This window comes from Molothrus aeneus, chromosome 6, assembly GCF_037042795.1.
Source record: "Molothrus aeneus isolate 106 chromosome 6, BPBGC_Maene_1.0, whole genome shotgun sequence".
In the NCBI taxonomy this organism is placed as follows: Eukaryota; Metazoa; Chordata; class Aves; order Passeriformes; family Icteridae; genus Molothrus; species Molothrus aeneus.
In genome coordinates this window covers 18,675,106-18,796,136 of record NC_089651.1, presented here as the reverse complement: position 1 = coordinate 18,796,136, position 121,031 = coordinate 18,675,106, and the positions used below count along the sequence as shown (strand labels likewise).

The following is a 121,031-nucleotide window of genomic DNA, read 5'->3' as shown; positions in this document are numbered from 1 at the left end:
TATTGAGGGTGCTGCTGCAGAAAGCAGCACCTTTTTCAGTGAGCCAAGCTAGAAATGGGCTCAAACAAGAATAAGGTGCTAATGGGAGCGTGTCTCTACATAAAACATCTTGGGGTTTGGACAAAGGGACAGTATAATAGCAGTGTAAACGATTTACAGCATTTGCTTACCTTTCTGCGTGTGTCCTTGTCAGATGAGGGGGACTCCACATCTTCTCCTTCACAGTTCTGTTCAAGAATTTCAGAACAGGATATAGGCTGCTTGGGGTTTCTCTAAATACAGAAAGATAGGTTAAGACACTTGCTTCTAAGGAAAAGGTAGCTACCGGATTTACAATAGCTGCAAACAGGCTAGTGTGGCCTGGCCTTTGTGCTTTGTCCAGGAAACTCTTGCCAGCTGCTCAGGTGCTTGGTTTCATAATGCTTATTGCACAAAAAGCTGGCCAAAATGTCAGCTTTCTTTGTGTTTCTGTGTCTTTCCTACCAGTTGACCAAGCTTTGGCTCCTGTCCTCTCTGCAGGCATTACTGCTTCTCCCAAAGACTGAGTTGCAGCGTGCATTTATCCTCCTAAGGGCTGTGCTTGTGCTTGCCCCCCTTCAGTATATCAGAATATTACTGCTCAGTAAAACATCCCTGTTTTACACAAGCCCTGTGAATAGAAGCCCTCCCCAAGCTGTGAGCCTGGTGGGTTGTTTCTGTTAATAGGATATTGTTGGCTGCCAGCATAGACACATGATCGTCTCATTCTGCCTGAATAAGTCAGTGGAGCTGCAGCAGTTATGGATACATGTGATCTTAATGTGTCACAGACACATGGTAAAAACTCAGCAGCATGAAATGTATTTGCTGATATCTACTGCACAGTGTTACACAGTTAGGTCTCTGAGTGTACAGCCTGGTTTTTGCTTTCTTGTTCATGCAAGCACATTTATTTAGTAAAGTGTACAAAAAAAAGGATTATCCTCAAAACAATCATCATGAAATAGGACATTCTTTCTTTATTCATCATTTCAGCTGATGGTCAGTCCAGAAAGCTCTCTAGACTGTATTTGTTCCACATGTATTTTGGCTGTCTTCTTTTTGTTTTCTTTCCTTTCACTGTGTCTGGTTTTTTTTGTGGAGTGGTTTTGTTTATGTCATGCCACTTGGATGTTCCAGCAGAGAGTACCACCACTACCTACAACAAATGGAGATTTCACATTTTAAAGTGTGTAGAGGCAGTTCTACTTGTGCTGTCAATGACAGTGTGTAGGAAAGACGCAGGAAATTGTGAGTAGAGACTTAACAGGCAAAAATGGGTCTAAACGATGGATGGATGAGTGTACCATGTTAAATAGCATCCCCAGGAAAAGCAGGTGAGTTGTTAAAAGGACAATAAGATTATTAAAAAATATATATACGCATATATATAATATAACAAGCACCAATTTGTATCTGGAGAGGGATTAATAGCTTGGTGTAGAACAGCTACAACAGTAAAATAGTTAGGTACCTAGTACAGTTCCTGTAAATATTAAGCATGTTCTCATAGATAACTAAGTGTTAAACTGTGCTGCTGTGGACACATCCTATCTTGTGAGCAAATGTGCCCTGGCAAATAGGGATGCATCTCAACTCAGAAGAAGCAGGATAATATTTGCACTGGCACATATCTGATTTTCAAGGGTCCTATAACCACCATCACAATTCCAGAAAAGTTTGGGACTTCATAGGCCCTGTTTTTATCTTAGAGATTTCCTATCAATATATTTCTAAATCTTGATTTTGTGTAATTATTTTTTGAAACTACAACTGTCCGGGTGGAACTGCCATTACCCATATAAGTTGCTAATGCCAGGGCACTAGTATCTCAAGGTAGAAACACTTAATGTCTACAAAGAGAATCTCAAAACACTACTGAACAGCTGGGGAAGTGGGGAGTTATGAGGCTTGCCCAACATCACACAGTAAGCTGAACCAGAGGCAAAAGAGTGAAAGCCCAGTCCTTTATCCCTGGGAGTTATGTGCAAATCTGATGATCTCCACACCATTCCTGTGCCTGTGATTACAGGCAAATCACAAACAAAAACCTAGCCTGCTTCAGGTGACTCTAGTATTTTATTGCTGACAGGGGAACTCTAACTTTTAGGCAATGGACCTGAAGCTTGATGGTGTTTTACTAAATCACTAGGCTAGGGTTTCAAGTGTCAGTATCTTAACTTGGTGATGGCTGCTGCCCATGGCACTTTGAGAGACAGCACTTCTGATTAATTCCTCTACTCCCTCGAGGAAGCCACTTCCTCAGCATAAAGTGATAGGCAAATAAAAAAATTACAAATAATCAGCCTGCTCAGTCACTGTCACCCCATCAAAGGATGCTGAATGTGTGTTCCTCAGCGTGCACCTTTAAACCCTCAGCCATAGCTGTGCTCCCTCCAGGAGCTGGTGGGCTCTGGTGGGCTCCCTGCAGGTGCCAGGGAAAGCATTTCTTAGGGCTTGCTGTCATTCAGCAGCTCTGCCACACCTTGGAGAACAAACTTGTCTTCCCAGGAGTGGCATAGCCTGCCAAGCCAGCTTGTCCTGTGGCTCTGCAATTGCTGGATGTGACAGCAGAGGAGGGCAGGCAGGACTGAAGACTTTCAGCAGCATTTCACCATTAGCTTCTGCTGCTCTTACCATAATGTCAGACCATGAGCACGTGAGGTGTGTTTCTGCTTCAGCTCTGCCAAGACAACCATAGTCCTGTCCCTACCAACATGTTGTCTTCCCTTTGTCCCCCCAGGGCAGCTGAGGGACCCTATGAGGACTTTTTTGTTTCCAGTTTACCCAGCTGGCAGACTTGAGTTTCCCACAGGCACAGGGAAGCACCAGTGCCTGCAAGGCAGTGGGAACACCTGCACACAGGTCTGGAGCTGAACCTCCCCAGTGGCGATATCTGGCTGTTCAGTCAGCTCAGGCATAAAATGAAGTCATAACTTAACCTCTTTTAATCTGGTTGAGGTTCACTCTTCTGACCACTGATAAGTTACATGTAGGAAACAGACACAGAAAAAGAGGGACAATTGGGTGCCTTGCACAAGAGTCCCCATCTCTGTTAACACTGAAAGAATATTTGTAGAGTAAGGTCAGCCAAACCAGAAACTCCTCTGGTTTAAACATAGCCCTTCAAAATCCATTGTTCATCCTCTAGTTCAGGAGAGAATAAAGCCTATTAAAGAATTTTAATGATTTAATGTTTAGCTCAACATCTTATTAAAATTGCGAAAACTAAGTAGCTTTAAGAAGAGAGAAGGAGCATTTCTGAACAATAACTTCATGGTTATGCTCCTGAGGGTGAACATGAATGTTTGGCTGCACCAGACTCACAAGTTGATCCATTTAGTTGAAACAAAATGTTCAAGTTCAGTTTTCTAATCTCATTTCAAGCATTGATCCTATTAGTGTTTCTAAAGCAAAGCTGCTGGGCTGTAGGGCTGGACCTACACACTATGCCTGTGGCCCTGCTGGAAAGAACATAGGCATGGAGGGAGGTTTTGGCACCAACCCATTTTGTTTTCACTTGAGAGCTTTGGCCATCCCCCTTCCATCTCCATGAGACACCATATGTCAGTGTTGGTCATCCTTTTCTCCCAGCTGCCCAGCACTAACAATCAATGGCATATCACCTGGGAGCAAAAAGCAGACAGAACCTGTTAACTTTGCTGACCTGCCAGCAAAGTGCACAGTGTGAGCCCAGCATGCAGGAATGGGAGCCTGCTGGGTGGCTGCACAGGAAAGCTGTCCTGAATAACCAACCATTCCTCTTGGCATGGAGCCTCTCTTTTACTAGGAGGATGCTGAAGGCTGGCAAGGTGTGCCAGCAGTATGGGCAAAGCACCGATTTCTTCCCATCCATTTTCTAAAAGAGCAGAGGAAACAGTGATTGGTGAGGGCCTGGTCAAAAGGCAATTTGACATAATATGTTGGAAACTCCATAAACCTTATTACATGGGAAAATGGGTGAAGAAATTGAAGCCTAATCATCCTAAACATTAGGTCCTGGTGCTACCACTGTCCCCAAATATATGCAGGATGCTTTCCCTTGAGCCTTTTGGTTATTTTGTCAGATAAAAGGGTTGGAGGTTATCTCCTATCGAAATGTAACACTTAGGAATCATGGGGAACAGGGGAAGACCTGGGTACCTCAGTTACTAACATCAGAACCAAATTATGGCCTAGTAATAAAACAGAGTGTGTACTGTAAGCAGAAGAAATAATGTATAGTTTCCAACAAGCATCTGAGGCTGAAACCCAAGTCTAGGCATAAAGGTGAGCAGAATTTAATTTAATATTCATTAAACAACATACACATGCAGCACCCAGTGCAGGTGCAGAGAAATTGTCTTGGATGACTTGGTGTACAGCACTGCTCATCCTTCTCTGCTCCCAACTGACCTGACAGGAGCCTGGCAGCACCTTCCCACCCCAGGAGAGTTTGTAATCTGGTGATTATGGGTACATTTGGGAGGTGCAGGTTGAAATTGCCATGGCAAAGGGAGCTATATCACAGTCTCATTAACACTGTTGTATAAAAGGAGCACCCATCTCCATTTCTTTTCCCTCTGGCTGTGCTTCAAAAGAAAACATACCTAAGGACTCTTGAACTGTAAAGAGTCCAGTATCCTGGAAGTAGGGCTAGGATTTGGGATGCTGACCATCCTGTCCAAACTGAACTCCTGGGCACTCAGGCCAAATGATACAGAGCTTCTGCACCATGATTCAGATGTCACCTGTCTGACCCTCTCAGGGTGCTCCCAGAGATTTTTTGATACCTTAAAGCTTACAGTGCAGCTGAGCAGGAGGATTGCGGGACTGCAATTTTAGACTGCAGTGTCTTAATCCCTTTTCAAGCACTTAAATGCTTTTGATAGAGATACTAATATGACAGAGGAGAAAAGAGAGAAGGAAAAAAAAGCTGCTAGACAAGTACTTGAAATACAGATCCCAGGAGAAAGAGTGTTCCTTTTTCTCTTGCTTCATTAGATGTGCACTAGGTACTGGTTTTATTATGTAGTTACCTATTAAAAAAATGTCACACTGTTCAGCAACAGCACTAATTACCAGCATAACCACATGACCACTCTGGTCTAATGATAGTCCTAAGCCCATGTTATCTTTTAATAGCTAAGCTGATTAAACTAGCACAGAGGAAAAACAAGTCAGAGAAATTACCTTCATGGTACTTCTCCTAGGGAAATTAAGGTGCTTTTCAAACGTGCAAAGTGCATATATTGTGTCATTTCCCAACCAGCCATGATACAGCTGCCTAGTAACTGCTGAGTTTCTGTGAAATAGTAGCAGGGGGACCAAAGGAGATGACAGAAACAGGCTGGATTGATTACCCAGGCAAACTTGTGAACACAGTCATCTAATCAGGTGCATGTCATAAGCAGCAGTTGCAGGCTATTTTTGCTTTAAGCTTTTCCTTTCTCTTTTCTTTCTTCCCCTTCAACTTCACCATGAAAAAGGGTGTATCATTCCCCCAAACTGGTCAAGATGAAAACTTGTACATAGTTTAAGTACTGCAACCTTGAAATACAGAGCCAAACTAGTTTTAACCCATTGTTCCATTGGGTAGGAAGCAACAAAGGAAGATGTTTCCCTGTCTCAGTGCTGGGAAGGACCACTATGATCAGCTGACCCATCCTTTGAGAACTACAATGACTAAATGAGCAAAAAAAAAAAAAAACCAAGGTGGAAAAATAACCTTCACAGTACTTCAAGGAAAATTAAGATGCTTTCTTTATCTCAGCCCCATTCTCTTTATATCTGTCCTGACCTGCTGCCCTCTTGGTGTGGAATATGTATGCAAAGATGAAGAGTGCCTGTCAAAGGGATTAGGCTCCTAAAAAGTTGGAGTAAGTGCAATTACCTCTGCAGGTAGTTCCCATCTCTAAGATAGGAAATGCCTTTCAGAGACCTCATAACCCACTTGACATTCCTTTTTAAACCTTTTTAAATTAGGAACATGGCACAGGCACACTACAGATGCCATATCCAGGCTAAACAGAGCTTGAACTAACCTTAGGAAGGGTCAAGACAGATGCCAGAATGCAAAGGTAGTTCTTCAGCCGCTGTTTGAGAAGAAATATCTTCAAACTCAATTGATCTCACCAAGGACTTGGCTAGCAAATGTGTAACACTCCCTGAGTCCCCCTCCAAGTCTGGATTTTAGATAGCTGATTTAATCCATTGTGTTTGAGGATTCCATCTGACAGCTTCTTTCCAAAAAGTTATTTCACTGTTGGTGTGAAAGAAATAGGACATCAGTGAATAAGAGTTTTTAAACTATGATTAGACCATCCCACACCAGAGAGCTCTGAAGAGAGCCTGGTAACTGTGATACCCCAAACAGATAAGCCCCCACCCATATGTTTTCTGCAGCATTTAAAGTATTTCAGAAGTTTCCCATTAAGGCATTTAAAAATCTATAAAAGTTCAGAAATATTCTGTTTTCTGAACAAATTATACAAAATAATAAGAGTCCATTGGTTTTTTACTACCTGAAAGATCTTTTGTGTTTCAGTGAGTCCAATAGCTTTTATCCTTGGTGTCAGGAGTGATCATTATGTGCTAGGGCTGATTTTATGTCCATCAGATTTTTTTTTTTATAAATTAGAGAATATAAATACTTAATGACTCTACCCTGACCTGACTGGAGAAACCCACCTAATTTCTTGTATCTCATCTCCTTCTCATCCCATCTGTCCTGACCTTCTTGCCCTCACAGCATGGGATTAGGTTCCTGAAAAGTGTAGGTGATTGCAATTAACTGTTCCTGCAATTTCAACATCTGAGGAAGGGAGGGCCTTGCAGAGACCACCTGACCTGCTTCAGTCATGCCGTGGAAACTTTTCATGCTAAGAGAGACACAGGCACACTGAGGACCACAAGCTCAGAAGTGTTTGCAAGTGTCTGTCTTACAAGGACTCACAAAGGCATCAATCGGAGCTAGTACTTAGCCTTGAGAGCCTAGGCCTAAATAATGTGCATAAGGCTGCTAAGAAAAACCTGGAACATCTGGCCAAGCCTTGCACATGGATAGTAAGATAAATCCTGCTTTTATTTGGTTTTTCATTCAATTTTTTTCATTAGTCCCTCCTCTTGTGTGATTGTACATACGTTTATGTGTGTAAAAATATATTTTTAAAATTAGTCTCAATTAATAGCTCTGTATGGTGTGTTAGAAGAGCTGTGTGTGTGTACTTGGAGGATTTCTGTCAGGCTTCTAAGGCTCATTCCTTGCTGTATTACTCGGCTTTGTTTGTGCATTGATGTAGTGTCGATTTTCAATCACCCCCCCGAGGCAGAAATAGGTGACCTACTTTTCAGCCCTGGACATCTGCTAATGTAGCCATCCCTCCCTCTGTCCTTTAACCCCTTCTTCCCTCCCTCTCTCTCTGCAGAGCATATGGTCCCTTTCAGGACCTGTGGCTGTCCTGCAGACTCCTTTAGGACCGTGGGGACCGCTCTGCAGCAACAGGCAGACAATCGAGGAGGCAGTGCTGGGGCAGAACTGCATACACAACATCAAAGAAGGCTGCGGTTCTGCCTCTGTGCTACAGAAAGTCAACTCAACAGCATCCCAAAAGCATCCAGGCCCAGGAACCAGCTGAAAAGTCTCAGGACACCGCACCTCCTTCTCACAGCCATCCAACCACTTCAGGGCTGACCAAAAGTTAAAGCATGTTATGGTGTCTCCACTAGGAATTTTCCCTTTCACAGAGGCAGTGGTTCCTCCCAGGGCCCTCCTCTGTTATCACTGCTCTTATGAAGCAGATATTGGGTGTTGCCCTGTAATCTGCTTCAACAGCAGTTTTGCTCTCCTGGCTAGACCCTTCCTTCCTTGCCCTGTGTTAGGAAGTTTCAGCTGGAGGCAGCAGGGGTGTTTGCTTGCACTGTGGCTTTTTTAGGCAGGGCCAATTGTGTGCTTTGGCTTTGGATGGAAGGCAGTAATCTGCAAGGTTGTCCAGGCTCTGGCCTTGCTGGCCCACAGCATTTGCAGAATTGCAGATCAGCAGTAACAAAGGAGGTGGAAAAGGCTGTGCTACTTAATGCCTCCCTTGCCTCAGTCTTTAATAACAAGATCAGTTGTTCTCCAGGTACCCGGCTCCCTAAGCTGGAAGGCAGAGATGGGGAGCAGAATGAAGCCCTCATAATTCAGGAGAACAGGTCAGTGACCTGCTACTCATCTAGACATGCACAAGGCTATGGGCCCTGATAGGATCCACCCAAGGGCACTGAGGGAGCTGCTGGAAGAGTTTGCCAAGCCACTTCCAACCATTTGTCAGCTGCTCCTGGTGAACCAGGGGGCTCCCAGCTGACTGCAGTCAACAACTGGAATGCCCACCTAGAGAAAGGTCAGAAGGAGGATCTGGGGAACTACATGAGCCAGCAGTGCCCAGGTGGCCAAGAAGGCCAATGGCATCCTTGGCCATCAGAAACAGTGTGGTTAGCAGGACTAGGGAAAGGATCTGTACTCAACACTGGTGAGGTCACACTTTGAATCCTGAGTTCAGTTTCGGGCCCCTCACTGCAAGAAAGACATTGAGGCACTGGAGTAAGTCCAGAGAAGGGTGACAAAGCTGGAGAAGGGTCTGGAACACAAGTCTTCTGAGGAGCAGCTGAGGGGGATGGGGATGATCAGCCTGGAGAAAGGAGGCTCAGGAGGATCTTATCAGTCTAGAGAGGTTGTCACAAGGTGGGAGTTGATGTCTTGTCAAGTAACAAGTGACAGAACAAGAGGAAACTGCTTCAAGTTGCAACAGGGAAGGTTTAGACTGAATGTTGGGAAAAATATCTTCACTGAAAGAGTTGTCAGGCATTGGAACAAGCTGCCCAGGCAAGGACTGGAATCACCATCCCTGGAAGAGGTCAAGAAGGCATGTGGATGCAGCAATTTGGGATAAGGTTTAGTGGTGAACACAGTAGTTCTATGCTAATGGTTAAAGTCTATTGCTTGTAGATAATTTTCAACCTTAATGATTCTATGATTCTAAGAGTGCAGGGTTGCCAGGTGGTTTTTGTATGGTGGCCAAGATCAGACTCTAACCTGTGGCACCCAGGACTTTTGACTGGTTTTGCAATGCAAATACATTTCCAGTTTGGCAGTTTATGCATTGGCTTTATTGACTATACATGTCTCCCTTCTGACAAACAGCAGGTGGCATGTTTTGATCAAGAATATAATTGCTCTGTCAGACTCTGGCAGGGCAGGGGAAGATGCACGGTGATTGGGGAAAAAATAATGCAGTGGAGATGCCCTTTCACTAATTTTTTCATCTTAACTTCAAGCTGTCACAAAACAGATCCATTCTCCTGGGGCAGTCCCACTTCTTCTTGCTAGTGGTGGTCCTAGAGGAGGGGAAGTGAGTGCTTCCCCTTGCAGCAGACCAGATGAAGGTGCTCGGGCACCTCAGCCTGTGGCAGGGACTGATAATATAATATGCCCATGCTGACACACTGCTGCAGCATTTTAGACATTTGGTGAAGTTCAGTGGTGCAAGCCTGCACAATGTACAGAAGGAATTCACAGCAGGGGCCAGGAGTAGACACTGAGTTCTAACTACTCACGTGTTCTCATTTAGGTCATCAGCTGCTGCAATTCCATATGCCTCATGTACAGGGTGTGAGTCCACAGACATTTCAAACTTCTGATCTCCCATGCAAGGAGGAGGAAGTCTTCAGGTATTTCATCAACTACAGAGAGAAAGGCCACCCAAAGTCAATCTCTGCCCTCTGGACAGGAAAAGCAAAGCAGTTCTAGACGTTTGATCTCATTCTTGTTGAATTAAACTCTGGACTTCTGCCACTGATCAATAGCACAGTTTGGAGCAGACTTTTCTTGGACACCTTATTTGCAAGCACCTAGCCCTGAGTCTGGCTCTTTCCAGCTCTGCCAGCCCCTGCAGCAGCCTTGGGACCCTAGGGAATCATTCTTGTGTCCCTGAGGTTTGATCTGCCCCATGAACAAAGGCTTCACAAAGGACAGGAGGCTCAGCACAGCCATTTAAGGCTGTGGCATGGAGCAAAGTTCAAAGAAGGGACAGTACAGAAGTGATGAACAGGGGAATAAATGTACATTTTCTACATGAGAATCTGGCTTGGCATATATACAGGGCTTGATTTCAATTCAACAGAGTCAAGGATAGTTAATTCCTCAGGTTTCCCAAGCACTCATATCTAAGCATATGTAGAAATTATAAATATCTCTCTAGACAGAGATATAATACACATAGCAATTTTATATCCAAAGAGGGACAGTACAGAAGTGAGGGACAGGGAAGAAAATGTGTGTATATATGTGTATAGACAAATAACTATTTTCAACAACACCAAAAGGATCAGTTGTCAGAACTTTTTAACACCAAGCAGAGATGCATCATTGCTGGGTGTCTTTCCTTTCAGAAGTAAACAGCAAAAGACTGGCTCTTCCAGCCCAAAGGACCAGGATGTCTGTGCACAGGTTGGGCACTGGCATATTTTTTATTAGAGACAAGTTATTTCTTGTTCTCTCCCAAACTTGCCCTCAACCAGGACAAAGACAAACAAAACAATCTACATGAGAGAAATTTTTTCCACCTACTGTCAAACAACACTCAGTCAGCAAACAGAAGTAGCTCCAAGTGTCTGCACTTACCCCATGGCAGACAAGATGAAAAAATGACAGATATGCTGATGATTCCCTTTACTGCTCTGCTTTTTCCTGGTTTTGCTAAATCTTCGCTATGCCCTTGAAAAATGCAGCTGTTTCTGCAAACAAGTGCTATAAGGACGTTATTTTCTTTTTTTTTCTCCCCCAAAAGGGAAGCTCTGGAGCCGCGTTAACTTTGGGAAATTAAGTTTGGTGAGCAACTGTTCAGAGCAGATGACTGTGCCACCTTGTGGCTTTGCTCAGTACTAAGCTCTGAAGTATTAATGTATATTTTAACACGGATGTCTCCCCATAAATGTCAGATGTGGCCAGGAGGATAAGGGCAGTGATTGTCCCCCTGTATTGGGCACTGGGGAGGCTGCATATAATTTGACAGGTTTCAAAAACCAGAAGTGGTTGATATAAAAATGTGAGGGTGGAACATCCCACTCCAATTAAAATAAATAAATAAATTTGAAAACACTAATCCACCTTCAACATATACTGTAATTTAAAGTGCTTTAAACAACCTCAAATAACACAGAACATATGAAGGAAGTGAAAATTCCTTAAAAAATGACTGTCATTTACTTTTCTCTAGCCAGAAAAAAAAAAAAAAAACAAAACTCTTAGCAAAATTCAACCTTAAATGCACTCATGGCAATAAAATCCAATCCTCTGTTGTAAGACTGAGAAGATTTTGTCCCTACACCTGCTACTGTCTTTACAAAGCCTAACCTTTGAGAAGTTCTTCTCGAACAAGACTGAAGATGGGATTCTAAATGTTTCCTTGTTGGCTGCATCTCTAGAAATCCAGCAGGATCTGGAAATAAACTAGACTCTTCAAGTGCTCAGTTCACAAAACCTACCCTCAGTTCTAGATGGAAACAAGATACCAACTTATAAAATGAGACAAAACAAAGTGCCTCTCATGGGGCCCAGTTTAGGACAGGATGCACATATTCCTCAATCTCATTCATCACCAATTCCTGATTTTTCAGCTCTGGTCCTCCAAGCAAGTTTACAAGTAAAGACACGTGTGTTCTCATTCAGCTTTCAATTGAAGTGTGCTGCTTCATCCTGTACATATACAGCAGTCAGCTTTCTATGTTTTAGAGTCTTAAACTTGGAATTTCCCTGAACCCTGTTTAACTCTTCCTGAGTTTGTTCACACACAGCATTCATCCCCCAGGTAACATCGTTCCCCAGGAACCCGGTTTAACAAACAGGTCCTCTCACCACTTGCTTACCTTGCCTCTAACTTTAGACTTCAGTGTTTCATGGACAGAGCAGCCAAAACTGCAGAGGAAAGGGGTAAGAATGAGGACTAAAATCCATTAAATACTCACATACATGCCTACCTACTTATTAACCTTCCTGTAAGGGCTAAGCTTAACATTCACGTTGAGAAATGTAAAACACCTGGGCTCTAGTTTATTGGCTCCTGTAGCATATCAGGCACTAACAAGAAGGAATGGGAACTGAATGGGAAGGGAACCTTTTTCCCTTTTTTCTGTTTTTCCCTTATTTCTGAGAAGAAAGGGTTTCTTTTCCAGTTAGGGAAAAGTGTGGCAGGCAGAGGGAAGCCTTCCACCATCATAGGCGAGCATTGTGCATGTAAATCACCCCCTCTTTGTTCGCTTTTTTACACTTTTATTACACTATTGTTGCTGTCTTGGTGGGGGCACTGACTTGGAGAGTACCATTCGTAAATCAGGACAGCACTCAGCTCATGAGCTCCCCCCAACCTGAGCATTTCTGTCTAGTCTGGATCCAGGGAATCCAGCTACTGAACACTTGCCACTCTGTTGTTCCCAGCACCTGGCTTTTGGTACAACCACCTACAACAGGAAAGAGAAGCTAAGGATATCGACCCTTCCAAATGCTGCAGGCTATAGAATGTATAGCATTGGAATTGACAAACCTTAGAAGCCTGATGCCCAAATTCTGTTCTCATTTTTAGTGACTGCCTGTGTACAATGACAACAGTAAAATGAGCGTAAGCACTAAATCTGTATCCTTACAACCTAGAAGGAATTCAGATAGCTATGAGAGAAATTGCCTAAGAATTAAGTCCTAATTAAACCTGTAACAATAGCCTGGTAATCCAAATTAAAATACAATGGAAAGCATTGTCCCTGTTCTCACGAATCTTTCTTATACCCCCCTAGGCCATGCAAAGTTCAGTAACAAACATTGCTCCCCAAGTAATAGATTGTCAAAATTGTTGCTAGCCCTTAAATCAGATTTATTGCCAAAGTAGCTTTGCCTTTGGGAAACTGTAACAGAAGGCATTAACCCCAATTAGGGCAAGCCCCGATCCTGTCTTTGCAGACTGTCTAGAATATATGTAAACTGTTGACATTTTTCTATTCCAAAAGCCACTCCAGCTTCAAGCCTATTTACTATTCATGTTAATTACAGACAAGAGACTAGTCTCTAATTGCACGAGGAAATTCAAGACCTTATCCTGCCCTTGCTATGCCTCTTCCAGCTGTTGTGTTCTGTGAAGAATCCATCAAAACATAAACTGGGCAGACTCAAGTAAATTCCTTGTCCTAATCTTCACTGAAGCTGTGATCTTAACCAGCTGATCTGCCAATACCTCTTGCAGTTACAATCCTCCCTTCATTTCTTCAATATTCTCAATATTCTCATTCTTCAAAATTTCTCTTCAGAGTCCAGCAATTAACCTGGCTCATCAAGCCTCCATTTCTCAGATGCTACCTTTGTCTCCAGTCTTAATTATAGACAAGTGCCTTTTTGTGATGCCTAAAACCACGACAGCATTGGCTCCTGTGCACACCAACCCTCTTTCTATCTGTGCCTTCTGAGCAGATTCCAGCCACCACCTGCCCTCCTCAGAGGAAGGTTGTGTGCTGTCAGCAGGGATGTGGGCAGCCTGCTGCAGTGCTGCTCCTGCAGAAACCACGCAGCATGCACTGCCTTCCTGCTCTCTGCAGCACCACCCACGGCCTCAAAGGCTGCCCCACCATTCCCCAGCCTTTCACTCAAAGGGCACTCTGCATTAAACCCCTTAGAGCACAGGTGGGTGAAAAGCATCTAAAGCTTTTTAGGACATATCACATGAACTCCTCCCCATAAGTCTATGTGGGTTTTTGGCACAGTGTGTGGGCACAGCTGGCTCACTGTGTTGGGTCTGCCTGGCATGGAGCTCATTCTCCCAGGCCAGCTCTCATGGTGCTGTGCTTTGCATTGTTGGTAACACCCTGGTGTTTTGGCTGCTCCTGAGCAGTGCTCCCACAGCACCAGTGCTGTCTCCAGCAGTAACTCCTCACCACTAGGTTGGGTGGTGGCCAGGATCTTGGGAGGGGACATCCCCCACACTGACCAAAGGGATATATTCCATTTGACACAATGTCAGCTCAGCAATAAAAGCTTGGAGAAAGGAAGGGCATTAGTTACTTATGATGTTTGTCTTTTGGAGCAACCACCATGTGTATGGAAGCTTTGAGGCTGGCATAAAGCATGGAAGGAGACCCATGGAGCTGAATAGGTCAGGACCAGGCTGTTTTTGAGCGCAGCTGTGAGCCACCCATGCTGTGGCAGAATGTATTTCAACCACTTTAGCCACTTCCTGGCACATCCAGACACAGTTATTCAGTTCAGTCCTCAATGATGCTGCACAAAATCAGCCAAACACTTTGCTCTGCCCCACCACAGACAGTAACAGCTGGGGTAATTTTGTAAAAGTTTAGGTGGATTTGGAATTAGGCATCTTCCCTGTGGCCATAGGTACAGCCCTGGGAATGTATTCAGATTCTGTTCAGACAAATGATGTATCAGAGCTTTATTTCTCAATTACAACATTAAGAAATCTGTAAGCTGTGGGAGTGTAAGGTGGGAATATAAGCTCACCATCCAGACAGGTGAGCAAGCTTTTCTGGAGCAAAAAGAAAATACTGTGTCCTCTGGTTTCAAGAAACATCTGGGATTAAGGCATGGGAGGAGTCTGTATGCTGTGCAGAAATCTGTATTATTGTGTGTATCAGACACCTCCCTGCAACCAGCCAGTGTCAGACAGTCCACTCCAAGAGGACCTTGTGCATCTTACAGGAGAGAAAGCCTAGCTCCAGCCAGGAGTTGCAGAAAGAAGAGTGGGGCTGTTGTGCTTCATGCCATGTGAAACCCTAAAAACCTTTCTGTACTTCTGGGTAATTTGGTCCAACTTTTCTGACACAATAGGATGATGGAAGGCCTGTTCCAGGCTGAGCAGAGCACTAGAAGTTCAGAATTGCCATTTTCCTTCAAGCTACAAATCCATCCCAATCAGTGATGGTATAAATCACTAGGTGTAGGCTGTCATCATATGGCTGCTCCAGGCTCCATTTCTATTAAGCATTATTAGCAATGATAATGTGACTAAGAGGAAAAATCTTTTGACATTTTCTGGTTCAGTATAATGCAAAACCTGGAAGAAATTTGTAGGAAACAAGCAGGTCTCTGAAAGTGTATGCTCTATTTTTTTCTCTAGCCTGGAAAAATCAGAAGGAACAGAACTGGACTTCACCATGACTGCTGATGACTGCTCAGGAACACTTCAGTCTGAGTCCCATCTAAGCATGCAGGGGAAGGGGTATCTCCACTAAAAATCATTTTGACTTCTAGTTTAAATCTCACAAATCTGAGGCCACCAATATTGACTGCACAAATCAAGACATAGTTTTCAAGTATGTTCCCCATAAAAAAAAAAAAGAAGTCACTGTTTTAAATTTTACTTTGACATCCTATAGCATCCATTTAACAGATATATTAAAATTAAAAAAGAAACACAGATCAGATCTGGCCTAGTCAGAACAATTGAGATTGTTCCTATATAGTGTAACAATTTTTGTAACATCATGTTGCTGACAAACTTGTGGTAAGTTCTGTAGCTAACAACTCTAATTCTAAAGGTGATTGCTTTCCAGCTCTCACTGTTGTTGCACATTTTAAAATTAGGAGACAGCACTGTCCTTATCTTAAATAGTCTCTAAAACAGTTGTGATATTGACTGGTTGTCTCTACTGTAGGTGCTGAAACAGCTTTGCTCATAAAATGGCTGCTAAGCATTTCTTTTTAAAGCATTTATTATAAAACAAAATCCACATAATCGATAATACAAAAGCAGAGTCTGTTATCTGTACAAATATTTATACAAAATACCAGTTACTTCAAACAAGCCTTTGGTTTTGTTAACATAAAGAAACATTGCAATTTCATGACCAGAAAATTGTTAATGTACAATGGTCTGAAGTGATGACAGCCTCAAAGATCTTTTCACAACAGTATTACCAAGTCATTTGTGTGTTAGAAGGCCATGCTTGGAAAAAGAATTGATAAAGACTTTCCATAACACAAGAAAGATTTTATGGCACCAACGAAAATTGTGACATGCTGAAAACAGCATTAATTTAATCCCCAAACATGTAAATATCAGTTACTGGCATTTAAAAAAAATGCTATGTATTTTTGACAGGTATTGGGATGTCTATTGAAATAGATATGAATATATTCATCAAAGTTAACTTTAACTTGAAAGAATGCATTTGAGAGAAACTCCAATATATTACAAATTCAAAACATGCATGCTCTAAAAAAACTTCCAAAATGGTAAGCTTTCAGTTAGTCCCACAACTTGTGACTGTATGTATTTTAACTGAAGAGAACCCTAACAGTAATACAAAGGTTTGTTAAAACCAGCAGAGTACAATCTACATTTTTCCCCCCAGTTTATATGTTAATCTGTTTAAAATACACAAGGCACTGAAGTATTGGGTTTGGTTGTCTTTTGAGGTAAGAAATGCTACAAAATGATACACATATAAAGCTGTAATTATTAGGCTGTTTGCAGAATACACAATTTAATATAAATATAAAAAGATTATGTGTGGGTTATATAAAAATTCTTGGTACTCTTTGTATATTCCTGTACATTTACAATAGCAGCAATTGCCATACAAGTAGGTGAGTAGGAAAGCAGTCTGGGTTAGAGTTGTGTTTATGATACCCCAAATTTCTACAGCTGTCCTCCTGCTTTCAACACTTGTTTTTACCTCCACAGGCCGATGAATTCCATGTACAACTATTTACAGGCTGCAGGATCTCTGTACAAATCAAACGGGAATGTGACTCCCTTTGTCAAGCAGCCAGCCCAGGAATGCTGTCACCAGAGCGGCCCCATTCTTATTTACAGAAAGGTGCATCAGTGGGAGCACTCGCTTTTCAGAGGTGTCAATGGCGCTGAATTAGTCTGTCACCGGAGCTGTCAAACTTGCTTTTCTCCTCTGACAAGTCCTTCTAAGCACATTCTCTGCATGCATTTTGTCGATATAAACCGACCCGTTTAGGAACTGTCATTGTGATCTTCTCTCCACCAGGATTCTGTGTTGGCTGGTGAGGACCTAGCCCTGGCTCCAGAGGTGGGCTGCACAAGGACTGTGGTTCATGCTGGGAACAGCCAGGATGTTGCAGCTTGTCACAGGTGGTTGGGAGCACTGTCAGCATGTCAGGACACGGCATTTTGAAGGATTTTGTTGTGGAATGCAGAAGATATATCAGACTGGTTTCCATCACTCCTATCAGCAGGCTTAACATTGACTTAAAATAAATTTTTCCTTTGTTTTATTTCCTTACAGGGAGTATGATTTTATGTGAAAAAGCCCACAGCATAGCTGGCCAACCTCAAAATAAACAAATGAAAGAAAATCACCCTTTAGAAAATCTAGAGTAAGGTTCTCACGAAGGAGAGGCAGAAGACCTAACAGAATTGAAAATATCTATGCTGATGAAATATTTCTTTTAATGTGTAGTAAATACCTTAAGCTGCTTAGCTAAACTTACAACTTCTGTAGAAATGGATTTTTATATACAGTGATGAACAGAAAGTGTTGCAGTACCTAAGGGAACAGCAGCAGAAACAGCAGACCCCTCTCTGAGTGTAGGATTCAGCCTTCCATGAATCTCTTACAGACAAGGCAAACTGACAAGGAGGATTCTACTTATAATTCATAATTGAGTCCCAACACACAACAACCACCAAATGACTGAGCTGGAAACAGTTACCTTTGACTGTGGCTTGTCTAAGGCTCTATCCAAGCATGGACCTTTATAAAATCTCCTTCAGCACTGTAACAGCAAATATGCTGCTTCCAGTTCAGGGCTCTGTGCCAGGCATGGTACTAATTATTTGGAACATGCTTGCCTTCTGTTTTCATTTCCCAACATTAATGGATATAATTTCTAGTACAATTGTAAGCTCAGTTAGACTGACTCAACATAAACCCCAACAAAATTACAGAAGAGATCTGCTTCCAAAAATGCTTGAGGCCAACGGGACACGCAACTTTTGTGATGTTTAACTGAGCACACTTGTGAAGTAGCACAACATGCTGGAGAGGCTCTGAGGAAGGGCAGCACAAGAGCCCTCCCCAGCAAAGTGATCTGACCCTGCAGGCCACCAAGGAGTGACATCAGCCCACAGTTACCAGCTCTTACTTGAGTGCTCCTGCTTCCAAATCCTTTTCCACTGCTGTGCACACAGCATCAGAATGGCAAAAGCCCCAGAATCCAAAGGCACCAGTTGTCATAAAAACGGAGAGAACATCATGAGCCCTGGACCTTGCACATGACGTTCTAGATACCAGGTGGAAAACAGATCTAGGGTAAACAAGCCTGGAGATTTCCAGAAAGCCCATCCTAGGTCTGTAAAACAGGTATTGAGGGAACAGGGAATTTTGTTGTTACTTTGAAAAGAATCAGAACTTTTAGGAAAGTGCCTGTACCTTTGCAAACCACAGAAATGAAGGCTTATTACTGAAAATCAATTCAATTTTTCCAAAAGAATTTTGTTTCCCACTCATTTCTGCCTTCCTCTTTAGAATATGCTTTAGAATATATGCTTTAGAATATGCTAATGGCATAGGCATTTAGACACAGAGCATTTTGTACTATAATACTATCCTGAAGAAATTATTTGTCATACATATGGATTTAGCCTAATCTTAGCCTAAGTGCACTCTAGTGATCTGTCCAGACAGAAGAAATCCGAGTAAGAAATCTAAGTAAGGCAGCTGGGATAGTACTCATGAAGTTTCCTCAGACTCATCCAGAACAAATTCACTATCTCCAGTTATTAAAATTTAAAGGTGCAGTGGCTATAGACCAGTATAGCTCAAGTCAAGCTATAATTTCAAAAACTGTTCCTTGAAATGAAGGAATCCTTGACTGTCAAAGATTATTACTTGTCAGTTTACCTTACAGCCTCACACTGCTGCTACACCTGCCCTGCAGATGGGACAAATTCTACAGGAGGGAAGACCCAAGTGGCTGCTGTCATGGCAGCACTGCAGGACAGGTAAGGTGCTCTCTGCTGGGCCATCTGTCCTTTACATCTAACACAGAACCAGCCATATCATCTGCCCATTACGGGCTGCTCTCCAGACACCATTCCTTATTACATCCTGAGTTGTTTCAAGTGCTAATATGCAGTCACAATGGGCTTGGAAAGTAGTGGTTGAAAACACTGATTCAAGTACTCACAAGCTCACACAGGTAGCTGAATCACATGCACCCCTCTGCAGGTTCCTAGGGTAGAACTCTTAAAATACTTCAGTCAGCTTTCTCACAGAAAACCTCTGAGTTATTAAAACCATGCTTAAGCCTCATCAAAAGGCAACTTTCCCCTCCATATTTCCTATTCAACCCTGAACTGCCAGAATTTCTCATATGCACTCTCTAATTCCCTGCATCCTCCTCCCATCCTTATCTAGAAGAAAATAGTACCTATTTTCTATGTTTTAGCCTGAAAGTTCACAGGATGGAAACTACTAAGAACACAGTGGGGATATTCTGGAAAAAAGTAATTCCTATTGCTCAGATTTTCTTCCTGGTCTTTTCTAACACCTGGAGTGCAGTATTCCTTTTAAAGTATATAGTCCACAGGAATCAAAAATAGTATTTAGTATTTAAATGCTAAGATGCTAAATTTGTATACAAATTTTTTTTTGGAAAAGGCTTTTAGTGTCAGTAATATGCAGCAGTGTATTGATTTTCATCACCAAAATTCAAGTGCCTCAGAGAAGGCAACTCCTCAGCAAATATCAACAGCAAGTGGCTATGAATGTTCAACTAAAATAAAAATGTACACTTAATTCACCCAATCCAGCAAATGCTTCCTTCCTTTTTAAGACCTAAGCTCGAAAAGAATGTGACTTTTTAGATAGTTCAGCTCTCAGTAAAAATGCTAATTTTCTTGGACTCAATTCCAATGTTTCTAATAGGATACAGATCTTCAGATGAAGTGGTTAGGATTCTTATAGTTATGGCTCTTAAAAAAGATCAGTGGCTTAATGAAATAAATTGAGTAATTCTGCATCCGTTCCTCTGTAATCACAGGAATAGAGGAAAATTAATGTGGTATATCTCTAAGCTAGAACTATGACATGAAACAACTAATGAATTAATTATAAATAGTGAATAGTTATCAAGCATAAAATTATGTATGATATGAAATTGGACTACCAACTGCTGTAATGCAGAACAAATACTCTTTTATACAACTCATGTGGCACATAAAATATCCTGGGGATGTATATTCCTAATTTAGTGAGTTGAAACATGATCACATGAGAATTGCTTTCTTTCACCAAACCATCAGTTCAGAGATTGGCTAAGTCAGACCAAGAGTAACAAACTATGACCTTGCCCATCACCGCATAGTACAGAATTGCTAATGCTGATAGGGGATGAGGAAAGAACTTATTCTTCAACTCCCTTTCTGTACTCTTCTCTATGAAAAATCATCCTCTTTGTGCTTAATCTCTCAAGCAAAAATTTAGACACGAAGGTAGTAAAAGCTACTTTAGGAGTTTTAGTAACACACCAGTGACAGCACAAATCCTATTCTTAAACTATGCAGACAGGAAGAACAGATCTGGACTAATAAATCTGAAAGTATGAAGTGGATCAGAACACTGTGGTCCCAGCCCTTCCACCACCACAACAAAGACCTCTCTCCTGGAGCTGCAGGGTTCCTCTGATGTACTCTCAAATAACTTGCTAAAAAGACCCAAAGCCAAGTACAATTTTAGTTCAAACAAGAAAAAACTGTCCATTGTTGCCATCAATATTAAAGCTGTTGAAGGCCCAACACATCTGTTACTGAGCAGCTGCAGAAACAGGTGCAAGTTTGCATATTCAGGACTTCCCTCAGATGTCCCAAGCAGGCACTCACATTATCATCACCAGTGCTGAATTTATAAAGTGCCATACAATACCCAATCCCTTTTGCTACAGAGAAAGAGCAAGTAAAACAAAAATTTGTCTTCTGAATTTGAAAGAGACTAATTCTAGCTCCCCCATTCTCTAATTTTTTTGTAGGAATGGAAACAAGCACTTTGTTGATCTTGATATCCTGAGCAGTTTGTACAAGTTAATCATTTTTATATCAACATGAATAGAAAAGAAGTATTTGTTTTTTCTCCTTCTTCTGTTTTTTTTTTCTACCTATTTCTAAATCTGAATAATGTGGCAAATTTTTATGATATGGCTAAACTGATTTTTGATTTGAGCTATGCAGATACCATTTTTGTACAAACACCAGTTGAAACCCAAACAACTTTCCTCATTTGAATACAAGTGACCATTTTGTTCCACTTTGGAAAATGAATATTAAGAGATGAAGCAATTCTCTGATCAAGTCAACACAGGTGAATACCTCAGAAACCTGGCACAGTGATTACAGGACTTTTGAGAAAAAGAAAACTTGCACTGTGTTTTAAGAAGCAGCTGACCATTACAACTTCTTCCCAGACAGTCACCAAAGCTTCATAGGGAAGGATGAAGGAGCTTGGTTGCATCCCTATTAAAATGGCGAGTCTGAGCAAATCTGCAGTTTGTTGGGCCTTTCTCTTAGCTTAAATACCACTTTGAACTTGACCCTTGCTGTCACTCACAGGTCAGTACAACTGCTTCTTCTACCATTCACCCAGTCTGGCAGGGAACTTGTTGGGCCTAAACCAAGTTTTTTAGGACTGTTGTTATTTAGCCTGAATCAGTTACAGAATTGGCCATGTGCAGAGTGCCACTGCCATGAGGTAGGACGTGATGCTTGTGGGTTTAGTTAACCTGGAAGGTTCGGCCAAGAGAAGTGTTCTTTCAGTTCAATGCTAAGCAGATGGAGAGGGAGGTTTGAAATTCAGGTCTTGGCACTCAAGTTCTTCTGGGAAGCATTAAGCTCCCTTGCAAACAGGAGCATCTTAGGGTTGTGATTCTCCACGTTTTCTTCCAGTGGTGGGGCAGGGATGATACGAACAATTGTATTTAAATGGGTTTTTTTCTCTAGGAATAAGCCTGCATCTTTCTTTAAATGACCTCCCTCCCACAAGCCACTTAGTTTTCTTGTCTCACATTAACAAAAGAACTACATACACTTTTTGCATGTAAAAAGGTGGCTTAAAAATGCAGAAAGTTTCAACATTCCCTCCCCAAATCCTTTGGAGACTGAGTCATTTACATGACTTCAAAAAGGCAAATATGGCACAAAAGAATGGAAATTAAGTTAAAAAAATCAATTTTATAAATATTCTTCCTCTGTACAATTTTTCACAGCCCCACCCCTCCCACCCATTTTTATTCACATTTAGTTTTGTTTAATTCCCACCCAGATTTATTTTTAAATCATAAAATATATATTTTAAATCTGTTCATATTTTAAAATATTTACAGGAAAAGTTCCTTCTGTTGAGGTCATGAAGAGTCTGTACAAGGAGAGGGTGGAGGGGGGTAGAGGTGAAAATAGCTTCGTTCCGTGGCAGGAGATGGAGGGCAACTTTCTTCTGCCGACATGTACTGACTGCGAGGTGTGGGAGGAGGGGGGTAAGGATCTGAGTCTGAATTTAAATCTATGTAGTATTTGTTGGCCTTCCATCGACTCGTGGTATAGTCACTGTCACAGACATCTGTGCTGCACGGGGTTGTGGGCGGAGCTATCCCTCGTATCAGGTACGGTCTGCAGGAAACCAAAAACGAAAAAAGCACATGCATTAGGAGCAATCTGGGGAGAAAAGAAGGAAAAAGTAAAGAGATTGAACAGCTCTGTGTGTTCAGTCAAGATGCCTGCTCATTAATACTATGTGAGCCATAATTCAGACTCTTAGAGAAATCCAACAAGAAGTACCTGAACTTCTTGGTTTTCAATTGTTCTTCAATTTTGAATGACACAACTACCCTCAGCCAGCAGCACATTCTTCCAGCCCCTAACCTACCAGAGGAGACCACTATGACCACTTAACCCAGTCACTAACAAATAGATTTACTCATGAAAGAGTTTTAAGATAAGAGAATGAGCAGAAAACACTAACAGGGATGCTCAGGGACTGTTACATAGCAATATAATGTAAATAATTTGAATGGTCATTTATTAAGAGAGGAAAAGATTTTTAAATGAAGTCTGAGAAAGATTCAGAACTAAAGGCAGATAAACAGAAGATTTAGCAAACCTTTTTATCTGAACTGTACCTGTAAGATCTTGTGTTTGAAGGAATGTTTGAGGAATAAAACATCTCTGCATTGTATAAGGAGCGATCAGTAGCTGGGGAAGGTGGAGGGTTCAAAATCTAGAAACAACAGGGAAAAGAAGTGTGAAATTTTGGGTTAATTATACAGTTTTATTTAGATTGAAAATAGTATTGATGCCTTCACCCTGTCATTCATCCTTATTCCAGTTTGCTCTCCTAGCTGCTTGGATGTGTTAATGCATTTTTAAAGATCACAGATGTTCATTACAAGACTTTGGACTTAGGTATTGTGCAGGCCTTCAAAGTTCTCAGTACAGGGAATTTTCTTCCTTGCCACATCTGTTATTATGCTGGAAGGCTGGAATAAAGCTAGAAATGAGACCCAGTTTGCCTGAATCTGAGTGCACTTCCTTGGACATAAGGACTGATAGCATCCTCAGCAGATGCTATTGGAAATAAAATATGTTCCACTCCCAGACCCTAAAATGTCCCCAGTCAATAGTAGGGTCAGGAAGCCAAGTTCCTCTACTATAACTAATAAAACTCCATCTCTCCCTGAACACTTCATTTACACTCTTGTTCTCTAAACACATCATTTTGGCAGAGTTCACAATGCAAAAAGCCTATGACCTAAAAAATATTTATAGTCTGTCTATGTGTGCATATAGACAGCATACACACACATATGGCTCAGCTATGAGTGCTCACACTCTCATAGGTTACTGGTAGCCTTCACACAAGAAGAAGTTTAGCAGGCTTCAAAATTATTTAGGATTCTTCCACCATCAGGAAGTTGAACCTCTGACACAGCCATTAGGGCATTGGCCTAAACCTAAGAAGAGCACTTTATCTTTTCCAGTGTGGAAAATTACATCATTGCTGTTGATTGAGCCTTGCTACTGATGTGCACATCTTGTACACTGCCTGCCCTGGGCATTCGGCCAACTCATGGCCTGCCCCATTGACCATCCTTCCTCTGCCTCTGCTCCTCTCCCACAAAAACACTCTAAAATCACTGAGTGGAGATCATTGTTTGAGTCTTCACTGTGCAGCATCCAGCAAAGTGATTTCTGACCTTTGAGCTGAGCTCACTGTTACTTATACTGACAAACCCTGCCCCCAGATTCATGTGAAGGGAGACAACCTTTGCCAGCTGGGGTGTGATGAGTAACTACCCTAAGGTCATCTTTCAGAAATCTTCCTCCTTGGAGGAACACTGCATGCTACTTGTGGATTCACTCCTATTGACACCCTGAGCTGCATCAGTAGCACTTCATGTTGAGACTAAATACAGTGAACAGTGTCAGCCAGGACGCCTGTAGCCAGGTACTCAGGTATGTAAACTGGAATAACTTCATTGACACTGATTCTTTCCCAGTCTCTATTCACTGGAGCACCTCTCAGTACCACTAAGATGTGTTAAACCAAAAAAGCCAAGAAAATTAAGATGCTCAGATCTATCCTTTTGATTATTATATCATAAAGCTGGGTAATTAGCTACCACGCAGAACTCACCAAAACATTTGGATTAAGCAGTACCTCAATGTAACAAAGCCCTTGCAAAAGCTTCCTTCTAAGAACCCAGCATGCCTTTCATGAAGGAAATGGTGGTATCATGCCTGCAGGCCCTGGCTGACACAGCAAAGTGTGGAAAAAGATTCCCACCAACAGTCAGATTAACTTCGGCCAGAAGTCAAACGGGAGAGTTGATCTTTTGGCCAACACAGATCCCATAGAATCACACAGGCAGATCAGCTCTTGGGCTTCTTTTCTCTTTCAAGCTTTACTTAAGTAAGTGTTTTTTCAGTTCATCCTTTTTAGCATGGTACTGACACATCAATCAGGTCTAGCATGAAATTGTTCAGCACATTACAGAGACACTGGTGATGCATGAGACAAGCTAAATTAAGAGGGCTGCTGAGTTCCTGACTTCCCTCTGCTTCTTGATGGCTTCACAATGCAAGAAGTATGTACCCAATTTTACCTTACCAACAGATAAGCTCACAAGCCTCTCTTTTTCATTTTGCCCTTCTTAAAGGGAGAGAAAGTACCTTTGGAAGTGGCCAAAACGCCATCAATAAAATGCCCACACAGAGCATAACAGCTTACGTCTACACATAAATGCAGGTATACCCACACAGTGTGTGGGCTCTTGATTTAATACTACACAAAAATCCCCTCCACAGCTGGCATATCAACTCTGGCAGCTTCTTGTGTGTACCTAAAATCCAATGGATGTATTTCTCAGAAGCACAATGGAAAAAAACTCATGACAAAATATGCTGGCAAACAGGAACCTTTGTATGTCTCTCTTACATATTCAGAGAGGACTCTTTCCATTCAGAATATACATGTCGGAATTTGTGAAACTGTGATATGAGGACAAAAATTCTGTCACTTCTAACACTCAAAAGTCAGAAATGGAGCTAAATTATACCTGAAAAAATGAAAAGTAACCTCTGCCTCACCCTGCTGTTACCAGTGTTTTCCCCCAGTGCATGCACTTGGTTTTCTGAATCAACAATCGACACTTGAGCTAAACAGCAAGTCAAGTTTATTTCATACCTCTTTGTATTCCAGTCCTCTTTCATTTTTGCTTGCGTTATTATTCCATGTGTGCCTGCAGTATTAGGCAGTGCAAAATGTCATTGGGCCATGGCCACCAGAGTTAACAAAGGAGGTGGCATCTCCAAGGGAAAAACAGAAGTATCCAGGGACAAATCAGCTGAGTATCACTCTGATAACAAAACATTTTGGATATCACAGAGCACTGTATAATCCTGATGGACTACAAAAAAGCTCTTTTGTGAAGTTCAGTGAGTGTCAAAATGGATATCATAAACAGTAACACCCAAGAGTTGTTAACAGTTATTAACATCTACTTAGTAAGCACAAAATTTCACCTTTCCTTTCTTCAGAAGATACCCAACTCACTGGTGTATTTCCCAGACATACCTGTGGATAGAAAGTGGCTTTAGTGCTGGATGAGCTGCTTGAAGATGCTCCAGTAACATGGTTTCTGTCGTACAATGGGGCACCACTGCTTCCTCCCATGAGACTCATGGAGCTAATCATGGACTTTCCACAAGAGATGCCTGCATTGAAACAGAGAGGAAGACAAGGTTAGATAAACCACAGTGTTATCTGTCAATGCCAAACAGAAACCAAATCCCTAGCTTTGCAAACCCATGCAATGATAATGGTTGTCACACCTTGGGAAGAGTGCTTTATGTAAAAACTTCAGGATTACAAGGAACAGACACTTTTTGTAAAGAAAACATTTCACCCTCAAACCTACTGCCTCACTGCAGCACTGAACTCACAACCTACTATCACACTGGTGATAAAGGAATCTTCAGAACAGCTCATCCAAACTGCTCACCCAAATTAAAGAAGAAATTTTCCAATTAAACAAACTTAGGTAGTTGCAAAACAAACCCCATTATACAAGGCCCCCAAAAAAACCAAGCTTGAGACCTCCAAAGTTTCCATTTCCATTGCAAAAAATTCAATTGCAAGTAAATGAAAAACTGCAAAACTCAAATATTTTTGTTAAAAATAATCACAGCGAAATTTGAAAATCAGCAGAGACAAAAGGAAGGAAACCTGAGTTAGAGGAAAATGGAAGATGTCATTCTCCAATCTGTTTTACTTCAATATATCTTAACTCAGACAATTAATTTTCAGCTTCTTCCTGTCAGACTATTCAGTGCTAATGTAAGAGTTAAGTCTGGGAAGTTTTCAGAAATTTTTTTTTCAAATGCAGGAAATATTTATTACAAGCAGAGTAAGTATTTGTAATCATCATTCATGATTATATATCCTTCTTGGAAATGCCATGGTATTAGAAACCTGTCTTTTCTTTAGAATTAGCATAAATAGTAAGATTTTCAGCTGTTGTAATTTGTCACAATAATATGGATTAGAAAAAGCTAACAAATATGGATGAGAATCAGAATGACAGCTTGGTTTAGCACCTACAGAAGTACAGATGAAAACCACTACTTGCTTTAATTAGAAAAGCTTTAGTGTGAAGTCCAATTTAAAACATCCCTGCAAAGATTTCACCTGAAATTATTTCATCCTCTAATTTTATCTCCTACCACAAAACCCTCTTGATAACCATGGTAACATAATTTAAGCAGGAATAGCTGACCACAGCCATTAAACTGCAAGAAAAGCTAATAGATTTTACATATTTGATTCAAATGACAGATTCATCCCAAAACCACTGAGCAGACCAACGTCTAATTTCTGCTCTTTGAAAACTCCACACCCAGCAGCCTTTATCACGTGTAAAACTCGAAACCCAGACAATGGAATGGTGCTGATTGGATGCAAGCACCCTTACCAGTGAAAGTGCCATGTTGAGAACTTCCTGGAGCGATGAAATTGAGAGGGACATGGGGGGTACCGCTGACATACTCGTGCGGGAAGGGGCTGTTGGGCCCGGCGTAGCGCTGGCACACCACCCGCTGGCACACAAAGTACATTCCCCCCATGACAAACAGGGACAGGATTATCCCAATGACAGGGCCAATGGCACTGCTGTGTGGCTGCGACTCGTCTGAGGCTGGCTTCGATTTTTCTGGAAAGAGACGAGAAGGAAATGAAACGTGGTCATTAAACATGGAGCAGTGTACATGCAGCTGTCCTGGAGCTCATGCAGCAAATCAGGCAGCACGCAGCCATGCACACAGTGCCTTTAAAAGCATCTGCATCACACTCAGGCATCCGTGACTCCAGATACTCTGATTCAGTACACAAGACTTCATGCTTCCTCTTCCCCTCCATAAAGCAGTAGGAGCAAAGTACTCTTCTTTTTGTTGAGCAATTTATCTTGTAACAGGATTACTTATCATGATAGAACAAAGGTATAGAAAAGTTTCCTTTTCTTCCCTGCCCTCCAAAGTCAATGGGTCAAAGATGGATGATACTCATAAATATTAAGTCCTTAATCAGAGAGGATTGCCCTCTCAAAAGCCATTTGGGCTAGCAATAACATGAAAAAATCAAGAAAATTTACCAGTAGGGAAGGTACCATATATACTAAGCAGTGGATGTCTTCCTAGCCAATACAGCTCTTAAAACAGAATACTTTTCCTTCCTAAAATATTACTTGCTTTCAAAGAAACCCTACCATATAAATTGGAAGGAAAACACAATCCAAAGTATCTCAAATACTTTCTACTCATTATTTTTTCCCCTTATGTAGCTGAATGTTAAATAATAAAAGGTGCTGCAGTATTTGAGATGATCTACACCTCACATCTCTCCCTGATTATGGGTAACACATTCAAAATTCTTGCCAGATAAACCTGACACCTCCCTGTTTTTCACATATGCAATGGTCTTCAGGAAAAGCAATTTTTTCCATGTGACTCACACATTTATAAGTTTATTCTTTAACAGACACTAATAGATATATTCAAAAAGTCAAGAAATCAAAATAAACTTGTCCAAACTTTACATGCTCTGTTCTAACTATAGACCCCTTCCCCCTTGTTGAAGTTGTAAGTGAAAGGGTTCATATAAGATTCAGGCCTTCACTCCATAAAATTTTTCTCCAGTGGTTCTGGTTTCCATCTCAGTGGAAGGGAATGAAAAACAACTGAAAACTGGAGAAGGAAGATAAAGAAATACAAAGATCTAGGAATACACTCTTAACTGCTCAGCATCCAGAACTTATTTCTGTCTTAAAGTCTTTATCTTTTTTCACACTTACTAGTGCATGACAACTTTTATGTCAGCTAAGATCCCAATTTTCAAATAGATTAGTTCAGCCATGATACCAAAAAAAAAGCAAAGCCAAAATTAAAACATGTTCCCAAATTAGCTATTTTAAAACACACAATTGTCATTTTGGTTAAACCTAGCTTCTTTTGAATGCAAGATCCTTATCTAAAAGGTAGCAATCATTTTTATTCCCTACTTGAGTTCTTTCCCTCAGTCAAGTGGGAAACCACAGAATGCTCTGTTCCACAAAGAGGTCCAGAGGAGACAATCCTATGTCTACATAAAGACACATTTAAACCAGTTAAGACCTAATTGCAGGACTGGACCCAAAGTGCAAACAGGAAACAGCTGCATTAACTTGGCAGCAAGAAAGTTTGCCAAGCACATAAAGAAACTGAAGGACAAAAAAAAAAAAGAAGAAGTGGCCTTATATTATCCAGGAAGCTGGAGGAACTGGATGAAAGACATAAACAGAAGATGTGGGAGAACCATGTTCAGTCTGAAATTTCCAACAATTTCTGTCTCCATTCTTTTAGCCTTTTTTTCTATTCACAACTAGGGCTCCTTTCACCATTCTTACTCATGAATAAACTTTTCCTTGCAGTATCCACCATGAAGATGGAAGGAAGAAACAAGGCTACCTTGGACCAAAACTGGTGAACCCTCCTCTCATCCCAGCAGTGGCACAGCTTCTGACAACTGGTGCTTCAAAACATGACAAATCTAAGATATTAAAAACTTCACAATCCACTAAGGCTGGCCCTATAGGCAGTGTAAGTGCAGCATTTCTCTACACAAACCCAGTGCAAGCTATTTGTTCAGAATGAGCTACAGACAGAGCAGCACATCTATTTGCTTTTATTCTAAAATGCTTTGTTTCAACTATTTTACTAAACCACTTGTGTGATTCTAAACGCTCCTTCCATCTGCCCCATTGCCTGAATATTTCATGCTCTAGTCACCCCAACAACAAAACAACAGAAATTGCAAGAAGAGCAAAAGTAAGTCAATTTTACTGTTCACTTTGAACTGCAAAGTAACAGACTCTCTAAGGACTAACACAACAGCTGCCATCAGCATGTCTGTAACTTGCATACACCTACTGCCATGAGAATTCAGTTCTATTTTTCCCAGAAAAATCAACATCTCTCCATATATTTTTTTTCACACCTGCACTGTAAGAGACCAGTTTGTGGTCTCTTGAGGACGCTTGCTCATTGCATGTTAGCTCCTCCACATAATTAGCCTCCAGCTTGGCCCTGTTATTGCAGTGGATAGGGCTGCACACTTTTAAAATCCACTCTGGGTTTAGCAGCAGCTCTGCAAGTTCCAAGGTACTGAGCACAGTCAAATCAGGTTTCCCTAAGGATAGTTCTGAAGGCCCTTCTGCACTGTTCTTCCCTGAAAGAATATTGCTCTGCAAAGCCCAGGGCTCTGCCCAGGGGTGCAGAACATGCCCAAACACAGCAGCTGCAAGTCAAGAAAAGCCATCTCACCACACATGAGCTCGTCAGAGCCATCGATGCAGTCGGGAAAGGAGTCGCACTGCTGCTTCAGGAGGATGCACTGCCCGCTCGCACAGCGGAACTGGTTGGGCAGACAAATTGCTGCATGGAAAGAAAGGGAAAATCAGGTACTGACAGCACAGGAGCATTTGAGCCTCTTGAGAAAACTGAAACAAGTGAGTTTCATATTATGATCATGTAGGTGCCAGAACACTGCTGCAGGTAAACTGCAAGCCTGCGCATCTCTGGTTCTCCCTGCTTGCTGTTACACCTCTTACTCAGTGGAGCTAAAATAAAATTCTGGCCCCAGTAACTCCCAATCCTTTGTCAAATCAGTCCTGCTGGGGCAAAACTAAGATCAAATCAGCAAGAATCTCTTACATTACCTAATAAAGTGTGGTTGATCACCTGACATGTTAGCAAAATATAGTAATGTGTAGTTATGTACTCCATACCTATATTATGTTTACATAATAGACATATTATGTATAATATATCCTTGCTAAGTACCTGCTATATTTCTTATCTGTATTCAGGAACTTCTGACTTAACAAAAAGGACTTGTATCTATACATTTCAAGAACAGCTAGAATCCCAAAGGGATGCTTGTGTTGGAACCATGAGTTCAGGAAAACTGATCTTACTATCACAATCTGCTTCATCAGATTTATCTTGACAGTCGATTTCTCCATTACACCGCAAGTGTGCATCAATGCACTGTCCCTTCTCACACTGGAACTGGGATGCAGAGCATATGGGGCAGCTGTCTTCATCACTCTGGTCATCACACTCAGGAAACCCATCACACCTCCAAGCCATTGGGATACAGTCAATCTCTCCAGTTGCACAGGTAAACTGGTCTGGGGAGCAAGTTGGAGGTTCTGGAGAAAGAGAAAACAGATCAGATTTGTATACTCAACCTTATCCCTTTCACCAGAGTAAAAGCATGACAGAGTTTGTCAAGAAAAGAACTTATTCTTTCCCTAGAGTTCTTCTGTGACTACATTAAGATTCCAGCTTAGAGGAAAACATGATTCTGCATAAGGAATGAAATTTTACCAACCTCATAACAAAAATTGGATGCATGCTGATAGAAGAAGTTTGCTTTAGCAGTCAAGCACTGAACTAAGGACAGGAGCTACAAATACTTACTCTACAAATACTTGCTTTGTCTCTAACAGTTGCCTTTTGGAAGACACTGTCATATACATAAATACAAAAGAATACTCAATTTCTGATTGCAAACCAGATTCCAAACAATTCTAATCCCTGCAATTATATTAGGCTGGACCAATTCTTCATTAAAAAACCTGACACATCGAGTTAATTGGCAATGAATACATCTAAAATATACAACATGTGACTTCTACAGTACCTGTTTCATTATTTTTCCAGGGTTTTTTCAAAAAAATTTCTGAGTCAGTTATGAATTGAAAAATATGAATATGAAACATTAGGCTAAGCTCTGTTGCTTGAAAGTCTCCAGGCTGCAGGTCAGTGAAGGTTCAGAGAGCAGTGTAAGAAGCACTGCAGACCTGCCCTGATCTTATATTCTCTCACTACAGACACAGACCACTTTAACTTGTGCTGGGACTTCCTTCAAGTTTGACTTTTCATGGACCCCAAGACTCTGATATGACTCCTTTTCACATCCATACTGTTGTTCAAGTTGCAGTGAGGCACTGATAGCATTAGACAGCAGCTACAACCCCATATAGAGATGCAACAATTATGCTCTTATAAGGCATCCACAGCTGCTTTCTTCAGAATGTCAGGAGACAAACACAATCCAGGTCAAAGATCTATTGCAAAAAATGCTCCAAATTCTTACATAGAACAAGTTAGCACAGAATTTTCCATTATTGTTATCAATGAAAATCCACTCAGTTGTTGTCAGTAGCAATTAGTTACAGTCAAAAAGTGGGGCCATCTCAAAACAGCCCTGCAGCAATCACATACATTTCCACAAATTTGAAAAGTTGCTGGATCAAACCCCTGTGACATAATGACATCATTTAGCAGAGGCAGCCACCCCTCCCCACAGCTGCTGTTGCCCAGTAATGCTCTGAGTAGATATTCACCACTTGGATTAAGAGAGAACCACATCATACCCTATCTATAACAACAATATGACCAAGCTAGAGGTGTGCTCTGGCACTGATGGTAACACTCCTCTGGTAGCCCAGTGGGCTTTTCTTAAGATTCAGGCTCAGGAACTTCACAATGAGCCCAGCATAAGGAAAGTTTCTTAGCTGTATGAGTATTTTTTTCTCCTGAGGGTGGTGCTAAAAATTCTAGAATTACATGCAAACAGTTTTTAAAGTGCTGCTGTCCTTTCTTCATTAGGGAGAAAAAATTCAAGAATGAGACAAAAGCGTAATCAAGAGCTTGAAAAACAAAATGCAAACAAAAAACCAAAATGTGCTTGGGTTTTGAAAAAATTATTATTTTTTTTAAAGTTCCTCATTTATGATTATTTGGAGGAGGAATATGAGAATTACAAATGTAGCCAGTGACCTGACAGCTGTAGATAAGATAAAGATGCCAGACACAGACATTAAGGTGAATTATATTTTGATGCAAGTGTGCTGTTTATATAAGTCAACAGACAGATCACTACTTCTGCATTTAAAGGCACATTTAATGTTGCACTGTGGTTGCACTTGGCAAGAGCAAGCTTGCATTAAAAAACTTGACAAAAGCATTCGTAAGGATGTCCAGAACATGGACAAATGCTCTCCAGCCAACTAAGCTATTTTGAAACACTGGGTAGTGGCTGTTACTAGGCCAGACAAGATGGGTTAAAAACTGTTGCAGGCTTAGTGAAAGATTAAAATAAAAAAAAAAGACACTGAAATGGAGGCCCCTGAATTTTTAGATTTATAGTTGAAGCCCCAAAGGAGTGGAATGTGAGACTCACTCACTGCCCATGTTGTGCAACAACACTACAGCAAGAAGTATAATTAGATTGATCCACCCTGCCCTCCCCATGTAACCACCACTACTCTAAAGCCACATAACTTGTTGTGGTCATGGGAAAGAAAACAGTTTATCATGGAAATGACTGTCCCATGGGAGTTCAGAGTTCAGCCAGAAAATGAAATCCACAGCAAAATAAATACATGAGAAGTCAAAAGGACCAACAGAACCAAACAAGTTAAGATATAATGCCTCCCAAAAAGAAACAATGTTTTCTTTTGAATCTCTTCTGCAAGTGTAATGCTTTAAAAAAGCATCCTAGTTTAAAAAAAAAAAAACTAAGATGGCAAAAAGGAAGACTAAAGGAAAAGTCTACCATGTGGAAAGAGGAGAAATACCTTAATTAAAAAGAATCTCAATAGAGCCTACATTTGATAAGTAGCCAGTACAGTGTTTCACATTACAAGGCCAAATTATTTTCAAAGACTGGAGTCTCGTACTCTGGGAATCATAGGCATGATTTCTGCTGCTAGGTCATCACAGGTTGATGCACTGTAACATCATCTTATAAACACTTGTTAAAAGCACAAACCTGTCACATCATACAATTATAAAAATCTCAGTAGAAGATGCAAGTCTTTTAAGGTCAAATAAAAATATTCTGCTCAGAATGAGAAGTCACATGTGCCCAAAACCTCAAGCAGAAAACATCTGGTAGAACTACCAAAGACTAATTTAACACATGATGCAGCACAAGATATACAGAAAAACTGTAAATCCACATTGGAATGCAACATCAGCCACCACATTTTTGATACAAATTGATTAGCAGTGCTGTTAAACATAACTCACCTCCACATGTTAAGAGATTCTGCAGAAGCACAAGGTGCTCAGGGCATGAACATCTTGGAGTTCCATCCCCTTTGGCAATGCAGATGTGTGAACACCCACCATTGTCACGGGAGCATGGATGCACAGCTGGCGAAATACACAAAATAATATTATATAGCATAAAAGAAATTATAACTATTCCTCAATAGGGCAAAATCAAAAACTACTCACAAACCACTTCTGTCTGAGTAACCAAGATTTCACTACAAATTATTAGGAAGATACATGCAGGATTTTTCAGTTCAATGCTTGAAAGCTGATTTATTACTTCATAAGGACAAAATTTCTCCCAGTCATAGTAACAGAGCAACCTGATCAAGTTGAAGATGTCCCAGCCCCTTGCAGGGAGTCAGAACTGGATGACCTTCAAAAGGTCTCTTCCAATCCAAACCATTCTATGATTCTATCATATGGAGACTTTTCAAGAACTTCTAAAAAGAATTTGGGAGCTGAGGTGAAGAGAACTGAAAAGGCAGATTTGGGAAGGCTGCATTTACATCTTACCTAGATCCCCCCCTGCATTTCTAGGGTAGGCATCAAGAAACTATGTATGTCTTTGTTTAAAGACCGGAGGGTACGTGTTTGTGTTCCTCATCAATTACCCTGAGAGGTCCTAAAAGAACAATTTTCTAATGAACATTAGGTGGATAAGAAACAGGCACCGAGATGGGAGATCACTATGTGATGACCCCAGCCCAAAGGAGTCAGAAGAGAGACAGTCTCTTGCCTGCTTATTCAGGCTGATAGCTGAGCATCTGCTGCAGCAATCTGTGAGGCTACAGCTTCTGTTATTTGTGATGCTGCTGAACAGTGCATTCTTTCCTACTGCTCAGCACCAAGAATTTAGATGGGGAAGAAATTGTATAGATATCATAATTTCTCTACCAAAGTTGTTTTTCAACTGTCCAGGCTTCTCAGCTTTCTACCTGCTTTCTACCTTTAAGAAATGAATTTGTTTATACAGTGTTTCAGGCATGAGTTGCTCACAGAGGTGCATGCATTATATACCTGCATGTGCCTATGTATGTTTACTCCCCTGTTGTAACAGAAATCACCTATGTAGAAAATTTTTCAGCTGCAAAAGAGGATTCCTTTTCCCTACTTTAAATAAACACATGGGGGAAAAGCAAACCTCTTTTTTAACACTGTTGAGAATTAAAGAAAAAAAAATCTTTTTGCTTCAGTCAGTATTACCTTTGAAATATAGGAATGTATGTGAAATGTGTGAAGTGGTGCAGAAGAAGAGCTGGGTATTGTGAAAGAAAGAAAGAACCTCTAGGTCATGATTACCCCATAGCTTATACTACAGTTTAAATGCTTATGTTACCTGATTTGTAACAACTTACCCACATACACAAGTTCAAAAATACTTCTAGCCATCCCAGACACTAATGTATGTGACACATAGAGTGTTTGTTGTGAGTTTAATAATTTCTCCTGAGAATTAAAGCATTATACAGCAATGTATCCTCCCTATATAAGACCACTCATCACAGGCAACAGAGACCTCTGTCTCCCACATTTTGTGATTTTGTATTCTCTTTTACAATCCTGTTAAGCAGGAGGAGCTGTAGGTTGTAATTTTGAGGAGTGACTGCTTGAAAAGGTTTCTGCACTCTTCACCAAACCATCGTAATTTGGACCACTACTCCAGAAAAAGAACATCCTGCATGCATGACCCCTTTCAGATGTGAGCACCTAAAATGCTCCACCTCTGTTGGGAGACAAATTCCACATCCACAGTACAACTCACTGTAGGAGCTTCCTCCCCATTTTGCCTCCCTCACCACAAGATTTTACATCATCCACTGTGCTGAGCAAAATCAGACATACTTTTACATAGGAGTCTGAAGCACCTAGAGACAAGGCAAGTACAACCCTTTTGGTTCTTGTCAGAGTTTTTTCCAATACCTATAATTTGAGTGTACTTAGAAAATTAACAACCAGAATTTTAAATAGCTTTTAGACTGAATTCAGTGTCATGTGAGCTTGCACAGGCAGGTAACTCAGTGCCATGATACCACATTTTCTAGCTGGACAGCAATAGTCCCCTCCACAAGAAGGAGAAATTTGTTTCTCCTCCTCTCCTGCAACCCTGACTGGTCAAGTTGAAAGCATCCACGGCTTATTTGAAGCCCATGGGCAACATTATTACAACATCCAGCCAGATGAGGACTTTGAGATACAATGACCAAGACATCAGATACTGAAACTCACAGAATTCTTCCATATCCAGCTCTTCCACAGCATGAATGCCTGTCAGGTGAGCAATCCTGCCTTGAATTCTAGTCCTTTTGTAGCCATTCACTTTCTCCACTCTCTCAATCATCTGCTGCTGACGATCAATCCAATACAGGTGATTCCCCAGCACAGTGAGTCCCATGGGCTGAAGAATGTTGGAGTCCTCCAGGGTCACGCGGTTGGCACCTGAGACCAACAAAAACAAACAATAGTTTTACACCAGTCAACTTCTAAGTTATTCCTTAAAAAAACATCACAAAGCAATGTCCCAGCTAAAACCAAACCAAACCTCGGAGACAGTGAGCTACAAAAGGTCATTGACTTCATCTGCTTCTGCTTGTTCAGTGTCATCTCAGATAGAAGCTACCTGTTCCACATCTGGAGGGCAAGCACAAACCCAGCTCATCTCTGCACAGCCTGGCTGGTCAGCCAGCCATGCTCAGCCCCACACTGACATCTCTGTAGTGTGCAGCTCTGAGCACTCCCAAAAGCTGATACAGACTCAGCCCTTGGGCCAAAGGTTTTACAGTGCACTCACACATGGAGCTGTACACTTTTTCTGGAATATATAAGCGAGAGCGAAATACAACCACTTCAGTTTCACTGCTGTTACTCAAATAGAACATTTTCATCATGCAAAGCAAGAGGCAAGTACCAAACCTTGTCCCAAAACTTGTCCCAGCCTAACCACAGATATATGATCAAAAAAGAAAAACTCTTTAAAAAAACCAACTTTTTAATTTAGTAACCCACCAGAAAACCCAAACTTTAAATGACTCAATATGCTCCTAAACAGGAACACTGTCAAATGCTCAGGCTCTATGCTTTATAAAAATGTGTGAAAATCTGCTTTAAGCCAGTGAGTAAAAAAGAGGTCAAGTAAAAATGCATTTATTATCAGTTTTCACTTTAATTACTTGCGTCTTCTTACGCAGTCTTCTACTGCATACTGCTCTACACTTGGAGTCATTTAGTTATTGCTTTTATTATTCTTTTCTAGGGTGAAGAGATCCCAAATTATTCTATTAATTCACTGAAAGTATTCTGACCTTGTGTATGCCTGTGTAACTGGATATACTTGATTTAAAAAATTAAAATTTAAAACAAAATCATAACTTGGTGCTGCTTCTGCTCTCATAATTAATTTTGGAACTATGACCTTATGTCTGCTTGTATATAAAAAATGTAAGTTTTTAGTATCTACAAAAAAGAGATTATAGAATCCACATAATAAAAGTGCAATGAGAACTGAATTCAACTGATTTGCTGCATAAATTATGCAGAGCTCAGCCAAGCATGAGCAGGTTCTATTAGTTTTGCTGCTATAACAGCTCCAGAGGAGAGCATGAAGATGACCAGAGGGCTGAAGCACCTCTCCTATGTGAACAGGCTGAGAGAGCTGAGGTTGTTCAGCCTGGAGAAGAGAAAGTTCTGGCGAGATCTCAAAGGAACCTTTCATGACACTGAAAGGGAGCTTCTAAAAAAGAGGGAGACCGACTTTTTGTATGGGCAGATAGTGATAGGACAAGGGGGAATAATCTAACTTTTGGTTTAACTCCAACTGAAAAATTCAAGAACCTTGTAAAGAAAACTGTTAGATGCGTTTATAGTTCTTTCATCTCTCTCTGAAAGTTAAGCACTGGACATCTGAGGCTATTCCCTGATTTAGCAGGATGCTGTTTTAATCAGGGTACAGCGCAAACTTCAGGAATCTCCATAACCATGTCACCTCTACAAGTCTATAATGGAATAAAGGTATCTAGACCAGTTTAACTGGCATGAATGATGCTATACACAATTTTGGTCCTATTTATTCAGCAGCCTTAGTTTATGCTAAAAACCTTTTCCTAACACATGCCCATTTTGCTCAGAAAACTATTTTCTCAAAAATATTTTTTCAAAAGTATTTTGCTCATTCTCTTCTCAAATGTGGTTTGTTTCATAGGTCAAAGTCTTCTCTTCCTCTTATCTTCTTTTCTCCTACAAATTTTTGTAGGTTCTCTGATGCCTATCCTGGACTGAGCATTTTGTGGCTGCTCAGGCAGTTTGACAATACTCCCCCCTGTTCAGCCTGGTAACTGATGAAAGACATGGGCTGCTCTACCTTCCCATCTGCAGCTTCATTGTTTTCCTCTCCACTTTGGAAGAGTCTGACCTTGAGTCAGTTTTAGGTGCTCAAAAGCAAACAATCCTTGTAAAAAGGTGAACAACCTTCTGCTGTTTTAGTTCATTGCTTCACTGCAACACAAGGGAAGGATGTGACCACACGGCAAGAAGAGTCACCAAAATTGGAGACTCAATTCTCCATGGCATGTACCAATCACTACAACAGCCCAGCTGCTATTCCTTCACACTTGTTCCCTTCTCTCTGCAATTCCTTTATGGGCTTCACTTCTTGATACATGGATGATGATGAGAGAACAAGTCATGAGTCAGAAAGTCGGGCCACTACATCCTCTGTTCTATACTGCTCACCAGAGCAAATTTCTCCACTTCTTCAGCACTATCAAGGGCTTCTAAAAATGTCAATGATGAACTGTGCTCTCTAAGATCCATGAGGTGTTATTACTTTGTATATGGAGTAATGCTTTATATTACTAATATGGGGAAACTGTGATGAATTGGCATCTCTCCACTGTGTTGCAACATTGTTGTTTCAGATGAGCTGTCTTATCACCCAGATTAGAAAAAAAAAAACATTGCCCTTTCCTCTGTTTTTTCAAGCTACCTTGATTTATTAAGCTGTAAGCTCCAGAGAAAGAAAAATTGAAAAGTATGCCAACCTTTCAAACCACTAAGAAAAAAAAAAGGGGCACAGAGGAGGTTATTTAGGGGTTCCATGACTAACAATGCTTTCAGAACACATCAAAAGTCAAATGGCCATCTTGGAGGGTGTCAGTCATTACAATCACGTCTATTCTAATTACATCAAAGATGGGAGCCCACCAGCAATTGTTGTCTGTGACTGCCTACACAGAACTGGCAGCGGTGGAGATGTAAGTCACCAGGCTCAGCATCAAAGAGGGAATGATGTCCTGTACATGCTACCACTGTGCTGCAAATGTTTCACTTCAGAGCACATACCTGACAGGTCACAGCTCTCAATGCGCTTCAGATCTGCATCCACCCAGAAAAGCTTTCCAAGTTTGTTGTCAACCACCAGGGCAACAGGTCGGATCAAGCCAGTTGTGAAAAGCACTTCTCTCTCTGTGCCATCCAGGGCTGCACGCTCAATCTTGGGGGCTCTTTCCTGCATGTTGGTGAAGTACATGTACCTGAGAACAGAGACAGCACCACTCAGTGTGAGCTCCAGGGACAGGCAATTCCCCTCTGCACACAGGGTTTTGTAACCCACCTTGTAAGTGGGAATGGTTTCACAGGCATGGCTGTGGTGGCTGCTCCCAGGTGCAAAGATCCAGAACCAAACATTTGATAACTGACACACTCAGCCTGAAATTAGTAGGATTTAACTCCATGCCATAAAGTGCCTCAGCACTGCTGCACCAGCAGCACTGCTCCTGCATGGAGTTCAGGGTTGTAAGAGACCCACACAGACCTTCTGCAACTCTCCCTGGGTAAAGCTGTCCCCACTTACAAATCAAAGTCCAGAAGTTCTTTCTGACAAAAAATCCCATTAACCCCCACCTCCTCTCCTTCTAGGTTACCCTTCCTTCTAGGTTGCCTTTCCTTCTCAGCAAGTAAAATTTCCTACCAAACTTGAGAAAAGATTACAGATGTTCCTGACATCTTAGTTCCATGAATTCTTTATATCTGTCTAAGCCAGTTCAGTTGCAAACAAAAGCAGTCTCTGTCGTCCTCATGGATAGAGAAAAAAGGGTTTGTGCACCCCCACGATGAACTGAGACCTCTTTAAAGGAAGAGTCCATTATTTTTTCAGTGGTGAGTAACATGGGCAAACTCTCCAACAGCATGGGCTGAATTGCTGCACAGCCTTTCCTTATGGAACAAGGAGGGGAGGCAGCAATCAGAACATGCACCCAAGGGAGAGGTGGAGGAAGGAATTTCTGTAATCATGGCAGAAGCCGTTGCAGATCACTCAGTCAGCTCTCCCAGACAGTCACAGTGTTTAACACACTGTCTTCCTCATTTTTCCTCCTTTAATTCAGAAACGGATTTAGTGTTAAATCACTTGAAAACCTGACCAGAAAAGTTGAGAGTTTTAGAGATCAACAAACCCAAACTCCCATTTTAATGGGGAAAGCAGATAAGCTTTTATAAATACAAACTATATCCAAGTGACTTAGTCCCAATAAGATTAGAATCTTTCCTCTAATCCCCCTCTCCCCACAACAACTTTTGAACAGTGCAGAGTACACTGGTATAAAACACCAGTCCTATAAACACCCCAGACAGTCTCTGGATACTACTGTATCCACACATTTTTGAAATATTGTCATTCAACATCTGTCAAGCACGGATGTTGAATGACAATATTTAAATGGTAATTTAATGGTAAACCATTTAGCAGTAAACTGGGATTTAAGCATCTCACTTATTCAAGAGAACAGTGAAGCACCATCTACCTTTGACACCTAAGAAGGAAGCTACTAACTACCAGAAGCAGAGAGAGTGTCTCTTGAATCTAACCAAAGCTGCTTTGCAGTAAAACAACCTATTTTCCTCCTGTGGGAAATCACTCTAGTGCATCCCACCTGCTTCAATTCATTTCAGAGGTTTTTAAGATACACATTACATCAGAACTAAGTTAAGAATGTATAGAACATATGGGGTTCAAGCTTTATGTGTTTAAGCTTTATACTGCTACATTAGCAGGAATAGTTGTATAAAATTCGAGGCTCCTTTCTTTACCCCTGGAAGCATTTGTTTTATGATGACTAAACATTTATGACCCAGATTCTGAGGTGATACAGACTCTCTTGTTTTTGCTATCAGGTGGCAGGGCTGTGCATCCACAGAGAGAACAGTACAAGGTGGTTTTACTTTGCTGTCACCCCCTGGGTTAGTGCCTCACCCATGGCTGTGAGAACAGAGGCAAAGGAGAGAACAGGAGGAGAAAGCCGGATATCTTTAGAGCCCAGAACCGGATAAGCAGTCACCTACACCCCGAGCAAAATTCAAAACTTTCTTTGCAGAAACAGACAGATGCAGCACAAGATTCCCAGGCACAGAGGGGCAGGAGGGAGCTCACCCCCGCTCCGCGTTCACCACGATGGCCCTGGGCCTGTCGTGCTCGCCCCGCAGCACCATCCCAATGGATTCGCCGCTCAGCCGGTGCACGTTGACGGAATTCGTGGCCTCGCAGGTCCAGTACAAGGTGTGGCTGTAGATATCAATGCTGAGGTCGTGGGGCTGCTTCTCCGGGTTCTGGCTTTGGTTTGGGGTACTCATTACAGTGAAAGGCTGCAAGACAACACATGGACAATGATTTCCAGCCATCACTCTGATGATTGACTGAAGAACACCGATTGCACAGAAAGCATGGTTTACCTGCCTGATGGTTTAGAAACCCCTAAAACCACAACCCTAAAAACCTCATATATAATTCTCATACATAAAGAGAATATCCATGAGTAAGTGCTGACAAGAGCAGTTGACAGTGATGATCCCTTGGTATGGCAGATAGAAGAGGAGGGTCAAGCATAAGGTAAAGCACACAAAAAGACTGAAACAAACTATATACAAGATGTACACTTGCCTGTGTACCATCATCTTTGGCTCTTTTTATAATATTCTGGCGTCCATCCACCCAGTAGATCAATTTATCTAAGGGATCGTAATCAATAGCCTTGACATTCCTCAGACCATGCATAGGTAGGATGATATCTGGGCTCTGCTGATCATCAGGTATCATCCTGCTGATGGCAGACTTCTGGCTAAATAGCAGGAAACTGGCAGGGGCTGAAACAAGCCAAAACAGAATGCATGAGAAAGCACAATTCCCAAAAATATATCTCCACAGAAGAAACAGAATATTTAGAATGAAGTCACAAAGAGACACTAATATTCACAATGAAAATTAAATAACCCATAACTGGAGATTTTTGCTGTAAAGTTGAAATGTTTCTTTCTATAGTTATAGAAGGAGATCAGGTTAAATCTGCAAGACCTGCCTTTCAAAACTTCACCCTTTCATTCAGTTAAAAATGCCTTATATGCTACTATGCACCCATTTTCTATTCATGTGCCATTTCTACTGGAAATTTAAGTTCCTATTGGACAACCAGTCAACTGGCAGGCTCATAATATCACATGCAGGGAGAAAACAAACTTATATGTATTTTAAGTGCACTGCAAGTTGGGCAGACTGCTTAGGAGTTAGACTGCTTTACTGAGTGTTATTTTAGCCGACTTTATCAAGCATGTAAGAGAAAAAGACATTTTGTCTTGATAATTTCTTTTCCACCACCTACACACTTAGGTAAGGAGTGGGAAAGCTTCACTCACACAGCTGAATCACCTAGAAAGCACTTCTGGTAAAACAAGAAAGACCAGACTTGACAGCACTGTCATTTCTAAGACTTGAAATACAAATCTCCATAACTAGCACATGTCACAAAAATGGATATAAAATTCCATACTCTGTCCTCCTATTCAAAGGTCGCTTTTAAAACCAGAACCTTTGAAACACACTTGGGACCCCTTTCCTTTAGCACCTGGGAGCCATAAGCACTGAAGAACACAATAGCAATCAAAAAGGCTTACAACTGCAGTTCCTGCTGTTGGGATCCAAGGTGTAATGAGCAGCACAGCCACACCTAAATCCATTTGGGATGGCAAGGCACAAGTGACCACAATGGCCATTATTCTGCACACAATCATTCAAGCCGTCCTGACGAGAAGAATGGAAGACCAATATATCCATCACAAAATCCAGATGGCCCTGAATAAGGGTCCTGTTCTTCCCACTGGTCTTGTCTGCTCTTTCTATGCTGTGAAGATTCCAGTCTGTCCAGTAGATGTAGTCACTGTACTGGGTTAATCCAAATGGATGAGGTAGATCATCTGCTATGATTTCTCGTTCTTGTCCTGCAAAAACAAGAATAACCCACTAAAGGACAATTCCCATGGCATAAAATGAAGAGTGTGACTGGCATGCAGAAAAAGATTTTTCTTCTTTTTAAAATAAAACCTGATTTTCCAAATCAGCATCATGGGATTCTTTATTAAGTAGTATCTGCTCAAGAGGTAACACTTTGAGAACTCAGAGGCCATCTCTGCTTTGGTACAACACAGACAGTGTCACACCAACAGAGAGAAATGACATCTCACTACCATTATAAATCATGATATGGTTATTAATTTATGAAGGTTTTTTAAATTTTCTCTAACACTTAACTCTCCATTTCCTTTTATAAGAAAATATACACAGAGATTTACTATTAGTTATATTGCTCAAATTTCCTATTATTCAATTACTTTACTATGACCAGTGCATATTTCTGTACTGTCTGGTGTAATTTAACATTAGATTACCCAGCATATTTGATGACTCAATCATGCTTGTGTCTAAGTCAGTCCAGTAGAGCCTTTGGTCCACATAATCAATAGTGAGGTCATTGGCACGCCCCACTTTGTCCACCAAAGTGATGCTGTTTGTCCCATCCATGTAGGCTCGGACGATCCTGGGCTTGCCTCCCCACTCAGTCCAGTACATGTATCTGCAATGAGAAGTGCAACAAAAACAGGACATCAGCCAGGTATAGCTGCATGCTTTGAGTTTCTAAATTTCTTTGCAGCACTTGAAAAAAAAAAACCAAAAAAACCCACATGGTTATGTGCAGCATCACAATACTCCTTTTTTTAACATGAAGGCAGAATAGCATTTTTGACAATTATTACTTTTTCATTGTAATGAAACCTTTCACCATAGGATGGTGGAAGGTTTACTGCCTTTTCAAAGACTCTGAAGAAACAGAGCTGCGCCAAATAACTTGTTACATACAAGAACACCCACACAAAGCTTTGAAAAACAACAGAGTCCCTTACCCTTTGGTGGGATCAAGAGCCAGAGACCTTGGGTTGTCCAGGTCCTTCCACACAAGCACCTGCCTGTACTGCCCATCCAGGCGGGCGACTTCGATGCGATTGGTTCCAGTATCTGCCCAGTAGAGGTTCTTGCCCATCCAGTCCACAGCCATTCCCTCAGGATAATCTAGCCCAAACTCAATCACATGTTCAACAGAGCTCCCATTCATGAAAGCTCGGCTTATGGTCTGAAAAACAATGGTGTAAAAATGTTACAGTGCTTATGGATACCCCAGTGAAATAAAAAGGAATAATGATCATGAAGTTTGGTGTACAAAAAGAAATTAGTACAAAAAACCCCAGACATTGTTACTTTTTAAACAACTAATTTCTGTTGTCAAAAAAGACATAGAAATTCTCAGGAGAAAAACACCTGAATTTTCAGAAAGCTAGTGGTTTCTGATGGCCAGACCAAGACATCTGAAAAGGACATGATTTCCAGAAAGAAGTATGTCGCTGCAGATTCTTCCTTGACACCTCTCCCTCTCTTCTATTTGCACACAAGAAGCTGCTTTTAAAAAATTATTTAATTCCCTGTAATGTTTTAAGTCTCAGAAACACATCTCAGTGGCATCTAAATTAAATTGTTTCTCATAATCAGTCACCTGGAGCACGTCTACATCAGAGCACATCTACTGATCCCATCTACATTTTAGTACTGCACACTCATCAGAATAAGTCATAGGGCAAGGACTGCACACATATAAATAAGTCACTGCTAACAGCACAGAAACAATCCCCAGGGAAATAGTAACTTCCAGGACCAAATACCCACACCCTTGCTTATCAACACTGAGCAATGAGTCTACATGCCTGCCAATATTTCAGCTATTGATTTCTTAATAATTTGGTACATGGATGTGTAAGGGTCAGAGACATTTTACACTTTTAAAGGTAAATGTCAAACTCTGAAATTCCGTAGGGTAGTCTTTGAAAATGTGTCCTCCTATAACCAGAGGCATACAGGGACCAGGGAAGTGGTGGGGACCGAGCTCACAGAGATCACTGTGAGCTCTGAAGTTACAATACCTACTCCTGAGCAGCTAGATACAGGGGACAAGGGGAATGACAACCCAGAGGTGCTGGAAGATACCTGGTATGTATATGCAAATAGAGTACGCTGGAAAATTTGGGAGGCAACAAACAAGTAAAATGTTTTCCAGTTCTGCACAGACTGAGATCTACTGTCTGATGCAGCTGAAGTGATGTGCTTTCCAGTGCAAGTGGTTAGGGGTCCATAACTCCTGCTCTCCACGTGCTTGTGTGAGATTTATTTAGTAACTGTGTCTACACTGCACTAATTTATTACACTGGCACTCTTCCTGAAGGAACGCTATCCACAGCACAGGCAGCACTGCTAACTCTGAAGCACAGCCCTCATTAGTCCTCACAGAACAGCTAAGGAAACTGCCCAAGCCCTGCAGGCTCCAAAAGTGAGCTTTGGGCACATTGGCAAGGAAACTCTGGTTGCTCTTGGAAAACCTATTAAGAGTCTAAATAGAATAATTAAGTTCCAGTGAAGTGAATCTGTTATTTTCTACCAAATACTTAGTTCACTTCAAAAGTAATACTGATGAAGAGCAGAACCCTGAGTTTAGCACGCACCTGGATGTGAACCAAACATCACAGGAAATGTGTTCTGGGGAACACATTGAGATAGAACTGGGGGCAGGTGGGCCCTTAGCACAGTGTGGAGGAGACTGGACAAGTTCCCTGGCTTTTTCTGTGCCAAGCTGAAGCCACAGACTAACAGCAAAGAATCCAAAGTTCACTTTCAAATCTTAATACTGAATACAATTGTCTTCCAAGTCGAAACTGGAAGAGGATAGAAAATGCAGGGGGCTGCTGAGCTCAATGTTTAAATTACTCTACTCTGACATAAAGTCAGCTTTTCTACAGCAGATATATATATGGATGCAACACATCCAGCATCCAAGATTCAGGCATTTGGTACAAGCAGACACCACTCTGGATTTTTATTTGAAGCAGGAAGATGCCTGTCACCCTACTGTGCATTCAGCAACGCAACTGTCTTCATCTCCAAGGGTCTCCCTTGGATGCAATTCAATGACAACACTGGCAACTGCAGGACAGATCATGTAACAGAGACCTTTGTTAGATCAAAGTAACTGCTCTGTGGCTTTATATTCAAGGAATTCACACGTCAGTAATACCTTCAAACTAACATCAGTCCAATAGATTCTGTTGTCAGAGACATCAAAATCCAGAGCAGATGCTTCCTTGACTCCAGTAAGAGGAATAGCAACATCATTATTATTGGTTTCAAGGGAAATCCTATGAATTGCTGCTCTGCTTGTGAAAACTAAGAAGGCTTCAGGAATGATGCAAGTCTTCATGTCACTCAACAGCTCAAGGCCGATGGGACAGGCACACCTGGCCTCCTGGGGTGTAAAGAAACACAGATGGCTGCAGCCTCCATTGTTCTCTGCGCATGAATTAGTTCCTTTGAAAAAATAAATAAACAAAACAACAAACCAGAACAGGTATTAGTGCATTGAATTAGTTCCTTAAAAAAAAAAAAAAACCAACCAAAAAAAACCCCAACAACTAAAACAAAACACATTTTAGTGCATTGTGAAGGTAAAAGGGAAAGGGGAGCACAGGAGGTTGAGGAAAAACATGGTATAATTTTCCAAAATAGGTTAACACTATGAGTTGTCAGCAGGGAATTCTTAAAAAAAAACAAACAAAAAAAAAAGGCACTCCAAGTGGATCCTTCCTGTCTACCCAGGATTACAAAGCTGGACCTATCCCTCCTATTGTACAAATACCAAACAGATCTTTCTTGCCTCCCAAAGTTTAAATTCGTTCACTGAAGACAGATAATGAATTAGCTACTTTTCACCAAGTACTCCATCTTTGTAGCTCTTTGAAACCACCAGCTTTTACAAATGTTCAGTGATACAAAAGGGCAGAAAAGAGCCAGATAACCGCAGTTCTTTCCCACCTATTTAATTAAAAGCTGAGAAGAGCCATTAGCAGAAGCAGTTCCAACAAGATCACCACCATCTCACATTTATTTTTTCATGTGATGGGGATGGAATGTGTAGGGGAAAGTAAGGACCAACACATACATGAGTGCCTCTCTCCATCTGCTGGAACCAAGGATTTAGGTATTTTAAGTATGTCACCACGCACACAAAAGAAATTCTCAAAGATCAGTCTCAGCCAGGGCTCTTTTCATTTTCCCTATTTTAGGGCATATGTTTTTCAGACTGATGCCATTTCTCCATTGTGACTCTTCTCAGTAATTTTAACAGCTGACTAATGAATCTGTTTATTGCTATGCCCAAATTCCAGTGTTCCTGGTAGCTGGAAAATCTGTGGTGCAGTGAAGCCAGGAGGACCTGTGACACTTGCTGCACAGTTTCAGAAGAGGACCTCAAACACTGGAAGGACATGGAGATCCAGCTGCTGATACTTTGCTAAGGGCAAGTTTTAGTTGTTAAGATTTAGGTACAACTGAGATGTTAAGAGTTAATACTTAAGTGCCACATGCTTTGGGGCAGTGTTATAATGGTGACTGGCTGTGCCTATACCACCCAACAGTGAAAAGCATTCTGCTAACATCATGGGACTTTACTCTGGAAGGAAAGACCAGCAGGAAATAGAGCATTTCTCTGAGAATGATTCCTGTAGCACAGAGCAATAAAATCCTCATAAAAATTGAAAGAGTGTAGTGAAAGCTCTGGAAGATTTATGTCACTAAAAACTGGAAGCAATTTCTTTTTCAACATTGTATTTCCCCAACTTTAGAAACAATAGGTGTCATTTTCCTTTCAAACCCATCAGATCACAGTTATTCTCATTACAAGTGATCAACAGCTGCTTAATGAAAGCAAGGCCATATTAAGACTCCTACAGACCCATGCTATGTTGCCCGTGCTTACCAAAGGCCTTGGTGACACTCGTTGCCTTAAGGCCCATTAAATCTGGCAGCTGATCAATAATGATGTCTCTGCTGGCCTTTATCTTGTGAACTCTTTCAATGCTTCTTCTCTGCCAGTCAGTCCAGTAGATGTAGTCTCCCAGCAGTGTGAACCCAAATATGTGTGGAAGCTTGTCTTCTAAGAGGGTTTTCCTCATTGTTCCGTCAACGTTTATGACCTGTGGGATGCCCATAAAAAAAAAAGGAAAAAATAATATTCTCTAATGTGGGTACAATTAAAACAGCAATATCAATTGTGTTTTGAACAGCTACTGCTATGCAAGTAGCTCTTGATATTCCCAGCATGTCCTTTCCATGATCTGTGATTGAGATTTTAAATAATCTCCTCTTTGCTGTTATTTGGAAATTGTTTATTAAGACTCATATTAAAGCTGTACCTTGTAGGTGATTATGCTCCCTTCTCCGTGCAGTGCTTCTATTTTCTTGTGATTTAAGGATCTAACTTTTAAATTTCTGTTTGAGCAATAATTATTTTTTGTTACAAATACGTGTAACTCTATTGTAGTGTAATATGAAATCATTAAATGCCTAAATTCTGGCAGTCAAAATCAACCATCACTTTTAGCACAATTTTACTAGAATTGTAAGGCTCTGTTCATATACAATAAACAGCAGAAGCATCTAAAATTAATTTTTTTAACATGACCAATGACAATTATCACATCTTTCTAAACTAGCATGTGGATTTCAGTACGTTCATGCATGCATTTCAGTAAGTTTATTTTAAATTCAAATACATTTAAGAACAAAATCTCCACTTTAAAACCTTACAATACTCTACACATTTGTGAAAACAGTATGCATTTTGATTTGATTGGCCATAAATGAAAGTAATTTCCCCAAGCTGAGCCTGTTTTGCCTATCACAAATAACTGCCTTTAACTGCTGAGTGATCTCTCCCTGTCCTTATCTTGATCCACAAGCCTTTCCTTGCATTTTCTCTCCCCTGTCCTGCTGGGGAGTGGAGTGCCAGAGCTGCTTTGGTGGGCACCTGGCATCCAGCCAAGGCCAACCCACGCGAGGGACATGCACTGGATTTTCCAGCTGCCACCAGCCAAACAGCAGAGGTGAACAGCCAGCCACTGATACAACTGTACCCACCTGTGCCCTGCACAAAAATCATCCCTTTAACAGCGGTGAATTTGAACAGAGGCTACAATGTACACCCCTGGACTCCTTCCAGACAAAAAGCCTCCTGCTGGAGACAGTTAAAAATAACACTGGCATTCCTGCAAATGAAGTTTCAAGGGAGCTTTGTATCTGCCCATCAACTTACTTGATGGAGTAGCAGAGACTGAAGATTAGTCTCTTTTTATTCTGTTAAGCTAAATAGAGTACATTAAAAAGAAAAAAAAAAAAAAACCAAAAAAAAACCCCAAAACTGTATCCGTGGTTAAAAGGCAAATGGTTCTGCAATTATGTCATTACATCATGTCCAGGCAAACCCCAAAAGCTCACTTATTTAGAACACTATCAGTCCCACAGGCAATACTGCAGGTTCAAAAGTTCGTCACAGATACTCAGGTGCTGGAGCCAAACTGATGCCACACTTAGGACAGCATTTCCCTTACAACAGTGCAGCAGCAGGATGAGGATGAAGCTTCCACATTTCCATCTACCTTTACAGAAATGGACAGTAGAAGTATAATTCAAACACTAGAGCTGCTGACTGAAATGTACAAGGGAAGACTGAGTCCAAGGATGCAGACACATGTATTGAAACCCATGCACATCTGTGGATGTTGCAGACAACACCAAGCTGCAGAACTTCAGGAATCTCATGAGGTTCAAGTGCAGGCCAAGTGCAAGATGCTGCACCTGGGTCAGGGCAAACCCTGGTTTGACACAGGCTGGGATATGATGGGATTGAAAGCAGCCCTGCTGAAGATGTGGGTGTAAAACATCTCCATAGGCCAGCCACGTGTGCTCCTGGCCTGGAAAGTCACTCATATCCTGGGCTGGATCCAAAGCAGGGTGGCCAGAAGTGGAGAGAGGTGATTGTCCTCCTCTACTCCACTCTGGGGACGCCCCACCTGGAGTGCTGTAGCCAGCTCTGGAGTCCCAGTACGAGAGAGACTGAGAGCCAGATCAGAGGAGGGCCACAAAAATCACCAGGAGGCTGCAAGACTTCTGCTGTGAAGAAAGGCTGAGGGAGTTCGTGTTGCTCAGCCTGGGGAACAGAAGAGAGACCTTACTGGTGAGAGACCTTACTGGTGAGACCTTACTGCAACACTCCCAAATTATACACTGTTCAACATATTTGGGAAAGGAGGTCCAAAATGTGGAATCAGACAGCAATAAAATGTTTAATAGCTTGTATTTTGGTTAAGAAAATGATGGACTAAATGTTTGCTGTCTCCCTCTCCCAAACATTCCTCCCCAATACTACAGACAGAACACCAACAAAGGCAAGCAGGCTTCCCTTGGATGCAGAAAGGGCAGCTCTGACTTGGAGGATTTTTCTGTTTTCTGCAGAGCAATTGAGCCCTCTAAGTGGTAGTTAGTTAATGGCAAAAAGCAGGAAATGCTCTCTCCCTGAGATGGTATCATAGCAGGAGCCAGGGCAAAGCTTGAAGAGGGAGGTGTCACATGCAGGTCAATACAGGTACATGTACACAGCCTTTACTTCAAATTTTGCTGCCATCCACCTTCCCAGAGATCCAGCTCCACTCTAGCATATCAAATGAAATCACGAGAATTCAAAGTAAAAATCTACAAACAGGCCTCATCATATGGCAAAAAGCACAACTCCTGTTATTAAATCAGCAATTCCCATTTCTTCAAAGGGACTAGAATAATCCTGTAAGATCTTTACCCTCTCCTTTCCAAATTCAAATATCTTCTCAACTCAACAGACCACTAGAAGCCTGTGGAAATAGCACATCATGTAAATATTTACCATGTTGTTCTTCTGCTGGTGATATTGGGACTGCAAGAACCTTTACAATGTACATGTACAACATGGAGGAAAGACAAGAAAAGATAATAAAATACCATATTAACTGATCTTTTAATATCTGACAACTAAGATCTGCTGACTGCAGACAAAAGGGAAGATTTTAAGGTGCAATCCTTATAATTTAGCACAAATTGACTAGAATAGGCTTTACTCTACTCAGGGTTTTCTTTCCCTCTCTGTAAGTGATAAATGGATCTCAAAGGATAAATGAAACACTAAATGTGTTGTGCTTTACACATGAAACACTGAAAGCTCCCCTTGAACAGCGTCACACACTGAAAGCCCCTGATTAGTCTCAAGACTTCAATGACAAATGTCCTAATGAGGCCTTGCCAAGCTCAGCTAAAATCTGTTGTGGGCAAAGTGAAATCAACATCAAACGCCTTAATGAACTGAATTACACAAAAAACACAAGAAGGTGGTAAGGTGTGATTTTTTTTTTAGATGCTGCTGCAATGTATGCAAAATGATTTTACAAATATTTCTAAATATAACACTCAAAAGCTCTTGGCTCTTTGAAGAAGATTAAAGTAAAACAATGCAATTAAATTCTACACATCAGCATGATTCATGTAGTCAAGCTGTATTTCAGGTGCCTCTATGAAAAAAACAGCTATTCAGCATAGACACAGGACATCTTTTGACAGAAAAACAAAGAGACCTCTAAGACCATACCCCTCTATTTCAGTCACTAAGATAAAACAAAACTTATTTGATTGCTAAAGACAAAGATGCAGTCAAATGGAAATCAATTCTTGGGCTGAGCTAAATCACTGTGTGAGCAGACACAGCAGCTTGGCAACAGTAAAGTGGCATGACTGGCATATTCAGGAAACTCATGTGGTGGGCTTGTAGCTCTGTGAGTCTTGCAGATCTTGTGGAAAGCTGCACTTTTGCTGTGAGGGTGCCTGAGAACTGGAACAGGTTACTCAAGGAGACTGTGGAATCTCCACCACTGGAGCAAATCCCAAGTGATCTGGTCATGGCCCCAAGCAGCCACCTCCAGGTGACCCTGCCTGAGCAGGGCTTGGGCCAGCTGAGCTCCAGGTCCCTTCCAACCTCAACCCTTCTCTGAATGGCTTCTAAGGACTTTCACCAGCAGACTCTGGAGTGGCACCTCCAGTGAATATACCCAGCTTTCCCTAGCTCAAGAAAGAACTTGTGAGACAGATCAGGCAGGTAGCATAGAAAGGAAAACAGGAAATTCAGCAGGGAAAGAAAAAGACAAAGAAAAATGGAAGGACACAGAAAACTCCTATGGGTAAAGAAACCTGCCCCAAAAAGAGAAGAGTGAAGCAGCTGTGAGCAGTCTATACCACAGTCTATATTCAGCTGAGTGTAAGCCATTCATTAATATTTCCAACAGCTGAAACACAGCCACCTTTCATCAATGCTTTGGGATAAAAAAGTGACTTGTTAATAACCCACAAACCAACCCAACCACCTACAAAGATGACAAATGCAGCAGAATATAAATCTACAGAATAAAAAGTGGTACTTTATAGTGACCTCCCCTTTTCTCTGGGAATAATATAAACAAAACATATTGTTATCCTTGTGCTCATATTACCACTATGTGAAGCAGTTATTTATTTGCAGTGGTGATCTGTTCATATTTTTCCATAAGAAATCACCATCACACCTAGTGTTCCCTTAGGACTTCACAACATTTTTTAGCTCCACAGAGAGTGTTGCATTTTCAGACAGACTTTCCAAAATACGAGCACATGAAATAGGCTCTAGCAGACCCTGATAGATGGATGATCTTCTTGTTGGAAAGGCTGTGTTAATAAGACTGTGATTTTGAACCTGCTTATATTTTATAAGCCTCTTCTAAGAGTAGCTAATGTTCTCCATGAATTACATCAGCCTGACATTTCCAGAACTTTTTTCTGCTTACAGGATAGCAGAGGATTAAGGGTGCAGCTGGTCAATTCTGTAACTTACCTCTCATAGGCAGGAACACAATTGCATACTTAAAAACTACTTAAAAGGGGAAAAAGTTAAACACAAAAATAATTTATGGCAACTGGTGGCTAGCCCCTAAAGCACGCAAAAACTACTGAATTAGTATTCCAGTTTTATTTTTAGGTAGAAGCTGCTTATTTAACACACCTGAGGGAAATTTTACCTTCAGTAAATAGTTTTTCATTCTCAAATTCTGACCACTGTGAGCTTAAAGGGGCATGCAACAACTGAAATTTAACTAACACCCATTATGAAAACAATATGCCTTTCCACCTTCTAGATAACCAGTCTGGGAAAGGTGGAGAAGAATTTAAACTTTTCACAGGAGTATTTTTAAAACTCATGTATCTTAATTTTTCTCTCCTGATTTCCCATTTCTTCAAGGGACTGGAATAATCCAGTATCATTATCTTTCCATATTCAAACATTTTCTCAACTCAATAGACCACTAGAAGTCTGTGGAAATAGCACATCATGTAAATATCTACCATGTTGTTTTTCTGATGGTGATATTGGGACTGCAAGGACATCTATAATGTACATGTACAACATGGAGGAAAGGCATGAAAAGAAACACAATGAGCTTGATATGAAAAAAGAGTTGTGGTAAACTTTTGAGTCCAAAAAACCAATCAGCAATTTCAGCAGCCAACTTGAATTTCTTAAAAAGTCAAAAGGATGCCAAAAATAGCAGAAACAATAGATCTTGACATAGAAAGTGGCACCAATACTGGTCAATCTTTCCAAAGAAAAACCTGTCTCCTGTCCAATGATACCATGCTTAACATTAACTTGCAATGAAATACAAAGATAAATGTAGTATGTACTACTGCTATTTTAATTCTTTTTGTTTCCTTACCCCAAAATAGGTGGATTTTAGTGGTTTTTTCAAAAATAATCTTTTATGTCACAGCCAATGAGAGGTTCCTGCACAATTGATTGAGAAACACTGGTCGAGTCATGCCCCCCTCCAGAGGCCTTACAATGCAGGGTCTCTTGCAGTCAGCCTCTGTCCACAGCAAACTGAGATTCAGCTGCTGGTGTTTTGTCCAGCAAAGTGGGACCTCTTGCTCAGAACTCAACTTCTTAGCACTGCCCTGGAGAATCATAACATATTCTTTTTCTCAGCCTCACCACAGTGCAATTATCTGAAGTCACTTGTAGCTCTTCACACCGTGCTAGGCACCTACAGTGCTTCAAAGAGCACAGCAATGATCCCTTATGCCCTAAGTGACCACAAGGAAGGCAAAGGTTAAACAATAGACCCTAGATTAGCTGGTATGTCCATTTATGGCACTACACCTGGAAGAATGGATGCTTTTATCCTCATTTAACAACCTATCAGCAGAAAACCAGGATTCAGTTTTAAAGAGGTGGGGATGGGAAATCTGCATTTAAAAAAGAATTAATTAATGTCAGTACTTCCCTCCCTGAAGGGCAGCACAACTGAAAACCTGCTACTACAGGAGACTGAACTTACAAGAGAGGGACCATGAAACACCAGTAACTGAAAACAGTAACATTTTCACTGTTTTGGATTGTTTTTTCAAGGATGTTTATTTCTAAAGGAGTTCTTTCTGTAGCAGACAAGCAGCTGCTCCCGTGGCAGCTCAGGCTGGAGCAAGAATGATGCAGTATAAAATATATTTTATAAATAAAGCATTTCATGTGAGCCACAAACACACTCCTCCAACAGTGTATTTTAATAAAGGGCAAAGGCAGAAATGCTGGTGACTCAATTCGTATCTCCCAAGCACCCAAACTATATGGATCAATTGTTGCCCTGCCACGTCAAGAGAAAGCCCCCGAGCTTAAAAATAATTGAAATACGAGAGAGCTATTCAGGTAAATAGCATATGCACCCCCAGCTTCTCTTCTTCTGTAGATACCTGGTTTGGTTCACTGTTGGAGTTAGAAACTAGGACCAGATGGACTTTGGCGTCAACACACGTGCCCTTTTAAAGTTCTAACTCAGTAATTTAATAGGAAGTCCTGAAAGGAGCTAGACGCAAAGCTTACTTAGAAAGAAAGGCTAGAAATGATCATCTGAGGAAAGTATTTCCTATCTTCTGATACTAATCAGGAAGAGAAGAATCTCCAGATTGGAATCCTCAAGGCCCCTGAGGTCAAATATGATTTTAGCAGTACTCAGGCTCTTAAAGGAAAGAGAGGGATCACAGGAGATCACCAGCTACACCCACTGCTCCTTGCCAGGGTCTTACAAACATCTCCTCAAACAATACAACTCTCAAGTGTTAAGAGGAGAGAAAGCTTGAAATTATTCATGCCAACCCAAAACTCACATTAACAGCAGACAGAGTTTGCTTCTAGACTGGACATGACATTTCTGGTTCATAATACTTTCAAGAGATAGAGAAATAAGAGGTGAAAAGGCCAAGCCAATGCTGTCCAATACTCCAGTCTTTGAAGGAACTCCACCAAATATGAAATCCATATGCAGCTCTGAGCACAACAGCATCCAGCCTGCATGGAACTTCCATCTGTTAAAGCAACTCAAAACCATAGAATGTTGAGGGTTGGAACAAAAAGACATCACCCTACTATGCACTTGTTCATGTCATTATCTTTATCTATGGCATAACACTGCTGATTTTTTTTTAAAGCTGTATAAAATCACGTATTCAAAATTAAACAAAACTATTTGCAGTCGTGTTATCAGTCTACTTGCCAATACTTGTACAGAAAGTTTTCAATTAATCAGAAACACATACTCAAGCTTTATTTAAAACTGCTGGACCTTCTGACAACAAAAAAGCTTTAAGGAATCACTGGTAAGCTGCCTATAAGAACACACACAAAAAAAATAAAATTCTGCATGAAATTCCTGAAATTCTGAACAAAGGTTTAAACAAAACAAAACAAACAAACAAAAAAAACCAGTTCATCTCAGTAACACAGAAGGAAGGCAATGCAAACTTTTTTCTCATTTCTTAAGGAACTAGAGACAAGTCTATTCTCAGCTTAGAAGTCGTCAATGGCAGAAATGAAAGATGTTGCAAGGCTATTCACAGACGTCTCCTCAGGAGCCAGATACCCAATATTAGAAATCATATTCTACTGGAAAATTAGTTTAAAGCTGTTTCTGTGAAAACAGTTACATAATCAAAGAATATTTCCTGAAAATACTTTTGTGTAAAAAGAAAAAGGAATCTTGGGTTTTTTTCAGCCAAGAAAAACTGAAGCATGGTAATTCGAACAGTATTATTTCTTCTCAAGTTAGTACCTCTAGAAATGCATATGAAGACTTCCAGCTCTCTTTACTTGCTTCTCGAGGGTTATGTGAATACAAGAAACTGTTTCTCCTGGATCTCATTGCTACCAGTGCAACACTATTTGATATGCCTAGGAAAAAGCTCTTAAATTTGATTCTCCTCTTGCTTTGGATTAAAAGCTACAAAAGTCAGTGTCGTTCCACAGGTATCTAAAAAAAGTATTAAATCTTCTTTTCCCCAGGTGAATGCTTGGCTCCACTTGAGAAAACTGAAGCCAGCAGGAAAGTTTTAAAATGTTCGTTTGCCTCTCTTAACACAGCTGAGATTATAAATTTATTACACAATAGCCCAGCAACTTCATGATCATTTTCAGCCACTGGAAGAGACAGTTCAAGAACCTCTCCTACACATCAAACTTTGCAGCTTGCTCTCATTTCCTCCTCTGCCAGCACATGTCTTTCTGTGGCTTGTACAGCCAGACAGACTAAGAATTTGAACTAAAACCTGAAACTTGTCCTGTCCTCTCTCAGCTATAGTCCTGTGTGAATAAAGTCCAGGTGAAGCAAAGCAACCTAAGACTAAGCCACTCTGAAACACAAGAACAGCACATTCTTCTCCTGCATTCCAGTTTCAGACTTCCAAAACAATTGAAAGGTGTAAACTGCTTAAAATGACAGAAATATGATAAAGAACTACATCTATTGGTCATTCATTCATTTATTTTTGTGGGTGTAATGCACACTACATTTTATGAATGCAGGTAGCTTGATTACCCTTGGACACAGCATTCATGCAGAACCTGACCCACAGAACACTACTTGTTCATTTAGCCTTTTCTGTGGCAAGGTCAATGACAATCTCCACAGCCTGTACCAAATATCCTGCAGTGGAGGAGGAACAATGCCAAGGCACCTGCACATGCTGGGTGCCACCCAGCTGGAAAGCAGCTTGGCAGAGAAGGGTCTGGGGGTCCTAGTGGAGACCAAGCTGAACATGTGCCCTTGCTGCAAGAAGGTGATGTTAATCTGGGCAGCATCAGGAGGAGTGCTGCCAGCAGGGCAAGGGAGCTAATCCTCCACCACTCAGCACTGATGAGGGTTCCCCTGCAGTACTGTGTCCAGTTCCACGCTCCTGAGCACAAAAATATGGGGATGTGCTGGTGTGAGTACAGCAAAAGGCTACAAAGGTGATTAACATCTTTCTTATGAAAAAAAAAAAAAAAAAGCTGAAGGAGATGTGTCTGTTTAGCCTGGGGAAGGCTCAGGGGGAAATCTCATGAATGCATGTAAATACTTGCAGGGAAGGAGTCAAAAATGCAGAGCCACACCACTTGTCAGCAGTACCCAGTGACAGCACCAGCAGCAACAAACTCAGACTCAAACCCAGGTGATACTCTCTGAACATTAGGAAATACTTTTTCACTGTGAGACTGACCAAGCCACAGCACAGGCTGGCCAGGAAGGCTGTGGAGTCTCCATCCTTGGAGATACTCACAAGTTATGTGCTCTGGGCAACCGGTTCAAGGTGGCCCTGCTTGAGTGTGGGGGCTGGACATGATCTCCAGAGGTCCCCTCCTGCATCAACCATGCTGGGGTTCTGTGTGACTGCTGTTTAATAAAGCCCTTTTAAACTAAAAAACAAGGAGATGAGGGCTTCCCACCTCCACCAGTTGCACTCCAACTTGTACTCTGTAAATCCCTTCACGTTGTGGACTCCAGCACATATGGAATCCATTGTGAACAGACAATCTGCCAGCTCTGAAAACAGCAACGCTGTTATAAAACAAGAAACTTCAACCCTGGTTTTGGCACCATTATGTTAGTAAGTCTCAAACATAACCATAAGAGGGAAAAAAAGGCCTTTTTTTTTGGTTAAGATTGATATAATTAGATTATGGAAAAAAAGCTGCACCGTAGCAAATTACAGAACTTCAAATTTCTTTTCCAGGTTAAATTTCACAACTTAGACTTACAGGGTAAACTTAGATTTCAGATATAGTTCCAAGTGTTGTTTAAAGCTTATGAATAGTTAACAATGTAAAATTTCTGTCTGGTTTTGCTATCTAGAGGTAATTACTACTCCACAGGAGTAAAGTCTCCCACATGTAGCCTAAAGCTGCATCTTTCTAGATAGTCTTTGTAAGCATATTCTGAAGTAAAAATAGGTGACAACACACTCTGAAATCTTGTTTCTCTTCATAGCCCCACACCTTTTCATACACTTGACAAAATATTTAATAGTGGAAGAGGAAAAGCATCTGCAGTATCATCACAGATTACAGAAGACATTTTGTCATATCTATGTGGTTTCATTCAATTAAAAAACCTCACTGTTAACACATTAGAAAAATCTGAGGAATTGGAGTTGGGCAAACCTGCATGCCACATGTCAGACTAGCACGGAACTTCACACCAAGAATGTCCTGCATCTAAAAGTCATTTTGACACAGTAATGAAAAAAACTACTTGACAACAACAAACTGTTACCAAAGAGAAAAACAAATATATTTCTCTCACTCAGTACTACATGGGTTCAGGAAACTCTTGTGATCATAGCTTGAGACATGGGTATCAGACCCAGCTTTTGAAATATCAGGAGAAGAGACTACTAGTTAACAAATATTCCTCAAATATATTATTACCCTCCTCTTATTTTATATTAATTTTAGGAAAGCACTTGCATACTTTAAATTTGTTCTTCCTAGAGCTTGTGGTTAATGAAAGCAAATGACCTAGCTGCCTTGTCATTTGAATTCTTGAAAAAGCACACGACTGGGGGGCAGGGGAGCCCTCCCTAACCAAAGCCATGGTTTCAGTGACTCCCAGTGCCCTGTCCATGGCACCCCTTGTTTCCCCCAGTGTCTGCAGGCTCACACACCTCCTCTATGAGTACACACATGGGCAACGCAGAAGTTCTGCTCCTCTAAGAGGTCCTTTTCTGCAATGGAACAAACAACAAAAAAAGGAAGTGCAACATCTGATTTTGGTGTTGCAGTCACTGTCTTCTCTTTGCAAACTGTACTAAGTATTCGAGCACACTTTTTCAGTGGTGTGGTCAAGATGCAGTCTACCTCAACATACCACAGCTAATATTCCACTCACTCCTACAGCCAACTTTAAAACAAAGCAGCTCATAAAAAGGCTAGACAGCCTATTTTAGCTACCTTCTGCCTTTTCATTTAAGAAGTCTGCTGCAAGAGCACAGCAGATACTCAGAATGAGACACTGTGCTGCATTCATAGCTCATAAGTATAAACCATTCCCTCCAGCCTCTTACTCAAGGGTCAAGTCAAGCTCCAGAGAACAACGGCTGAGATCCAGGTCTTGAAAACGTGGCACCTGCAGGGGTCTACGTATTAAGCTCCCAGTACCAGCTAAAACATGATTGGGTTGTGGAGAAACCCCCTCTACCCTTTACCATAGCCCTCTGCCAACACTGCATTGTATTTAAGCAATTTCTCATTTAGCAACCTCAGTAATTGCCAATGGTTTTTATTTTCATTATAAATGCCACCAAGTTTACAGGCTTGCAAATGGACACAAATATTCAACTTCTTTTCTGAAGTTAGGTTTAGACTTTGGTTCAAATGGCAGAACCCTACACTTGTGAAGCATTCTAGTCCTGTTCCAAAAAGGGCTCAGCATTCCTGCTTTAGCTCCAGCTATCCTTTTAATCTTACACCTTGCACAGCACTCCTGGCTTTATGGAAAGCACAGAATGAAAGGGTGTGTTTCAGGGATGAGACTTGTCTCATCAAAAACCTGGTCCTTGGATGTCCACCTGCACATCTGTTTTTCAGTCTGCTCATGTTTTATTTTTATATATTTATAACATGGTGAAAATAATTAATTTCTACATACCAATTCATCAGTTTCCCTTGTGCAGTATCTCCCACTGAGGCACTCCCAGTGCCTTCACCACTGCTGACAGACCAATGGCAATGGGGAGCTGCAAACCAAAAACCACCTAACAGACTTCCACTCTGACACAGACTGAAAAACCAGCACTCTTTCAACTCTGAGAGTTAATTCCAATCACCTGACTTTTGGAAAGAGGAAACAGACTTGTATGTTCAGAAACAAATGTTCTGTGGACAGGCACAGGGCAATGGCAACCAGAGATTTAGTTCCAGAAAAGAGAAAATACCTTGCACTGGAGCTGCTCTGTGTCCCAGCGTGTCCTTCCCCACCAAGCAGAGAATTCTCCAAGCAGCTGTGAAGCATCAACAACCCCTGGGTAGTTCAATGTCACTGTCAGCAGTGGAGATGAACATTTTTCTTTGTGCAGATCTGGACTTCAACATAAAGTTTTGCTGGTTTTAGACTCTATTTGAACATGGCACATGTGTTCACTGCTCAGAAATAGCTCAGGATGGGCCCTGGAGGGTTTGCAGTGTCTGAGAGGGACCAGCAGTTATGTGCTGCTTGTTTTGGGGAGAAAGGATGATCTTTTTGCCAGTTTACTCCACGCAGCACCCAGTCAGAACTGTGGGATCTGACTGTGCTCACCTTGACTGCTGAGGGTCACAGGATTTTTCTCCTCCTCATCAAGTCACTGCTGATATGACCACAACCCACATTACAACTTCAACCAGAGGAGAAGATGAGTTAGGTAGGGAGCTTTTGTCACAGCAGAGCTCAAGGGAAAGGATCAAAGCAGAACCAGGGTGGACAGATGCAAAAGTGGCCAACAAAAATGAGCCAACTAGTCTGGCGGGGGCAGAGCAGAATGCAGCTGGAACACAGCCAACATTAAATATTTATTAAAAAATAAGCAATCAAGAGTCAAATCACTAATTGCACCTGCAGTGTTAACACTCATTTTCTCCAAATGCCATCCTTCCTGATTCTACAAACTTCTGGAGACTCATAAACCTTCTGTTTTACTCTGTGAGGAAGAAGTAGGATGACTTCTTCCTTTGTTCCTGCTACTGGCCACCTGCAAGACTGAACTAGTCTCTTCATTTCAGTGCTTGTGTCTCTTCCTCTTCTCTTTTGTTTTGTCTATTTAGCTATTTAGCTTTGGGGCTTTGTGGGTGGCTGCTTGTGTATTGTGCTAGGCTTGTGGGGTTTTGGGGTTGTTTTTGCCATCTTAAAAATTTTTGGTGATGGGGGGGGATGTGTTGTCATTTTTATTTGGCACTTAACATGTATCTTCAGCTCTTGGGAGACACTGACTGGGACAGAAACTTGGCCTAAATTGAAATATAAATGTTTTAAGTTACTCTGGGTTTCAGAGAAATTCCAAAAATGTAACACAAATCCCTGAAAGGCTTCAACGATAAGGCAAAAAGCAAGCTACAAAAAGCCATTTTAAGTCCCCATTTTTAAGCAGATCTTTAGGAAGAAGATCTGTTACATGCATGAGAGCTGCACTGCCTGGGGCAATGGGACAAACCCCAGGTCTGGGTTTAGTAACACTGGAACACCTACACACTGTGCTTTCAGGCTGGGACTGGCATCAGCAATACAAATTAAAAAAAAAAAAAGAAAAAAAAGAAAAAAAAAAAAGAAAAAAAAAAGAAAAAATCTTCAATTTCTCCCTATCAGGAACTGTCTCATGAAAACATACCTTGGGTAAGGGCTGAGAAGTTTCAGGATCTGGCTGTATGTCTGTGCCTATGTATCCTATGTATCCACACAGACATACATACAGATAGATATATATATATATGTATATATGTATGTATGTATGTATATATTTCTCTATGTGTGCATGTATGTGCATGTGCGTGTTTCTAAGATGTTCTCAGAAATCCTGTTTCCTGTTGGAAGATTCAAAGACACAAATAACCCACCCATGGACAAATCAGTTTCATATTCTTTACTTCTCAAGCCAAATTTTCCTGGTGATATATAATGAGATTTTACATTCTTTGTGCTCCATTGACTAATTAGATCAATGCAGGCTACTCCCCCTGTCCCTCCCTTTTTGTAGTAGGGACTTTCATCGCCTGTAGCTACACAAGTGCGGTTGCTTTTGCCAAATACTTGGAGATACTGCTAATGGCTTCATTTGAACTCTGCATTGCTGCATATTAGTATGGAGGAGGGTGGGTTGTGTATTTTAATCCATACTGTGATTGCTTTGATGTTGTTTGTAATGAGGAATATGGGTTTATTTATACATATCAGAGCTGTTATAGGAATTTGTGCTTCCCAAAGGATTAGATTTCCACTATCAAACAAAACACAGTGTATACTTAGAAGAAGGGGGAGGCTAACTAGAGGTCAATTTTCCACTCACAAACTACAGTGCTTAGCCTCTCTCTCAGTTCTTTCCATCCACGGATCCAAACACTTTGTACAGAAAGCTATCAGTTATCCCCACGCTGCATGCAAGAAAACGTTCAGGATAGCACCACACACTGCTCTAGCTCACATGGAGCTGTGGTTAATGCAGCATTAGTGAAGTCACAGGAGCCACTGCTGCCTCCAGATTGACACTGCCACGCACACATTTTTAAAAAACCACACAGGAACTACCAAAAATAAGGATGTAAGTTTTACATCCTTGACAGACGGTGGATAAGAGGGTAGAAAGGATAAAGTTGAAGGGAAAGGTCGGCTGAACATGTTTTTAAAAGGAATACAAAATATTTAACCAAGGGACCATGTATGGCTCCTGTTACTCCTTATTCTGAATGCTGAGACCACAAAACTGCAGCACTACTATTTCCTCCCTTCAGAAGCTCAAAATCAACGTACAAATTATTGCAATTATTTAATCTTGAAATTAGGCATTTATGCCAGAGGCAAAAATGAAACTGCATCTCCACAGTATAGAAAAATGATAGCTCAGTGCAAGTCACCAGGGTCAATTACTTAGTACCCAAAATAGAGATAACTGTTCTGGAAAATAAAAACAAACTCACCACTAAATGAAGTTTCTGACACAGCTTACTGCCATGTAAATTTAAGCATAACTGTGTACCAGGTCTCGCTGTAGCTGTACAAAAGCCTGGAAAATAAATCTGTCTTGCTAAACTGAGTTTTGCTTGCCAGCTGCAGGAGCTTTTATCATTTCAGCTTCACTAATTCCTCTTAGTGTCATTTAACCATTTACTTTTGACATGAAAATCTTTTAAAATTACACCATTTACAAGGGGAGAAGACCTTTTCAGAATACTTTGTGGACTCTCTAGAACTTCCTTTTCAGAGCAGATCTGCTTGGGGTATAGCTTTATCTCTTCATATTTATTCAACACTAAGTTTTTACCAGTTTAGTTACTTAAAATATTCTGGTGGAAAGAAGTTATGAGGGTGAAAGTAGAGGGGAGAGAGAGCAATGGTGTGACAACACTCCAGATCTGGTAGAAAAGGCACTTTTACAACCTCTCAGCACCCACAGTCAGATACACTGCAGAACTATGGGAGGAAGAGGCTCATGGACAATACATGGAGAACCTGGATGCCCCTGGGTGCCAGAACTGTGCCCTGCTCTCATGGGTGTGTGAGAAAGCCTTTTCCTCTGCCCAGTGAGCAGCACATTCTAATCACTCACTGAGAAAGCTCCTGCAATTGCTCTTTAATTTAGGGACTGCAAACACCACCTGAACAAAACCTCAGAGCACTGGGTTGGGTGACAGGATTCATCTGAATCATTCTCCCACCACCCAAGTGACCGTGGTGAAGTGGCACAGCGCCACTCTGGAGCACAGGGTAAGGACAGACAGACACCCCCCAGACCTGTGTGCCTGGCACTGCTTCAGCTGAACACAGAAAACATATTTTACCTGCTACAGAAAATGGCCCAAGGCCATGTCTGAGCCTGAGTCCCCAGCTCACTAGCAGCAAGGATGGCAAGCCAGGTCACAGGGATGCACAGAGAACCCTGTGTGTCAGTAGAGGTACAGACTCATGGAGAACCTCTTCCCCTGGTTTTATTAAACATGGCTGAAAGCAAGACAGAGCATCAAAACAGACCAAAATTATTAAATTTTTACCCCTAGATACCAAGTTGACTTAAAAGAACAGCATTTTTAACAAGCATTCCACACATCTATTGGAAATGTTTGGGAGTTTTGAGCATGAGGACATGGGAGGAGGCAGCCACTGTGACTACAAAAATATCAGTTTCCTGTTTAAATCTGGGACTGTATTTAGACTTGATGGCTTATCATCTGAGAAGTTTCTCTGGATATAGGGAAGGTTGGTTTGTTTGTTTATATTGTTTATATTAAGGATAACACAGTTTCCTGACTTGGATCACAGTATTTATATTTGCCAATTTCATGTCAATTTTGAGTAAAAAAATCAACTAATTTACTCAAAGACTGCCTGCAGTGAATTTGTTCAGTACATCCAACCCCAATTCTTTTTATAAAAGAATTGGCCATTTCCACACAAAAAATATTTCAAGTTTTGGAAATGCTTGGACTATGTGGCTGTTATGTAGTAGACTATTAGATATTTAGAGAAAATTCCTCTCAAAAAGGAAGCTGAAAGCTGGTTTGATCATAGATAGGAGACTTCCCATGACCTTCCACTGCCTGTATCTTAATGCCTGAGTTGGAGTTCCAACGCCATATTCAACACATGAGACTCTTTTTTACCCCCTGACTGTGAACAGCTGGCACTGCCTACTCCATTGCTTCTCTGAGGAGCTGTCAAAAGGAGCTGCAACATGGACACAAAAGTAATTGCAAAAAGCCAGGGTGAAAACTTTAACCCACTTATTTGGAAAGATACCAGGGTGAGAAGTTGACAAGCGAGATGCTTCTGGCTTGTCTAGTACTCACCTCTCCAAAGCAGAAGATATCTGAGAACTTATTGAAATTAATTTCATTTCACTCTTTGCTGGGGTCTCTAATGGAAAAGCTCAATTTACTTTAATTCACCAAGGCTGAAAAAGACAGTGGTTCTCAAGTTGATTCACCAATGGATTTGTGACTCAAGAACTCAAAGATGAGCAAGGACCCAGATGTTATTGGAACAAACTGTTGGAGTCTCATGTGCTGACACAAACCTGTCAGATGCCAACAGTGTACAGATGCAAAGGGCCTCCTCATCTTCTTGTAAAAATGCTTGTTTTGGCACAGAAAAATGTGCATTTGTACCAAGTTTAATCTGGAGAAAAAGAAATTAACTCATAGCACAAGTATCCCACTCCACTTTGGAGATAAGACATGTTTAAGAAGTCTGTCTGCTGCTCCATCACTAAATGATTTGTGTTTTATTATCAATCTATAGCAGCAAATTAGCTTTGACCTCAGCCATCTTCCCCTTCCCAAACCTCACTGGCAATCTTTCACTCTTTTCAGAATCATTTGTTATGTGTTTTCAACTCCTTTGTCAAGATGGGATATCCACCAACAAAACCAACTTGAATTTTGCACTGACAAAGCTGTCCTGTGCTACTGGGTGCTTTATTGCAGTCACAAATCCAAACTTTCAAAAGCCAGGAAATAGATAATGAAGGCACAGACTGATATGACCTTTACTGTCTTCTTAAAAATGGTGACAGCCAGCACTGATTTCCATACATTGTAGCAAAATCAACAGGTAACTGATAACCATGAAAATGAAGGGAAGAAAAAAAAAGGACAGCTGTCTTGTAGATCTCAGAAGCAGAAGACAACAAAAACCATGGATGAGAAGCTCTTGACCACACAGGGATGACATCAGGTGCACTGGTTCTGTGGAACACATGGGATTCCCCCTCCCTGTGAACTGTCTCCACACTGGGAACAAACAGGTGACAGACAGGGCAGAACTGTCCCAGGGGTGTTAGGTTCACACCAAAACGAAACCCTGCTCATGCATAAGCACCATACAAAGCCCACAGACCCACATTCCATAATGGCACGACTGCAAAATGTCAAAGACAAGGAGAACAAAATGCTGCTTTTCTTGCCTGTAGGGCCATGCAAGAAGCAAAAGGCAAATGCTTCTACGGAGAACAATTTTGACATTTGGTCTGCTGCTGGATCCTCTAAGGTGGATTCACAAGATCAGAACATTAAAAACATAAGTCAAACCATACAGAAGAAAGAGTAGAGCCCAAAGGAGAGGCTGTGGCACTCTGCAAAGACGTCTTAAATCTCATCTGCTGGCAACACTAAGTTTGCATTTATGTAGCATTTCATAAACCTTAAATTAGTAAGGCTTTAACAAGCTGGAAAACACTAACCTTCTTCCACTGCAGGGGCACAAGATGCTGAAACACTCAGCCAAAGGTCTTGCAGCAAGTCAGTACAAGTACCACCTACTTTTGTCCCCTGGGGATCTACTTTATGCTGGAAGATTTCCCCAGTGCAGCTCTGCCAGAAACACCCACTAGAAGAGGAACATCTCACACTGAAGGAAGGAGGAATGATGGGGCTCTCAGGACAACACAAGTGCTCTGAGCAAATGCCCTTCCTGGCCCTTGCACGGGCTGAGGGACACAACTTCTTCCACACTCCTAACCTGCCCCGAGACCCAAATCTGACCATCTCCCAGCAGTTCACTTAATGTCTCAATTTAATAATCTGTGAAGTCAAGCAGGGAACATCACTGCCCTTCACAAGAACTCTTCTACTTTGTAGAACTGGGTGGTGAGAACTCTAGTCCTTCTCTAAATGGGAAGTACTTATGTTTCACTGCCTCACAAGATGCTCTACAAAGCTGCTGCAAAATACAATCCCTCCCGAGGGGAACAAATCCAAGCCTGGACCTTATTAAACCTCTGCTAAACACAACCAGCCTGTAAGAAAAAAACCAACAAAACCAAACCCCAAACCCAGGAGTCTTGCAATTACTCCTCTGGGAGGATCTTCAGCAAGTTCTGTTTCTGACCTCTGCCAGGGAATCTGGCATTAATTGCTCATTCTTCTGTGCCCAACATTTCTGAATCACTAAGGTAATGTCACACCTTAGGCTAGTCTTTCCATTTTTAAGTAGTAATTCTGCAGGGCAATGTACATTTCTTGTACTTTTTTTCTAGTTTGGACTAGCAGACATTTCCAAAGCACAGCACAGCATTTGAGAGTAACTTCCAATCTAACCATAAATTCACAGGCACGAGATTTCCCAGCTGCAGTGGTTTCTACACAAGTTGTCCAGGCAGTGACAAGCTGGGTGTTGAAAATTTGCTTAAGTTGACGTTATTTTTGTGGTAGCTGTGCAAACAAACTCAAACAATTCTCTTTTTAATGCTCATAACAAACATTTCACTTGCATTTTATCAAATACACATTTTTGTGCTTTCAGTCCAGGTCCTGGTTCATGTTGCTACATGCAGGGAGTACTGGCTCTACATTCAGCTGCTGGTTGCAGCTTCTCTTTAAACCATTTTTACTGATTTGATTTAATAATATGCCATCCATTAATATTCTGGTCTGACAACAGAGTTGGGTAGTTCTATTATTGCCAGTGAGGATGAACCTGCACCAGAAACTCAAGTGTTCAGAAAGGGTTATAACAGAAAGTTAGAACAAGGTATATGTAGATTATCCTACGCTGCCTCATGACAAGACCATTTATCAGTGCAAACCACAGAACTGCTTTTCAAAAAAGAAACACAACTGCTTCCCCTTCCAGCAAAAAAACCTGACACCTGCCAAATCACCAATTCATCCAATGGTTCACAGATGTCCATCTCAAAACCATTTAAGAACATGGGGTCCAGGTAAATTCATCCACTGCTCCGCACTGAGGTCCCTGTAGTGGCACTGAATGTCACCCACCCACATGCCACAGGTAACGTGGATGACACCTACACTGCCACACAGAGGCACAGCTCCCACTTCTACACCATGCTAACAGGAACAGGACCATACATCAGGCAGGACCGCAAATGACAGGGAACACTCCTTCCTAACCCCAGATCCTTCTGAGTCTGCATACACATACAAGGCACATCAAATATCCCTTAAGAAAGGATTTTCTGTATCACCTCAGACAACAGTGTCGTGCCTCCAGATGTGGCCAGGGTGAATAGGTCTTCTTGGTTACACACAAGACACAGAAACCTTCTGACTCCTACAGGAACACAGCTGGAGCCATGAGAGCTAACAATACTGCTACCTCACAGGTCTTCAGACTGAAGAAAAGTAAAGCAAAGACAAAACCAAAGGAACACAAATGGATTCAGTAAAAACAGTGTTAAAATAAAAGAAACATTTTTATGCATATCTTACCTCATGGGAAAATGCAATTACATCACTTTTATTGTTCACAGGTAGCAGAGAATTTGGTTGAGACAAACAGCCATGGTTTCTGGGTTAAGAAACATTCACATATGAGAGCAGAGAGGACCAGAAGATGAATTAGAGGACTGACCATCCACATGGTTGGAGCACAATTTGTAAAACCCTTCTAACTGCTAAGGGAAGCGAGACCTGAAACCAAACCAGATCTTTCATCACAAACATTGGTGAAATTGAGGCTTCTGATTATCTGATAAAACAAAGATCCATTCTGAGATGTTCTCAAGAGGCATGGGGTTTGAGTGGGGATTTTGCCCATGCAGAACTGTGTTAACTGCTGGGGCCTTTAACAGATGTACAGGCTACAGGAATGGAAGGTGACAGCAGGGTAGCTGGGCCCACAGCCACACTGCTTGAACTGGCCTGGTAGGGAGGAGGAACAAAAGCCACTTCTACTTTCCTAGAGACAGATCTCACCTGATTTCTCTCCAAGGACACAGCTTTTGTGACTAGGGCCTCTCCAGTGCTTCACCTGCTAGGTGACAGCATTGGGGTTTTCAAAATAAGACTAAAATATTAATATATTTGACAAAAAGGAGGCCAGTTTTACATTAGAAGTGACTACCTAGGTTCTAATGATGTCCTTCCTGGAAAGTTTCTTCTTGCCTTAAATTTGTCAAAAAAGTTTGATATTTTAACAAGGAATAAAACTAGATCCATAACTAGGAGAAAAATGCACTCTCTCCTTGCCACCCATTTTACAAATCATGATGCTTTACTTTTAAACACATAAAATAATCTTACCAATAAATTTAAAAACACATGATCCAAAATTTCATATAACCATGAACTAGTGGGCAACGTAATTAAAAATAAAACAGTGTAATATCTGATCTAGGAAAAAATGCATCTCTTTTTTATCTGGAAAGTAACTTTAAGTCAAGTGAAGAACTCAAAGGCAACTTAGATGACTAACTGGCAAAATAAAACCTGACCAATCACTTGTCTTTCTAAACTAAGAGCTCTGCTCAAGGGGATTTAAAAAGGTAAAATGACAATGATGAAATGCCAAGGATCAAGATGTCCTAATAGCTGGAATCAAGAGAAGAAATATACCAACCTGACTATATTTCTCTGCAAAGTTTGTTATTCATTTGTCCAGCTATGAAAAAAATCAATTGACATTGACCATCTGTTTCAAGCTAAGAAATTTACACTTTAGAAAACTTCAAAGAAATTAAATATCACAGAATCTCTTATCTCCTTGGTCTGATTGGCAACTGCTTAAAAACTGCTTTCCTGGTCTTGCTGAAGAGCACATTTCTTTTTCTGTTTTTCCTCTCTTCTACCAGAAATGTGAACAGCACTGACATACTGCTCCCCTTATTTCCTGTCTGCTGTTCCTCTCATTTTTACATTAGCACTAATGCAAAAACCACTGGAAACCATGCACAGGCTGGGCTTTAAAAAAACAAGGTATTTGTCAACCTTTTAATTCCTCTGTTAAACAAAGGAAGAGAAAAACCACTCACACAACTAGGTTTCCATAAGTAATGGAAAGAGCAATGCAAAGAATCTATAGGCCCATTCTTTAAAAACTATGAACAGGGAAAAGAAGACTATGAAAAAGGCTGCCCTTGCTAGTTTTTCAAAGTAGAAAAAAATGTGAAACAAAAGGTCTGAGGAGAAAATAAGAAGCAGCTTTCAAAATAACACCACACAAAACACCACTGTGTTAGGAGAAAAAAAAAAAGGGGAAAGGGTGGAAGAAAAAAGGAGAGGAGAAAAAAGAAAAAAAAAAAGAAAAGAGGGGGGGGAAAAAGGGGTGAAAAAGAGAAAAAAAGCCAATCCAACAGCTTGAGCGCTGGGATCTTTAACACTGCCAACTCACAAACCTGTCAAACATTTTCCTCCCATCTACTATGTGTCTTTCTTCAATACTACAGTCCTTCTGAAAAGGGGAGGCAGAAGAAAAATGATTGCACTACATTTACATAACTGCACAACATGGGAGATTTATCAGCATTTTTGAACAGCCAAATCAGCCAAACAAATTGTCTGCAGAACTGCAACAGTAACCCAATGGAGCTCTTACCATCGGCAACATCACAAGTGTGTGGGGAGAATCAAATCTTTTATTATAAAAATCAATCACAATTCCCATTCTGTTCCTCGATCCCTTAAAAAAAAAAGCCACAAAAACCTGAGTGCTGCTAATTTAGCCTTCTCACTAAAGAATGAATACCAGATAAAAAGGGAGCCGACAGCTGGCCCAGAGCCAAAAAGAAGGCTTTCAGGCACAAAAATTGCCCAGAACAATGTTCTGCACTCAGAATTTTTTTACATGCAACTCTGTACAGACATGACAGGCATATCTGGCAACATGGCTAAGAATATACATTTATGATGGAGTACACTGCCTTTTAAAAGGAGATATAAATTAGAGATTAACGCCTTTTATGCAAGCTGCAAGGAGAAGAATTCCTGGAGCAATTCAATTCAGCTCAAGGAACAAGGCTTCTTTCAAAAAGTCACCCTTTAACTGGGAAGGGCGCTTCTTTGCAGGGAGTCTGAACTGAGAAATATGCAGCTCCTTGCTTTCTATTTATAGTCATTCAGGCAGTGAATAGCCTCATTCCAAATGCCACAAGGCATACTCACAACCTTTTATTCCAGAGACCTGATTTGTGTTTCATTTCAAAAAGTCCAGGCTGATGAGGAAAAAAAAAAACCAAAAAAACAACAAACCCACAGGGGAAAAAAAAAAGGAGGGAGGGAGAAAAACGGTACACGTCTTGCAACAGAAACATTTTTTCCCTCAACTCTTCCTTTATGAAGGTGGTGCTGGAGAATGTGGAAAAGAGGGTGGGTTTTTATTTAGAAACTTCCCTATGGGAAAGGAAAGAAAGTGGGAGCTTTGGAAGTGGATGCATTTTTACTCATTTAACACTGAATGCCAGTTGCCCTGCAATTTAAGCAAGTCTGGGGGAAGGAGAAAAAGGAGTGAGGGGTGAAAGCATTTCAATTACTTGGCTTTGAAGGACCCTTCTGAATGAGAAAGAGACAGAAAACACTTGTCAAATGCAAGTTCAAGTGAAAGCCACTTCTGCCAATGAAGTGTGCAGATGGCTGTGGGGGTTCCGCTGAACCCTAACTGGGCCTCTATTATGTCTTCATTGCTCACAAAAAGGCCAGGGTCACCTCCAGTTTAGAATAAGTTAGCATCCTTTCCCACAGAATGACTCTGGTCAATCAAGCCAAGCAAAGGAAGTCTTCCTTTGAGTGACTGCTATCCCATCAGTGCACTGAAGAATTTTTAGAAAGGATAAATAGACACAAAAACCTTTGGTCTCATCCACACTACCGACATTTATCAGAAAAATTTCCCACCACTGCAGACAACCTTGGGAGAACCAGGGTAGGCTGCTGGTGGCTGTCATGTGTGTCTGTTAGATTTCCCTCTCGTTAGCCCTGGATGATATGAGTCTAAAAATGGCACTGACAGCTTTCAAAATTTCACTAATAAGATGTGGCATGAAAAGCAAGTTCCACACCTTTATTTGTAGTGGGAGCTCTTCAGCAGCATGGGAACCTCACCAGGCCAGCCCAGCACACCAAGTTTCCTGTTTTTTACAGCATCCACATTTCATGTGTTTCACAAGCAAAAACTGCAGAAATTTGTGCTGACAGGCACCTGTGGTACCATCACCTGCCCTCCCAGCGTTGCTCAAGACAACCCATCTGGAACATTCCAATATGATGTTCTGTGGTGTTGTGAAATACCATCACTAATGCAGATGGCCTTAAAAAAAGGACCCAACAAAGCTGAAATAGGAGGCTGGAATTTGTGTTTGCGGCAAAAATATTTCTGTACTCTTCATTTAGGAAGTTTACACCTAAGGTTGCTAAACATCAAGAAAGGGCTCAAACTAGAGCAGGGGAAAGAATTTTTTCCCAGTGAAAAGTTAATTCCCAAACTATGGCATATTGGCACAACTATCTCCAAAACATCAGAGAAACAAGTCTCTTCCAACACTGGTATAAGACATTATTCATGAGATCACAACTCCTGAGCAGCAAAAACCACCTTCCCTCTAGGTTAGAGGTAAGCTCTATGGCAAATTCAGCATTTTTCTTGGGAAAATACAGAAGAAAGTAGGAAAATGAAACCATAAAAGGTGGCAGTATTTAAAGGAAATCACTCATAGCTATTGGCAATATAGCCAGAAACTTCAAGAAGGTTACCAAGTTAAAACCTCTCTCAACTATCCTACCTGCTAGTCTGACAAACTCAAAGTTACTCCAACTCCCATAGAAGCCAACTTTTTCTCAGCAACTGGAAAAACACATACTTGTTCTGTGCTAGAATATACATCAGGCTCTTTCAAAGGGGGGCTCATTTCCACACTTCATAGGTACAGAAGCCTTTGTACCGCTACACACAAAATCCCTCTTTTAAATACAGGAAGCTGATCCCAGCAGTGGAAGTAAAGCAGAATTCTCTCCCTAGCAAGAGGAAAAGGGTGATTTGGAATCAGATAGCCTAAAATAATTCTTCAGGGAGAAAGGAGAGCCCCAAACATGTACAACTCAAATAATTCTTCAACTTTGTAGTTTAATACATCCTCAGGATTTCCTCTTGATAAATATGGCAAAAGCTGCACATACAGAAGTAATTTCTGAGCACTCCACAAAGACCAAATTTAGAAGCTGCCTGTCAGTTGCTTCTTTTTTAAGTTGTCCCTTTAAAAGAATAGTACAAAACAAAAGGGTTCCTGGACAATTACACAAGATTGAGAGGGTTTTATGGCAATAAAACAGTAGCTCTAATAAATCACAAATTGTTATAGATTAATGTAAGTTCATACTGGTAGAAATTTGAGTGTGGAAAGACTCCAAGGGGTATTTAAACTGTATATTTTTTTCACTTTGAAGCTATTTGATACAGTATCAAGCAGGGCATATAAAAGTTTAAGAGAATGTCTGATCAAAACCATCCTATGGAGGGATCTCATTCAGCCCAAACATTATTTAAGAGTTTTCTACTAGTGCATTAGGTGACATGACTAACAGAGGCCACATTATCTCCTGTATCATCTAGGTGGGACAAGTCCCTGCTGCAACTGCTTCTACACAATGGGGTTTTGCTGCAAGGCTGGTTTTGCTCTACTTCTTTACAGATGAGAATTTCTGGTTATTTATGATGCTGAAGGCAAGGTCAACTAATATGAACCTTGTGCTTGGAACACAGAAACAGAACTCCTTGATGTTTTTCAGTTCCTGAAAATTGGGGAAGGGGGAAAGAGAGAAGGCTAATCCAGCATCTCAGCACAACCTCTAAGAAAAATTCTCTTTACTACAGAAAAGATTTGCCTTTATCATGGAAAACCCATTTATGCTCAACAGTAGCCCAGACAACAGTCTTCACTTCAGACACGTAGCTGCCTTTTCCATATGTATGGCCTAGGCTGTGAAGAAAAGAACTGGCATCTTGAATTTGATTTGTGGTTAGTTATCTGGGAAATCTCAGCTTAAAGAATTAAGAATGTGCTCATGGCACCTCATGCTGCCAAGGAGACATGGTACATACCTTGAGGACTGAAGCCCCCACACCCTGTCTACTGGGCTGCTGCATTTCAGCCAAAAGGTGATAAAGACCAGACTAATTGAGTCCAGGCCATCATCAGAAGAGTGGAGCTGGAAGGCTCTGTGCTCCTGAACAGGATATGTGCATTGTTTGTTGGCAGATAGAGGCTGGCTTTACTTCTGTGCTCCAGAAAGAGGTCGTATCACATTAGGAAATCCTGAAGCACAGTTCAGGGTTTAGAAACATGTAACAGACTCAGAAGAGTTTCAATTCACTAAAAGCCATTAGGATCTGAAGTCACTCACCAGTCTGACCTGCTGAGCATTACAGATCATTGTGTGTCATCTCAGCACTCTGTTCCACACTAGAGACTGGTGTCTATAAGGCTGGACAAACTCCAATATCATTTCTATGATAGCAAATTAGTCAAGATCATTCCAAATACACATGAGCAGAAAATTCTTCATTGCAGAGGAAGTTGAGACATCCCTGGGAGTCAGAACTGAGGTGCTTACTCCTGACCCCAAATCTGAGTCTGGTGTTGCAAGCAGAACACAGCCAACAGACAGATGAGAGAGTGGGTATTCTTAAACAAGAGAGAATAAAGATCCTCCTCCCATGGCTGCCAGGTTTCCTTCTTCTTCCTACAAGTGCACACCCCTGTGAGGCTGTACATAATTTTGTAGAAATAGAATTTGTTTTAATCAAAGATACAGCTCTCTTCCCTCCCTGAAAGTCTGTGTTCCATCCAAGCATAGTCCCTCTGGGAAAAGCAAACATAACTGATCATCAGTGTTATCAAACTGTCACAGAATTCATAGAATCACTAGGTTGGAAAAGACCTTCAAGATCATAGAGTCCATCCCATGCCCTAACACCTCAACTAACCCATGGCATCAAGGGCCACATCCAGTCTTTTTTTAAACACATCCAGAGATGGTGACTCTACCACCTCCTCGGGCAGACAATTCCAGTACTTTATCACTCTTTCAGTAAAAAAAGAACCCTGTAACAATATTTTAAGGTAGTCCTCCCTCCAAATGACTCCTCCTATCCGTTCTACAATGGCTATGTGGCTCCTGGTCTAAATCTGGTGTCAAGCTCACCAGTACAGACTATACCCCTCCAGAAGCTTAAAAGATAGCTGGTTATACAGCAGGTATTTGGACACTGCTACAAACAGAGCTCTCATGTGACTCAGAAGTTTGCTGAGCAGCTCCCTTCAGGCAAAACAAAAAAATCCCCATCCAGCTACAGCAGCATTCATGCTTGCTGGTTCTTCAAGCTAAAGGCAGAGCAATACAGAGGCCTGACAGCTACTTCAGATTAATAAAAACACAGAGGTATATAATGCTAACAAACCACACAGACAATCCCCAACAAAAAAAACATACCCAACAGCCACACACATGCACACATGTCACTCCTCCAACAGCAGAGCTTAATGCTAGTCAGAAGAGCAGTGCACTGCAAACAGAAAAACCACAAGTGGCAGCATCCAAAGGAGCTGCAGGACTACAGAGCTGAACAGAGCTCTGTGAACTGCAGGGATGAGCACGAGGTTTGCCAGCCCAATTCTGACATATGTAATTCAACATTAACACATTGTATGTCAACATCATGTGCTGCAGATCACTTCACATATGTAGCACTTGCAGCTGGAAAGCATGTAATTTACCAATTTATCAGAAGTAAAAAATACAGGATGTAGTAAAAAGTATGGGAGATATATATCTCATTCATCTAAGGACCACAGTGTAAGCTTCAATTCATAAAATTTCTTTGCCACAGTTTTAAATTGAAATGAATGTCTCTGAAAAGTTTCAAAAACCCCACTAAAATTAAGGCTCCCTCACCATTATAAATCAAAATAATTGTATTAATGCACCTGCCTATTCAGACTGATCTAAGATTGTAGCTCTCTTCTTTCAATTGAGGGGATTCTGCATTCCTTATTTCTAGATCTACTTAACTTTTCTGTTCTCATATATTAATAGAAATATGCAGTGTGGGAATTATTTACATTAATATAAATATAAACTAGGTCTTCTGAAATGCATTTATATTTATAGAAAAACAATGCTTTGAGATTTTTACAGCTAATTAGCATGTGGCAATAAGTTTAAATTAGTTGTTCTCCCTGTAAGATTTGCCTGTTTCAGTAAACTGGTACAGAATATCTTCCAAGTAGTTTATTACACTGCATAGTTTTTTTTTAAATCCTTTGCTGAAAAATGAAACACACACACAAAAATGTATCAGTTATGAGAAAATGTTTCATGTATAAACTAAATACTGCATCTTTTAGGTCAAATAACTGGAAAATAAAGTGTAATATGTGAAGTATACTTGGACTGGTTTAAAAAAAGCAACTTTAAGTTAGTTTAATTATTATTTTTTCTCCCAGTACAACTGACTTCTAGAAATCCTACTCCTATATTTAAGTTGCAAATTGTTCCAAATAGCCTTTTACATTATTTATGCAGAATGTGATCAACAACACACTAATTATAAAGCTTGTTTCTGGAAAACTCAAGGGCAGCCCACACAACTGCACCTGGGAAAGAAATTCCAGTGAGCTCCATGATCATCATCTAGTGCTGACTTACACTTAAAGCACCCTATAAACTTGTACAGCCTTAGTGTATGTGATATGTTATTGGGTATGTGATAGTTATGTGATTATGGATCTCCCACAAAAAAAAAACGAAGGACATTTGTCAACAGAGGGGAAAGGGAAGAGGGTAACGTGGGGAAGCTGCCAGAAGGGACAGTCTGCTGAATGCTTATTCCAAGAATATTGCACAAGCTCAACTAAAATGCATGCATAATGACAGGCAGCTGAAAATTTCATAATTGCTCATTATGCAACTATACCTTAGGCACTTTAAGGAAATACTGAAGAAATAATACATGGGAAAACCTGGCTTGCCTTAAATTTTTTAAAAGAAGAATTAGGAAACTATACACGTGGGCCTTTGCTTCTCTCTCTGCTGGAATCCTGTAATCCTTATTAATCTGCTGTTTGTTCCTGGAAAGTAACTTTTCTCTCTCAGTAAAATCCAAAGTTCAGTTGGATTAATCCATGCCCTTCACTTGTAGCTGAAGCTGTGTGGACAAACACATGATTTTGACAGACACGACTCAAAATTTGCTATCTATTTTCTATTTGCCATACTCTTTGTCAAAGTAATTTAAAAAAATAAAACCTGGGAACAGTGTTACCACAGGGTGCCAAATTTGCAGCGAAAGCCCTGTAGGCTCCTGTCACACAAAATTTTGATAAGCCTTGCCAAGTGGTTTCTCCAGGATGCAAACTGCTTGCAAAGTGACTGGGCCCTTTGTGTGGCAGTTGAATGCTGCAGATGGGAAGGTTAGCAAAGGGCTTTGACAGGAAAGGGTAACTGCTGTTTTCACCCTGTGAGGTTCTCCATGCACAAATAAAACACAGTCTCCTGGTACTGGGTGATGCTTGGTGTACCCTCAACAGCTCTGCAGAGATTATTTTCTAACTGAGGAAGAGTGCACCCAAAAGTAATGTCACAGCGTGTTACCAGAACTGAACAAAACCACCCCTAAAACCAACCCACCCACCCAGGGACATTCACAGGGCATTTCAGACCTGAGATCCAGGAAAAACAGGACAGATGCCTCCAGCCTATCAAATTTCCAAGCTGTACAAAGTTCATTCACTGTTTAAGAACTCTACATTCAAACAGGCCTTCCCAGTGAGAGTAAGATGACTCCCTGCAGATCTAGAATACCAGAAGCCAGAGCAGAATGCCAAGCAGAGACACACACTAATATGCACAAGCTATATTCACTCTCGTGTTTTGCTCTATGTAGAAAGCAGTTGAAGGCATGCCATGTGATGAAAGCAATTCTCAATTACCATCTAACAGCAATTTGGGATCCCATCTTCAGCACGGACAAGGCAGCACCTTCTTTGCTTTCTGCAGTACAATGCAGATACAGAGTGCAACTTTCTGAACTGTGTAGGGGCAAAATATTGGGTTGAAGACTTCTTTCTTCAGGAGCACTCAGCATTAATCTGAACATCATTTAAGATGAAGCAAGAACTCCTTCCCTGAAGTGTAGCAAGAGTAAAGCACCCAAAACATCATCAGCTTTTTTTTTTCTTTTGCTACCTAATGAGCTACAAAATAGTTAGAGCTTACTATCTACCATCCCATTTATGCTGGTGTTAGGTGATAACAGAAACCAAATTTATCCAGTAACATGCTTCAAGTTAGTTTTAGGTGTCTATTGGGAAAAAAGAGAAATCCCAATAACCAGCTGGGTCAACTATAGTATAAAATATAAATATGTATCCTTGACTTGAAGTCAGCTGATTTTTGTTTCTGACATGCTGTGGATGCAACATACATATATACAGAACAAATCACTGTTTGCAGCAGCAAACAAGCCAGCTTAAACAGTGAAACCAATATAAAGTTTGAGCAGTAAATAAATTAAATAGTAGCAGTGGCTGCTACTAAAATGGCACGTTCTTGGCAACAAAACACAATCAAGGGAAAATGAGTTTTTGCTGAATGACTGCAGCAGCAAGTGAAACTGGAAATGCCCCACCTCAAATGACATACAGTGAGGTTTCATGTGTATTAGGGCCAGTAGAGTAGCATGAAAGAAAAACAGAGTGAATAAAAAGCCCTTACATTCGTTTCTCTGGTTTTCCTAGACTTTGATGTCAAACCAAACAGGATTGCTGCATTTGCTGCCTGACAGTGAAGTAAGACAGGCTGAACAGATTGCTTAACCCCATGAAACACAAGGCAGCCCCAGCTATGAAAGGTGGCATCTGGAGTGTTCCCTGTCCTGCAAGCTGAAAGGTAAGGGGAGACAGGATCTCTCTGGTAGTCATCAAACCCAGTATTAGCTACTGCCAAACACTGAGTTAAATTTCTGGAGCTAGCAGACAGTCTAGTTTCCTCTCTTCCTGTTGGAAAAATCTTTAGAAAGCAGTCATTCCTCAAAGTCTATTTATCTAAATTGTTTATCAAAAAATGTTGCATATGCTACTACCCCAAACAACATTAAAACTCAGTTGATTTCACAGGCTATGACCAAGGTAGAAATTGCCCTCCTCAAATTCAGGCACAGACTGCCTATATTGTTTTCAAAGTAGTAGGTACATTAAAATTTACCTCTTGTCCACAAATCTGGACATCACGTAATCATTAACATCCTGAAATATGGCTTTCCAGGGCCTCCATACCCACTGGCTCCTGTACACAAACCTTGCACTGTCTTTTGCATCCAGCAATTTTAGATAGCAGTTCCAAGCACCATAGACAAGCCAAAACATCTTTTAAACAAATTTTACCTGAGTATCTCAATTTGTTGCAAAAGCCTCAGGTAAAACCTGAGATTTCAAGCAATTAAATTACACTTGGAGCAATGTAGGCATAACAAACATACCATTTCTTGCAGAAATTTTCTCAACCACATGAATGTACTTCCTTTCTTCTCAAATATGTGTTGTCATGCTAAGTATAATTTTAATATTAATGAAACAGCAGACTCCTCCAAAAATGGGTAAACGTACCCAAGGCAAAGCTGCGTATGAGAACTGCACTTGTTTTCTACAAATGCACCCAAATATGGCTCTGTTACTCACCTCAATTTTATCTGTTTTTGCATCTCCCCAATAAAGCTTGTTTTTCTCAAGGTCCAGTGCCAAGCCATTAGGCCACCCAAGAGAAGTATTCACCAGAACTCGCCTTTCTGAGCCATCCAAATAAGCACATTCTATCTTTGGACTTTCACCCCAGTCTGTCCAATACATGTAGCTGTAAATAAATTAAAAAAAAAAAAAGAAAAAAAAGGAAACAATTAATGCGTGCAACAGCAAGACAACAGTTAAGGTCTGTGTCGCTTTTGAAAGAATTTGCTTTTTGCTTCCCCAGCAGCAGCAAACAATCCAGCTTAAACAGTAATCAGTGAAGACAATATAAAGTTTGAGCAGTAAATAAATTAAACTACTGAGACTATGCAGTGGCCCAATTCCTTCATAGTTAGGATAACACTGAAGGTGCAGAGAACAGAAAATTCAACCAAACATCCAATGTATAGGAACAATATAGTGTTCATTGAGGAACACTATATTTAGAAGCCACCTTTTAAGTACACAGTTATTAAAGGGATGAATCAAGGGAAAACCAGTCATTTCCTGAATATCTGACAAACGGCACAGTCATCATCCTGCAATCTGCACGTTTTCACTTTCAGGAGACTGTGAGCTGGATCCCAAGACCAACCACAGGGCTCTCACTAAACACCAGACTTACCCCATTACAGGATTGAGCACTATGGCTCGAGGCTCATCCAGGTTTTCTGAGATAAGAATCTTCCTGGATGTCCCATTCAGCCGCGTCACCTCGATGCGGTCTGTGCCAGTATCAGTCCAGTACAGGTTCCTGGCCACCCAGTCCACAGCAATCCCATCTGGATGGTTGATCTCCGTGGTCACCAGAGTCTGGGCTCCAGTGCCATCGAGGTAGGCCCGACGAATTGCCCGGACATCATCATCAGTCCAGTAGATGTAGCCTTCCACAGGGTCATAGTCAATGGCAATTGCATGTCTGATGTTGTCTATCTGCAGAATAATGTCAGTGAAATCCGGCATGTCCAGGGAAATCCTCCTCAAGTCAGTTCTTCTGGCGAGCAGCAAGACTTCCTCAGCACCTGAGGAGAAAAGCATTCATGGCATCATTTGCATAGCTACTGATGTGAAGATTTCAGTGGAGCACAGCAGGCTCTGAACTGCTACTGTCGCTGCAACAAGAAGAGATTTCCTTAAATAAGGACATCAAGCTTCCATGAAAATATAGACTTGCTTGTATTTTACATGGCAATTTCTCCCAGCCTTCTAAACTAATACCATAGCAATCTGTCTCTAGAATCTAAAAAAAATAGAATTTGGTGGGTGCAGGTCCAAATATTTCATCACATTATAGAGACTTGCTCAGCCAAATGTCTCACTAGCTCTATCAGTGCACTAGACAAGTTTTCACACATGCCCTATGCAGTAAATGACAGGGGCTAACAGAAGACTGGAGTATTTTGTAAACAAATTCCATTAATGATTTACTCCAGACAGTCCAACAACAAAACAAGTCACAACCACAGCAAGTATTTATCATTTGGCCACAGATGACGCAAAACAATTCTAAGGCAATAGGATTGTTGTTCTTTTCTCTCCCCTATTCTTTCTCCCCACTGAAAAGTTTTCCTGCTTGTGGAAAGGGTGCCAAACAACAACTTGGAGTACATTTCAAGGACAAATGGCATCTTCAGTTGACTGACACTGAAGTGGCAGCTTCTTTTATTAATGCAAAAAAGGAGACAGACAGCAAATGTGCAGTTGCTTAATAAAGTTTCCCCACATACACCCATGCATGCTTCAGTACAAAAAGAGAAGTATGTGAGGTTTTTCCTGCTTTGTTACCAAGTTTATGCTGGGTATTTTGAAAACTGACATGGAAATGTTATTGTTTAGCAATACTCCAAAACTGGAAACCTAAATAAAAATCATTTGTTGTATTTCATCCAGACCAGCAAACACGACTAGGAGGTGGCAATTTCCAGTTTCCTCCAACAGCTGAGGTTGAATGAAAATGGCCATCATGGGGACATATCTAAGAATAACAGAAATTCAAATGCTCATGAGAACATTCTTCTGAAATACTTCACACCTAGACATGCTTATGTAGTTCTGAAGACACAGAAGTTGAATCTATTGTACAACACAACCAAATTTACATTCACTATGGGTGCTGGATTTGAGTTTGGAAATCAGAGTTTAGCCTCCGCATATCATCTCAGAAGCTCTGAAAAGAAATAGTGCTCAGGGCACAAGTGTATAATGACAGAAAGGATCTAAAAGAGCAGTATTTTAATATCATTTAAGCACCTCAAACTACCTCAAGCCATCATAACTCTTGGATGAAGCAGTGCTGCTCTCCTCCTTGGCACGGGCTGCTTGTTCTCACTTCTGTATCACCCAGCCTCACATGCAAGCACGGCATGGCCTTGTACCATGGCTGTGTGCTGCAAACCACGCCAAAGAGCTGGTCCAAACAAAAACTAACTCAGTAGAAATGAAGCCATCAGCCCAAGTTAACAACCAGACGTGCAGAGTTCCACAAACACCTGTGCTGGCACAGTGAGGGGCTCCAGCAAGAATGCTTCTCCCAGTCAGCATCAGCTGACAAGGTCTGGTAAGGACAGCATCACTTTGAGGGAAGGCTTAGGCAGAAGAGAGAAACAACAACTCAAAGCTGAAAAACCCCCCAGAGAAAAGGGAGGAATGAAAGCCCATGCATTCATGACAGCAAAGCAAGAGAAACACAGCAACCACAGCAGAACCAAATACCTCATGTAACAAAGTTTTATGTCTAGCTTCTAGACTTCTGAAATATTTCATTATGGGAGTCAAAAAAAAAAAACTGTTTAGTGCAAGTTAAGTAAAAATTCATGCCTCAGAACTCAACATGGAAAGGGTGATGTATCTGGTCATCTAAGTGTTGTACAGACACAGAAGGGTTTTCAATTATACATTTAAAAAACAGTTGAGATGTTGGAGTTGCTCTTTATTTAAGAGAACACCTGGAACACATGGCCCTCTGTCTTGGGGAGGATGATGAGCAAGTCAAGAATTTCTGGGTTAGGATTAAAGAGCAGAGCAGGCAGGGTGACGCTGCTGGGGGTGTTACAGGACACCAGATCAGGGGGAGCAAGTGGATGAAGTCTTTTACAGACAACTGGCAGGAGCCTCACAGTCACACACCCTGGGGTTCTCATGGGTGGCTCCAGACACCCCCATCTCTGCTGGGTGAGCTGAGCACACACAGTGCACGAGGCTCCTGCACAGCACTGATGTCAACTTTCTAACACAGGTGGTGGAGAGGCCACTGAGGAAAGATGTGCTGCTGGACCTTGTACTAACTAACAACAAAGAACTGGCTGGGATGTGAATGTGGGGGGCAGCCTTGGCTGCAGTGACCATGACACGGTGCAGCACAGATCTTGCAAAGAAACGGGGTCCTGAGTAAGGTCCTGAAGAGATAACTGATCTCTTCAGGCATCTCCTTCAAACAATCTCGTGGGAACATGCCCTAGAGGGAAGAGGGGTCCAAGAGAGGTGGCTAATACTCAAGGAACAGCATGGCAGCTGTTCATACACTCAAGTTTATATTCACCTTAACCTCTGAATTTCTACTATATCAATGTGTCTGCAATCATAACCTTAATACTGAAGTTACAAGTACTGTGAAGCAGAGGACCATCAAATATATGCCTAGCAAGTGATAACACAGCAATTACCAATATTACATGTATTTCTAGGATAAGCAACATTACAAGCCTCATTGCATGGGAACAAACAGATAAGAATCAAATGCATATGTTTTGCCTCTTCACACAAGGGATTGCAGGGTCACCTTGGTTCACCATAAACAAGTTCAGAGGAAGCAACTATCAGTCTAAGGCCCAGATTGTGTCTAGAAATGCTGACTAGACAACAGGCTGAAAGACACTGTTAACAACCCCTAAAACTCACAAGTGGTACCAAAACAGCCTTCACTTCCTCACAGCAGCAATAATTAGACTCAGATTTATCTCCAGCTCTGTGATAGGTTCACCTCTGCATAAGACAATGTACTTATTTGCACTCAAAGTATTATTTTGACCAGGAACAGGACAGCCCAGCCACCTTGAATCAACCACATGACTAGAATCTTCTTGCAAATCAAAAGAAACAATTTGTTTCGGACATGTCCAGCTGCTGTGACTTTCTCTCCAAGCAAACACTACTGCAGATACAGTCCCAACCTCAGTTCTGTCCCATGGACATATACGGCTAAAAATAAACAGGAAGAAGAAAACTTCTCCGTACTGATCCAGCGAACAAAAAGAAAATCTTCAGCTGACAACTGAGACATTTTGTTGGTAGTTGAATGAGATATCTCTTGGTAATTTCTTCTATTTTCTAACATACCTTTAACTGAGGCTTGTGGGGGAAAAGAAATAATAAGGGGAATGAACTACCTGGTTAATTCTGTAGGGATGCTTAAAATGAAGTGAAATATTACACAAAAAGACTCTTGACAGACATGCACCTACATCCTTGAACAATAAAATACACAAGAACAGAGAAAATGTTACCACACCATGTATCACGAAGTTACACCCCCACTTGAAAGCCTGTAATAGATTGTTATCAGAGGTAATTTTTGATAGGTGCAAAAAATCCTGTCTTTTATTACAACACAGTTTAAAATTACAGTTGGTATAACTGTATTTGACTCCATTAACAAATTTCTGCTAGAGAGAAAGAGTTGGCAGCAGGCTCTGAGCACAACACCAAGAGGTGAGAACTTGACACTGCTTCTCTCTAAAAACCTGGACAAACACGCTTGTCTGGCTCATTAGTTTTATCTGTATCATGGAGGTATTTTGATTATTAATGTTGGTAGGAATGTTTTCAAGGCTGCAGAAGTGTTGTGCTGTGACTTGCCCAATGTTATCCTAGATACCCTAGAATCTGCTTAACACATTACAGCCAGCTATTTACCTAGTGCTAAAGTGCTGTAACATACATTTAATTAACTTCATCTTCAAAACCTCTCTCACTGCAGTCACTTCTCTAACCACACGATCAAGAGATTCCCAACAGAACTGCTAACTGTTACAACATGATCATTTATAACACCACAGAATGAACAAAAACCTTTTTGGAGGGGAGGGGGAAATGCAAGTTATTCCAACATCACAATTGCAGCAACCAAACACTTCAGCAGAAGTTTATGAGAAGTTCTCTATGCAAACCATAAATAGAAAACCAGGAGGAACTAGATCAATCTAAATCTTCCATTCAGAAAACATTTTAAAATATCCATACTCAAATTGTTTTACTTTTTCAACTGGTTTAAATTTTGAACTGTTTATTTTTCTCTATTCAGCTCAAGCTTTCTGCAGACCTTCAAGAGAAATGTTTAGTAGATCTAATTACCATAAGAGCTGATGAGCTGTTCTGGTTGACATACAATCACAGAAAGGTTTGGGTTGGAAGGGACCTTGAAGATCATCTACCTCCACCCCCTCTGTCAGAGGCAGGGATGCCACCCACTAGGATCAGGTTGCTCAGAATCCCACCCAACCTGGCCTTGAACTCTTCCAGGGATGGGGCATCAGAACAACATCTGAATTTACAAAAAAAACCCCAAAAAACAAATAAGAAGACTCTAAACTCTATTTGCAATTAATAAATCCTACAGAAACAGGTTAGGAGACATTTTTTTTGGCACTTACACAAGGTGCTTTCCTCCCATACACAGAAATCGGTATTTTGAATATCTATGCTAGGATATCACTCTTGCTTTGATTTAGTTGGTTTGTGCTCTTGTTATTAAAAATTCATGCTTCACTGCTGGAAATGGCAACTGTATTCTATTTGCAAAACTAACTGCAATCAGAGCTGACAGCAGCAAAACAGGCCATCTCACCAGGTTGACAAGACCCTTTTTTATTCTTCCCTTGGCCCACTTCACGTTTGACAAGTAACAAGACATCTATAACACAGTAACAAATGCTCCAATTTATTCACCCAACCTAAACATGTGGACTGCAGTGGCTGCCTCTGTTAATCTTTGCCAGAAAAGGCCACGCTATTCCTTTCCCATTTGTCTGTCTGCTAATTAGGCTAGAACAATGACCTATTGTAGGACTCATCCCCCAGTTTTATGTATATGCATGAGCATGCACCTGCATGTACAGACTCAGTCTCATTACAAACAACTCTGAAAATCTCTAGACTTGTGGGGAGAAAAATCAGATACACTCTAAAAACAGGAAAGGTTTTTAGCTCTGCTCCAAAGAACAAAATGCTAAGTGCTTTCTGAAAAGAGTGTGTTAGAAGTACTTTGACTGCAGGCAACTCCCTTACAAGCTGTTTGAGCACAGCTACATCAGCACTCTTGATAAACAAAATAGATTTATCAAAACAGCAAGGGATTTTGTTAGTTGCTGCAATACAGTGAATTATCTAGCAAACTTCCAGTGTATGGCAAAAGGGGGCCAGAGTAGGGTTTTGGGAGAAAACAGGGAGCATATGAATACTGGTAACACTGCCATGATGTTTAATAAGCTTTTCAATATTCAAAACAACTACGACACCTTGCACAAGGGTTTAACATTAGCCACTCTTCACACCACAAGAAAAATGATGTAATGAAACTGACTGGATATAAATCAACAAAACTCTGTAAAATCCCCTTCTTGCTCCTCAACCTCCTCAGAAAACAGTCATATTTAAGGAGTTGAAAGAAACTTTAGCAATACCTAGAAATAAATGGAAAATCTTTTTATACCTTCTCTGTGGTTACCTTACTAGAGCCAGTTGCAACATGAACAGCACTATGCATTCCAGTCCAGGCTTTTATTTATCTTTCATTCTGAGAGGAAGACAGGACTGCTTCTTCTTACTGTGTGACAGGGGTGGGCTGGGAAAGGCTGCCCAGGTCCTCTCCAACTGAACATTGCACATGCAATTTAAAACCAAGGACTGCATGCAGTGGGAGTGTGCAACCAGCAAAATAGAAACAGGAAAGGTTTCTTTGAAAGAATGTTTTGAGTGGCCACATTCAGACAGGACTTGATTTAATTGAAAGGTAAGTAAGCATAAGGAAAACTAACAATTGTGACAAAGAACGGAAATACCAGAGCACTTATGTAACTCATAAATTACAGCATTTCTGTCTGCATGGTACAGGGAAAAGCTATTGTCTCCTGTTTCTTCCACTATCACAGCAGCAAACTTCTAACTTTGCCTGAACCAGAAAAAACACCTACAAATCAGAGTTTTGACACATTCACACAGCCCCTGAAATGAAATCCCAGAAATGGAATATTAGTTAAACTGCACAGCTGATAAGATCATTAGCACAAAGCAGCTGACTAGGACAAAAGTAATGTTCCTTCCAGAAAAAGCTGTTGCAAGACAGAAATCACAGTTACCCTGTTCTAGTTTAGAATGGAGTTCTGTGACACACATTCAGTTTTACATGCCCAGTACTATACTTGTGAGCACAAAGGTTTGAGAAGTTACTGACAGAGGAGTAGACAACTCTTAGGAAGATTTACTCAAACCAGCATTAATATAAGTCATAAATGCATTGGTATTAGCCCCAGAATAAAAGGTCAGCACAGCCATCTGGCTACTGCTGTACCAAGCAAAGAAGCTGCCTTTACACTCAGCTTTCATCCAAAGAACTCAAAGCACTTAAACAACTAAGTCTTACTCTGCCCTGGGGTCTGTATATTCTCTGTGTGCTTTAAAAATAGAGAAGAGAAAGTTGGAAATGTTAAGTGGTAAATCTGTTACCTTATGGATATCACACTCCCAGCTTCTACTCTTCATTAACAAAAGAAAAATTAACATCCCTTGGCACAGAGTTCTTAATAACAGCTCACTGCAATCCATAGGAAGAAGGACGGGCCAAGAAAAAGTCTGCCAAAAATCCCTACTGCTAGAAAAAGGGTAGGCTTTGGATTGTGGTGTTTCCTCACAAAGCAAGGTTTTAAAGTTTATGTGTACCTGCTCTCTGCTGGAGATACACAATTCCACTGGCTCAGAGCAAGGAATCACTGACTTTGGAACTGACATCCATTTTACCACCTAGTTTCTGTTAAACAGAGCTTTGGCAGAAACACCTCAAATGCACAGAGACAAGAATCAAAAATTCATTACGACTCAACAATATACATAATTAATATATTTTAAAAATGAACAAAAATACAGTAGGTTTTCTACAATCCTACTTCTATTGACTTCTAATTGCAGATGTTTTCCATTCAGCAAGAGACTTTGAACACATTAATTTTCTTTGCACTGTTGTCATCCTTTACACAAACAGAAATAAATATTTACACCCCACGAGCCCTCTCTGAGACTGAAAACTGTGCAATGCTTTGAAATTTAAGCATTATTTACTATGTGCCAAGGCTGATGGAGGCCCAGAAAATTCAATTCTAAACTGACACAATCAAGGAAAAAGCAAAACAGCAAAACAAAACAGACAAAAAGATACAAACAGCTGCAAATTAGGGTTTGCAAATCTAGGGAGAGTCTCAATCTCACATTAATGCAGTAAAACAGAGAGACAGCCACCCAGTGCTGAAAGAAGCAGTCAAGCCACAGCAGCTTAGGCAGTTATCACTGGGTCTTGGTGACTTTGCCTGTGTATGTTCCCAGCACAAAGAGAATGCAAGATAACAAAGTTTACATATAAACCTTTTCAGTGCAGACCCAGGGTGTGGTTCTTTTGCAGCGTAAAACCAGATTCAATCCAGAGACTCAACAGAGCTGAAAAGGGAGAGCTTCGCTATTTCCTTTATAGGCACACACCAAAAAGAAAAAAAAAAAAAAAAAACAAAACAAAAAATCCCCTAACCACAAAAATAAGCTCTAACTAGACAGTGTTTCAGAGTCCTGGAGAGTAGTCATCAATTTGAAACATGCACCAGCAAAGCTTGAAAAGAAAGTTTCATTCACCATAGCCCAGGAAAACCACCAACAACAGAACTAGAAGATGATATGGCAGACCTTCAAGAATGCTCCTCACTCCCTCCAGGTTTGTTCCTTATGACATGTTTCTAATGGCCTTTATCCAGTGAAATTATAAAAAAGGCCATTTCCATATGAGGCTATTTCATTTTGTCGCTACACAAAGTGGTCCCCATTCAGAAACATAAAAGTTGCTATGAATAGAAAAGAATGTAATCTTTTCATATAAATCAAATAAACTCATCAACATAACACACTAAATAAAGCAAGGGGAGGGAAAACAGACTCAAAACAAAGATCTACACATGAATGAAAGGGAAAAAACTCACTCACTAAATGGAGTGGAATGAGAAGAGGTAAATTTCCCTCTAGATTTCCTAAACTCTCAGGAACCCATTACTGAACAGTTTTTAATTACAAACTTGCAATTTCAACAATTCCTGGATAAGCACAGGAATTACAATACACCTTTGGGAGTGCAATAGGGAGAGAAGGAGTGAAGAAAAAGTCATCCATCTTCTGGATAATGTTTCCCTGCAGTAGTCAAACACCAGGCACAGGGCAGAAGACACCTAAGAAATCAAAGCACCTTCAACCAAAAGCCAATGATTTTCCACAGCTGCATTTCAATCACAGAGTTGTCAACAGGGAGAGACAGATAACCAGTCTAGGCAATAAGGTAAAATACAGTTTTCTTTTTGCCTTTGTATCTCATGACAAAAAAATTAGGACATGAGTGCTGCTTCCCAATACAGCTCCAAACCAATGATAGAATGCAATCAAAATTTATCTACTGATACACGAGGTTTCTCTTCCAGCATCTTTTAAGTGCTAGAATACTCCAGACAGGAACTCACACAATGTCAGCAGGAGTTTTATCAGGTATTTGAAAGAACTGATTCTACAGCAGTTATCCTAAATACCTCCCCGACCCTTCTCTTTCTTAAAAAAGGCTGTTTCTCTCAAATTAATGGTAGATCTACTTCATCAGAAAGTCTGGATTAATCCATAGTGTTCCTCTTATTAATCAAGAAGACATGCTGGCAAAGAAACCTTCTCTGGTGGTTAAATGGCATGAAGTAAGTACTTCATCATGAAGGTATTTGTCTGCCAGCTTGTCTTGCTTGGAGGCTTAGTTGCTGTAATAAATTCCTGATTGCTCACCAAGGAACCGCAGACAAAACTTTTAAAACATATGATGTGCACCAGAAATGCACAGGAGATGAGAAGAAAGTGCCTTAGCATTTCTTCCTTCAATATTCTTCTGTCTTCTGCATATTAAAAAACCACTGTACATATTATGCAGTATTAGCCAGCAGGTTCCAAAAACAGTTTTCTATTTCACAACGTGTAGAATGGCAAAGAGAAATAAGACACTGGGAATGGCAGCCAACCCTGATCAACTGCCTCAACAACAGGATCCAGGATAGAAAAGGCTAGCTGACTTCAAACACCTGAAGCAAGTATTTTCTTTTACAGTTATCAAACTGGAAAAGAAAATACTGTGGGGGCCTTTTTAATTTGACTCACATTATGCTTAAAGCTCAATATACAGCAGCAGTTCTCATGCTGGCTTTAAGGAATGCTCATGCTGATGCATAGCAAGAGTTTAATTTCCACATCTCAAGCAGTGCAAACCCCTTTTTCTAAAAGGGTAGATTTGCTGTAGTAAAGAAGCCACTAAGATAATTGTGAATTCAGGTACCTGTCTCACTGTGAAACCTGCCAACTACCTCAGCATTAAGGCAAGCCACTAGCAAGAACTGATGCAATTGTGGGTATTTATCCCTAATATATTTTTTGTACAGCCTTTAGGAAAGGCCCCTTATAGGAGCAATTCATTACCAAGCATTGCACCAGTAGCATCAGCTCACAAATCTGTGCCCCAGCACATGGACATTCACTTTTTCTGAGTTCAGTAAAAACATCAGTGTGAGCAGAAGTTGAAGTACCATTTGGATATCGTTGCTTTTGCAGCCAAATTCTTTGCCTTCAGCTATGGCAGAGGATCATTTATGCTTTTATAGCCCTTCCTGGAGACAGTTTTGCTTGGTCTACTTAGAATCACAGAATATCTCAAGTTGTATTACTTAACTATTGAGTCCAACTCCTTGCTCTCTGCAGGACCACCTAAAATTAAACCCTGTGATCAAGAACATCATCCAGACATGCCCTGGCTTAGATCTATACTGAGCCAATGCCCAGTGTATTAAAGGAACATACTTTACTTAGCATTGCCCTTTCTTCCAGGCATCACCTCTTTGTGCAAAATATCAAAAGCATTCCTCCAAAACTGTGGCAAACTTGGATGTTGCATTTGTCATCTACTCTTTGCATGGCATGCAGATACATCTACACCTCAACCTCCCTTATGCCTTCTTACCAAGAGGCCTCTCACATTGCTTTCAAACACAAGAAAGGCAATAGAATCATGACCTTTCCCAACACAAATGGAAAAGCAATAAATCAGAGTAAAATTAAATCTCCAAGAAAGAGATTCCAGTGTCACAGAAAGGCTTGACTTGTTTTGATTTGTGTTTTTATGTGGAAGCAAGTAAAAAAGGATTCCTCTTAATAGAGATTTAAATTTGGTTAGAGAGGAATTTAAATATGTAAAATGGATCAAGAATTAATGATATTCAGGCCATGTGAAATTGCTGCAATGAATTTGGATAATGAGTAAAGTAAAATTCTGTAGCATTTACTGAAATATTTTATCTATATACTGCAGCAAGCATTACATATTTAATGAGAAATAAAACAAAATCCTGAAAAATATTTTTTTTTAAAACTAGGGGTCCAGAAGCTTCCAGAAGCTGCATGAATCTGGACTAATTCTGACATTGTGTAGCTCTGAGTGTCCTTGATGAAGTTAAAAAAATAGAATAAAAAAGAACATTAGCTGAAGTCCCAGTTTATCCTACCTATTACAGCTTCATAGCCAGAGAGCCAAGCTAGTAAAGACTTTTGAGAGTGAGGCGTGGAATATTGAAAATATTTTGCAGGTATCAGCCCTGGATAATAGGTTTTAAAATGCTATCCAACTAATTCTAGTTCACATACTTGGACTAACTCGGTACTATGATATCAGAAAATTATGTGCAATGAGAATAAGAACCTTTGGGAATGCAACTCTGACAGGCAGAGGAAATTCAGGAAGTCAAGTGACCGCTTACAGGAAATATATCCACTTAGAAAAAAGATGAGGGTTTTGGCATTCCTTTAGAAGGCCTGCAGTGATAGCTGTATGCCAGTGATACTGAACACAGCAGAAAGAAATTATATATTTTCCAGAAACATGCTGCTGAATGCTGTTTACAAAAACCAGCTCAGTCTTGGAAGGATGCAGACACAGAGCTGCTGTACAGGAGACTGGGATCAGGGTTTAATCACAGCTGGCAAGATACACAAAAAACATCTGAACTTCCCTGAATGTGACTGACCTGAACCACATGGTCAAGCCACAGAAGGAAGGAAAAAGCAGAGGGAAAAAATCCAACATTCTGAGACTGCGGCTTTGCCCAGCAAAGCAAAACAAACCTGCTCCACAAAGGCAGAATAGGGTGCAAAGATCCAGCTCCATTTTATCTGGAAACATTCACTTCAAGTGGTACAAGTTACACCAAAGGTGCACCAGAGCTGGAGTGATAAACAGATAAATTCATGTCATTTGCTGTGCACAATGAGAAGCATGAGCAAAGTCTATCTGCTCAAAAGAGGTGGCAGGTATCACCTGAAGTATCTTCCAGGTAAAAATGGAGCAAATAATTTACTGCTGAAGACAAGACAGCCATCAATACATTTGTCTTTCTCACAACACTACAAACTACCACTGACCCACAGAACTCACTAAATCCTAGGAAGGGAACCCCAGGAGAGGAGAAAGAACAGCTTATTAAAAGGAGACATTGCACGCAAACAGAAGACTCATGAATCAAAATAATTCTGTTCATAAAGAAAATAAATGTGATCCTTAAGCAATGAAAGCAAGAAAAAATTCAGGATGGTCCTAAATCAGCAAAATTACTAAAAGAAGGTCCCCAGGCTTGTGAAACTTCCCCTCTTTTGCTCTGCTTTTAACTGGCCTATTTGCTGGTAGAATTACACAACCCTTCTAAATGACTGCAACCAAATTTTGGTTCCTTTCTCAAATATTCATGCAATTGCTCAAGTTAGCTTAGGAAAGGCTTTCAAACAAATTAACAAAACAAACAAACAACCAAACAAAACACAGATCAAGAAAACTACCTAATCTGAGAACTGAAGCTCCATTTGGAGACATGCAATTTCACTAGTCTGTTATTCTTGAAAGTTACAATGTGTTACCAGCTCCTACTGACTAGGCCACTCTCCACAAGCACAACCAGAACCATCAGACTCTGACAGCCTTTACAAACTGGGACTTCGTTACCTTCTATGCCAGCAAGATTAGGTTCAGACAGCCATCTAAAACCATGTATTTGACACATCCAACAAGACCATGGTGGTCCAACACAACCTCCTAAGTAATTTCGAAGACCAGAGCTTGAATGTTCACTTTGCTAGGAGTATGTGGTCAGGAGCATCTGATTTACTTTCCAAAGTTATAACTCCCTTGCTTGTTGATATGGGAACTTCACGGTAGTGCAGAACATTTTCAAGCCAACAGAGGAAAACAGACCTAGCACCACAGGTCTGCAAAACAATAAATTTACCTATTTACCTCCACAAAAGACATACATGTTCCCAGAGGAGAACATACACTCAATGCCAGTTGCTATCTATCTATCATCCATTATTAGTGATGGATATGTACTGTAAAGGCAATTTTTAAAAATTTATTCAGAGCAACTCTTTAGAACCAGAGAGAAAGCAAGAACAAACACCAAAAGTATAAAACAACAGGAAAATGAACTATATTTCAACACAGGCACAATACTTAAGGTCCCAGCATATCAATGATTAGTTTAGTCAAAGCATAAAAATCCAGTTTCAGAGTTTCATTATATACAGATGTAACTCAACAAGACAAATACTGGCACAGCCTGTCCTTGAATTCATAATTTTGTTAATTACCTAGGCCCTTTACCATTTGTAAAGAGCTACAGAGTGCTCTCATCTGAACATTACCAATGTATGTTTACTTCAATATTCAAGAGAGCTTAAATCACCTAAGCACCCAGGGCTTTTCTGCTCAAGAATTCTTTCTGACAGATATATACAGAAATAACATTCTGTAGTTACATTTGCACCAGTGAACTCCCCATGTGGACAGGGATTTTGAGAACAGAATGCTTTTCCCTTCTGCAGATAAACCCCCAGCAGCTTTTGTGAGATCCACTTAGCAGCCTGAAATCAAAGCAGCTCATATGCCCAAGTGACTCTGCACTTTTGCACCTCTGCCCAAGCCAAGAGGAACAAAGTGAAGATGTGGTCAACACCCGTGGGTCTGCAGCTCCTGCTACAACACCACTACAAAGGGCTCGTGTGGAGAACAAAAAGTCAGCTCCTTGCAACCAAGGAGTTAATTAGCAAGATGGGAAAGAGAAGCACATGGATGTTGGCATAAGGCAGACAGGGCAACAAAAGATGTGGAGCTTGGGAAAGAAATAATCCATAAAACTGAACGAAAAAGCTACATTCTTATGCAAAACCAGATTTCCTGTTCTCATCCCACTTTTTTGCCCTCCTTTGACAGAAAACCCTTGGCAGACTGTCTGGCCTGACAACGGAAAGGTGAAAGCACAGTATAAGCAGTTGGTCCTGCTTGTTCTATTTGCCAAAATGCCAAAAGCAGGCTGACCTTCATTCCCACTGCCAGAAACATGAGGTCAATATGAACGTCTAAAAAGTTGTCCTGAGCTTTCAGTGAGGGGTTTTTAAAAGCTGTGAAAGGGAAACTTTCCAAAGCTGGAAAGAGTAAAGGGAAAAGTCTCTTAGCAGCTGCAAAACTACCTTATAAGCCTTTCAATTAGAGTAGGATGAGCTAATAAAACCGGCCCTTAAACCCTGGAGATTCAGTGTTTAAACTGTGCTTCTGGTTCACAAAAGAAAGGCATCTTATGCATGCTCTAGTACACAGAGGAATCAAGCCACATCAGAAAATGATTATATTATTTGACTAGACTCAAAAGCACACTGGAGACAGGCAGCAGAGTCAGCGGAACACTCTCCAAAACCTTCCCTCCTAGTGTTCTATCACCATATCAGTGTTAGGTGCCTGCTTTTCTAAGATGCATCTTTAAAAAAGACTTATCAATCAGTGAAAAAAACAAGACTTCAAAGTATACCACAGGGCTCATTCAACCTGTGGATACAAAATATGCATCTAGTTACTGTCTAATTAAAAGGTATACTCCAGCTGTTATTCTCTAAACAACTTTTATTGGTGATACACAACCCTCTCCTACTTCTCAGGGCCATCACCTAGAACAGTATTTTCTCAGTTAACAACTCAGCCACCACTGCTTTATCACAGACCTGTTCTGGAGGATGAATGGGAGGGAGCAGAAGTTTCTCCACTGCCCAAATGGAAAGATGTCCTACATTAACTTACTTCTAATAAAATCCTTCACCAATGGGTTCCACATACTACTTCATTCCTACAGAGAAGTGTCAACCCTAAACACAGGCAAAATTCTCTGATTTATACTACAAGGGATTACTTTAGTTCATAAAAACCACTGTCTTTGGTATCTTAGTGGGAGGTCTATATGCAAAATGACATTTCAGTTTATCAGGCAGCTCCTCTCAACTCAATTCTTCAAGGATCAGCTCTGAAGCAGTGAACCCAAAGCACACCAACACTGTGACTGTAGAAAAAAGCCAAGCTCCTACCTGCTTTGCACGTCCTGCCATCATCTTCCAGCTGCACACCAGTGGGACAGGCACAGCTGTAGAAGGGGTCCCTTGGAGACAGCAGGCACAGATGGGAGCAACCACCGTTGTTTTCTTCACATGGAGTGTGAACTTCAAGAAACAAAGCAGATTTAGTCTAAGTTTTCTAGAAGCCCATAAGCTCTGTTTTCTCCTTGAGGAAGAAATTACAGATCCCAAATGACTGGCATAAGCTTTAGTGCGAAAAAACAGAGCAATCACAATATGAAATGCTTGATTTCCCCCCCTCCCCAGCATCTTAACTCTAGGGGCACCTAAATTGAGATGTATGCAACTGATGGGACAATCAGTTCTATGAAAGAAAACAAGAATTTGTACAATTCCTACATTACAAATTCCTACTCTTGCATGTACAGGACAAGGATGGACATATGACCACTGACCACTCCTTCCTCCTTTAATGGGGAAAAAAATGGCAGCAAGACATGAAACCATATTAATAGGTAATTATGGATAAATATTGCCCCTTATAAAAAATACTTGCAACTTTTTCAAGATTTCTGCAAAACTGTAGTTTCAATCACCATCTGATTGAATCTAATATAAAAGCACAAAATGTCTGGCTAATTTGACTTTTGTTACTTCCACTGACACTCACAGAGCAAAAAAAAAAAAAAAAAAAGGCGCGGAAGGAATCCAAGCCTGATCTTAATGAAGTCAATCAATGGCATCTGAGCTATTTTCAGCATATACTCTTTCTCTGTGTGCTCTATTTTCTTTGTGACTGACTCAAATACTATGACCCAAGGCTGGGACATTCCTGGAGCTAAAAGCAATGACAAGAATTCAGCACGGACAAACTCTTATCTGGAGCTGTGAGATAGACCGGGGTGCTGTGCATACCCAGCAACCTCAAGGAAAACTTGCACATGTTCCATCCCCAGGATGATCTCCAAACTCCTTTTGCTTACTTTCAGGCCTGTTTACTCACATCCTATTAACTTCATTGGAATAACAAATACTATCTTGAGGGAAGCAGATTTTACAGCTGGCATACAGAAAGAAGCCAGTCCAAATGGCAAGAGTATTTCCTCTGGACAAGACTTGATTCTTCCCAGAGCTACTCAATTCTATACATTTCACAACACTGATTTTAAGTCCCATTCTCACAATCCTAAAAAAGCTCAAAACCTTCAAAACCAGCTGCCACATGGAATCATGTGAACATACAAAATACATGCAGCTCTACTCAATTTTCAATACTCTACTTCCTTTGAAGTAGCACCAGAGAATGTATAGAAAAATAGAGGCACATGTGTGTCTACATGAAAGCTCAAAACTAAAACCCTTCCATGCTAAGATGTGCACGAACTATTTGATATGTACTGAAGATAACCATGATCAAGTTTGGACTGCAAAAATGGCACTTATAAGTACAACATGAACATTATATAATTTGTGGCAATTTTACTTATTAAAAAAAATAATAATAAGCATTTCTTACAGATGTCTTTAAAGCAATGGCATTAAAAAAATGTCAGGTAAGTTGGTATCATCCTTGTTCAAATATTCCAAACCAAAACAAGTCACTGAATACTGCACTGGATTTTGCTACCAGCTGGGGCAGTGAGTGAGTTCACACCAATTCGGGTCGGAATACTCAAAGCAAGGCACAGGATTCAAGCACTTCTACCTTTAGCAACCAACCCCTTGCCAAGCGTGCAGAACTTTGAAACTCCACACTGACCACTTTGCTGATTGACATTTTCCCTGCCAGAGAAGCAGCAGCCAAGCAGGGGTTTGGGGGCAAGCAGGACGTACAGTAGGGCTGTCGGTCGGGGCTCAGGACCTGGATGTCCATGGGTGAGTAGAGGGCAGACAGGATCTCCCTCCTCTTCTCTCCCGTCCGTTTGTTGCAGGCGTGGATGGAGCGCGTCTGCCAGTCCGTCCAGTACAGAGTGTCCCCAGACAGCGTCAGGGCAAAGGGGTGAGTGAGGCTACCCTCAACAACTTTTTGCCTTTTTGGGAGAAAGAGTAAGGATTAAAAAATGGATTGCTTCCACTTGTTACCACACACACATGAAAAAATTTGGCTCTGTAGAAATTCACATAGGAACTGTCGTCTTTCAACAAATTCACAGGGTGAATCAAGAGATTCACCTGGTGATAAAAGTGACAAGCAGTCTGAAAAATGTAAAATAAAATTTTACCCCTTCATAGCAACAAGGACACAAATATACTGGGTTTCAGAACATCAAAGTATCTGATTCAGGCTCTACACTGACCCCTTAAGTTCCTTAACTTCAGGAGCTGCACAAATACCCAAACACAAGTGACTTTCCAAGGAAACTTAGGTCCAAAGAGTGCTCTTCTGATTATAGCAGTATATGACATCTTTGCCCAGAACTTCAGTTTGCACTCAGTCTTTTCTTCTAGGAGAAAAAGGCAGAAATGACCTATGAGTCTCATTAAATGACCCCCTTCTTAAATTTGCAGCAGAAGGAAGTATTTTTCAGATTAATTTTTAATGTAGAGCAAAGGTCAGTTATATTTTTCCTAAAACTAAATATTTATAATTAATACAAATCTGAAACATTTGAGGTGGTTTTTCAATGACATACAGCCACACCTCCAAGAATTAGATGAACTGGAAGCCACAAAACACATGACATTTCTAACATGTTTTCACAGGATCCCAAAATTTATACCAGTTGCAATAAATTTAGATTTAGTAGTTTTGAAGATATTTATTAAGTCAGAGAAAAGATGCTTGACAATTCCTCAGTCAAAACTCTCAGGTACTCAGTTTTCACAAACCATTTTATGTATACACAAAGGTATGCACACACCTTTCAAACCAGTGTTGTGACACAGCAAAGCATTATTTAAAATTTTTCATCATATGACTTTGAGAAAGCTGAAGTCTCAGTGTCATCCTGAAGGAAAATAAGGAACTTAATTTTCTTAAACCTCTATTAAATCTGCATTCATTTTTTTTCCACTGAAGATGTTTAAGGATAAACAAAAACCAGCTAACATTTGGCAGGGAAAGGCCTCTGTTTCATTTTCAGCAGCACAGGTAATTATCTGCATTTTCCAGGGTAGAAGGGAATAAAAATTCCCTTCTACCCTGGAAAATGCAGATAATTCCACCCCCAAAATTCTTGATATATATTCAGACATTGACAAGTTTAAAACAGACCGAGACGTGGACAAAAGTACCAGCATATAGATGAGAAAACAAAATTATTAATAATATTTCTCTTCTTGAGATAAAATTGAAACTGTTCTAAAAATTCTCTCTAATTACCACTACTTCTTACCATAAAACACAACAGAATAAATACAAATACTAATTTCACTTTCCACTCTCACCACTGCTCTTTCCTCTTCACTAATAACAGCAGTGGCTGTATCCTAATATCATAACAGCTGCTTTCCACTATGTATTGCCCCTATTTCCATCATTCTTAGATATCAAGTCTCCCTTTCTCCTGTAATTACATCCCTTGAAATAGTTCCAGAAAATGTGGATGCAAAATGAAGCTTGCTAGGAGGCAGATTGCTCCAGTAACATTAATCCACCACACGGAATGCAAATTTCCTTTTTATTTAGATTTTGAGGTAATACTGAATGGATTCTGGGATGGGAGGAGTGGAAGCATTTGAAACACCACAGATTTCTTTACTGTCATGGATGAGTGAAAGTTGCCCCATGTTTAAGGAACAGAAACAACTTCAGAAGTTACCATCTAGTTTGAGCCCTTAACTGAAATGCACCTTAACACCAGAATCCAAGAGTCCCAGCTTCACAGACATCTGTTTCAGCACTGATCAGTGGAAAGGAAAAGGGAAAAAATAAAAATTTCATTTAAAAGGAGTTATGATTAAGATCAATCTTCATGGCATTTTATCAATATCCATAACACTTTCAGAGTTATTATGCTGGACAATACCTAACAGTTCACATGCAGTCAGACATCAGGAACCTCCAGAATGCACCCTGTACAGGGTTATTCTGACCTCAAGTGTGCATTTACATGCTCTAGCACCTGAGTAAAATATGAAAGAGAGCCAATTTTTTCTTAATGCAAAATACATTATTATTTCCTAAAACACTATTTGATTTATGGTCCAACAGAAATCTGTTTGGGAGGTGGGGCATTGATCTATCACAAAGTAATTTGGATAGATTGCTGGAATTAGTGCATTCAAAGTCTTGCTCCCTTTCAGGTGGCTTTTCTCTACCTTAAAATGAGCAGAATAGATTTTACTTGCCAATTACAACTTCAACATTTACACACATGCAAGTAAAGTCTGTACAATTTGTATGTGCATGAAAACCCCAGAAACAGCCTGGAAACCTCAAACTCTGCCACTTGCCCCCAGATCAGAGAAACATACTTATGCTAAATCATATGAAAATCTTTCCTTCTGTCTAGGAACCTGCAGCCAGAGTTGGAGCTACCCCTGCCTTCCACAAAGGGCTTTTCCCTGTCTCCACTCTGGACTGTCAGTCAATACTTGTCACTTACTACAATGCCACTATTATCCAGCTCTTACACAGTGCTCTCAGAGTGTCTATAAAACACTTGAGAGTGTTTTATAAAGGATGTCAATATTGCTATTGCTCTTTTATGACTGTGAAAATCAGGCATAGAATGCAACTCAGTAAAAAAAAATGAAAAACACCATGGAAATTTTTTTTGGGGAAGGCATATTATTCTGTTACACAGAAATGCGTAAAATAGAGCTCCTCCAACTTTTCACCAAGGCAAAACAATTTTATTGACACAGGCATTTAAAATGTTATGAAATCATGAAAATGTCATTTAAAACTACCTGAAGACCAAAGCCAGATGACAGTTCAGAGATTAATCTGGCAGGACACTTTACTGCATGTGACACTCACCCTTCAGAACCAACATACCCTGCCCACTGAGCACTGCACAGAACTGAAGATGCAATCTCAAATGCCTAAGTCTGCCCTGCCTGAAGTGTCATTTCTCCATGTCTACAGAAGCCAAAACTTAACAGCACACTTGGACAGCAGCCATCAAAAAAATTCCACCCTGTGCTTTCCAGCAAACTTTAGGAAATCTGCTTCCTAACTGCTTGTTGTTTGAAACAACGCAAAAATTCCTTAATTAATAGGCATGACATAAAGGACATCTCTGGATGGGGCCATGGACCAGCACGTCTCAATGTGTATTTCTTGTTGGTAAAAAAAAAAAATAACAATACCATAAAATCCTAGTCACAAGGTAAATGTTATATTGTCTAGGGTCAAGAATAAGCATCTCCAACTATTTTCAAGACAAGTAAGAGCCTAAAAAAGAAGAATCCTGCTGTACAAGAAGGCTGTGAACAGTCTAAGTGAAATACTGATACAAACACTCTTACTCTTAAAACCAGTTTTATAGTATGTGAGGTTATTTTTTGCAAGGCTATTAAGAACTGCATTTTAAAAAAATAGGTAGGTATTTGCATTATTCAAGATTACTGGGGAAAAAAGTCTCATTTCAAAATGAACACAGAAAGTGAGAAATTACTTACACCTTATTATAGACCAAAGGGAGCTTACCTAAAGGAACCATCCAGATTTGCCCTATGAATGAAACTCAGTTTTGCATCAGCCCAGTAAAGTTTCTGCTCGTCGAGATCTATCGTGAGTCCGTTTGGCCAGTAAATGTCGGAATCAACAATGATCTTGCGCATGCTGCTGTCCATTCCCGCCCGCTCTATTCGGGGCGTTTCACCCCAGTCAGTCCAGTACATGTATCTGAAAGAGACACACACAGTGAGGCCACAGGATGTGCAGGGACAGCAGCTCTTTGCAAAGCCTGTAATGGTACAATGGTACATTACGTACAGCAGGGTAGAGACACCATTGTTTACTCCCAAAACTTTTACACATTTATTAAAGCAAATCAAACCCCAGGCCCACAGGGCAAAAAGTAAGTCCTTCATGAAACCATCTCACAAGTTTTGCCTCTGTGTATTTACCATTGTCTCCCAATGCTGAGCAGTACCTGATTGTTATAAGCATTTACAACTGAGTATCGTCCTTGTGTGGTCAGTTACTACAAGTTAATATCCTATATTGCAATGACCACAGCTTCATCTCCTTTTGCAAATCCATAGAGAAAAAAAAAGAATAAAATCAAGTGTCCTGAAATTTCTTTCTGTCAAAAAATAAATCACAAATCCATAAAGACTTAGAAAGACATTAAATTTTTGGAGGTTTTTTTTCCCCATTCCCATCCATGTCCCAGTTTCCCTATCACTCCACCTATGGGCAATGTAAGCAGCCTGAATAGACTCACAATAGATTAACAGCACATACCAATTGGAAAGGACCAGATCAAACTGTGGCAAATCACACAACATCTGCATGAAAAGCTGAGATTGTACAGTTACAAGAGAAATGGTCTGGTGAGGACAGCCAGTTCACAGCTGGTAAACATTACCCAGCACCACATATGCAGCCTGCAAGTTCCACATGCAAACACAACACAGCTGCCTCAGGGGGCTCAGAGAAACACACTGCCTTCCCAATGCCATGACAGCCTTTTGGGCCATGGGTCTGTGTGAGGAAGCCTTTGCCCTGAGGGAGCTCTCAAACATAACCAGGGATCTGTGCACTGGACCCATCACCTCCCCAGGTTCCCTGCACAGTATTAGATCAACAGGAGCTCCAGATGGGCACCAGCTGGGCAAGAGCACTGAGCTGCATCTCAGCTAAGTCCTCCTAACACTGGAGCTCCAGAAAAGCATGGTAAAGAGACATCTATTCAGTCCTGCACAATGCTTGGCCAGATGTTTCATAACCTGGCTTATCTCAGACACTTAGCTCTCCTGAGAAGACAGCACTCACTGTGCAATCACAGTAGGAGCCACTAAGGAAGTAAATGAATGTGGATTGTGAAAACACTTTATGCTTTATTTTATGAGAGAGAATCCTGTCCACACTTCAGGGATGATTACATTTGTAATTGCTGTCATGTTCCTCTGCAGGGGGATCTTGCTCTCCCCCCTGCAAACGGCAGAGGCTCTAGAGCTGCTTTACCTGCAGCTGGGCCATCCATTCAGCAAAGGAGGAGCAGGCAGCTCTACAGCTATCACCAGCAAATGTCCCTCACAACACACTTAACCTTAAAATGCTCTGATCTCCATGTCCATCCTCCACCCCATTTAGGCAGAACTCCAGTTCCAGGGCAGTCACAGCACCTACACAGCAGCATATATAATCATGAGCGGTTTACCCCACTAAAGAGGGGAATATAATAATATAATAACCATGCAGATATAGACAGACAGATAGACATTGATCACTTGTATCACAATACACATACACCTGAGTATGAGGTCAAACAAGTTTTCTAGGTGAAATAAAAGACTTCCATGGAGGTGACTCCGCAGGTTTCTGAGATAGCTCACATTAGAGTGGCCGAGGCACAGTCATGTCCCCAGATGCCTTCCCAAAGGTTCCTCAGCTCCAGCAACCAGGATAGACTGACAGCTCCTGAAAAAGCAGCAGCAGTAGCTGAGAGCTGCCCCAGTTCAGAGGACAACCTATGCATGTAAATTGCCACTCATTTTGGTTTTCCTTAACAAGTCAGGCTGTAATTTGTGGCAACTCAGACTGTGTGGGGAAGCAGCTATTGACAAACAACTAAAGACAGAGAAAAGCAGACTTAAAAAACCTGTCTGCACAACCAGCTGCTGAATCACACTGTGAAACTGATATGGCCAAATACTCATTTTTGGTCAGGTCAAATCAGTTGTCTGATCCAGCTCATCTGATCCTGCTCACCTTGCACCACCTGCATCCAACCCTACAGGAATAAAGACAGACAAAAGATAGACTGTTGAATGAAGAAAAATGTGGCTATTAGAAGTGATTTTGGGCCATATGACGTGGCTATTGAAATGTGTAAGCACAGACTAAAAAGGAGCTTAGACCAAAATGAAAAATCCCATGAAAGTTACCTAAAAGAAAAACTAAAGGAGACAAAACTAGTAAAGTCCTATTAAACCCTCAAAGCAGGTTAAAAGGATGAAAACAGATCCCCTAAATTATCATGGAACAAAATTCCTGTCCTCAGGCCTTCCATTAAAATTTCAGCCTGCACTCTCAATGCATTCAGATGAAGGAAAAAAAAAAATCTGTAAACCAAAGGGCCCTCATGGCTTTTCTATGATATTAAAGGAGCTCCAACTCAAGAGCCTCTTCCCAAAAAATAGTGTCATTTAATTTCATAGGTGATGTGTGTTTACCTGTGGCCTCACAGAGACCGCTGTACAAAACTAGTACTTTCAAATTCACACACAAACTTGTCACAGGAAAATTGCATCTCTACATTTCAGCTCACTAGCAGGCACCAAGCTCAATGTTACTCAAAGGTTTAATACTGTGTGGTATTAACAAAGTAGCTGCACCACAAAGGAAGGGTCAGCAGGATGGAGATGTACTTGGACAACATGGAGAACAATCTGAATGCAGGCAGCCTTCCTTCAAAGCACTTCTCTCTCAGGTGGACTTTTCTAAAGCAACACACCCTGTCACCACCTTGTCCTGACAACAGGCTGTCTCTGCAATCCCTCAAAAGTTCACTGATCTTCTCAGTGAACTTTTCAGAGTATACTGAACACCTAAAGAGGTAAAGGTTTCCTTCCCTCTATGTGCTCCACAGAATCCCATGGTCCATCACAGGAGCACACACCAAGCCATGGTAAGGCAAATACAATTTTTGCATCCTTTTCAAAGAGGTTTCCATCCTTTCATCAGGCAGCAGGTGCTGAATTGCCATGAATTCTAGGAAATTTGCTCTGGTTTGGGGATCTCTCAGCACATCAAGACCCTGAATCAGGAGTCTGGAAATCAATGTAAGAAGCTGCTCCTACAGCAAGACTGATCTTCTGTGGTCTAAGTGAGCCCCTTTAAAACCATACCACTGCCAAATGAAGCACTTCTTCCCTGGTGCCCACCCCTGGTGTTGACATTAGCATTCTACAAGGAAAAAAATGAGAAAACTCAAAACCTTTCAGTTACCTTAGCAAATAATCAATCTTACCAATGTTTCTGCAGCAGTGGTGCTTAAACAGAAGGAGCAAAGAATGGCAGCAACCAGCCAGTGCAGCTTGCCCAGAGAAAGAGGCATTTCTCATCACCTCCCCCATGGCAAGTTACTCTCCTTTGAGTCTGCAACTAGCTAGGGCAGCCCTTTCCATCCCTCCTCTTCCACCTTTCTCTAGCCTAACATCTAGGCTCTTTTGACTTTTTTTTTGGCAGCACAAGGCACAACACAGCACTGGACATGAGACTATAACAAGCCATAAATGTCATGTTCTAACTGCATGCCTGTAAGGGATTTTCAAGAATGCAGAAAATGTCAAGTTTTCCTTTTTTTGCCCTCCTCTATTTTGAGTGACAAAGCTAGTTCAAATGAAGGTAAAAATACAGTGTTCTGGCTGGAACACAGAGTAACCCGAAGACAAATTTTTTTGCACAAGTTATAAATCCTAAAGAAAAGAAACATCCATGGTTATTATGGAAAGAATGACACAAGCTTAGCTAAACCAGCAAACTTAACTAGAACAGTAATAAGAGAAATTTTTGGGGTGGGGGAAAGCTTCCTGGGTATGATTTGTGATGAAGAAAAAGACAAAGGCTAAGTATCCTTGAAATAACCCATGGATCTGATTAAAAGTATTAGTCTCCTGTCAAAAGCATTGAAATCTGCTCACAATAGCTGGTTGATCAGAGAAAGAGGAATACAGGAAAAACAGTGGGGAAATTAAAGATTTTAGTAATGTCCTGAATAATAATTAGGCCTTACAGCTTCCATCTTCCAAATGCCTCCAGTCTACAGGATCAATTCTTACACAAAAGCAGACACTTTTGGTTGGAGCTTTATGGGCAGGGGAAGAATATGCCAAAAAGCTCCAAGTGGCTTCTCAGAGAAGGGATCAATCTGCATGCTTTAACAGTTTATATGTAGGAACGGATTTTGATTCATCCTGATTTAAATTAACCTTAATTCAGGAGCCTGGAGTAATAACTAACACACTATTTTTGGGGGAAAGCTTTCCTGAATTTATTTGTTAAAGAATGCTCAAGAGTCCACATCTCTTATTGACCTCAATAAAAAACAATCACCTTCAAACAGTCAAGACATCATCAATGTTTCTGGGACAAATGATGGTTCAGGACTGGGGTTTTTTGCTTCTCAAATAGAATCTATTTTCCAGGTGTCCAGTATATTAACAATCCCTATCATTCTCATTTCACCATTCAAAAAAGAAACCCAGTATTTACCCCAAATAACATTTCAGAAAAATAAGTAGACTAAGCAAAGGATCTCAGTCTGGCACTACCTGTGCTATTACGCCTCCCAGTTTTTGAAGCCAGCTGAAAAGATGCACACTGAATAACAATGAAGAGCCTAAGGCAAGCATTTGGGTAGTTTTTTGGGTTTTTTGTTTGTTTGGTTGATTTTCTTGGTGGTGGTGGTATTTTCAAATGTAAATTCCAGAGTTTTAAATACCCCTGGGCCAGGACACGCCATAACAATTGTAAGAAACTAAAAATATCAAATCCAGTATCTTTGTACACATTAGATCGATCACATTTTAGGACTGGCATCTGAGGAGTTTTATATCCTCCTTGCATGGCAACAGGTCAACTAAAGTCTAACAGCACTGAGGCTGTCAAAGAAAATGAAAACATGAATTCCTAAAGAGCTAATGAGAGAAAAAAAAGCCCTTGTGAGCAAAATTCACTGCTAAGCAGCTATTGCAAATCAATACCCTTTTAAAAAAAGTAACCAAGCTGCACTACAGAAGCTGCTAAACAAAAAGCAGACCTTGGACAGACTTATGAGTTACTTTATTTACTTCTTCAGAGATGATTGTCTCCCCCCCCTCACTGGCTTTAAACCTTAACTCCAGACTTCCAAGGCAGAAAGGAAGGAGAGGCAGGGCGAAAAGAGACTAACATCAAATGATAATTTCACAGCACTTGCACCAATTCTGTCCCTAAACTGATCTGCTGCACCACTTTGCTACACCAAAGAAAGGAGCTGGAACAAAGCAGAGCAAAAGCCAAAGCTCCATCAAAACCATGGTGTAAATGTACAGTTTCTTATGAACACACAGCCACCAAGAGTCCATCCAGTCCAGCAGCGAGAAGCACCAGACCCAAGAGAGTACATAAAATTCAGTTACTGCTCTATGTAAGCACATACATGTAACATGTTACATATATTACAAATATGTAAGCTCTATATGTAAGCTTCAAGCTTCACAACCAAGCTTTCTAGTCAGAACTTAATTAAATGCAATTCAACTGCAGCCAAAAAGGCCCTGGGTTTTGGCATATAAACTACCACATTGAATTCAGGGCTTAAATGGTGCTTCCCTCCTATCAGAAGAATGGGACTGAAAACCACCCTGCAAAAACAAACAGATTTTGAAGTTGGCAAACTGCACCCCAGTGGGGTTTTTTGTTGGCTTTGTTTTTGGGTGATTTTTTTGTTTGGTTGGTTTGTTTTCTTTCCCCTGCTTAACTCATTTTAAAATTCCAGGTGCAGGAGAAAAACCAGAATGAAGACCATATTTCCCCTCAGTCTTAAAGCTGCAGGTTATTTCTTATTTCCCAGTGCTTCATGTCTCTTGTCATCATTTTTACAAAGATTAGAAATCAGGGCTGTGCCCTCCAAGAGCAGCCAATCAGCCATCTGAGCTGGAAGGTATCACAGACATAATAAAAAGCAGCCAACGTTGCCCAAACACTTTTTCCATCTCACAAAATGCAGTACAGCTGCCAAACCTTACATAACCTGCTTACACAAAAGGGGCCAGTTGCACAGATGATATAAATCAGTACAAACTTCTCCAATTTCAACAATGCTCTTGAACTTATACAAGCCCATGGCATAAAACAGGAGTTTACAGGAAATTGCTATGAAGTTTAGATTCCTGCACATTTAAAACTTACTTCCCCCATCCCACCTTTAAAGCTACAAAAACTCCACTGTGAAATTAAATATCCCCAACTGTTTACAGAAGAAAAGAATGTCTACCTCACATAGCATTAAGCTGCAAATTACTTTATTTTTTTTTTAATTACCTTTTTGTTTTCTTTTCTTTTTTTCAAGCACTGAATTTTGAGACCTGGATGTCCTCGACAAAATCATTACATCAAACCCAAAATATGCCATAGCAGGTAATCATTGCAACTAATCACATTGTATTCAAAAAATGTGTACAAAGCAAACAAAACCCTTGAGAACCAGCCTTCCCCACTACAGTTTTCCTACAATGTCTTTTATTCTGATTTATTCTTTGAAAACACACACTGGCAAGGTGTCCTTCATGATCTCTGGGGCGCTCTGATCAGCTCACAGCAGCGTGTCCACGTCTCTCTCCTGCTGAGGAGCCAGAACTGGGCACAGCACCTCAAGGGTCCTTTCACCAGCTCTGAGTAGAGAGCGAGGTTCCTGATCTGATGGCAGCACTCCTGATGAAACCCAGGAGTGCTCTTGGCTTTCTTGACAGCAAGGGCTGTCTCACAGGCAGTCCATTGAGCCCAGGTCCCCTTCTTTCACAAAATGTGATTTACTTTAGGAATGGGAAAAATAGTCCAAATCTCAATACATTCAACCCATTTTAAGACACATTGCAGACACTCAAAATTCAGTATCCTCACATGAAAAAGTGCAGAATGAACTGCTGAACTCTCCATCAGCTTGTGAGCTAGATCCAGTCATTACTCAACTACATGTACCTGAAGTTAAACCTAGATTTCTTTCTCTCTTCATAAGGAAACACTGAATTAAAACCTATTAGGACAGTAAAAAAAAAAATTGTATCTACACATTAGACTGACTTAATGGAAGATGGGTTGCAGCAAATCTACTGAACCACAGTAATCCAACTGTCTAAGTCAGGTGCTGGTGGCTCTCTAACCCACCCATCTCACAACTGCTCAAATGTTCAGCTCAAACCAAGGCATTTTATGTTTCTCTGTGCTGATACACTTTAACTCAATGTTTAGGGAAAGATACACACCAACTAAAGACAGGAATTTGTCAAGGCACGGAACTAAAGCATGTTCATTTTCACCCTTGTAATTTCAAACACAGTAATAAACAAACCCTGAGAACACCCTCAGCTGATTGAGTGGAAAAATTCTTACTTCAGCTCATACTAATGCTTAATTTTACATGAAAAAAAAAAAATTAGAAACATGTTTTGAGTTAAACCAAAGCAACTCATTCATGACAGAATAGTGCCAGTCCATCCAGACCAACATGTTTTATATGCCATGATCTCCACATTATGCAGCTATAAAATGCACCCAATGACATCATCTAATCAAAGAGCTTCCATCACCTCTCTGGTGCCAGTGCATTCCTGACTTCACCCAAGAAACCACTGCAACACACCCTGGCACTGTGACAACTAAAGCCATCCTGTTGTTCCTTCTGTTCCCTCAAGAAATGGTGTAGAAATTTAGAAGAGAAGAATACAATTCCCAAACGTAATAAGACTAAATGTGTACAGGGCAAAGAAGTATCAGTGTCCAGGACTCAGGATAGGAGGAGTCACAGAAACTGCAGCAAAAGAAGAGTGCAAATAGGGGAGGGAGTTCAATGGGGTTTTTAAGGAAGTCTACACATTTCCACCTCTTTCCCATGCAATTTTGGGGAGTAGGAGAGAAGTAAATTACTTTTTTTCATCCTCTCTGAACAGGCAGGTCTGCTCTCAAATGAAACAAAAGGTCTTTGAACAATAGTCATATCTATGAGCAGGAAAAGGGAGAAATAAGCAGAAGAGACTAATGAACTATTTAAAGCAAGGCTGTCACCATCAAGGACAATCATCTGAAAATTAGAGTAAATAACAATTCCCACAAAAAACTCAAGTTTCTTATGCATGAGACTATTTGCAGCTATTTGGAGACACATATCAAAAGCTTTCCAAGTCCCAGAAATTACTGCCATACCAAGATACTGGATATGACTGTGAACCAATTTTACAGTTGAGTACTTTTCTTTCATTTTAAGATAATAATCATGCTACTCATATATTACAGAGTTTCAAAAAACTAACCAAAAGCTTCAAAATAATTTTATACTTGCAATTAATTACTAACTAGAAGCACACAGGATATAAAGTAATCTCTAGCTTTCAGGCAGCAATAAGCACGTTTCACTCAAAACCCGGGCATCTTCTGCATTTTAACCAAGCAACCACAAGTTAGGGTTTCTAAAAAGCACAGCTTTCTTTACTCAGAGGATGTTGATGCTTTTCTTCTCCACCACTTGCAACAGTCACAAGTTTTTCTTCAGTATTCCCTCTCCTCTCAACTATTCCAAAGGAGATTAAGACCAGAAGATACACTGCTTAAAAGATGTCATTATTCACCCTTATTTAAGCCTCAGTCGACTGCAGCTCATACAGAACCCAATAATTCCAACCCAGCAGGCCAACATGCTTAACCTTTAGTACCTGCCATGCTGCTGTGTGGGACCAAGGTCCTGCTGAACCATCAGCAAACACCAGAGCAGTTTGAAGTGCTGACATAAACACAGTTGTGAGTTAGAACAGCTCCAGGTCTTGTTCATGGACTTGCTGTGACACTGAGCAAATACTGGATTAACAACTAGGCATGTCTGAGGCTTTTAGTTTTAGACTCTGAACTGAAAGCTTTCTAATGGTGATAGCTGTCCCTTCTATATCCATTTTTTAGTATCCCATTTGGTGCATTTACCATCTAATCCTTTCTTTGGTGCCAAATATACTTTAGGTCAATGACAGCCACTGCTTGCAGATTTTGGCTAATTTGCCATAAGCAACCTGAGGCAATGGCTAAGCCAGGCTATGGCATACAATCCCTTAATGCTGTTCAGACACGATTAGGCTTGTTTTAATCTCTGAACTAATAGCCATTCTGCAGAATGCCAAAAGAGATGATTTATTTTTAGTACTTAGTAATTTTTTTCTTATTGCTGCATTCTAATTTGTATCTTATTTCCTTCCCCTGAAGCTTTGCTCTTCCAAAAGGAGAAGATTGCTCCATAAATGAAGGCAGCTTCTGGCGCAGTCCACTGGCACCAGCACTGACTCTGCCCAACAGCCTCACACCATGCCATGGAAGACTTTTTAAGAATTAAAATGAGGGAGGAAATGTAGACAACAGTTTGCAGCTTTTCTTCAGTCAAACCAGTTCAAAGGTCCTTATTCTCCTCTTTCACAAGCACCATTCCTACAGATCCCACCAGGGTCAGCAGGCCAGCTCAGGTATGGCAAATTCAACAACCCCAGTGACTACACCAAGTGATGACTGTGGTTATACCCACACCAAAAAACCCACAAGACAGCACACCTTTTCTTGAGGCAAGCAATTTTTATCTTTCCCTAAAATAATGATTTCACAAACATTTCACAGATGTCTCATTTAATTCTTTTTGCTTTCAGCAAACAGTGGGGGCAGAAATTTCTTAAGCATTACTGTCTGCTGAGCAAGGCAAGCTACAGAAAATACAGCCTGGACCTGGACAGTAAGCTCACTCCAAAGGCAATACAGCAGTCATCACACAAGTAATAACAAATTCAAGATTTATATTAACCAAAGTAAATATCTCTAGCACATTGTAGACTTTCATAATGTGAACGAACTTCTTCATTAAGCATTTAGTAAAAATCAGATATGAGGATTATGGATATGCCTCAGACCCTCAGAATCAGAGCCCTGTGTAAAATGGAGAAGGTAGCAAACACTGAGATTTTTATGTCATAGATTTAATGACCCTTGTCAACACACATTCTAGGGTGTTCTGATCCAAGACCTTCACTACAGGACTAAGAATTAATTAATTTGTTTTGGCTACTCATTCATGCACGCTTTTGAAGACTTCTTTTCAGGAAAGTGAAGTTTGCTTGCCACGACACGTGATAAAAATTTGTTTTTCAAATACATTCCTCCTTCTTCAGACAATGTTCATGACACTTAAGTTTTTTGCACGGCATTGCAGGGAATTTGAGCTACCTCTTTTAGCTGGGCTTGAGTAAAATCTTTACATACAATAAATTCAGATTTGTTAGAAGCTGTTATCCTGAAAACATGTACATACTTATGCAGCAGCATCAAACTCAAAGTTAATAACACCAACACTACTGAATCCCCCACCAGTGGTCTACCTATCAAGAATTTACATAAATGCTAATGTTCTACAAACAATACCAAGAATTTAGCCTAATGTCCTCCATTATATAAATTCAGGTTAACACACCCTACAGCAGGACTGGGATCTCAATGTTCAAAACAAAGCATCAGCAAATTTATAGAAAAATGTTTTGTACTGTCCTCTGCCTTCTTAGTTTATCCTTCATGTCAGGGAAGAATAACAGGATTGCCACATAGTCTGCTTCCTTTAATTCCTAGAATATACAGTGAGTTCAGCAAGAAAATTTCAATGTGTATGGGAAAGAATGACATTGCACATTAAGCCAACTCTTGTGAATTATGATACTCTTTCAGAGTATCAGAAGACCCTGTACAATGAATGATTTTCACTAGCTCTGGGAAGAAGAGAGACCCACAGATAAGCTTTAAGTGTCCCACAGATTGCCCTAAAAAATGAAATTTTAGGAATGCACTGAATGATTGTTAGGGGAGAAGAATCTCTCTTTCTCAATAAAACCATGATCTCATTGCCTTTAAATCACTGCCTTTTAAAAAGGGAGATAGGCTGAATGTGCAAAAGATGCAGCTCTCTTTAAAAATCACCACAACATCTGACTTACTACTTAGGAAGCCCATCAGAACATCTGAAAAATCATACTCCTGAATGTCAATTGGAAATCACAGAAAAACAGGTTTCAAAAGGAAACTCCAGAAGTCAACTTAGCCCCTCTCCCATCCCTCTCCTAAGGCTTGGTCATTACACTTCTGGTGTTCCTGAGAGATGATGACTGTATTTTCACTATGTTCTTCTCTATTCTCTCAAACGAGTCTACGTCTTGAAGAATCTCACTCAAAATGGAATAAAATCTATTTATTAGGCAAACACCACTCTGGGCATAACACCCCACTGCAAACACCCCAACACACAGTCCTCCATCCACCTCTGCAGAACAGCCTTACTAAGGCTAAAAGACAAGAGAAGATGTCACCATTCTGCCCAACAAAATGTTATTATCTCAAGAGAGATTAGATTTGTTTGACTTGGAGCATTCTAGACAAACCCATGTTTGGGTACTAATAGTATCAGCTAAGCATTTGCAAACTGCTGATTTGTCCCATTTTGCCTCTGGAAACCAAAGTTGACTAATGAAGTTTTCTTCCTCATTTTCTAAGCTTCCCACCCCACTTCTCTAGTAGAAACTGCTAAAAGGACAAAATTACATCTACGGAATGGAAATTCTTCCAAAATGAAAGCAAATGACTAACCACTGACAGATTGCCTCAACCAGTTTCAACAACCCTAGTCTGAACTGCATCGCATTTCATGATCCAGGAAAAAACCCCACAAACTTATTCAGGTGCTCTGATCTAATACTGTTCTGACAGTTGTAGGAACAGTATTAGCCACCTGATTTTGAGAACTTTTAACAAAAAGACAAATAAAAACTCTAATAAATAAAATATGAAATGGTTCTTTTCTCCTACTGTCACCCGCTTGTCTTCCCCAGAGAATACCTGGAAAATGGAACACATGTGAGCTCAACCCCAGAGCCGGCTGTGCCAAAATCAAATGTCATGATCACTATTTCACAGATGCACCTAGGAAATATTTCAGAGCTACCAGGTGAAATGAAGTGGTTGTAAAAGCAAACCTGCATGTTTTATTCCACAAATATATGTGATGCCTGATTTTTTAAATTTTCCTTTAAGTTCAATATACTAGTTTTTCAGGCAAACCTGTCTTTGATTCAACACTTAAAGAATCAGTCCAAAGGTAAGGAACTGCATCCACTTAGGAGAAGTAAACATGGCACTGGCATTTCATGCAAAGTGCCATACCACTCTCTGTAATCCACCTCACCATGAAATACTCAATTTAACATCATATCCTCTCTTTAAATACACTACTGAACTCAATATCTAATTTATCAATCTTAATTAATTCTGCATAGATTACTTGCTGTAGGGGTACAACAGGATTCCTGTTAATTTATTTAAAACCCCTCTATACAACAATTTGCTGTGGGGAGAATTCCTTTCACCTAAAGGCATCTGTAAGGAAGGCAGGATTAGGAGGATAAGGGCCCCTCTGGAAAAGTCCTTTGGCCCAACAAAGTCAGTCCACTTCCCCTTCCACTGGTAATGGCTGTACCTTTCCAGCCATTATCTGAAGGATACAGGCAGCTCCAGCATTTGACGTGTCAACAAAACTGAGGATTTTGTTTCTTTGGGTACACACAGTTTCATTTAGCCTTTATATGCCCTTTATGTATTAATCATAAATGTACCTGTAACACCTCACATTCATCTGGAAAATCTTACGCAGGAAACACAGCAAAAACAACCACAGTTCCAGTCTGTGGCATGGAAGGTGCTGACCTGTGATCTTCAGCTGCCCTCTGATGCCTAGTTTCCATCTTCACTGCTCACACACTTGAAGCAGGTAGTTTCTCAAGAAACTGTCCATCTTCCAGAGCAGGATAAACCACCAAATACTTTATTTTTATGGTTTATACTAAGCCCTTGCATTAACTCAGCATCATTGTCTGAGGACAGACTCAGTGAAAATATCAGTTAATACCAGACTTTCCTACAGATGAGAAACCTACGTATGTAGACCCTAGAGGAAGACAAAGTGGCCTCTGAAAAAGTATTGTGAAAATGGCAGCAGATCAGTGGCAAACCAGCCCACTTGTGTGGATCCCTGCACACAAGAGAAATGCACTTGAGTTCTCTTTCCTCATTTTATGAGGGTCCATCTAGCACAGCAAATCTTCAGTCATCACTGCAATAAATGCCAGGCCCAAAGAACACCAGCACTGCTTGTGCACAGGGAGAGCAAACAGCACATGTGAAACCCTAGGGAAGACTGAAGAGGGAGGAACCATGCAGGTACACAAGTATTTTTAAGAACTGAGACATGCAGCCTGCACTCTTACTACTTCTCAACATGGTCTTCTTCACAGCATTGAGAATCCACAATTTCACCTGGATTCTTTCCCTTGCTGGCACAAACATTATTATTTAACATCATCACTTAAAAATATCCTGATTTTCTTTACCAGAGCACAGCAAGTGAGAATTCCTGTTTCAATGCATGCAGACTTGCACATGTTGCTGTCTACATTAAATAGACATCACATATAAAATCAAAGTTAACTTACTATACAAGATCACTGAGAAAATAATAACAATAAAATGCTTGGAAAATTAATTACTTTTCCAAAGCGCAATGGGATAAGCCAGGTAATTATACTGGTTGAATATTTGGCTTGGCACCTAAGAACCAGCTGTATTTTTCTTTTTGGCTCAAGGTCTGGGCTGCCATCTCTTGCCACAAAATATTTAAGCTCAAACATATGTTCAGTTACAGATCTTGAGAAAAATACCTCAGGAAAAAGTTAAGTGAAACAAAAGGCCATGTGTTCCTTTTCTTTTCAGAAGTAAAAACTCAACATAAATCACCACAGTATCCATTTAAGCATTTAAGCCAAATTGATATTTACCCATGAGCCGGATCCAAAGCTATTGCTCTGGGCTGATCAAGGTCTTGCCAGAAGAGGACTTTTCTAGATGTTCCATTGAGATTAGCTACTTCTATCCTATTGGTCTCTGAATCCGTCCAATAAAGTTTTTTCCCAATCCAATCACACGCCAGGCCGTCCGGAGAAACCAGACCAGAAATGATGACATTCTGCACCACATTCCCAGTTTGGTTAATGTAAGTTTGCTTGATGGCTTCTTCACTCACATCTGTCCAGAAAACGATGCCTTGTGAATACTGGAAGTCGACGGCAGCAGCATCCTCTAGGCCGCTGACCACCACGGTGGACTCCAGCTTCGTGCCCCCGGCATCCACCAGCCGGACGTCCCGCCGGTTGGCAAACAGCAGAAAGGGAGATGCTACAGAGGGAAAACATGGAAACACGTTAGCATTGCAGGCACCTACAGATGTTTGAGTGCTGGCTATGGATGTGGCACTGGAGGATTTCTTCTCCCAGACCGGCAGGGCAGGGAGTACGGAAGTGCCACCGTATCTAAAAACCTCCTCCTTCCCTATGTCAGACAGGGGTGTAAAAGAGAGATGGAAGAACAGGTCCAATTCTTTATCTAGGGGATGTGAGAAGCATCTCCCACATAGTTAGGAGTTCACATCAAGACCTTTCAACAATACCTTCAACAACATCTTCTGTCTGTTGTTCTAACAACAGACAAATTAGAACAAATTAAGTGTTCATGGTTTAAAAGCTTGGTTCAATCAGTTGAATTACTAACAACACACAGAAAGCAAGCTCTGAGGCCTTTAGCAGCAGGCTGAAAGCCAAGAGCACTAAACACACCACCATGAAATGCTCCTACCAAGCGCCCTCCCAAACAGCAAAAACTGTGACAGAGTTTCAGAACTCCTGTCTTCTCTCCTGCACCACAGCAAGAGAAATTGAAGACAGAGTTTGAAGGCAGACAATGGCATGGCTTGGGGGTGTTTGTGAAGACTGCTGTTAGAAAGAAGCAGCAAGAGCAAAAGGACAAAGGTTTCCCAGCTTCCCCAATCTCACCCCAATTTTTCTAACTCAAGCAGTGGCTGCTGGAGCTCTACACCAGTCACCTGCTGCCTCCCAGCTTCACAGGCAACCCCTGCATCCAACATGCTGCCTCCAATGCACAGTCAGCACAGGTTCAATCACTTGCTACTCAAGTAACAACACACAGAATAGAGCAGCATATATTATATCTCCTGTGGTTCAGGCCTGTCATATAAATACCTTCAGTTTTAAATTCATGTTACTGTATGTAATGTGTTAGAGTTACTTCTTGGTATTCTCTTTCAGATTCAATTTCTCCTGCACTTTTTTAAAAAGATGACAGTGTCTGAATTGCAGGTCTGCAATGCTGGCAGCCCTGTCAGATGCTATTGCCAGTTTCATGAATTCTGGCTCTGGCTACATGAGTGTGTGCCTCTGCACATCCTGACAACAGCTAACGTGTTTATGTGCAGGCCAAGGACTGCAGTCAGAATACACAACTCAACTTCAGATAAACTCAAAAACATGCATAAAAATTCAGAGTTTTTATTATTATCCTACATGGTCTTTTTTTCCCCCCCTAAGCCAGGAGAGTGATTGTTTTATTTTGCTTTTTGAAGGAAGAGTATGCTGATGTCATTTACATCACCTGGTGGTTCTAGTGAGCATCTTGGACAGCAAGGAGAGCCAATTGTTATCATTAATGTTTCACTGAAGCTATAGTATCTTTTTTTCTCTACAATATTTAACTCAAGAAAGTTTATACAGCTTGAGAAGAATTACTTGTTAAGAAATGATGTCTCAGTATTCCTCCTATTTAATTTTGCTGGCTTGCCAAGTCGTTCTCCCTGTCATCTTTAAAAACACTAGGAATAGTATCAGGAAAATCCAACAGGTTAGTTATTACAAACAGAGAAGAAAAGTCTGAAATACCAAGTGCTTGTTTTCTTCTCTGCAGCTCATTGGTTCCCCATAGCCACGTCTGTTTTAAGTGGCACTGCATCAAACCATTTGAGCACGTGGGGAGTTTCATGTTAGAGGGCTCTAAGTCACAAATTCTTTGGGGCAGACACCTTCTCAAGTTATGTACACTGCCTCACAAAACCAGCCCCACATCCAGTCAAATATCAAAGCTGTAGAAAGCCTATGTAGAATTTTTTTTTAAATATAGTCCCAAAAACATGTTTAGAGGAATCTGAACAGATGGATTTTCATCCAGACATTTCCATGCTAAAGGCATTATTAATGCTACTATAAAGGAAAAACGAACCTGAAATATCAAGTCCAATCAACAGCAGAGGAACTCAACAGCTTCTTAACTAAAGATCAGACATGAAAAATGTCTAATCCAATCAGTATCAACACTATCCCAGCTCCCCATCCCTTTCAACAGATTTCTTCCCCGCTGATGTACTCAGTGGGGCAGCAGCAGGCAGATAAGGCATTAACTGCTGTGTTCTCTGTCACTTCTGTCCCTCAGAGATGTCCTGATTGAGGTGCAGCCACATTGTGTTGGCCATGAGCACCCAGCAGGGAAATCACACTGCCCTGCTTGCAACTGTGTCAGAATTTCACTGCACTATACACTCCTGTAAACTGACTGATTATTGAAAATGGCCAGGCTTGAGCCCCTTAAAGAACAAGTAAGTAGCCCACTTCCTTTGGGAAAGACAAAAAGAGAAGGCAGAAGTCTGATTCTGAAAACTATATTCACTTCCCTGCTCCTCCCCACTAGCCTATTTTAATAAATTTTATTAAATATATTATTATTTAAATTTTTATTATATTTAATATTATTTAAATTCATTTTATTTTTTAAATGATTACAGAGCCCTTTCAGAGCAATACTGGTTGGGAAAATAAACAAACAAGCAAACAAACAAACAAAAAGACAAAAACTCCAACAAAAACTAGTGATTTGTTTCTCTACAGTAATTCTTGCCTGACATGCTGCTGAAGAAAGCCATTGTCTCTCATATAAATAAAAAAAAAAATAAAGCAAAAGCCAGAAAAGTACTTAAATGCTCTGCTTTCACTGTCTTGTATTTATGACTTCAGGTCAGAATGTGATGGCTCATGAGCAGGCAAAGTTAGTTCTAGTAACTCTGCAGCTTCTAGTAACTTTGCAGCTTGGAAATACAATTTCCAAGATGTCCCAAGAAAAGTTCACAGAACTTTTCAAATTCTCAACTTTCCCAGTTCATAAGCAGTAAATCTGAAAGAGGCAGCTAAGACATCAAATGTGTTTCTAGAAAGACAGACACATAGCATTTCATTTCATAAAATTACTAAACTCAACAATTTAGCAATTCAAAAGATATATTCATACTCTACAAAATGACAACCAGCAGAGTTTTTAAGGCATGAGAATGAGAAACAAAGCTCAAGAAGCATAAAACAATAGCATTGACAAAACGCTTGATTTGCTGTGCCATCAATAAACCATGCTAGAGATTCAAGATCATCCCACCCATAGATGGTACAAGTTTATTTTGAAACCCACATGAAGGGAGAATCAAAACTTCATTTCAAGAATATGGAGACCAATCTCCTTCTAAATCATACTGCCTTCTCAGTCCTGAACCAGGCTTGATGGTCCACAGAACACTCTTACCCTTGATGCATTTAATTCTTTACTGCACAACTCTTGACGAGGCAAAGCAAACTGGAAAGCGAGTTAACAGGAGTTTCTGAGGGATGGGGGAGACCCCAAAAAAGCAGCAGTAACTGACTACCATTAACCTTCTAATGAGCTTATTTGTTTCACAGGAGGAATTATCCCTTCCTTGAGAAGGTACTCCATGTTTAGAAGGTTAAGAGACTCAAAGGAACACTGAGTGTTACGCTCTATTTTGATCAGCAATACTCTTGACAACTGCAAATTGCTTGAAAAGGGAAACACCATTTCTATTCTGCAAAAATAGAAGAATAAACAGTGAAAGGATGAATGCTGAATGTGGAGGATAAACTGTTTATATCCAGTCCATTACCACCCAATTGAAATGACATTTTAGTGTAGTCACAAAAAAAAGTATTCTTTTTCAGTAAAGTTAGAACAGTTCATATTTTTTTCCATAATAGGAAATATTTAAAATGTCTGTATATAGCTGCAGTTCACAGTCTTTGGACAAAACAAAAAAACCCTGAAATATAACAATTTTTCAAATAAACTCTAAAGAGATAAGAGCCTGAACTACACAAAGTTACAGAATTTCTTCTTGCAGCAATTCTACAATCTTACTTGGATCGTGCAGTACTTGATCAAAACCACTTCATTCTAGAAAGACATATTATTTCTGTGCAAAAACCCACCAATTTTCCTGTGGTTTTCCGCTAAGTAGAAAACACCCTTGACTTGACAATGCAGTGAGCTATCTATACAGAAGCCTATTGTACAACTGTGTGAAAACAGAGCTTCTCATCAGTCCATTAACTGCAGAAAAGGAAACACTCCTCATCAGGCAGGGTAGGAATCAAGCAAGGGTTCAATTTCCAGCTTTGCCTTTGATCCTTCAAATGCTCATTCCTTGTCTGTGGCCATTTACTAAATTTTAACTGTTTCACCTGCATCAGGAAAGTTGTTTTGTGCAGGCAAAACTTAAGGCTGGTGGATTTGTACACTTTTGTATAATTTATTTTGTTCACCAACATAAACAGTATCAGTTTCTGAATTCAGTCATCAACTTCCATTGTTTTAATTGTGCCCTTTTAGAGCACTTGAATTTTACTAAGTGCTTCAGGGGTACCTGTTAGCATCAGTAAACTGATATGGAACAAGCAACTAAAAAATGCACTATATGGTCTTTACTATTAGTTTCAGTAATAGCTTTCTAAAAACCAGTTTGACAGGGCTCAACATACATATTAAGACTAAGATGATCACGAATGATAATCAACAGTGTATTTGTCATCAGTTGTTGGTTTTTTGCAAAGCTGCAACACTTCCAAGAGAAGTTGAGCAACAGCTTAAAAAAGTTATATTTATACTACTGCTTCATACTTGTTGACATGCCCACATTTTGTCCCCTTCCCCCTAAAGCCAAAATAGGAAGACATGAGAATACTGAGGCACATGCATCATTTCTACCCTTGAAAGCACCAGAAGCACAGAACAAACACAAATCCTATGTATAGCACAGGAGAAAAGCCTAACTTACCAGCTCTTAAACTGGTTAACTAGGCTGAAGTTCATGGAAAGGTTTAACTGTGATTTTAAGAAAAGCAACTGAGGATCTTGGGAACCTGGCACACAACACAAAACAAGGGTCTCATTTTAATAAGCATACAAGCGAAAATAGCCATCCAAAATTACAGCATGCGCACCAACTTATATTTTAAATATTATTTCAAACCTTAACAGGACAATTGCAATGGAGATCTCTGTGGTTAAGCCATCTGTATGGCTGGACAGAGAGAATAACATAATTCTTGCAGCAGTCAATGTCCCAAACCACAAAAACATTTATTACCAAAGAGCAAAAAAACCCCACACACCCCTACCACAGGCATGCAAGATGGCAGAAAACAAACATGTCAAAACTTTTGCACCCAAGGCTGCACCACATTATGGAAACTCTTAGGCAGGATATGGAATTAGC

At 40.6% G+C, this 121,031-nt stretch overlaps 1 protein-coding gene across 1 annotated transcript; it reads right to left on the bottom strand.

Moving 5' to 3' along the window:
* Positions 1-22,318: 22,318 nt before the first annotated feature.
* LRP5 (LDL receptor related protein 5) lies at positions 22,319-115,717 on the bottom strand. The gene is made up of 22 exons (XM_066551425.1): positions 115,417-115,717; positions 101,300-101,497; positions 97,537-97,733; positions 95,716-95,847; positions 80,624-81,020; positions 79,954-80,125; positions 48,380-48,596; positions 46,643-46,932; positions 44,430-44,656; positions 43,917-44,101; positions 43,146-43,469; positions 42,139-42,341; positions 41,632-41,843; positions 39,546-39,736; positions 36,438-36,647; positions 34,182-34,307; positions 31,055-31,291; positions 30,402-30,512; positions 27,521-27,757; positions 26,125-26,264; positions 23,171-23,268; positions 22,319-22,661 (listed from the first exon to the last, which is right to left on the bottom strand). Exons 2-22 carry the CDS (start codon positions 101,491-101,493, stop codon positions 22,400-22,402), a joined length of 4,362 nt encoding a protein of 1,453 aa, XP_066407522.1. The 5' UTR covers positions 101,494-101,497; positions 115,417-115,717; the 3' UTR covers positions 22,319-22,399.
* Between the last annotated feature and the right edge of the window lie 5,314 nt (positions 115,718-121,031).

Bases quoted from the DNA above. Each gene is read 5' to 3' on its own strand.
- LRP5 (XM_066551425.1), bottom strand. From the start codon at position 101,493: ATGTACTGGACTGACTGGGGTGAAACGCCCCGAATAGAGCGGGCGGGA. The intron at 97,734-101,299 runs GTAAGCTCCCTT...TCTCCCAAAAAG, and splicing joins AATCTGGATGGTTCCTTTAG to GCAAAAAGTTGTTGAGGGTA. The intron at 43,470-43,916 runs GTAATCTAATGT...TTGTTTTTGCAG, and splicing joins TGAGTCATCAAATATGCTGG to GACAAGAACGAGAAATCATA.